This window comes from Hevea brasiliensis, chromosome 8 (genome assembly GCF_030052815.1).
Source record: "Hevea brasiliensis isolate MT/VB/25A 57/8 chromosome 8, ASM3005281v1, whole genome shotgun sequence".
NCBI lineage: Eukaryota > Viridiplantae > Streptophyta > Magnoliopsida > Malpighiales > Euphorbiaceae > Hevea > Hevea brasiliensis.
Window position 1 is genome coordinate 95,278,732 of NC_079500.1, and position 141,940 is coordinate 95,420,671.

The 141,940-nt window shown below is 31.2% G+C and overlaps 15 protein-coding genes, 1 long non-coding RNA gene, 3 other non-coding genes and 1 pseudogene across 35 annotated transcripts in view; 14 read left to right on the plus strand and 6 right to left on the minus strand.

The window, feature by feature from the left end:
• Nucleotides 1-14,124: 14,124 nt before the first annotated feature.
• LOC110663913 (probable RNA helicase SDE3) lies at nucleotides 14,125-18,638 on the plus strand. 2 transcript variants are annotated; one of them, XM_058151689.1, is made up of 4 exons: nucleotides 14,125-14,279; nucleotides 15,116-16,189; nucleotides 17,158-17,367; nucleotides 17,488-18,638. In XM_058151689.1, exons 2-4 carry the CDS (start codon nucleotides 15,125-15,127, stop codon nucleotides 18,475-18,477), a joined length of 2,265 nt encoding a protein of 754 aa, XP_058007672.1. In that variant the 5' UTR covers nucleotides 14,125-14,279; nucleotides 15,116-15,124; the 3' UTR covers nucleotides 18,478-18,638. The 2 variants fall into 2 exon arrangements, with proteins under 2 accessions (XP_058007672.1, XP_058007673.1); XM_058151690.1 differs by lacking the exon at nucleotides 17,158-17,367 and having other exon boundaries at nucleotides 14,126-14,279.
• Nucleotides 18,639-20,210: 1,572 nt separating this feature from the next.
• Nucleotides 20,211-24,563, plus strand: LOC110663909 (probable RNA helicase SDE3). Of its 5 annotated transcripts, none has more exons than XM_021823389.2 (6): nucleotides 20,211-20,333; nucleotides 20,846-20,921; nucleotides 21,196-21,230; nucleotides 21,344-22,052; nucleotides 23,082-23,291; nucleotides 23,412-24,563. In XM_021823389.2, the coding sequence occupies exons 3-6, from the start codon at nucleotides 21,205-21,207 to the stop codon at nucleotides 24,399-24,401; spliced, it is 1,935 nt and encodes a 644-aa protein (XP_021679081.2). In that variant the 5' UTR covers nucleotides 20,211-20,333; nucleotides 20,846-20,921; nucleotides 21,196-21,204; the 3' UTR covers nucleotides 24,402-24,563. The 5 variants fall into 5 exon arrangements, with proteins under 5 accessions (XP_021679081.2, XP_021679087.2, XP_021679083.2 ...); XM_021823391.2 differs by having other exon boundaries at nucleotides 20,240-20,333; nucleotides 21,199-21,230; XM_021823392.2 differs by having other exon boundaries at nucleotides 20,240-20,333; nucleotides 20,846-20,905.
• Nucleotides 24,564-25,071: 508 nt separating this feature from the next.
• On the minus strand, nucleotides 25,072-34,738 carry LOC110663911 (WAT1-related protein At1g25270). 5 transcript variants are annotated; one of them, XM_058151694.1, is made up of 8 exons: nucleotides 34,572-34,738; nucleotides 29,257-29,308; nucleotides 27,876-28,094; nucleotides 27,680-27,742; nucleotides 27,478-27,594; nucleotides 26,345-26,756; nucleotides 25,651-25,802; nucleotides 25,072-25,531 (listed from the first exon to the last, which is right to left on the minus strand). In XM_058151694.1, exons 3-8 carry the CDS (start codon nucleotides 28,088-28,090, stop codon nucleotides 25,312-25,314), a joined length of 1,179 nt encoding a protein of 392 aa, XP_058007677.1. In that variant the 5' UTR covers nucleotides 28,091-28,094; nucleotides 29,257-29,308; nucleotides 34,572-34,738; the 3' UTR covers nucleotides 25,072-25,311. The 5 variants fall into 5 exon arrangements, with proteins under 5 accessions (XP_058007677.1, XP_058007675.1, XP_058007676.1 ...); XM_058151692.1 differs by lacking the exon at nucleotides 29,257-29,308; XM_058151693.1 differs by lacking the exon at nucleotides 29,257-29,308 and having other exon boundaries at nucleotides 27,876-28,112.
• Nucleotides 34,739-40,908: 6,170 nt separating this feature from the next.
• On the plus strand, nucleotides 40,909-41,023 carry LOC131182566 (U5 spliceosomal RNA). Its single transcript, XR_009150830.1, has one exon. It is a non-coding gene; the product is annotated as a U5 spliceosomal RNA (small nuclear RNA).
• A 2,294-nt stretch (nucleotides 41,024-43,317) lies between these two features.
• Nucleotides 43,318-43,435, plus strand: LOC131182782 (U5 spliceosomal RNA). The gene has a single exon (XR_009151043.1). It is a non-coding gene; the product is annotated as a U5 spliceosomal RNA (small nuclear RNA).
• A 3,012-nt stretch (nucleotides 43,436-46,447) lies between these two features.
• Nucleotides 46,448-46,563, plus strand: LOC131182771 (U5 spliceosomal RNA). The gene has a single exon (XR_009151031.1). It is a non-coding gene; the product is annotated as a U5 spliceosomal RNA (small nuclear RNA).
• A 4,254-nt stretch (nucleotides 46,564-50,817) lies between these two features.
• On the plus strand, nucleotides 50,818-55,152 carry LOC110663890 (glutathione S-transferase DHAR2). Its single transcript, XM_021823366.2, has 6 exons — nucleotides 50,818-50,971; nucleotides 51,094-51,184; nucleotides 51,785-51,928; nucleotides 52,584-52,701; nucleotides 52,807-52,947; nucleotides 54,933-55,152. Exons 1-6 carry the CDS (start codon nucleotides 50,914-50,916, stop codon nucleotides 55,017-55,019), a joined length of 639 nt encoding a protein of 212 aa, XP_021679058.2. The 5' UTR covers nucleotides 50,818-50,913; the 3' UTR covers nucleotides 55,020-55,152.
• Nucleotides 55,153-57,649: 2,497 nt separating this feature from the next.
• LOC110663889 (uncharacterized) lies at nucleotides 57,650-60,198 on the minus strand. Of its 2 annotated transcripts, none has more exons than XM_021823365.2 (3): nucleotides 59,822-60,198; nucleotides 59,065-59,170; nucleotides 57,650-58,328 (listed from the first exon to the last, which is right to left on the minus strand). In XM_021823365.2, exons 1-3 carry the CDS (start codon nucleotides 59,822-59,824, stop codon nucleotides 58,183-58,185), a joined length of 255 nt encoding a protein of 84 aa, XP_021679057.1. In that variant the 5' UTR covers nucleotides 59,825-60,198; the 3' UTR covers nucleotides 57,650-58,182. The 2 variants fall into 2 exon arrangements, with proteins under 2 accessions (XP_021679057.1, XP_021679056.1); XM_021823364.2 differs by lacking the exon at nucleotides 59,822-60,198 and adding an exon at nucleotides 59,320-59,799 and having other exon boundaries at nucleotides 57,655-58,328.
• A 6,659-nt stretch (nucleotides 60,199-66,857) lies between these two features.
• Nucleotides 66,858-76,458, minus strand: LOC110663888 (sulfate transporter 4.1, chloroplastic). Of its 2 annotated transcripts, none has more exons than XM_021823363.2 (17): nucleotides 76,117-76,458; nucleotides 75,106-75,154; nucleotides 74,492-74,693; nucleotides 74,036-74,204; nucleotides 72,961-73,026; nucleotides 72,750-72,857; nucleotides 71,920-72,027; nucleotides 71,756-71,821; nucleotides 71,340-71,400; nucleotides 71,064-71,191; nucleotides 70,694-70,735; nucleotides 69,786-69,902; nucleotides 69,389-69,440; nucleotides 69,020-69,158; nucleotides 68,803-68,888; nucleotides 67,541-67,617; nucleotides 66,858-67,434 (listed from the first exon to the last, which is right to left on the minus strand). In XM_021823363.2, exons 1-17 carry the CDS (start codon nucleotides 76,456-76,458, stop codon nucleotides 67,111-67,113), a joined length of 2,136 nt encoding a protein of 711 aa, XP_021679055.2. In that variant the 3' UTR covers nucleotides 66,858-67,110. The 2 variants fall into 2 exon arrangements, with proteins under 2 accessions (XP_021679055.2, XP_021679054.2); XM_021823362.2 differs by having other exon boundaries at nucleotides 74,492-74,711; nucleotides 76,117-76,457.
• A 9,524-nt stretch (nucleotides 76,459-85,982) lies between these two features.
• LOC110662768 (ankyrin repeat-containing protein BDA1-like) lies at nucleotides 85,983-90,052 on the plus strand (annotated as a pseudogene).
• Nucleotides 90,053-91,698: 1,646 nt separating this feature from the next.
• On the plus strand, nucleotides 91,699-93,528 carry LOC131182355 (ankyrin repeat-containing protein BDA1-like). Of its 2 annotated transcripts, none has more exons than XM_058151696.1 (2): nucleotides 91,699-91,960; nucleotides 92,057-93,528. In XM_058151696.1, exon 2 carries the CDS (start codon nucleotides 92,252-92,254, stop codon nucleotides 93,035-93,037), a length of 786 nt encoding a protein of 261 aa, XP_058007679.1. In that variant the 5' UTR covers nucleotides 91,699-91,960; nucleotides 92,057-92,251; the 3' UTR covers nucleotides 93,038-93,528. The 2 variants fall into 2 exon arrangements, with proteins under 2 accessions (XP_058007679.1, XP_058007680.1); XM_058151697.1 differs by having other exon boundaries at nucleotides 92,163-93,528.
• On the plus strand, nucleotides 93,088-93,702 carry LOC131182356 (uncharacterized). Its single transcript, XM_058151698.1, has 2 exons — nucleotides 93,088-93,487; nucleotides 93,585-93,702. The coding sequence occupies exons 1-2, from the start codon at nucleotides 93,088-93,090 to the stop codon at nucleotides 93,650-93,652; spliced, it is 468 nt and encodes a 155-aa protein (XP_058007681.1). The 3' UTR covers nucleotides 93,653-93,702.
• Nucleotides 93,703-93,829: 127 nt separating this feature from the next.
• Nucleotides 93,830-98,042, minus strand: LOC110662732 (metal tolerance protein 11). 2 transcript variants are annotated; one of them, XM_021821820.2, is made up of 6 exons: nucleotides 97,619-98,042; nucleotides 96,490-96,599; nucleotides 96,150-96,395; nucleotides 95,302-95,382; nucleotides 94,894-95,127; nucleotides 93,830-94,438 (listed from the first exon to the last, which is right to left on the minus strand). In XM_021821820.2, exons 1-6 carry the CDS (start codon nucleotides 97,782-97,784, stop codon nucleotides 94,091-94,093), a joined length of 1,185 nt encoding a protein of 394 aa, XP_021677512.2. In that variant the 5' UTR covers nucleotides 97,785-98,042; the 3' UTR covers nucleotides 93,830-94,090. The 2 variants fall into 2 exon arrangements, with proteins under 2 accessions (XP_021677512.2, XP_021677514.2); XM_021821822.2 differs by lacking the exon at nucleotides 97,619-98,042 and adding an exon at nucleotides 97,141-97,298.
• A 12,754-nt stretch (nucleotides 98,043-110,796) lies between these two features.
• Nucleotides 110,797-115,352, plus strand: LOC110662734 (uncharacterized). The gene is made up of 3 exons (XR_009150696.1): nucleotides 110,797-111,524; nucleotides 113,732-113,994; nucleotides 114,123-115,352. It is a non-coding gene; the product is annotated as an uncharacterized LOC110662734 (long non-coding RNA).
• Nucleotides 115,353-115,606: 254 nt separating this feature from the next.
• On the minus strand, nucleotides 115,607-121,113 carry LOC131182162 (mitochondrial distribution and morphology protein 12-like). The gene is made up of 4 exons (XM_058150824.1): nucleotides 121,029-121,113; nucleotides 120,827-120,918; nucleotides 120,601-120,739; nucleotides 115,607-115,836 (listed from the first exon to the last, which is right to left on the minus strand). Exons 1-4 carry the CDS (start codon nucleotides 121,111-121,113, stop codon nucleotides 115,607-115,609), a joined length of 546 nt encoding a protein of 181 aa, XP_058006807.1.
• Nucleotides 121,114-121,122: 9 nt separating this feature from the next.
• Nucleotides 121,123-122,086, minus strand: LOC110648320 (uncharacterized). The gene is made up of 3 exons (XM_058150825.1): nucleotides 121,948-122,086; nucleotides 121,530-121,838; nucleotides 121,123-121,424 (listed from the first exon to the last, which is right to left on the minus strand). The coding sequence occupies exons 1-3, from the start codon at nucleotides 122,084-122,086 to the stop codon at nucleotides 121,123-121,125; spliced, it is 750 nt and encodes a 249-aa protein (XP_058006808.1).
• A 1,075-nt stretch (nucleotides 122,087-123,161) lies between these two features.
• On the plus strand, nucleotides 123,162-124,348 carry LOC131182163 (uncharacterized). Its single transcript, XM_058150827.1, has 2 exons — nucleotides 123,162-124,122; nucleotides 124,232-124,348. Exon 1 carries the CDS (start codon nucleotides 123,162-123,164, stop codon nucleotides 124,011-124,013), a length of 852 nt encoding a protein of 283 aa, XP_058006810.1. The 3' UTR covers nucleotides 124,014-124,122; nucleotides 124,232-124,348.
• On the plus strand, nucleotides 124,029-125,763 carry LOC131182164 (uncharacterized). Its single transcript, XM_058150828.1, has 5 exons — nucleotides 124,029-124,122; nucleotides 124,232-125,031; nucleotides 125,133-125,243; nucleotides 125,331-125,337; nucleotides 125,402-125,763. The coding sequence occupies exons 1-5, from the start codon at nucleotides 124,029-124,031 to the stop codon at nucleotides 125,761-125,763; spliced, it is 1,374 nt and encodes a 457-aa protein (XP_058006811.1).
• Nucleotides 125,764-127,793: 2,030 nt separating this feature from the next.
• LOC131168821 (beta-hexosaminidase 1-like) lies at nucleotides 127,794-130,588 on the plus strand. Of its 4 annotated transcripts, none has more exons than XR_009150697.1 (3): nucleotides 127,794-128,257; nucleotides 128,419-128,517; nucleotides 130,092-130,588. XR_009150697.1 is itself a non-coding variant. In XM_058151699.1 (3 exons), exons 1-3 carry the CDS (start codon nucleotides 128,215-128,217, stop codon nucleotides 130,265-130,267), a joined length of 288 nt encoding a protein of 95 aa, XP_058007682.1. In that variant the 5' UTR covers nucleotides 127,794-128,214; the 3' UTR covers nucleotides 130,268-130,588. The 4 variants fall into 4 exon arrangements, 1 of the variants encoding a protein (XP_058007682.1); XR_009150698.1 differs by having other exon boundaries at nucleotides 128,419-128,498; XR_009150699.1 differs by having other exon boundaries at nucleotides 127,794-128,246.
• Nucleotides 130,589-136,653: 6,065 nt separating this feature from the next.
• The window catches only part of LOC110662735 (protein-tyrosine-phosphatase MKP1), a 6,848-nt gene continuing 1,561 nt past the window's right edge, over nucleotides 136,654-141,940 (plus strand). The window contains exons 1-2 of the mRNA XM_021821826.2: nucleotides 136,654-136,834; nucleotides 137,120-139,804. Coding sequence (XP_021677518.2) covers nucleotides 137,309-139,804 — 2,496 coding nt within the window. The 5' untranslated portion in view covers nucleotides 136,654-136,834; nucleotides 137,120-137,308. The remainder of the gene's footprint in view (nucleotides 136,835-137,119; nucleotides 139,805-141,940) is intronic.

Here is a 141,940-nt window from a genome sequence, read left to right on the forward strand (position 1 = left end):
AAGTTCTGCCTTTTAAGAGATTAGAGATGTAAACAGGACACTAGAAATAATTTCTAGTGTTCTTAATTCAAGAGATTGATGGCTAATCTCTTTGAATTGATGAGAGATGAAGAAGAATAGAGGGAGGGCTGCAAAATGGCGTGACCAAGGAGTGTGGCTGCTGGTTATGTTTTATTTTCTCATAACAACACTTAAATAGCTAGGTTAACACATTAAACCCTTGCCACATGTCACCCTTTGATTAGCTCTAGGTTTAAGTGACCCAATCACATTGTGCCAAGTGTCAAACCTATATGTAATCTTGATTTTAATCATCTTACATGATTAAAAAACATTTGGCAAGCTTATGTGTTATGTCATGTGTCACCATCTCATGGTGCCACTTGTCACACTGCAAAATGACCAAAATGCCCCTGTGTCTTAATTTTGAGTTCTCAACCCAAAATAATTATTTTTCTTCTTCTAATTAATTTATATCAAATATAAATTAATTAATTAATCTCTATTAATTAATTTCTCATTAATTAAATTCATATTTAAACACTTTAAATATAAATTTAACTTATATTATACATCCAATAATCTAGATTTGGTTTCAAGTCATGCCAGGAACTTTGCAAACTAATTGCAAACCAAACCTATTTAATTAATCAATTAAACTCTTTAATTAATTAATTAAATCATATTTAATTAGGTGATAACTTGTGTATGTGTGTGACTTACTAAGCTTATCACTAATTGGCAATGAGACATGATATCAACTCTTAATATCATCAGAACTCTTTCTTACCATAAATGATTTCTCTAAATCATTTTATGAACCTCATAGACCATGGTTAACACCTAGCATAGCATGCCATGGCCACCCAATTAGTAATAAGGTTTACCTTAAATGAACCTATAATCATATGTTACCATGCACTAGAATCTCTCTGTTACAAAATCCCAACTCAAGCTGGAGTCATGGTTTATGTCAAACTCCATTTGCTATGAATATTATGTTCTCTTTTAATTCCAGTTCTTGATTAAAAGGATTTTCTCATCAGAAACTCTTTTCTGAATAAATCTATCTGTCCTGGCCAGGAACTTGAAACATCAAGAACAATTAAATGAACATAGGATTTTATCTCTATTTACTTAGAGGAACAGATTCCATCTTGATCAACACCTACCTCCATATATAACTAGTAGGAGCCAACACATGCCCATATACCCATACACAGTACAAGTATGAAAGCAGTATCAAACTCAAACTACCTATATACAAGATAATTATGCTATCTCAGGTCTAAAGATTATATGCACTGATATGATTTATGACAAAACATTAACAAGAGTAAACTCCATGTGCTTGTCATAAGTGTCACTGGTTCGGCCTACTTATCATTTATAAGTGCCTATCATGTTTGTTATGTGGCATGAGACTCACCATTCCATCTTATTTATATCTCATATAAATAACTTGGGAACAAACATGAATATAATCTTTCTGGATAAGTCGTGTCCTTATTATGAAGTATCCTCGATTGTGAACCTATTTATGATACTTCGTGCTAGAAATATTGTCACTCATATTCTTAACAACTTAAGAATAATATTTCTAACAAAATATCAATGGACCTTTTCTATTACACATAAATATATTATATAAACGGAAAAGTGGAAATGCCTTTTATTAATAAAAATATGTACAAGATACATACTAAATGATATGCTCTAGGGCATACTACTAACAATCTCCCACTAGCACTAGAGCCATTCATTACAATATCTTAGACCTATCTTCTCAAGATATCGGTCTAACTGAGTTTGTGACATAGGCTTAGTGAATGGATCAGCTGGATTTTCAGCTGATGCTATTTTCTGCATGGCTACATCGCCTCGCCCAACTATTTCTCTGATAATGTGGTAGCGCCTTTCTATGTGTTTGGATTTCTGGTGAGACCTTGGTTCCTTAGCTCAGTATGATCGCTCCATTATTGTCACGGTGTAGTGGAACCGCTGACTCAATGGAAGGAACTCTGTAAGTTACATCACGAACTTCTTTATCCAAACGACTTCCTTTGCAAGACATCGATGCGAGAATATACTCAGCCTCTGTAGTGAAATCTGCAGTCGTGCTCTGTTTGGAACTCTTCCAACTCACTGCACCTCCATTACAAATGAACACATATCCAGAGGTAGACTTTCTATCATCGATATCTGATTGGAAATCAGAATCAGTATAACCATCCAATTGTAAGTCTCCACCTCCATAAATCAAGAATAAATCCTTAGTTCTTCTCAAGTACTTAAGAATATTCTTGGACTATCGATGTTCCAAACTGGATTGGATTGATACCGCTAGTCAAACTAACGAGATATGCGATATCAGGCCTAGTACACAACATTGCATACATTAAACTTCCAATAGCCAAGCATATGGAATCTGGCCATCTGATCTCTTTCTTCAGGTGTCTTTGGAGACATCTCTTTAGAAAGATGGATACCATGTCTCACTGGTAACAATCCTCTCTTGGAATCAAGCATGTTAAACCTCTTTAACACCTTTTCCAAGTATAGACTTTGGGATAAACCAATTATTCTTTTCGCTCTATCTCTATAGATGTGAATTCCAAGAATATAGGTTGCCTCCCCTAAGTCTTTCATGGAGCATGTATTTGACAACCATACCTTTATAGTCGTCAACATACCTGTGTCATTACCCATCAACAGTATGTCATCCACATATAAGACAAGGAAAGTGATAGCACTGTCACTAACCTTCTTATATACACATGGCTCATCCTCACTTTTGATAAAACCAAAGGATTTAATGGCTTCATCAAAACGGATGTTCCAACTCCTCGAAGCTTGTTTCAACCCATAAATGGATCGCTTTAGCTTGCATACCTTGGAACCATCTTGGGATTCAAATCCCCTAGGTTGTTCCATGAAAATGTTTTCTTCAATGTATCCATTGAGAAAAGCTGTTTTGACATCCATCTGCCAAATCTCATAATCATAGTATGCAGCTATTGCTAATAAAATCCTAATTGATTTAAGCATGGCAACAGGCGAGAAAGTCTCCTCATAGTCGATTTCTTGCCTTCGGCGAAACCCTTTTGCTACTAGCCTTGCCTTATAGGTCTCTACCTTTCCATCAGAACCAATTTTCTTCTTGAAAACCCATTTGTTCCCTATAGGTATAATACCTTCAGGTGGGTCAACAAGATCCCAAACTTGATTCTTATACATGGAATCAATCTTGGATTTCATAGCATCAATCCATTTTGAAGAGTCTATATCTGATATAGCTTCTTCATAGGTAAGTAGATTATCTCCATGATCTACTTCTTCATGAGTAGACAACTCTTGTTCTTCTTCATGAAGAAAACCATATCTCACTGGTGGGTGAGATACCCTGGTTGTTCTACAAGGAACAGCTGTAGATGTTTCATCAACGGGTATTGGTTGACTAGATGGATCTATATCCATCTGATCTGTTGGTTGGTCAGAATTCTCCAATTCTAACTCTATTTGCCTTCCTTTGCCTCCTTCTTGAACAAACTGTTGTTCAAGAAATGTGGCATCTCTACTTATCACAACCTTTTGTGAAGTAGGCAAATAAAAATAATATCCAAAACTATCTTTTGGATATCCAAAACTATCTTTTGGATATCCAACAAATCGACCTTTTTCTGATCTGGTCTCCAATTTATCAGTGTTCAGCTTTTTGATATAAGCTGGACAACCCCAAATCTTAACATGCTTAAGACTTGGTTTTCTTCCATGCCATATCTCATAAGGTGTGGAAGAAACTGATTTTGATGGAATCCTATTCAGAATATACAAAGCTGATTCTAATGCTGTAACACCCTCCCGGTACCCATTCCGTACATTCTACTGTTCCGGTGACCGGTGTCGGTCCGGACAGTTAGAACGTCCGAAAAAATATTTAAACTTAAGTGAGGGACCATAATTAACACAAATATTAATAAGAAACACTTAGTAAAATTTTTAGAAATAAAATACAACCGAGTAAAACGAGCCGGTGCCCAAGCGGTGGGAAACCGGAGGGAAGTTGCGGTTTTCGCAACGAGGAGCCCTAGACCCGGGGAAAAAATTATAAAATAATTTTTGGGACTCCAGAGAAGGGTCATTGAGGTTCCCATGGCATTAGAATGCCAAGAAAATACCTAGAAAAATTTTTCAATCGGTACAGACAATTTTGACCCGTTAAGCCAAACGGAGGGCATTTTGGTCATTTCGCCTTCCGAGGTGATTTTTGGCCGACTTGTCCAGTTGAGTAAATAATTAATATGACATAAAATATAAAGAAATATTGCTAGAAATTAAATTGAAAATGAGTAGTGGAGGAAAGAAAAGAAAAATTCAACAAATGTCAATTTATGACATCAAAGTGATGTCATTCAAGGTTACCAACCAATCACCATTAAGCTCCCATTTGACCAAACTAATAAAAGACATAAAAGAAGACCAAATTAAGACATAAATTGCAGCAGCCATCCTCTCCCAAAAAGCCAGCCGAAACCTAGCCATGGCCACCTCCCATGGAAGCTTTTTCAAGCTTTAGATTTTCCTCACTTCCACCCTATTTCTCTAACCTCTCTTCATTAAAACCTTACCCCACATCTTAAACAAGCTCTTGGCAGCCAACAAGAGGAAGGAAATTGAAGTTTAGAGGCTTGGAAAAATCTGCCCAAACAAGGTTAGTGCACATGTATACTCAAATCACCTTTATTCCATGTTAAAGCCTTAAAGTGAGCAAGAATTGGTAACTTAAGTGAATGAAATTTATACTTATGCATGCCTTCAATTTCGGCAGCCCTAAGAAGAAACAATAAGGGAGTGTTTTGATGGTTTTAATGGACTTAGCATGAATTGGAAATTATGTTTAAGCTATATATCTATATAGATGTTGAATTAGTGTGTTAAATTGAGGTTTATGGGTAAATTGATTTGGACCTTAGGGTTTGGAAAGGTGAAAATGTGACTTGGCTTAGGAAATTGTTAGGGCACATTGTAATGGTCAATTAGTGACCATTTTAGATGTGTTGACCATAAATGGGACTGAAAAATACTATGGCAAGGTGAGGTTACAAAATGCCCTATGACAGCAGCATAGGGACTGAAAATTCAGTCCCTTTGCACTGCCATAACTTGGGCTGTGTTAGTCCAATTGATGTTTGGCCAATTGGACATGAAACTAGGCTTATAATGGCACATTTTTGCTGAAGAAACCATGACCAAAAGACCAAAGCAAGAGGACCAAAACTTGGCCCCAATCCGGAACCCTGAAACTGCCTCTGCAGAATTTGACCAAATGACTGTTCATTTGGCCATAACTCACTGTAGATTTGGTCAATTGGTCTGAAATTTTTACAGCAACAAGTTAAGACATAGATAAACAACTTTCATGAAGGAACCTACCCCAAATTATGGCCAGAACCCATCCAAACAAGTGGTTCCAGTCACTGTTCATGCACTGTAGATATGGTAATTTTCTGCAGAATGCAATCCGGAGAGCTTGGGTTTTTGGGCCATATCTGGAGCTACAAAACTCCAAATGGAGTGATTCAAACAAGGAAATTCAACTAGACAAAATAAGGAACAACTTTCATGTTTTACATTTCTTCAAATTCCAACAGTAACAGTGTCCAATGGAACAGTGAACTTGACTCACCAAAACTGAAAATTCTGCTGGTTTTGAGTTTCACTTTGGAATGGTATTAACACTTAATGCCAACAAGTTTTAAACACCAAATGTGGTATGTTGGGAGTGCCAAAGTCAATGTACACATTTTTATTCCAAAAGTCAACATTTTTGTTGACCAATGATGAATAGTGACACCAAAAAAGTTGAAATTCACAAATTGAAGAATTTAAAAGTTTCAAATGCCCTAGTATACCTAACAAGATTGGTTTGGATAGTTTGGCATGCCAATAGGGTTCCGTTAGCAGTACTGCACATGGCAAAAATGCCATTCTGTGATTTCATGGCTTTTAGCCATTCTGACTTTGCATTGAGACTTGGCCTTGTGCCTGACATTATTCTGACATTGTTAGGCTTACATTTGCCTGCCGGAGATGCATATGTGACCGATGGTGTGACGGCCCGAGGTACTAGGTACCCAGTGCCAGTTTACTCGTTATCCAGTCTAGTCGTCTAGTGTAGGTTACTTGGGCAACCAAATGAATGAAAGTGAACAAGTTACTGAATTAATGTATACATAACCATACTAAACAAATGAATCATACACATTCACTATATATTCGTTTTCTTGCTATTTTCTTTTATTATATTATTGCACCACTAAGCATTATTGCTTAGCGCGTTGCTTTTGCCACGCGTAGGTACTGGAGATCCCGATCGTGAGCCCAGTAGACCACGGTAGGTGAGTCCATCCGGCGATTCGCTCGATGTCCGTGTCACCTCACTACCTGCAGTGCATTGGTAGGGCACTAGGTGTCATTTTGTCATTTTGATATTTTGTAGCAGATTTTTCTTCATATGTAATTAAACTTGTGTAATATATAGTGATGTATATGTAAATTATGAAAATTGTATTTGTTAATGGAATAGTAAATGTTTACTTGTGATTTGTATGCGAACATCACATGTGAATGATGAATGAAAATAGAATTTGAAATGTTGAAATCTTGATATTGAGTTGGTGTTGATAATGGATGTTTGAGAAATAAAAAGATTATTGAGAATTTGCTATTGAGAAATATTGTTGAGATATTGGATATTGGAGTTTGAGATGATGGAATAAAAATATTGGGAGTGTTTTTAACAGGTTCCAAAGAACGGTTTCCTCCATTTTTAGCCGGTACTCCGCCGGATTTTCTTTAAAATTTTCGGAACCTTAAGTGAATAATACTTTTGATAAATGGCTTAAATAAATTGTATTTCATAAATTATATGCAAAAGCATGATATAAATAAATTGAGGAATATTAGAGTGTGTCGGTACACCGTGTGACATTACTTACTCGGGTATACTGTACACGGGTAAGGGGTGTCACAAATGCAAATCCCCAAAAGAAGATTGGCATATCAGTATAGCTCATCATACTACGTACCATATCCAATAGGGTACGATTTCTCCTTTCAGATACACCATTCAGCTGTGGCGTTCCTAGAGGAGTCAGCTAAGAAACAATGCAATGCTCTCTCAAGTATTCATCAAATTCAGTACTCAAGTATTCACCTCCACGATCTGATCGAAGAGCTTTAATATTCTTTCCTGTTTGATTTTCTACTTCAGATTTAAATTCTTTGAACTTTTCAAAAGATTCATGTTTGTATTTCATCAAATACAAATACCCAAACCTTGATTTATCATCAGTAAAGGTAATAAAATAATGAAAACCCCCTCTAGCCATTTCTTTAAATGGACCACATACATCACTATGTATTAGCTCCAAAATATTTTCAGCTCTTAGCCCTTGTCCAACAAAGGGTGATCTAGTCATTTTACCCTGAAGGCAAGATTCACAAGTTGGAGTAGGCTCAGAGCCCAATGAGGATAGAATCCCCATTTTCTCTAATTTTGCAATCCTATCTTCTGCAACATGACATAACCTTAAGTGTCAAATATATTTTGAACTTGAGTTGGTTTTCACCATGGCATTGCATTCTTTTAGATCACTTGCATTCAATTTGTGTTTGTCATTATTATCCAAATAATAAAGACCATCATTCATATAACCCGAACCAACATATTTATTTCCAAAATAAATATTGCAAACATCATCAGTGAACTGAAATTCATAGCCATTTCTAGTCAAACTAGATATCGAAATGATGTTCTTAAAAGCATCAGGTACATATAAAATATTATCCAAACACAAAACATGTCCAAACATGTAAAAAGATTTAAATCCTATGGCTAAAGCTTCAACAGTTGAGCCATTGCCAATCCGGACTCTAATATCTTGAGAACGCAAGCTGCTACTGTTTGCTAGTTCCTGCATATCATTAGAAATGTGAGAACTGGCACTAGTATCTAAACCCAAGCTGTAGATGAACTATGAGTATCATCAGAATCTAAATAACAAGATATGGACATATCTTAGAAGGTGTATCCTTCTTGTCCTTGAGAGAAGCAAGATACTCTGGCGGTTCCTTTTCCAAAGGTGCCCATCCTTTTGGCAATGGAAACACTTTTCTTTGCCTCCATCGACTTTAGTCTTCCTTTCTTTGTTTAGCTATTTTCTTGGAAGGACCAGAATCGAGGTTTCTTTTTCTTATTACCCTTCTTCTTGTTGGACTTTCCAGTAAGAAGATGCAACCAAAGCTACCTCTTTCCCTTTATTACAGCATATTCTTTTGGGCAATAACCAACATGTTGAGTAAACCAGCTAAGGTGCATTCTGTTTAGTCATATGGAAATTTGTCACAAAATTCCCAAAAGACTCGGGAAGGATGAAGGATCAAATCCGTCCGTAGTTGGAAATCCATGTTGAAGTCAAGATGTTCCAAGCTGCTCAATCACCAATCATCTTGTGGACATGATCCCCAACATTCATCCCTCGGACATCCTCATACTGAGAATAGCCGTCTAGATATCTCATACCTAGCATTCTCTTTGTGCTCACCATACAACTCTTGTAGGTGAAGGAGGATCTCACTGCACTCTGCATGTTCTCATGTTGCGTCTGTAACTCATTACTCATGGAAGCAAACATGTAACACTTAGCTCTCATATCATGCTCCTTCCACTTGTCCAAAGTATCATGTTCCTCTTGTGTGGCCTCTGGAGGTAAGGGACCAGGAACATTTGAATCTAGAACATATCCTATATGTTCAAGGTTGAGACAAGCTTCAAATTTCTTAGCCAATCGACAGATTTGGTCTGTCAACCTATTGTGATCAAGTATGCTTGCAAGGATATTGGATGGTGGTGGTTGTTTTGTGCTCATTTTTATCAGAAAATTAACTGCAGAAAATAACCAGATTAATTAGTAAATGTATCATGTAATTAACCAAAATGATTATGGTCTTTTAATCAAATTAGTCCTCCCACTAACTTAGCGAATCCTACACTTCCAAAGTAGGAAACGGAAATCCTAGTTGGATGGATTTCTAGTGGGTGATTGAATTCTTATAATTCTATTGATCATCCTCAGGTACATCCATTATTGGAATTACAATAAACTATAAGTGAGCAACTCCTTGCCCATCACATCTCATGTGAGGTTCAATCCTTTACCTAGCCCCTAATGCTCAAAATCTCAGGTACATCCATTATTGACTTATCTTGCATTAGTTAAGTTGATCCCATTGAGCAGTAATTATGTAAATAATTTTAATGTCCTCAGGTACATCCAATATTGGCCACCAAACCATTTACATATTTACAACATCTCATGCTTAACAATTATTCTTAAGAAAATCTCTTAAATTAATTGCATCTCATGCAACTATTTAAAATTTCTTAAAATAATTGCCCCAATGGAGGGCCTATGTTATAATTACTTTAATTATAGCATATCCAACTTAATCATTTGTTTGGAAGATTTTATGGTCATTCTAATTACTATTAAGGTCTCACTTTGCACATTATCCATTTAGCATGCATATATCATATAATTGCATACATTCCCATACATCTCATGCATTCATGGATAAGCAGTAAATATAGTATGATCATGGACTTTCTAAGGGATTCAATTCTGAGCCACCAAGAATTGAATCAGGGTATTCCTAGGTGCATTTCATTCATTCATTTTACAAGAGTTGCTGAAGGAGTACATAATCAACACTTGATCTTGAATTCCTCCCACTGGTCCCACCAATGCTCTTGACCTCCTTGAACTTCTTGCAATCCAATATTACATAGTAATCCTTGGCATACCAAGGCGAATTTACAAGAACTTAAATAAATGAAATTACAACCCAAAAATTATTACAAACTTAATAATACATGCCAAAAATAAATTAAAATAAATTAATTAATTTACAATCCCAAAGAAACATAAAAGAAATAAATCCAATCACATTGGTCTTTTATAGTCCATGATCATCCATCATGCATATCACTATTTAACAATTAAATAAAACATACATACTTAAATTAAATTGAATATCTCATATTCAACTTAAAAATCTAGATTTGAATATGATTCAAATAAATTTAAAAATTCAGATTTGAATCTCATTCAAACAAATTTAAAAATTCAGATTTGAATCACATTCAAACAACTTCAAAAATTCAGATTTGAATCACATTCAAACATTTTTTAAAAAATCAGATTTGAATCACATTCAAACATTTTTTAAAAAATCAGATCTGAATTTTATTCAATCAATTTTAAAAAATCAGATTTAAATATGATTCAAACAACTTTAAAAATCAGATTTGAATTACATTCAAACAACTTTTAAAATTCAGATTTGAATCACATTCAAACAATTTTTAAAATTTTTGATTTGAATCATAATTTAATTGTGTGATTAAAAATCCTAATTAAACATTTTAATCAGTCATATGATGAACCTTTCATCATGCAACAATTGCAGAATTTAATAACAACCATGCGCACCATGATCTTCCAAAGCCATGCGCACCATGTTGGAGTTCATCAAGCATGCCGCCACACCTCTTGATCCAACCAGCAATGGATCAATCATCTCATGATCAAATCACACAATTAAATCATATAATAAACAATCTAAATGGCAAATATAGTGGCTCTGATACCAATTGAAGGAACGGAAGCGTGAAAAACACAAGTTTATACCATTGAATTCAAAAATTTTCACCTAGAGTCACATGCATCATGCAAGATTTATTTTTATCTATTTGATTTCAATGATAAACAACATATTAAAACTCTTTTAATATATTTTTGGATATGTATTTGCTATTTAAGATTTTAAAATTAATCAGATTAATTTTAAAACCCTAGATTAAATCAAGAACGATTACACTAACCTCTTGATGCACTGCAGCGTGTCTGCGCCTTTGAGATTCGTCTTCAGGACACCAGATGTTGTCCCTCTAGCTTGTCCACACCAAGAACACCTATGGCAGCCCTTGAACAGCTTCTAAAGCCTTTTCTATTAATTAGAAATTCAAGTTCTGCCTTTTAAGAGATTAAAGATGTAAACAGAACACTAGAAACAATTTCTAGTGTTCTTAATTCAAGAGATTGATGGCTAATCTCTTTGAATTGATGAGAGATGAAGAAGAATAGAGGGAGGGCTGCAAAATGGCGTGACCAAGGAGTGTGGCTGCTGGTTATGTTTTATTTTCTCATAACAACACTTAAATAGCTAGGTTAACACATTAAACCCTTGCCACATGTCACCCTTTGATTAGCTCTAGGTTTAAGTGACCCAATCACATTGTGCCAAGTGTCAAACCTATATGTAATCTTGATTTTAATCATCTTACATGATTAAAAAACATTTGGCAAGCTTATGTGTTATGCCATGTGTCACCATCTCATGGTGCCACGTGTCACACTACAAAATGACCAAAATGCCCCTATGTCTTAATTTTGAGTTCTCAACCCAAAATAATTATTTTTCTTCTTCTAATTAATTTATATCAAATATAAATTAATTAATTAATCTCTATTAATTAATTTCTCATTAATTAAATTCATATTTAAACACTTTAAATATAAATTTAACTTATATTATACATCCAATAATCTAGATTTGGTTTCAAGTCATGCTAGGGACTTTGCAAACTATTTGCAAATCAAACCTATTTAATTAATCAATTAAACTCTTTAATTAATTAATTAATTAAATCATATTTAATTAGGTGATAACTTGTGTATGTGTGTGACTTACTAGGCTCATCACTAATTGGCAATGAGACATGATATCAACTCTTAATATCATCAGAACTCTTTCTTACCATAAATGATTTCTCTAAATCATTTTATGAACCTCATAGACCATGGTTAACACCTAGCATAGCATGCCATGGCCACCCAATTAGTAATAAGGTTTACCTTAAATGAACCTATAATCATATGTTACCATGCACTAGAATCTCTCTGTTACAAAATCCCAACTCAAGCTGGAGTCATGGTTTATGTCAAACTCCATTTGCTATGAATATTATGTTCTCTTTTAATTCCAGTTCTTGATTAAAAGGATTTTCTCATCAGAAACTCTTTTCTGAATAAATCTATTTGTCCTGGCCAGGAACTTGAAACATCAAAAACAATTAAATGAACATAGGATTTTATCTCTATTTACTTAGTGGAACAGATTCCATCTTGATCAACACCTACCTCCATATATAACTAGTAGGAGCCAACACATGCCCATATACCCATACACAGTACAAGTATGAAAGCAGTATCAAACTCAAACTACCTATATACAAGATAACTGTGCTATCTCAGGTCTAAAGATTATATGCACTTATATGATTTATGACAAAACATTGACAAGAGTAAACTCCATGTGCTTGTCATAAGTGTCACTGGTTCGGCCTACTTATCATTTATAAGTGCCTATCATGTTTGTTATATGGCATGAGACTCACCATTCCATCTTATTTATATCTCATATAAATAACTTGGGAACAAACATGAATACAATCTTTCTAGATAAGTCGTGTCCTTATTATGAAGTATCCTCGATTATGAACCTATTTATGATACTTCGTGCTAGAAATATTGTCACTCATATTCTTAACAACTTAAGAATAATATTTCTAACAAAATATCAATGGACTTTTTCTATTACACATAAATATATTATATAAACGGAAAAGTGGAAATGCCTTTTATTAATAAAAATATGTACAAGATACATACTAAATAATATGCTCTAGGGCATACTACTAACATCTCCCTCCTACAAATCTTGCACTAGTGAACAACCTGTTCTGTAGAGAATCGCCATAAGCCTCAGCCTTTCTCTGAAAGTGTCATCCCTCTCTTTTTCTCTCTGCATCTCTCACTTTTTTTTTTTTAATGGGTAATTAGCGTTGAAAGGCAAACTGTGCATGCAATATTATTCATTGCATGCACTATAGAAAGACGTACGGCATTTAGTATATTAGTATATATATATAACTTCATAAATTGGCCAAGTTCTTGCTTGAGCTTACAAAGTTGATTTTTTAAGATTAATCAACTCATATTCAAGGCACATGTTCACATATTACATATATTTATATCTGAGGGATTTTTTTTTCCTTTCTAATAAAATTATGAGAACAATTAAAACAAGTTGAAAATTGATTTCCAAATGAATTTTAGCTGCAAAATTAGAGTTTAAATCCTGAAGTTATTTTTATTGAAAGACTTTATTTAAATACTACTATCAGTTGAAGCTTGAGACATTATGTACTTAATTTTTTTTTAATATATCACTGTTATTTATACTCAACAATATAACTAATGTCAATGTATAAATTCTTTTATATGTTTAGTAGTATTTTATTCCCATTAATTTAATTTGTCAAGACTTGTTAATATGCTTGGTAGTGTTCTTCTTTGAAGTTTGAAGAGAATTAGCTTCAATCAAGAAATGAAAAAAATAAAAAAAAATACTACAAACATTTGGAATAGGCTTAGTAATATCATAATCTATATTTTATAAAATAAAAAAAAAAAAAGAAGAAGAAGAAAGAAAGAAAATCTTTTTCTAGAATCAATTGTCTCCTGTTGGGTTCTTTTTGCTGACATGGCAATATAGAGGTGGGTGTACATTGTATTAAAGAGGCTGTTGAGGTTACTTATTAGATGTATCAAGAGTATTAAAAGATAATATTTTTTCTCTCATAAAAAAATAAATTATTCTTATAATATAAAAAATAAATTTTACATAATTATAAAAATAATACATATACATTGAATATACCTAATAATTTTAAAGTTGAAGCTAATTCCCATAGTCTGAACGGTGGTAGTATTGAATTTGCAACAACGATGAAAAGTGACTAATAAATAAAAATCACAGTAAAAGCCTAAAGAGTATTTTAACAAAATAGTCTTTAATGTTTTATTTAATTAATAAAATAATTAATTAATTTAAATTTTATATTCATTCAAACTCAATTACATAAAATTAAGAAAAAATTTGTTATTGTGATTTAACATAAAACTTTGATTTTTTTTTCTAATAAAGTTGGTAAAAAGAAAAATAAAAAACTTGACGACTAAGAAATGCATAAGAAATTATTCAAAATTAATAACAAAACTTTTCAACGTTTTAACAGGTGAGCTGTTCTTTTCATTTCAGTGACTTCAGTCCTTGCTGCTCTCTTTCATTTCTCGCAGTTTGGGGAGTCTCAAGTAAGTCGATTCCTTTCTTACTTGATCTCATTTTGTATTATTTCTTTTTATCCATATAATTTTAATTTTTTCTGGTTGATCTGATTCATTTGCATGTAATTTTTCTCTTGGGAAGGAAAAATTAGGAAAGTAATTCAGAAGTCAATATAGATCATATATGGAGTATTTTTTTTAATATAACCCAGAAACAAAATCATTATAATCTGATGAGTTTCTTTTTGGGTAGTCATCAAATCATTTTAAAATAGAACTTTGTATATCAAGATTCAAGAATTTTTTTTTTCCCTTCATATTATCTTTTTGTTTTTCAAAAATTCTTGAAATCCAGCAACTGTACCCTGGGATAGGGCTTCCTCATCTTCACTAGAACTGGTGTAAATGCTTGTATGTGCTTCCGTCTAGACCTGATTAATGTATGCTGCAGCTGATAAAGTGAACTTACAAAACCAACTTACCAAGTTTTTATTTGTTCTGCTAAAAAATCGCAGGTTCCCAGTTTTTGATTTATTCCTAAGAAAAAAATCTTCTAGGAAGAAAGTCATAGAAAGTGATCCTTAATTTCAGTAAGAACGATTAATTGAATTCTGGTGATAACCACACTGAAGTTGCCTCTCCATGCCTGATAATCTTTCTATTATGTTTAGGAATTTTCGTACCAAATGGGATGGAACAATTTCCCCCATTTGCAGTTCGATTATAGGGAATTTGACTGAATTATTTTTCATGGTGGAGTTGAGCTGTATGATTCTATGCAAAAAATTGGGGCAAATCAATATTGTGGTTATATACTTTATATTTTCACAGGAATTATTGATCTGTGAATGTTTTGGTTGCAGAAGGCCTACATGTCTCTGTTTCTTGAAATCTTGCGGTGTGTTCTTTGTTGTGTTGAAGATCGTAGAGATGAAAATGATGATGAAACATATTGTGTAAACACTTCATGGGAACCAAGGGTGTCACGAAGTATTGTTCCTTTTAATTTCAGGGCAATATTTGGTTCAAGGTCAAGTAATTCAGCAAAAAATGGATCCACATATGTTAACTCAGTGGAAAGAATATATGATGTGTCTAGTAGTTCAAAGAGTTACCGAAATTATGTACCTATATCTTCCCATATTCCAGAAGCATCTTCCTCTTGGCTGCCACAATCTCCATCCAAAGAAGCTACATATTCTTCAAGTCCAACTCCAAGACCTAAACCCCCAGCATCTTCTTCTTACCAACCTCAATCACTAACAAGGGATATAACTTCTTCTAAACCATCTCTTCTCTCTCCTGCACCTTCAATTTCATCAAAATCATCCCCCCAGGCACCTAAACTCCCACTATCTTCGAACCAAGCCCAACCATTAATACCAGAAATACCTTCTTCTAAACCATCCCCAGTCTCTCTTACAGCTCCAACTTCTTCATTAAAACCATCCCCTCAAGCACCTTCAACTTCTTCTAAGCCATCTCCATTATTCTCTGTAACTACAGCATCTTCTTCCAAAACTAATCCTAAAGCACCTCCTTCTTCCTTGGGCCCTTCTGCATCATCATCCAAGCCACCTCCGACTATTAAGCCAACTCTAACTCCAGCTTCTGCATATGTCATCAAAAGCAGTCAAAAGCCACCTATTCCTGAATTCCAAAAATCCTATTCTGAACCATCTCCATCACCCTCTGAGCCCCTTCCATCTTTTAAGCCAACACTGGCTCCAGCTTCCTCAAGTGTCACTAGTCAACAGACAAAAGCCAACTATGTATGGGTTCAAAAGGGTACATCACCTATTTATATGATTCCCAAGGATATTAAAGATTTGATCAAGAACGACAGGGTGCCTGGAGTTCTGAAAAAGCCATTGTCTATGTCAACATATAAGGATTATTTTGCTGCTCTTCTTTATGCTGAAGACTTCTATATTGAGGTATTGACTACATCAATCAAATCTTAAGTGGTTTCATTTTCATTAATAATCTAGTTGAATAAGAAAACACATCAGTGTGCCTCAAAACATATCCCATTCTAAAAAGCTACCTATAAAATCTTGATTATTCTAAATTCTATATTTTTTTTATTAATATATGAAAAGATGATTATTCAGAATAATATATGGCTGAAATTGCATAGAAAATGGCAGCAGTTTTATTTAAAGATGGCTAAATAGATTCTAGCAATAAGATGATTCAAGCATAACTTGGAATTTTCATGATAATTTGATAATTTGTCATACTTTGTTTTATTGGGTGGATTTTTCTCTTCAAAATGCTAGTAAATTGGTTCCATATCCAAAAGGTGAAATAACTTGCCCGTCATGTATCTTGAAATGGAATTGCTATATTATGAATGGTTTGAAATAACTCAACTTGATTGCACTATCTACATAAGATTGAAAAATTATTTGATAAAGAGAAGAAAAAGGATAAATGAAAAAAGATAAGAAAGCATCTGGCAAAGACTAGGAATGACTCCTACCAACAATAGCTCCTGTAGCTCAATATCTTGTGCTGCTTCATTCTTGCTATTGAACTTATTAATCCATATGCTATTAATAACAGCATAGCCATTTAATTGTATTGTCCCTAACGTGTCAAAAATTAAATGTATTATTTTTACAATCAAATGTAACTAGGAGGCTTGATAGAAAAATATCTTTGACTTTGGGGATGAGAAAAGAAGCCATAACTTTACTTCTACGGTGATGAACAGAAAAACAATGGCTGTTGTATTTGATTCATGCTGCTGCCTCTGGTCTGCAATTTTTTGCAATTTACAATATTATTTTTGCTGTTTGATATGTGAAACGCACGTTCTTGGTTCTATAAATTTTTGCCTCAGTGTCTTGTAAATTCACCCTTTTTCATTGTGGTTGGTTAATGTTTTTGTATGAATCAGAAATGGTGTGAATTCAAATTGGAGAAAATCACATTAAAGTTGCAACAAGCATCAATCTTTAAACTGTCATACTTCACAGAGAATCATGAGAAGGATAATAAAACCTTTGTGACATTTGAGATTGACTCATGTCGTGAGAAGCGGCCATTTCTTTTATCAAGGGACTTTGTCTTTGCAAGACCTTCAGGAAATAAAACTGAGCCATTTCAGGTTAGCAGCCAGAACTTTTTATTTGGTGCATTCTGTGGACAAAAATATTTATTCAGCTTATGTATGTATCTCATATTTCCATTTTATCCACAATTTTTATTGTTTTCAAATGCAAACCAGGGTGTTATCTATCGAGTGGTGAGGAGCACAACTGTGCTAGTTGAATTCAGTGAAGATTTTTATGCTCAGCATCATTCGTCTCGCAGATATGATGTTAGCTTCTCATTTAACAGAGTTTGTTTAAAAAGGGCTCATCAAGCGGTTGAAGCCGCCTCAGATCCTTTATTTAAAAGTTACATTTTCCCTGATTGTGACCTCAGAAGGAGACACCCTGCATCATCAACTGCCTATTTTAATTATAAACTTGATGCAGATCAAACATCCGCGGTTCGTCAGATCCTAGCCTTTCAGGGGCCACCACCTTATCTCATTGAGGGCCCACTCTGTGTAACTAAAGCAAAAAGGAATGAATGTAGACAACTATCAAAAACTGGGTTGGTTATCCAAGAAGCAGTGCTTGAAATTTATAGAAGCTCTCAACAGCACCGAGTTCTTATATGTGCACCTATTAACAACACATGTGATTTGCTGACAAGTAGCTTGAAGAAGCACATTCCTGAATCGGAAATGTTTCGAGCTAATGCTGCATTTCGAGAGATAGATGGGGTGCCTACTGATATCCTTCCTTCATGTATTTATGCAGGTGAATGTTTTTCTTGTCCTCGTCTTCAGGAACTCCGGAAATATAGAGTAATATTGTCAACTTATGTGAGTAGCTTCCGGCTATGTAATGAAGGCATTGCTGCTGGACATTTTAGTCACATTTTCTTGGTGGATGCCTCATCAGCTACTGAGCCTGAGGCAATGGTGGCACTGGCTAATTTGGCTAATGAGAAAACTGCTGTAATAGTCACTGGTGCATCGGGAAACCATCCAGGTTGGGTCCGCTCTGATATTGCTAGGAAAAATGGACTGAAGGATTCATACTTTGAAAGACTTCGCGAGAGAAATCCATACAATAGACTTGATTCAATGTTTATCACAGAATTGGTCAGCGTCGAGCGCAAATCAGATGAAACAGATAGCTTTCAGTCAATCTCGTTTTATTAATTTGCTCTTTCATAAACAGGAGCAGTATCTCCCAACTCCAACTTTTCGCGTCTTTTAGTTCTTTTTGTGTTATGTGTTTCAATGCATACGTAAAATTCATGGAGTCTGCTGTAAGTTGCTTACCACTTGCTTGGGCATATAATGCTTATGTAGTTTTTGCATTTTGTGCATTTTAAGGTAGGATGGTAAGTAATAATGATAATTAAGAGAAAAATAAGAATAAATAAATAATAATTAGTATTTATAAAATAATATAAATAATTTTTAAATATTATATTTAATTATAAAAAATCTTAATTTTTAATAATTAAATTTTAAAGAAAATAATAATTTATATCATAAATGTTTAGAGTATTATAAATAATAATGATAATTAAAAAAATAAAAAAATAAAAAATAATCAATATAAAGAAAAATATTCAGGAAATGTGATATGTGGTTAAATTTTTAATAAAAATGTCATGTGTCATATTCTTGAGAGTATCTTCATACTTTATATATATATATATATATATATATATATATATATATATATATATATATATAATGAATTTGATATATGTATAATAATTTTATTGTAACTGTTGATCATAGTGATCAATGATTATATACAATGATTTCACCAAGAAAAATTCTATTAGGATTTTATATTTAAAAAAAAAATTATAGTTATTATAAAATATAATTTATATTTATTTTTAATCAAATTTTATATTAAAAAAATTTTTAGTATTTATATTTTATATTAAAGAAATATTTTTATTAATTGAAATTAATGCAATTATATTTTAATAAAACCAAATAAATTCATGTATTTAAAAATAAAATGTAAAAATAAATTCATAAAATATAGATTTAAAATAAATATATAATTGAAAAAATATGTTGCATATAAATTGTGATATCCATTAAATAAAACGCACATGTTAATTAAAGTAAATTATGCATGATTAAAAAATCTTTATTTATAATTAAAATTTCTTTTCTATTTAATTAGAGAACAAACTAATTGCAAAACTAAAACTTCAAGAAAACAATAATTATACTATTCAATAATAAACCATAAAATTATAAACATTCAAATATTTTGTGTCATAAGTTTTTATTTACATATATTTCACTTATGATCGTGCTAAAAATGTAGTTATAGTGTATTATTAAGTCATGTTCCACAATTTTTTATTAAAAAAACATGTTAAAAATAATAATTATAATTTAAAAAAAATACCCATAGGTAACTTATGATACATTCCAACATCTTTAAAAAAAAAAAAAACAAATATTATGTTGTAATTTCAAATTGGAATTATGTTAAATGTTATAAAAAAAAGTAATTAATTCCTGTTATATAACTAATATAATGCTTTGATATCAATATATATTTTAATCAATAAAAATTATTCTTTAAGTATAAAACTTCAATTAAAAATAAATATAAAATATAATTTATATTATATATAATAAAAAAATATTTAAATATAAAATTTAAATTAATGAATTTTGTAACTAAATAAAATTTTAAGAATTATATTATAATTTATAGTTTACTTTTTCAAATTTAATTTAGCAATTTTCGCTAGTTATAATACACAAAATTATAAAAAAAAAAATACTATTGTTTTGATTTAATGTAAAACTTTGATTCTTTTTTTTACTAATTGGCATTCTTCTCGAATAAAGCTGGTAAATAAATAAATCAATAAAACAAACTTAGCAACTAAGAAATGCATAAAGAATTATTCAAAATTAATAACAAAACTTTTCAACTTTGCTTTAACAGGTGAGCTGCTCTTTTCATTTCAGTGACTTCAGTCCTTGCTGCTCTCTTTCATTTCTCACAGTTTGGAGAGTCTCAAGTAAGGCGATTCCTTTCTTCTTTGACCTCATTGTGTCTAATTTCTTTTCTTTTCCTTTTGACCATATAATTGTAATCTTTTCAATCAAACTGCTGAAAGTTCAGTTGATCTGATTCATTTGCATGTAATTTTGTTCTTGGGAGGGAAAAATTAGGAAAGTAATTAACAAGTCAACATATATCATATATGGAGTATTTTTTTAATATAACCCAGAAACAAAATCATTATAATCTGATGTGTTTCTTTTTGGTTAGTCATAAAATCATTTTCAAATAATACTTTGTATATCAATATTCAAGAATTTTTTTTCCCTTCATATTATCTTTTAGTTTTTCAAAAATTCTTGAAATCCAGCAACTGTAACCTGCGAGGGCTTCCTCATCTTCACTAGAACTGGTGTAAATGCTTGTGTATGCTTCAATCTACACCTGATTAATGTATGCTGCAGCTGATAAAGTGAACTTACAAAACCAACTTACCAAGTTTTTTTTTGTTCTGCTCAAAAATTGCAGGTTCCCAGTTTTTGATTTAGTGCTAACAAAAAAAATCTTCAGGAAGAAAGTCATAGAAAGGTGATCCTTAATTTCGGTAAGAAGGATTAATTTAATTCTGGTGATAACCACACTTAAGTTGTCTCTGCATGCCTGATAATCTTTCTATTATGTTTAGGAATTTTTGTACCAAATGGGATGGAATAATTTCTCCCATTTGCAGTGAGATTATAGTGAATTTGTCTGAATTATTTGTCATGGTGGAGTCGAGTTGTATGGTTCTTTGCAACAAATTGGGTCAAATTAATATTGTGGTTATATACTTTATATTTTTCACATGATGTATTTATCTGTGAATGTTTTGGTTGCAGAAGGCCTACATGTCTCTGTTTCTTGAAATCTTGCGGTATGTTCTTTGTTGTGTTGAAGATCATAGATATGAAAATGATGATGAAACATTTTATGTAAACACTTCATGGGAACCAAGTGTGTTACGAAGTATGTTTCTGTTAATTTCAGGGCAATATTTGGTTCAGGGTCAAGAAATTCAGCAAACAGTGGATCCACAAACTTTAACTCAGTGGAAAGAATATATGATGTGTCTGGTAGTTCAAATAGAAATTCCAGTAGTCCAGAAACATCTTCCTGTTGGCTACCACAATCTTCATCCAAAGAAGCCACATCTTCTTCAAGTCCAACTCCATCAAGACCTAAACCCCCAGCATCTTCTTCTTACCAACGTCAATCACTAACATGGGATATAACTTCTTACAAACCATCTCTGCTCTCTCCTGCACCCCCAATTTCATCAAAATCATCCCCCCGGGCACCTAAACTCCCACTATCTTCGAACCAAGCTGAACCATTAATGCCAGAAATACCCTCTTCTAAACCATCGCCAGTTTCTCTTACAGCTCCAACTTCTTCGTTAAAACCATCCACTCAAGCACCTTTAACTTCTTTTAAACCATCTCCATCACCCTCTGAGCCCCTTCCATCTTTTAAGCCAACACTGGCTCCGGCTTCCTCAAATGTCACTAGTCAACAGACAAAAGCCAACTACGTATTAGTTCAAAAGGATGCATCACCTATTTATATGATTCCTATGGATATACAAGATTTGATCAAGAAAGACAAGGTGCCTGGAGTTCTTAAAAGGCCATTGTCTATGTCAACATATAAGGACTATTTTGCTGCTCTTCTTTATGCTGAAGACTTCTATGTTGAGGTATTGACTACATCAATCAAATCTTGAGTAGTTTCATTTTCATTAATAATCTAGTTAAATAAGAAAACACATCAGTGTGCCTCAAAACATATCCCATTCTAAAAATCTACCTATGAAATCTTGATTATTTTAAATTCTATTTTTTTATTAATACATGAAAAGATGATTATTCAGAATAATATATGGCTGAAATTGCATATAGAATGGCAGCAGGGATATTTAGAGATGGCGAGATAGATTCTAGGCAATAAGAATGATTCAAGCATAACTTGGAATTTCCATGATAATTTGATAATTTGTCGTACTTCGTTTTAGTGGGTGGATTTTTCTCTTCGAAATGCTAGTAAATTGGTTCAGTATCCAAAAGGGGAAATAACTTACCTGTCATGTCTAGATGTATCATGAAATGGAATTGCTATAATATGAATGGTTGATTGCATCTATCTACATAAGATTGAAAAATTATTTGCTAAAGAGAAAAAAAAAGGATAGATGAAAAAAGATAAGAAAGCATCTGGCAAAAACTAGGAATGACTCCTACCAATAATAGCTTCTGTAGCTCAAATATCTTGTGCTGCTTCATTCTTGCTTTTGAACTTATTAATCCATATGCTATTAATAACAGCATAGCCATTCAATTCCATAGTTCCTAACGTGTCAAAAATATAAATGTAATATTTTTACAATCAAATTTAACTAGGAGGCTTGATAGAAAAACATCTTTGGTTTTGGTGATGAGAAAAGAAGCCATAACTTTCCTTCTTCAGCGACGAACAGCAAAAACACATAGGAACACATAAACATAAAAAAAACTCACTAAACATAACCTTCTGTTTAGTAGATACGCTTATTTAGAAACATTTAATGCTGCTGTCTCTAGTCTGCAAATTTTGCAACTTACAATATTATTTTTGCTGTTTGATATGTGAAAGGCACGTTCTTAGTTCTATAAATTTTTGCTTCAGTGTTTTGATCTTGTAAATTCACCATTTTTCATTGGGATTGGTTAATGTTTTTATTATGAATTAGAAATGGAGTCAGTTCAAATTGGAGAATATCACGTTAAAGTTGCAACAAGCATCAATCTTTAAACTGTCATCCTTCTCAGAGAGTCATGAGAAGGATAATAAAACCTTGGTGACATTTGAGATTGACTCATGTCATGAGAGGCGGCCATTTCTCTTATCAAGGGACTTTGTATTTGCAAGACCTTCAGGAAATAAAACTGAGCCATTTCAGGTTAGCAGCCAGAACTTTTTATTTTGTGCATTCAGTGGACAAAAATATTTATTCAGCTAATGTATGTATCTCATATTTCCATTTTATCCACAATTTTTATTGTTTTCAAATGCAAACCAGGGTGTTATCTATCGAGTGGTGAGGAGCACAACTGTGCTAGTTGAATTCAGTGAAGATTTTTATGCTCAGCATCATTCGTCTCGCAGATATGATGTTAGCTTCTCATTTAACAGAGTTTGTTTAAAAAGGGCTCATCAAGCAGTTGAAGCCGCTTCAGATCCTTTATTTAAAAGTTACATTTTCCCTGATTGTGACCTCAGAAGGAGACACCCTGCATCATCAACTGCCTATTTTAATTATAAACTTGATGCAGATCAAACATCCGCGGTTCGTCAGATCCTAGCCTTTCAGGGGCCACCACCTTATCTCATTGAGGGCCCACTCTGTGTAACTAAAGCAAAAAGGAATGAATGTAGACAACTATCAAAAACTGGGTTGGTTATCCAAGAAGCAGTGCTTGAAATTTATAGAAGCTCTCAACAGCACCGAGTTCTTATATGTGCACCTATTAACAACACATGTGATTTGCTGACAAGTAGCTTGAAGAAGCACATTCCTGAATCGGAAATGTTTCGAGCTAATGCTGCATTTCGAGAGATAGATGGGGTGCCTACTGATATCCTTCCTTCATGTATTTATGCAGGTGAATGTTTTTCTTGTCCTCGTCTTCAGGAACTCCGGAAATATAGAGTAATATTGTCAACTTATGTGAGCAGCTTCCGGCTATGTAATGAAGGCATTGCTGCTGGACATTTTAGTCACATTTTCTTGGTGGATGCCTCATCAGCTACTGAGCCTGAGGCAATGGTGGCACTAGCTAATTTGGCTAATGAGAAAACTGCTGTAATAGTCACTGGTGCACCGGGAAACCATCCAGGTTGGGTCCGCTCTGATATTGCTAGGAAAAGTGGACTGATGGATTCATACTTTGAAAGACTTCGCAAGACAAATCCATACAATAGACTAGATTCAATGTTTATCACAAAGTTGGACAGCGTCGAGCGCAAATCAGATGATACAGATAGCTTTCAGTCATTCTCCTTCTATTAATTTGCTCTTTCATAAACGGCAGCAGTGTCTCCCAACTCTTAACTTTTTGGATCTTTTAGTTCTTTTTGTGTTGTGTCTTTCAATGTATGTGTAAAATCCATGAAGTCTGCTGTAAGTTGCTTATCACTTGCTTGTGGATATAATGCTTATATAGTTTTTGCATTTTGTGCATTTTTGCGAGTGAGTTGAAAGATATATGCACTTTTGTGATTATCTTGGTCACTTTTCAGAAGCATATCTGGGACCAGATATCTATAGTATGCCCAGAATTTTGTTTTCTAGACAAGTAGTCACCAGGCAAAATACAACATTGTGCATTGTACCGGCAAGACTCTGCTATTTAGCCAAGAGAATTGCTACTCTGTGCCTGCATCAATAGTTAATCCCAAGCCTAAACCAAAATCAAACTATACATTGAGCAGAAACAGAACACTGAACCCTGTAAATTTGCTCTAAAACTCAATATCCCTTGAAGATCTTGTTCGCTTGCTCATTCACTCCTATAACCAAGTAAGCAATACTCTTGATGATAGCGTCTAATGATTTTATTTGGATTAAAATAACCAGATGCCGATTGAAATTTTTGTATTATCCAAGTGAAATTATTTACTTATTTTGGATGGCTGTGATGAGAAACTTGTGTCGGTCTCCACGCATTTGCAAAGAAAAATGGAAATTATAATATCTCATTCTTTATTCTGATCTTTTTACTTCTATTAACAGACTGCTAGGATATGCCAACTACTTCCAACTAAACACAAAATCTTTTCTGGGTATTTTGATTTTCATATTTCTGCTAAACAAACAAATTGGAGAGTAAACTGCTACCATCTCTACCAAGTATGCAGGGCAATTGCCGATGGGAAGGCTTGCTAATTGTTACCTGCATTGTTTTGTTTAGGGCAGGAGACTATACCTTGTCTTGATCAGTTCCCTCTTCTGTTTCTTCTTTTCCCTGTATCTTTTCTGATGATAAATTCTTACCTTTATCATTCTTACTAGAGCCATTTGTGGTTTCATCTTCTACAGAGTTTTTCAATGGAAGGAGTTGGCAGATTTTCTTCATCTCTGCATCTTTACCCCACAACACTGCGTATAACCCGCACACAATGAAGGCTGATCCTATTATGCTGCAATTTTTCAAAGAAGGATTAAGCTATACGTGATTGTATTACAAAACTCTACTGATTATATAATTAAGTCGTGAGTTTCAGTCTCAGTCAGAGCCGATTAAAGAATTCATGCATACCTTCCAAGGTGTAATTCCTCATCAAGTAGCAGAGATCCCTCCAAGGCCGTAAACACAAGCATTAGAGGGTAAAAAATTGTTGCAAATAATGGACCCTTAATCCTCACGCACCATATCATCAAAGTTATCATCATCCCCTGCACTACTATTCCCTGCATTATAAAATCATCCAAAAGCATCACCAAATCAAGTCCCAATCAATCAAATTCCACAAAAAAATAAAAATAATCCCATAAGTCATATTCATATATGTGTAGACCCACATGTCAATTCAAACCAGGAATCAAATTGATATCAAATCAGATTGATAAACCATTTCGATTCATGAACCAACCCAAAACTGTTCTATGAGGAGATTGATTACAGATCAGGATAGGAATCGACCCAATTTATAAAATTAAAAAAAAAATCCTTTGAACCCGTTCAACATTTTTACATTAGAAACTAAATACGTCTAAATTTATTATATTTGATCAAATAATCAAGGGCTAAATCAAAACCAAACCGAAATCACATCAAAATGTTTCAAATCAAAATCTATTTTGAATTAAAACCTTTTCAAACCAAAACCGTTTAGAAACAAAACGGATCCAAACCGCAAGGTTGAGTTGATTCCCGAAACCGACCCTTGGCCTGCTCTATGTATGTGCATCAAAACAAGCATTAGTTGGATGTATTATAGGTGTAAACATACCGCATAGGCTGCAGTGCACAGCCTTATGTTCCAACCCAATTTCCATTGCTTCCAATCTTTCTCAACGCAGAGGGTATAAACAACCGATTGGATTGCTGCCATTATCGACATCAATGCTGTGCTTGAATATGGGCAGGGATATTTTGCACTCATTTTAGCTTGAATTATTAACCACAAAGAAAATGAGATGCAATTGCCCATGGCAAGTATGCACCCCAATACACGAGTGTTGTCTGATGCTGCCACGTGTCCTCCATGTGGTGTAACGAGCTTCAACAGGTTGACATGTGTCGACCAGATGTGAATTTCCGACCCTTTGTAAAATGTCAATAGCATTGCTCCGCCGATTCCCATTAATGTTCCCACCACTTTTGCCTTTCCTGCCAGAGTTGATATTCCCATCTTCTCCAACCTAACTTCCCCACCATACACAATATATCAACAGTTAAATCTATAATTTCCTTTTTAATATTGGGATCTTCAAATAAATAAATATATGAGAGGAAAATAATTTAATCAGATTTTTATTTGTTAGACTCAATTCACCATAGACGCAATGAGTCCCACATACATTTTTATATATTTTGAATTCATGATAAATTAAGTTTAAAAAATAACTTTTTTAATTTATATATATAGAAAATGAATGTGTCTAATTTCATCCAAAAAAAACAAGAGAATAATGAAGGAAATTTGCCCAAATCTTATATATAGCATAAATACCTCATCACTAATATAAGACAACACTCTTACACCCATGTCCATGGGTCTAGGATATAAAATTAGCAAACACATCTATTGATGACCTAACATTAAACCAACCTAATTTTATATATTTTTACAATAAGGATTTCATAGAGATTATGAATTTTATAAATAAAAAAAATTATTTATGAAATTGATTTGGGATTTGAATCAATTCCAAGTTAAGACAAGTGTTTGGATTCATACACTAATTTCACAAGTAGCTAGGCTGCAACAGAAATTATTTAAGATGTTTTAGAATATCTAGAACTATAATAAAAATAGCAAAAATCCCTTTTTAATTAAGCTAATTATGAAGTTAAATATTTAATCATCATTTAGCAATTCATCATCAATGAAAAAAAAATATGTAAATGATTAATTGATACCCAAAAGAAGCAGCTAAGATGAAAGTGACAGCTGGTATAAGATTAGCCATGGCAGTAGCAAATGTTGCAGATGTCAACACCAAACTCTCAAAGTATAGGTTTTGAGACAATGATCCTCTGCAATTATTAGACTAAATTATCAAAAATAAATTAATAATATATAAAAATTAGAAAATTAAACTAATTAAACTCTCCAACTTACCCAAAGAAGCCACAGAGAAATGCTTGAAACAGTATTGTCCATGTAAGCTTAGGCCTGCTCTTTCTGTGAAAATGAAATTGAGAATTAGTATCAAATTAAGATTAAGAAAAATTAAAGAAAGAATAATAATAATAATAATAATAATAATAATAATAATAATAATAATAATAATAATAATAATAATAATAATAATTACCTCTCAAAGATGAGAGCAAGAGGAATCAAGAACACAGTGGCAAAGATGAATCTGTAGGCAACAATGACCCTCAAGCTCATACCATCATAGGTAGCCAATTTGTAGAACACATTAACACCAGCAAAACAGAACTGAACCACCACCATTAATAACACTGGCTTCAGCTCATGCAACCACTTGAAAATTTTCATCACCATCTTACCAGCAGCAGCCATGCATCTATAACCAAGTTGATATCTATAGCGTGAAGAGAAATTTACAGGAACAAAGGAGGATGATGAAGAAAACTTTTTGCCTTTCTTCTTTGCTTGCTTGCTTTGCTTTCTTTTTGTTTTAAATGGACATATGACGAGCAAATTAAGCATGAGAGTTATTTATAAAGCTAGCCCTTGCAGTACCCAGATGAACAGTTATATGTACAGTCTATTTCTTTTTTTTTTTTATGCTTAATGGAATGGCAAATGGACTGTGCGTGAGTGACAGGTAGATCATAAGCATGATGAATAATAAGGGTTAGCTCTTCTTCTCATAATTCCTATCATAAAAATGAAAATTTTACCAGTGGATGAAGAGATAAATGAATCTATATAAATACAGAGCAGGAAGGTATGGTGCTTTGACGTGGCATTGTTCTCCACATAGTATTGTTTATAATATTATTACATAGTGTTTTCTTTTTTTTTTTTTTTAACTTTTCCTTTAATTATATAATAAAATTTTAATATTTAAAATAATAAAAAAATTATATAATTGAATCAACTTCAAATGATTATATATTTTTTAGTAATGCTGATATTATATTCTTATATTTTTTAAATTTTTATTATAAAATTTTCACTAAAAATTTTTAAAAGTAAAAAATTAATAAAAAAATATAAAATAATATTTAATTAATAAAAATAAAATATATAAAAAATAATTATATATTTACGCAATATTCTTATTATATTACTATATATTTATTATAAAATCTTCATTGAAAATTTTGATAGATGGAAAAATTAATAAAATATCTGAAATAATATCTAATTAATAAAAATAAAATATAAAATAATTAATAAAAAATTAAGATATTATTTAATTTTTATATATTAAAATTAAAACATATATATATATTAAAATTATTTATAAATTAAAATTATTAATAACCAATTACATTAGCACAGACAATTTCCTAACTAGTAATATGGTAGGGCTTAGGATTTTTTTTATTATTTATTAAATATCTTCTATTTTTATTTTTAGGATTTTTATTATTTTTATTTTTATTCATGAGAGTGGCAATACTTCAGTGCAACCCATCTCCAGTTGGAAAGTAGGTGTGTGTTTTTTAGGATCATGGTGATGAAAAACTAAATTGGAATATTAGTTACTTCTTCACCTTTAATTGCTTACACATGTTGACCTCATGCCTTCCACTACTTTCACATGTCCTGCATGCAAGACGCATGTGTCTCAACTCTTGTGACCTCTCCAACAATCCATTTCAAGAAAACCAAAATAAATAAAGGTAAATTAATTTTGTTTACTTCTTTTCCAAACATTATTATTATTATTATTATTATTATTATTATTATAAAGGAAATGTAGATGGAATTTTATCTATATATTAAAATGCATAGTATAAAATTGATTTTTAGATGAACTTTATAGTTAAATATTAATAGTAACATAAATGTAGAAAACTGCATATTTAAAATTAAAAAAAAAATTATAGCTCTCTTAAGCTCTCATTGATTAATGTCCTCGATTTAATCTAATCCTATAAGAAGTGATTTTTTACCTAATTCGAGGTAGCACTCAATAAAATAAATTATTGGATAATATGCCACTGCTGCCTCCCATTTAGGGGTGGCAATTCGGGTTGATGAGTCGTGTTCGTATCGTGTCAATATGCGACACGAATACGATCAAGGTCGACATGAACACAATACGATTAACAAATCGTGTCAAAAATTCAAACACGAACACGACTCTTCTATTATACAGATTACTCGACACGACACGACCCATTTAATACAGTTTGACATGACTTAACTCATTTAACACGGTTTTACACGACTTAACCTATTTAACACGCTATATAACTTAGTTCATGGGTCATAGTGGGTCAAATGGATTAGTAGCTCACCGATCAATAGGTGACATAAATATTAAATCGTATCATAAATATGTCAAGTCAGATTAGCAGGTTAACCCGTGACACGACGCGATTATAATCGTGTCATAAATTGGTCGACACGAATTCGACACGAATATGAATAAGCCTAACACAAATCCTATATTTTCATATCGTATTCGCAGGTCGTGTCTAAAATTGTCACCCTACTCTCATTACATTCTTAAAAAATAACTATATTTAATTATCATATTAACGCAGAGAGAATTAAACCGGAATAAAACAATATCACCTTGATAAATTAACTACTGAGCTACGAATATTCGTGTGTGAATTGAATGTTAATGTATATTTCAAGATTCTAATTTTATCCGTACAAGATACACATAATTATTACTTTACTTTTCTATAAAGAGAAAGTTGGGGGGAAAACAATTAAGCATCAACAACTTTTTTTTGAGTTTTTTTTTTCTTTAATTAAGTTGATCAAAGAATTTTAAACATGATACCATTATTTAAAATATATATATATATATATATATATATATATATATATATATATATATATATATATATATATATATATATATATATATTGCTTTTTGTAGTGGACGCAGGATATATTTGCACTAGCACCGATTCCACATTAGCATGAAGTCAACCAGAGGCATTGAGAAGAAAAAGAAGTAAGTCCATATTAGGTAATTTATAATCAATTATAAAAATGTAATACGTAACAATCCAAAAATTTAAAATAATAATAATAATAAATTAATTAATGAATTAAAGTTAATTTAGTAAATGAGAATAAAATAATTAAATTTTCCTAGACTATATTTTTTTTTTTTATCATTACTAGAATTTTTTTAAATTTTAACATAATAAAATAATTTTGGACCTGATTGTAAACCCCTAAAAAGTTAGGGGACTAATAGTGTAAAAAAAAAAAAATAGAAACCCAAAAAAACGCCCCACCCCCCCCCCCCCCCCCCCGCTCCCTTCTCTTTCTCCACGACTCTCCCTCCTCCCTCCCGTTTTTTCTTCTCGCCAGCAAGGGACCGCTGTCGGTGACCACCCTAGTTGCTTCAGCGTGACCGGGCGACCACCAGGGGACAGGAAATGGCGACGGAAGATGGCAGCGGCGTAGAGAATTGAAGAGAGAGAGAGAGCGACGGCGAGAACTTCCAAGGTCCATTTTCGGCCGTTTCCGGTGGCCTACCGGCATGAGATGGGTGGCGCTCGGCTCCTGGGACCCTGAGCTTCCCATCCCGACCGGCGAGTTTCAAAGAGAGAGAAAGAGGAGAGAGAAAGTGATGGCAGTTGCTTTCCGGCCACTTTTCTGGCGATCCGACCGTCGAATCAAAAATCCGAGGCCACCAATGGACTCAGAACGATGAGATCTTCGAGATAGGACTGGCCCCGCTCCGATCGGACACCGTTTGAAAAATGCGATAATCGGACGGTCCAGATTGCTTGGTGAGATTTTTAAACTTTTTCGATTTTCAAAATTTAAAAATAATTTTATAATAATTATTAACACAATTTGGATTTAATTTAGGTGTAATTGGATCGAGGATAGCTCACCGGCGCCGGGACCACATTTTCAGCCAAATTCGGCTGCCTGGCAGCCCATCTCAGAACGTGGTCGATATTATAGTCAATCCTAACATTTTCAGACGTTCTGAATGCGTTTCAGGTGTCAAAATTGGCAGAGGTAAACCCAAACTCCAAGTTGCTCATTTTCGGCTAATACCGATTTAGAATAAAATTCATAAAATATTTGTGGATGATTAGAAAATTATAATTTCTTTTGTAATAGCCTTATAATATTATTAAGAACCGCAGGAAAAAATTTTAGAATTTTTAGAGCTCGTTTGGGTAGTTTTTGAAAAAGAGCTAGTTATATGGACTAAATTGTAATTTTTTGAATTGTGGTTGTTGACTGTTTAGGTGGGCCCAGGAGGGGCCTTGTAATGTGATTGAGTTGTGATTGACAGATATAGAAGTGTATTTTGAAGCCTTTTTATAGGTTGGGTAGATCCTAGGTATAGGGAAAACTCTATCGGATTTTCGGCTTGAATTAGGCTGCCTGTTGCCTCTTTAGAGTTTTATTTTGACTTAGTACTAATAAATTTATAATTTAATTATTAGGTGATTGATGTCAGCTATTTTTCTGCATCCAGCAGCCACAATAGTTATCGGTGTACTGTGAGTAAACTATTAATTTTAATTATAATTTCGATATTATTATATGTTCAAGCATGTCCATGCATCACTTATAAATATGTATTTATATAGTTAAACACTAGGCACGTTTTTATGTTGCATTCATAATTGTGAAAGTGCCATGGATGTTGTTGTGGTAATTTGGAGCAGTGTGTGTGAGTTGGCGTGCGTGTGGTGTGGTGTTGGCTATGGACAGGACGGGTAGACACGGCTTGAGATCTTCGCTGGGACCCGGTCTTTCGGGGTAGACACGGCTTGAGTTCTTCGCTGGCACAGGTTGGATTAAGAGAGCTGTATAGGGGATCAGCTCCCATATATGTATTGTTTGACCTTATCGGATGTGTGAGTGCTCCAGATTACCTTTTTGCTGTTATGATGTGAAAATATTGCCGATATTGCATTTCACTCTACAGGGTGCATTAGCTTTAGATAACTATAGAGATTACGGTTAAAATTGGTATTTTACACTCTGAGTCAAACGCTCACTCCTGTTCACCTATTTTTCCAAGCTACAGGAGGAGTTCTTTTACAGAGCAACCTACTTGCTTCCTTGCAGGTTTAACATCAGTTATTTAATTGTTTTATTATTTTTTTAAATTTGAAATCTAGAACTCCGCATGTGTTAGTAATAGTGTGGACCTTGCTAGAAATCGTGTTAATTTAAATTTTTGAGATTAATAAATGAAGATTTATATGGTATTTAAACAATTTGTAAGTGATGGTAACAGGGTTGAGCAGGGCTCTCCTGACTTCAGTTTTTTATGGTTATCGGGTTGGGTTGCCCCGAATAAAAATATTTTAAATTATTTTATATGTATATTGGGCCTAAATTTTGGGACTTGATTATGGATTTGAGAACAGTAGGCTTACTGTGGACCTCGGGGGCTTTAGGCTGACCCAGGTCCTAGTACCGGTCCAGCCCATAGGTTGGGTCATGGCAATAAATAGGTACTATATTTATATTCCTAATCCTACCTATAATAAGAGTAAGAGTCACCAAAAACTAAAATTATAAGTAAGGTTTAGTTTAAGTATTGAAATTATCTTTAAAACTGTGATGTTTCAAGTTTTAATTTTAAAATTAATTATAAAATAAATTAGATTAAAAATTAAAAATTTATAATAATGTGATTACTGATTTACATATAAAAGTTATGTATTTTTTATAGGCTTATTAATTAAAAAAAGTCAAATCTCATCACATTTTGTAATTTTATAAAATCTTTTTAATCTTGATAAAATTGGCTAAAATTTCTAAAATTGTTAAAATTTTATTCACTTTTCTTAGATTGAATTTTGGACTTCACTTTTCAATTTGTTCACCGCTACCATTGAAAATCCAATATTATCACATTTGTCAAATCTTTCACAATTTCATTTTCATTTTGGTGGTAGTGAAGTAAGAGTACGTGATTAAAATCATCCAATTTGATTAAATAATTAAAACCCTATTTGACAATAATTTTTAAGGTAATATTTAGTATTTTGATCCTAATAAAAAATATTATATCTCTTATTTATATTGTTCAATAATATTATATTTATACTAACATTTAAAAATTAAGGAAGTGATTCATGAAAAATTATCCCTCATAACTTTTAGACGTTAATGGAGCATTTTGATTAAGTTTAATAATATTATATTACTATTTTTACATTTAATAACTAATTAAACAATTATTTTTACTGAACACTTTTATTTTAATAGTTGTATAAATAACTAATATCTAACAATTAATAGTTGATAAAATTGAAACAGTTGACAATTACTAAAACAGTTAATAACTATTAGAACAACTAATATTGTTAAACAGGGCCTAAGAATTTTAATGCACCATAGATATTAAAATGAACTGTAAAAATATGTCAAAAAAATGGATAAAATTTTATTAAAATTAAAAAAAAATTGAATAAAATTACTAAAAGATTTAATTTTTTTAATCAATAAGCTATTTTTATATATAGTAATTGAATGTAAAGATATTAACAACAAGATGGGATATATAATATATAAGAGAGTTTTGTTTTTATTTCTCTTCTAAAAATTTTCATATATATATATAATAAATTAAATAAAAAAGAATTCTAATAAATTAAAGTAGGCTTTGAATTCTGGTTAAGTGCTCTCCATGTTGTTTCCCACTAAATGAGGATCTTCTCTCATTAATTTTCTATCGTTCTATGGGCTTTGAACAGGAAGCATATTTGTGCGTAATCAAGCTTAGTTTTTTTATTGGAGAAATTAGTAAGAGTTTCTCGAATCTTATATAATAAAATACCTGTCTTTGAAGCTGTAAATTCTTGAATTTGAACTCCAATAAGAATTATTTAAAAAAAAAAATAAATCTTACACTAAAATAGATCATGTGGAGAAACAGTGACAGTGAGAAGTGGGTTTCCAGCTCAAACTCAAGAATCAATGTGCATCTTCAGAGTCATCTATCATTCTTCAACTCCTCTGCATTTTAGTGCTTAATCTTTGTCAAGTGTTCTCAACCACAAGTTCATTATATACAGGCATTTATAAAATGGGATGATGCTTGAGTAAGGGAATTTTATTGTTAGATTCAGGCATAAGTATTTGATAGTGAAATCCTTTTTAAAGCTATAAAAATTTAATTTAAGTTTTAATTAATGTTAATTAAAAAAATGCGTATATAAAGAGTTGTAAAAATCAGCTTAAATTGAAAAAAATCGTTTAAATTGATTTAATTCAGAAATTTGATTTAATTTTGATTTTAAAAAGTTTGGTCTATTCAGGTTTTCTTAGAAAAAAAAATTAATAAAATCAAATCAAATGGTTTATTTTTTTAGTTCATTATTAAGTATTAAATTAAAGTTAAAAATAAGAAATATAACTGAGATTGACTATGAAATAAATCCATAAAAAAGATGAAATTTAAATTGATAATTTGAACTGAATCAAATTTAATCGCTTCATTTGGCTTGTTGAAAATTTTGATTTTTTTATTTTGATTTGATTTTATTTTCTTGTTAATTCAGTTCGATTGAATTCAATTTATTAACACTTTTAATTTATTTGATTTTTTATTTTTAAAATTAAAAGAATATTTGGTTTGATTTATAAGTCTGTCAAACTTACTTATAAATAAAAAATTATCAGTAAATCAATTTTGATTTAGCTTGTGAGTTAAAAAATTTATTTAAAATAAGTCAAAAATCATAAGTAAAGATATATTACTTATGACTTATCTACTCATTTTAAAACTACTATTTAATCAAATAAAAAAAATCATATTATCCTAATAATTTTAACATTATCCATATTTTAATAATTACAACACTAAAGTACATATCATTTTTCGTAATTTTAATAATTTAAATTACTTTTAAGCACTTTTTAATTAAACTCTTAACTATTTAAAAATTACTTTTAAATAATTTTACTAAATAATTAATTACTTATTTATAATTTAATTCATACATTACAAAATATATTTTAAGTAAAAAATTAAAAATAAATAGCTAAATTATAATTTCTTAAGAGTTAGTAAAAAATGCAATAAGTCAGATAACTATATATAAGTCTTAATTATTTGATTTACATATTTAAGAAATTACTTTAAAAAAAAAAATTTAACTATTAAAAGATTTTCTTATTGTTTTGATACACTTTTTTAACAAATGCATTCAGTTACTCCAATAATTTAATAAAAATAAAATAAAATATAATATAATAATATTCTAATTACTCTAATTAAAAATTATTAAAATTAGATAATTTATTTTTATTTGAACCAACTCATCTTACGAAAAAAAATTAACGTTTTCATAATTGATACTACGAATAGAAAGTTCGATTTATTACTAAATTACTAGCTTAATTAATGGATTTCTTATAATTATATACTTAAATTTTTAGCTAATTAAATACAATTATTTTTATTTTTATTTTTTATCATAAAGTTATTAGAGATTTTGCATTATTAGAGATTTTGCTTTGTTATTTTAGCACTAGAATATTGATAAAAAGAACAGATTTTATCTTAATATCAAAATTTGACAGTTTTTAGATAGGTTTGTGAAAAAATCATGGAGTTGAACAGTGATAGATCACTATCGAGTGATCGACTCAAATGCTATGTCACGATCAAAACTTCAAATCAAAATAATTATTATTATATCTTATATAAGTGATTTATTTTAAATTTCCTTTTTTAAAATTGTAGTAATATGAAATTTTATATTTTAAATTTGTATTTTTGTGTCCATTTAATAAAAATTTTTTATCTTTTATTTAATAAAAATTAATTATTCTATTCATTTGTTATTATTATTATTTTTTTATTAACAAAATGGGACTAACATTGCTTAGTGGGAAACATTAAGTTGTGGAAGACAAATCATAGCATAAACGTGATGATACTTTAACATTGCACTTATTAAATAAAGATAACTTCATCAATTCAAATTCTTCTTACCATACCCTCTAAGAAAACTTAAAAAAAAAATATTAAATGAAATTGGGCAATAAACACTTTTTAATGTATAAAAGCTCAGTAATTAATTTTTTTTAATAAGTAAAATATTTTATTAATTAAAAAAATTAATTATTAATAATTAATCTCAAAAAACATAGCATGAGAAGATCTTCTGGAACTAAAAGTTTATAACAGTATTATCATAAATATTTAGCATAATATGAATGTTGTTAATTATTATTTCAATATTAAATTTTTAAAAAGAAAAATTTATTCAGTACAATGGTTTGTCTACACAATATATATATTTTGATTATTGATTATGATGGGATTCCCACGAGACTCAATAATCAATTATCTTAATAAAATTGTTGTATTATAATTAGTATATTTTAAAATTTTTCAAAAAAAAGAGTCCAACCTGATCAAAAAGAAAAAAAAAAACCATTTTATATACAATTTGCCATTCAAATTGAATTCAACTTCTGTATTTGTCAAAACAAACAATGATTTCAACTTCACCAATTCATATAATTAAAATAAAATAAAAAAAACTTTTAGTTGAAATCAACCAATTCCTCAAATATATTGAATAATAATATATATTATTATTTAAAATATTTTAAAAATTGCTTGATATATATATATATATATATATATATATATATAAGATTTTCATATGAGTTCTCATGTTATATTTATATTATTGGTGCTTTCACGTGACGCTTACTATATATAAATTGATTTTTTATAATTAATAATTATTATATTTAATTTTCTTTTGTACTTTTATTTTAAGTATTTTTATTATTTCATTATTATTTTAATTTTCATATTTTAAATGATTATTTTAACTTTTAAGTTTCCTTTTTAAATTTTCTTTTTATTTTTATTTTAAGTGTTTTTGTTATTTTCATTATTACTTTAATTTTTATAATTTAAATGATTATTTAAATTTAATTTTTTAAAAATTCCTTTTTAAACTTTTAAATATTTAATATTTATTCTATAATAAAAATTCATGCATAATATATATAAAATTATTTAAAAATTTAAAATTATATCATAAGAATTATAAATAAATTTTGCAGTATATAATGTAGGTGCATGTTTTTCCATAATCTTGTAATTTATTTAAAAATATATAATTTATTTGTGCCATAAAGAATTATAATATATTTATTTAATTCACTTTTTATTTTTATTTTAAGTATTTTTTATTATTTTCATTATTACTTTAATTTTCACAATTTAAATAATCATTTTAATTTTAATTTTTTTAAGTTTCCTTTTCAAATTTTTTAAATGTTTAACTTAGCTTTTAGCTTAAATACTATTAATACATATTAATATATATTCCATATACTTAAAATTTTGTATAGTACAGATTTTTTTTTCATTTTTTCTTTTTTTAATGTCATTGTATTTTTCATACTATTATCATATTTTTTAAAGAATATTAATAAAGATAATGTTTAAATATTTTTTTATATATTAAGAGCATATAAAAAATTTTTAATATTTTAAATGATAAAAATATCATATGATTTAACCAATCGCAAATTATTTTATATTTTTAATTTATATTTATTTATTATTATTTTTGAAAATATTATTAAATCTCCATTAAAATCCTTGTATTATAATGATTGTATTTTAAAATTTCTCACGAAAGAGAGTCAAACCTAATCGAAAAGGAAAAAGAAAACCATTTTATGTACAATTTGCCATTCAAAGTGAATTCATCTTCTATATTTGTCAAAACAAACAATTATTTCAACTTCATCTATTCCTATAATTAAAATTAAAAAAAAAAACTTTTAAATGACATCAACCAATTATTGCTGAAATATATCGAATAATAATCAATTATATATATAAAAAAATTATTGTCTAAACTCAATCTATTATAAACTCAAAATATAAATATGTAAAATCTGTGCGCTTAATAGATGAATATTCCAATTATATCTTATACCTTATGTAATGAGTTCATAAAAATCCTGCATATATAATCCCTTAACAAAAAAAAAAGGCTGTACTTAGTAATGCCAACACTTTGATTAATACAAAGGCATGCGATTGACTAATGATGAATTGAAGTAGCTTTTTAAAGAAAAGACAAATGAAAACAGAAGGCAGATGAACCATGGTTTATTATCTTCCCATTTGAAGTGGAGCAATCACTGTCTGCAAATTTCAACCGTAAACAAACATAAAAGGCGACCAGAAATTGCCACTCTGCTTTGTCTGCAGATGGGTTTGAGATGAGATTTCCAACACCATCTTGTAAAGAAATAGGCATGCATGCATCCATTGGTTTAATCTGGTTAATATCAACTTAAGTGCTTCTTTTTGTTGCCGACAACACAAGCTCCTTTCTTTTAAGGAATTTGACAATATTACGAATTTGATCAAAGAAATATATTTAATTCACCCATAATACATTTTTAAGCACAATATAGTATGTTCATTTTATGCAAGTATATATATGTTCACTACTGCCATGGCCAGTTTATTGATTTTTGTTAACTTGTTTCATTAAATTTTAATTTTACTTTAATTTTTATGAATGGGAAATCAGTGTTTCTTTGATTTTATTGAATGTTCATAGTAAATAGACAGAACCGATTTAGTTCAAAACTTCGATTTGATTTTATTTTATTGATGAATCGGTTCATTTTTTAATTTTTAGAAATTTTTTCTATTCAGTTCGGTTTAATTTTTTAGGAAAATTGATAAAATCAAATCAAATTGAATAGTTTATTTTTTTGATTAATTATTTTTAAGTCTCAAATTAATAGAAAGATATATATATATAGTGATCATAATATCAAATTATTTTATATGTATTTTTATTATATGGCTATATTTTTTTATTACTTTTATTAATAATATTTTTTTTTGTTTTTATAATATTATGAAATCTTTAATAAAAAGATGTGAGTTAAAATGTTTTGTTTATATAAAACATAATAAAAATAAAACACAAAATAATTAATAACAAATTCAAATACTATTTTATTTTCATATATTAACATTAAAATAATAAATACATAAATTAAAATTTTGACATATTAAAATTATTAATAATCGCATGAAAAACTATGGGCAATTCCCTAGTTTAAACATAAAAATTAACTCCTTAATAGAAAAGTATAACAACTAAATCATTGAAGTTTCAAACCAAAAAAAATAATTCATTAATTCTCGTGGATGGAGAAGATATCCATTGAAAGTGTTTTACCCTTTAATAGGCCGAGCCGATGCGAATAGAATTAGCCATAATTTATTAGACTGAGGCTACCTGAGGAATATCCAAATACTTGTGAAATATAAAAAACAAAAAATTACAAAGAATAAATCATAATTTATGCTTTAAGTTTCATTACCTATCCTAATAGTTTTGTTTATTTTCTATTGGAATATTAAAATATAAATTAACCCAAATATTTGGCTTCTAAACAGCTACCATAAATAAATAAATAAATATATATATATATATATATATATATATATATATATATATATATATATATATATATTTTAAATTATATGGAGTTAGGCTAAAAACACATTAATTAAAATATATAAGCCTAAGAACTGTGTCATTCCATTGATCCATGGAATCAATGGACCTTCCTTAGCAACCTGTGTTTCTACTCTTGTCTAAATTCCACTAGGCCTATTCATTTGGGCCGAGATATATTTTGCCTGGGCAAACTCTAATCTTTTGATTTTTGTGCATCATCTCTCTTCATATTCGATTCAACAACTTCACTCGTAGCCTCTATTTCCTTGCCACCATTGCTAAAATGCAAAAACTCTAATGCTGCCTTGACAAATATTCTCCCAAGGGTGGGTCTAATCTATAATGGGTGCTTGCAATTCCAGCTACTGAACACAGAAATTCAACAAATCGGCTTTAGAAATGTTGGGAAGTAAGTGAAAGTGTGAAACGTTTTGCTTAGAGCTAGCTTTTGGAAGCCAACTTCTCAACAAACAATGATTCAGATCATATAGTGAAAATCCAAGAAAATGTCTGAAGCTCATCCTTATTTAATGGGTCTGTTAAGAGGAAAATTTAGAGGGAGAAGCCAAGTGTTAAGCTGGGAATGGAAGTGCAAAATGTGAGTCAAGAGAGTAAGTGCAGTTTGGTTTTGAAGTCCCACATCGAATAGTAACGAAGTCAAAGATCAGCGAGGGCCATATAAAATAGCAAGCAAAATCGCTCTGCAAATTACGCGGCCGCGCGATGAGCGCAGAGCGAACTATTCTTTCGCCTTTTACTAAAGAATACCGTGTGCTCGTCGCAATTAGCGGCATACGCCAGTTTTTGGAGGGCTTACTTCACTTAGAAGTGGGCCCACACCAATGCCAATCTAAAATTTTTAAATTTATGAAATATAATATTATTGAAACATGTATTTTTAATTAAATTAATAATTAAAATAATGAAAAATTATATTTAAAAATAATGAAAAATTTATAATTTAGTCATAGTGATATATTTTAATTATTAAATTGTGTTTTATAATATATTTTAATTTATATAATTTAAATATATAAAATAATTTAATTTTTATGTTAGTTGAAAAAAATAATTCATTCAAATATTGAAATATAATATAATGTAAAATTTAAAGATTAAATTATAAATTTTTATAAAATAAAATTATAAATTCAATATGTACAAATCAGATAGACAAAAATCCAATAAAATATTGGATCTTAATGGTTTATTTAATTTATCTTACTCTATATGTTAAATTAAATAATAAGAATAATCCATACTTCATTCAAGGATTTTTTTTTTTAATTACTATTATTATATAGAAAGGATAACTTCATTCAACTAAAAGGAAGCAAAAACATCAGCATTAACAGCTGCAAGAACAGATGAAAAAACAGCAAGGAGAAGATGAATTCAAAGAATTTTAAGGGTTTACCAAAATTTAGTTTTCCCATTTCGCCCTTGAAATAGAAGGAACATGCAAAGAAATCAGAGAGAAAAAAGAAAAAATCAGTGAGGATAACAAAGAAATTATTTTATTTCAAGTACTTTAATATGTAAATATAATGAGAGATCTTTGGACTTACAAATACACATAATAAAAGAAGAAGGTGACTGTTATGGCTTGGTCTAATGGCATAATGGCTTGATGTATTTTCATCCCACTTTGGAAAAAGAAAAATGCACGAGATCTCCATCAATTTCATGCCTTTTCCCTACATTGTAGGAAGGAATTTATGGTGGTGGTGGTGGCGGCGGCGGCGGCTGACGCTGGCACTGGCAGCCACACATAGCCTCCTTTAAAAATTGACAATGAGACGAGGCCAAAATATTCCATGGACCATTATCTTACACTACTCTCTTTTCTGCAAGCCTCTTTCACACATGCCTATGATTAAATTAGCACATGGATCAAATATAATGTTTTTCTGTTTTATATTTTTCCAATAATTATGAAAGAATTTCTTTTTTCACATTAAAAACTTAAAAGCAATATATATATATATATATATATATATATATATATATATAAAGCTTAGTTTTGAAAGCAATTCTAATACCATAAAATCAAAGTTCATTGGTTAAATTATCTTATATATTAGTAATGAAACATACCGGTTAATTGCTATTAAATGTAAAATTAGAGTTAAAAATATAAAATATAATCGAAATAAAATTTGAAATAATTCAGAATAAGTTTAAAAAAAGTGAAGATGAAGTCTAATTCAATAAATCAAGTAGAACCAAATGATTCGATTCGAATTTTTCCTTAATTTGATTTGTTCAATTCAATTTGCTAAAAGTTTTTAAATCAAATCGAATTGAATCAATCACAATCGCAGTTACTTTTATTAAAAATAGAAGACAGGATAGAGAAAAAGGTGAATAAAGATAGAAATAAAAAGAGAGACGGATAAATTTCATAAACTTGGGTTAATTATAGGATAAAAATGTTTTTTTAAGTGTCTAATAATTAATTGAAACATAAATATTAATTAGTTAATTAATGGAAATAAATTATAAAAACTAAATCATTGAATTTTCAAATCACAAAAATTTCTATTAGATTATTATAAATATAAATTAATCGAAATATTTAGCTTCTAAGCAACTACAATATATATATATATATATATATATATATATATATATATATATTCTTAATTACATGGACTTAGGCTTAAAAAACCCGTTAAAATAAATAAGCGTATGATATATGCCATTTCAAATCACAAAAATTTCTATTAGATTATTATAAATATAAATTAATCGAAATATTTAGCTTCTAAGCAACTACAATATATATATATATATATATATATATTCTTAATTACATGGACTTAGGCTTAAAAAACCCGTTAAAATAAATAAGCGTATGATATATGCCATTGCATTGAGATCCATGGAATCAATGGACCTGCTGCCTTAGCAACCCATGTTTCTACTCAGGTTTGAATTCCACTAGGCCTATTTATTTGGGCCGAGGGAGAAGCCTAATGTAAAGCTGGGAGCAAAAGTGCAAAACATAAGTGAAAGAGACTGAGTGCACTTTGGCTTCAGACCCCACATCGAACAGGAATAGGAGAGAGGGATCAGCGAGAGCCTAATAAATGACAAGCTAAATGATCTGACAATTCACGCAGCCGCGCGGTGAGCACAGAGCGAACTATTCTTTCGCCTTTTACTAAAGAATACCGTGTGCTCGCCGCTAAGAGCGGCATACGCCAATTTTTGGAGGGTCCACTTTCTCTTGATGGTGGGCCCACACAAATGTTAGTTTAAATTGGGTAATATTGTGAATATTATTTTTATTTATTAACAATTTTGGTGATTAATTAGCATTTGAAAGTTATGTACTATTATCATTTTTGTTTTAGATATTTTAGTTAATTTTTTGGGAAATAATAATTATTGGTTTACGCTTATAAATAATATTTGTTTAAAGTAATGCTTATAAATAAGTTAAATTAATAATATAAATATCGAATATGAAATAATATATAATGTATTAATAATAATAACTATAAAAAAAACCTAATTAACTAATAAAAATAAAATAAATTATAATTTAATCTCTAAAATTTGATAAAATTTATAATTTAGCTTTTATATTTTTAAAATTAAATAATTTAATGCTTAAAATTTGATAAAATCTATAACTTAATCCTTACCGTTATAATTTCAGTTAAGTTATTATTGATTTTAACAAAAATAATAAAAATACTTTTAACTTTATTTTTAATTTAAAAATAATTTAATCACTAAAATTTTATTTTATTAGCAATCTAGTCATTGAAATTTTGTTAAACCTATAAATTAGTTTTCCTAATTTTAAAATAATAATGATATAAATAAAAGTTTACAAAATTGCAAAGGCTTATTTATACACTGTTATAATATTTAAGGATTAATTTATAAAATATATAGATAATTTTGTAATAAATCAAAATTTTTAATGACTTTAAAGTAATTAATTTATATTTTAATAATTTAAATTTAAATTATTTTATTTAATCCAACTCACATTTTAAAATACAGGAATTAAATTATTACTGAAATAAAATATAAAAAACTAAATTGTTTTTAAATTAAAAATAGAGATAAGAACATTTTAATTATTTTTGCTAAAATTATTGATTCCTTAATAGAATTTTAATGGTAAGAACTAAGTTATAAATTTTATCAAAGTTCATATACTAAATTACTTGTTTTCCCTGTTTCATCCCTGAAATAAAAGGAACATGCAAAAAATCAGAGAGTAAAATGGTCATAATATTATCTAAAGTATTTTCAAAATATTAATTATTTTTTTAGAATAACTTTCAAAATATTAATTTGCAATGCAAAAGAAAGGGTAAAAATGGTATACTTTAAATATTTTTTTACTATGAGTTGAATAATAATTAATTAGTTATAAAATAAAAATAGATTTTTTCTATTATTATAAAACTGATTAATCTCATAACAAGAAAATAAAGAGATTTCTATATTTAACTTGACTTAATTTAGTGGTTACAAGTATATTATTCACCTGACATAATTATGTTAATCTCCACTCTTTCAATTTCTTAACTCAAAAATAATAAAAATAATTAAATTTTTTATATGAAATTAAATTATTAATGGAACCGGAGTATGATTTTTTTTTTTTCCATTCGGTTAGGTGGGGATATTAGGAAATCGGGAATAACCTAGCTCTACTAGATCAAGTGTTATATCTTTATTTACCAGATCAATTCAAATTAGACAAGAACAGGATAATTAAGTTTCTGTTTAATATTGTTATTACAATTGCTGTTTAGAATTTTTTTAAATATATTAATAAAAACATTACTTTGAATTAATATTAATATATTTTAATTTTTAATAATAACTCAAAATATTTTTTTTAAAATTATATTTTTATTATGATCATGATATTAAACGGAACTCTAATGTGTAAAAAATCTTTTTATTTTAGCTAAAATGATACCAGTCAATAACGGTAATGAGTCTATTTTAGGGTTCTAAACTTGATGCAACTCAATTGAAATGAGTTTAGATAGTATATAATTGAATTTAAATAAGTTCAAATTTGAGAAATAATATTTGTGTTAAGTTTGGGTTTCATATGGTGTAGATTTTTATTATCTGAACTTATTTATATAAATAATTAATTAAATATAAAATTTATATTTTTGTAATAATATTTATAAATTTTATATGTATTATATTTTAAATAGAATCAGTTTAAGTATTTTGTAAAATTATTAAAATTTTAAAATATAATTATTAATAAAAATATATTTTATGCTGATTATGAACTAAAATGTATAAATTTAAATGGATTTGGATATTATTCAATTAATAATAATCGGGTTTAGAATGAGTTTGAATAATTTAAAATAAAATATTTGGGATGGATACAAATATTAAAAATAATAATTAAATTTAATTTTCGATAAAATAATTTTTGTGAATATCTTATCCATTGTAATCTCTAATATAAGCTAAGAGCATGCCAAAAAAAATCGAAGCAAGTAAAGAGTTAATTCGTTATATAAAACATATATAATAAATAAAAAATTAAGAGTAGATCTATAAATGATATATATTATTAGAATACCGAATTATTATATATATATATATGTAATAATTCGGTATTCTAATAATATATATCATCTATAGATCTACTCTTATTATATATATATAGTCTTAATCTAAAATTTATAGTATATAAATAGCGATATTTTATAGCCTTCAATAATTTATAAAAGATATTTTACTTTTTATATAATATATATTCTTAAAAAATTAAAAAATTTCAAAAATAATTTAAAATGCAAAATACAAAAACTCTAATGCTGGCTACACAAATATTCTCATAAAGATGGGTCTAGTCTCTGATGGGTGCTTGCAATTTCAGCTATTCACCACAGAAATTATGTAAATCAGTCTTACAAATGTTGGGAAGCAAGTGAAAGTGTGAAACATTTTGCTTAGAGCTTTTGGAAGCCAATTTTTCACAGATAATGATTCAGATGATATAGTGCAAAATGCAAATCCAAGAAAAGTTCAGAATTGAATCTCATCCTTATTTAATGGGTTTGTTAAGGGGAAAATTTTGAGGGAGAAGCACAGTGCAAATCTTGGAGCAGAATTGCAAAATATGTTAAAAGAGAGCGAGTGTAAGTGCAGTTTGGTTTCAAAATCCCACATTGAATAAAAAAGGGAATGAGGGATCAGTGAGAGCCTTATAAAACAACAAGGTAAATAGCTTTATGAACCAAGCAGCCGCGCGGTGAGCACAAAGCGAACTATTCTTTCGCCTTTTACTAAAGAATACCGTGTGCTCGTCGCAATCAGCGGCATACTCTAATTTTTGGAGGGCTCACTTCTTTTGGTGGTGGGCCCGCACCAATGTTAGTCTAAAAGTTCTTCACTCTGGCGTTATATTTGAAATAATTTCTTTTATGCACATTTTGGTTGAGTAATTATATTTTTGAATGAAAAAATGAGGATGGTTATAGTCTGTTTAGATTGATTGTTGAGACAATGTTTAGTCATTGGATGAGTAATTAATGGGATAAATATCGAATATGAAATAATGTATAATGTATTAACAATAACAAATCAGATAAAAAAAAAATAGAAAAGCTAATTAAGTAATAATAAATAATCATTTGAAATTACATTTGACCCAGCACACTTAATTCAAAAGTTCCTTTTTTTTATAATTTTTTTTTTCAAAAAGATTATTCAAAAGATTTTTAAGGGTCCAATAAAATTTTATTTTCTCTATTTCATCCTTGAAATAAAATGAACATACAGAAAAAATCACTGAGTAAAAAAGAAATAAGATTATCTAAAGTACTTTCAAAATATTAATTTGCAATGCAAAAGAAAGGATAAAAATGGTATACTGCTCAAATCATTTTTTGTTTTTTAAGTTTTAAATAATAATTAATAAATTATATAGTAAAAATAAAATTTTTTTTATTAATAAAATTAAGTGATCGAATATGATATTTATTTTAAGTTTTTGTTTAATATTCTTGTTAATAATTTTTTAAAATATATTAATAAAAATATTACTTAAAATTATATTTAATATATTTTAATTTTTGAAATTTAAAATAATTAAATATTTTTTTAAATAATATCTAAAAATATGTTTTTAATATAATATTTTTATTCTAATCATAATGTTAAAAGGAACTTATGTGTAAAAAATCTTTTGCTTTGGCTAAAGAGATACAAGTTAAGAATGACAATGGGTATGATATTTTAGGATATCCAATCTAATCAAACTTTATTAAATAAGTTTAAGCAGTGTATAATTGAATTTGTAATAAGTTTGGATTTAAGAAATAATGTGTATATTAGATTTAGGTTTTATTAGATTTGAATTCTCATTGCCTTAACTCATTTATGTAAATAATAAATTAAATATAAAATTTATATTTTTACAATAACATATATAAATTTTTATATATTATATTTTAAATAAATACAATTTAAGTAGTTTATAAACTTATTGGGATTTTAAAATGTAAATTATTAATAAAAATATATTTTATGCTGATTATTAACTAAAACGTATAAAATTAAATGTATTTAAATATTAATTAATTAATAATAATTAGAATTAAAACAAATTAAGATAATTTAAGATAAATAATTTAAAATGAATATAAATATTGAGAGTAATAATTAAATTTAATTTTAAATAAAATAATTCTCACGAATATTTTACTTATTACTATTTCAATATAACTTAAGAGCATGCCAAAAAAAATCGAAGTAAAGAGTTGACTCGGCAAAAACTAAATGATCCAGATGATTTTCTATTAGTTTGCATGATTCAGTAGATTGACTCGATCATTAGGAGGATTCCCCTTTTTTAAGGGAATTCAAATTCAAAAATTTATAGGAGGTTTTTCAAGTCACATTGAATTGAGATTATATATTAGGGGCGGATCAACCCAAATAAAAGATTAGTTAACTATAAAATTACGTTTACATATTTATATTTATATTATTTAAATTCACTCTTCATAAATTTAAATATTATTTTTTTAATAAAAGATCTATTTTAATTAATAGGTAGTCAACTGAATTATATATATATATATATATATATATATATATATATATATATATATATATATATATATATATATAGTTAATTTTGATTGAGGTTGAGAGTGTATTTGGTTTGGCTTATAAAAATTTAATATATTTATAAGTAAAAAATTATAAGTAAATTAATATTTGGTTTGATTTATAAGTTAAAAAAATATTTAAAATAAATAAAAAATCATAAGTAAAGACTTATCTACTTATTTTAAAATTATTTTTTAATCAAATAAGATACTACATTATTCTAGTAATTTTTAAAAATATCAAAACTATCCTATTTTAACAACTACAATATTAAATGATATATGCTTTTTAGTCATTTTGACAATTTAATTTTCTTTTAAATACTTTTTAATTGAACACTTAAATTATTTAAAAATTAATTTTAAATAATTTTATTAAATAATTAATTTTTTATTTTTAAATTAACATATAAATTAAAAATACATTTTAAGTAAAAAATTAAAAATAATTAGTTAAGCTAAATAATCTCTAAATTTATAACCCTTTAGTTTTATTGATTCATAGGCCGAGTTAGTTTGAAAACCTTAATTAAAAAGGTTATTACTCATTTATGGAAATTTTTAATGTATTACTTATAAATATTAAAAATAAAAATTATTAGTAATTGTTGAAACTTTTATTTCATATAAAATTTAAAAATACTATTATGCTTCCTAGAAATTGATAAAATATGTGACTTATTGGCTTAAGTTGGTGATACGCAAAGTAAAGCAAAAGGTTAACCAAAATGACTTTAGATGCGCATTCGAATAAGTAAAATTGCTTTGAAGACAAGGGAAAAGATAATGACTTTAGATGCGCATTCGAATAAGTAAACTTGCTTTGAAGACAAGGGAAAAGTAGGGGAGAGCAGTTTTCGGTTTAAACCGAAAAATCAAATCGAATTGATTAATTCGGTTCAATCGGTTTAATTTTAAAATTTAATCGGTTCGATTCGATTTATAATTTTGATAATTTTGGTTAATCGGTTCGATTCGGTTATTTTCATAAAAAATAAAAAAAACCGAACCGAACCGAAATTATTAATATGTATATAGGAAATAAAAAAAAATCGAATCAAATTGAATCGAACTGAACCGAAATCAAAGAAAATCGAACCGAACCTTAAGATTTTTGAGTTTTGATTTCTAATTTTTTTTTGTTTTTATGTTTTTATTATTTATATTTAATGTTAAAAATATGAAATTTTATAAATTTCAGTTTGATCGATTTAAAACCGAACCAAACCGATATTTATGGATTCGATTCTGTTTGATTTTCTCTTATCAATCAGTTCGATTCGGTTTTTAAAATTTTCAATTTTTGATTTTATCAGTTCGGTTCGGTTCGAAACCGAACCAACGGTTTGCACACCCCTAGGGAAAAGATAATTGACAATGCCAAGAAAATTGTTGCAAGTGAGAATCACGATTATAATTAAAAAGTATTTTTAATTGTATATATAATGCTACATGATCAGTAATATTTAATAGAAAAATCCTCATTTTATTGACGGTATTAAATCACTGATATTTATTTATCATTTAAAATTTATTTATTTTATGAAAAAAATATTTTTTTCTCTTTTTAAGTGTTTGGAGCATTTAGAAAGATTGATTATGGAAAAATATTTTCTTGATTAAAAAAAAATTAAGTTATTTTTAAGAAAAATGATTTTCTCTTTTTAGTAGTGAGAGTTATTTTTTATTTTTTAGACTTTGATAATTTTATTAAGATTTTATTTTTTTTCGTGAAAAATAATTGTATATTCTGAAAATTCGAACTCGATTAATATTCTCAAAATCCAAACCTGTCTCGAATTTGATTAAAAGTTATTCCAACCACCTAAATCCGTATCAAACTCGATTATTATTATAAAAAAAAGTTTAAACTTGTTTAATTTTATATTATTTAATTAACAATTCACATAAAAAATTATTTTTATTAATAATTTATATTTTAAAAATTTAATAATTTTATAAAATATTTAAATTTTATTTTATTTGAAATAAAATATATAAAAATTATAAATATTATTATAAAAAATATATATTTTATATTTAATTAAATATTTATATAAACGAGTTCGAGATAACAGATATACAATATATAAAATCTGAACTCAACTCGAATATACTCGAACTCATTCTAAACTCGATTATATACTATTTAAACTCATCCCGTTAAAATTTAATCGAATCTAATACCCATAAAAATTGATCTATTATTATCTTTAATTGCATTATACACTTACTTCAACACTTATAAAATAAAATTAAGTCTGAATTATAATTTTAAAGATCTTAAAAATGTCTTAATTCAATTTAGTTGTGTTATAAAATAGTTTAAAAGTTTAAAAAAATTTAGATGTGAAGTAGAGTATTAAAAAAAACAAAAAAAGTAAAAATGATTTTGCAAATAAGCGGCAAGAACTTTCTGGATGTCATCAACAATTCGAGAATGAACGATATGCCAAAATCTAACTGGTCCGGTTCGGTTCAATAACCACCCATGAAAAATAAATACAGGCTCATACTTATCCATCAGCATTTCTGCTTTCTTCATTTCTTCCACTAACCAAGATCACAAGGTTCCCTGCAATTCTTAATAAAAATGGCTTTAGAGATCTGTGTCAAGGCTGCTGTTGGCGCTCCTCATGTTATCGGAGACTGTATGCTCTCTTTCTTTCTCTGTCTCTCGCTATATATGTATACTTTATTTGTGTGGGTGATTATTTGTATGGATTTTGATCAAAATTAGCTTTATGTCATCTTTTGGTTTTGTATATTTCAGGCCCATTCTCCCAAAGAGTTCTCTTGACTTTGGAAGAGAAGAAACTTTCCTATAAGTTGCACCTGATTAATGTCAGTGACAAGCCTCAATGGTATCATAATCAACTAATTTTTTGAGCTGTATATGTTAATAATATATTATTATCCTTTTTCCAAGATTTTTGGGTTTTAATAGTTTATTTGAAGTGCTTGTGCAAATGGGTTTTTGTTGTATCTGCGTGTGCATTGTCTAGTTGTGCAATTTTATGACTTTTGTGCCCCTTTTCCATATATTCAAATGGGTTATGTTTTTGTGCATGTGCCTTTTAGCCCATATGTGCAGCTGTTCTGTTCATATGCTTTAAAATTTTCTAAATTGAAGTATTAATGGTTCGCTTTTGGGGGAAACTAAGAAATTGCCGCATATGGCGGTTCACTTTGAGGAAAGCGACACTCAGTTCTCCACTTCAGGCAAAAACAAGTGTCTGAAATTTTTTTTTTTTTTATGATCACTGTTTAATTACAGAAAATGGATTGGAAATAAATAGTAGTAATAATCTTTTAGTAACTTCTTAATCTATTTTACCAAAAGCAATGATGATTCAAGGCTAGATTACAAAGGTCAAAAGTAGTTGTGACCTTTGTAATATAGGTACCTTTTGAGGTTTTTGTATGTTGTGATTCGTTAGCTGATGATGCTTTTGTTTTTATAGGTTTTTGAAAATAAGCCCAGAAGGGAAGGTGCCAGTGGTGAAATTTGATGACAAATGGGTGCCAGACTCTGATGTGATTGTTGGGATTCTAGAGGAGAAATACCCTGAGCCATCTCTTGTCACCCCTCCTGAATTTGCTTCTGTGTAAGCATCATCTGTCCATCTTTATAGATTTCTCTTTGTTAGTTTGATATTGGTAATCTGCTGAGTGGTTGGATTTTGCTTCTGTTTTTTCCATTGTAAAATGTGGAGGGTTTTCCTGGATGAAATGATGAGATAGATATTATGATTGTATTATTCTTAAATTTTCTTTTACTGATTTTAATATGTAGTTATGATTCTTATTTTCTGCTTATTTATACGGTGCTTTCTCATTTCAGTTTATTTCCATTAGAAATTGTTCTCTAGAGAAGTTCATTGGTAGAGTAAATGTTTCTGTCTTGTTCCTTCTATATTGATTATCTTTTTATCATCAAGCTTGGAGAAACTATCTTTCTATCTTTTGTCTTCCAGGTTTACGAGTTTTCTGTTTTTCTATCTTTTATATGAAAAAATTTCCTAGGATATGTTCTATGTGAAACAAATAAATGTTTGCCTTTGCTCATGCTCATTTTTGCACTTGCGTGTATTTGTGCATGTAATATGTTAATTATTTAATCTCTTTCTCTACTTTTTTAATCAGTCATCTGTTAAAAAAGCAGATAAATATCTGAAATATATGTAAAATTTCAAAAATACTTTGAATTTAAAGTTTTTCTGCATCCTTAACTTTGCATCCATATGTTGTGTGAGAGTGCAGAGGTTCAAAGATATTCCCATCTTTTGTCAAATTCTTGAAGAGCAAAGATTCCAACGATGGATCTGAGCAGGCATTGCTTGAGGAATTGAAGGCATTGGAAGAGCACCTTAAGGCACATGTATATATACAATTGAAACACAAACATAAATTAATAAAGGAGTTTGATTCCTTTTTATTTTTTTAGTATAGAAATACAAATTGATGTGTTGGAGCATTAAATCAGGGTCCATTTATTGCTGGAGAAAAGATCATTGCTGTGGAACTGAGCTTGGCACCAAAGCTGTACCATCTTGAGGTTGCTCTTGGCCATTTTAAAAAGTGGACTGTCCCTGAAAACTTGCCTTATGTCCACAATTACATGGAGGTATGTGGTTGTTATTACATACATGATAATTTTTTTTTGTTTATCTGATTTCCACTAAAACAAATTGTATGGTTCCACAAATGCGATATAATTCAGTTTTGGCAAGTTACTCCTTCTTGTTAAAATATTGGAGTTTGGAAGCCCCCATTCACGTAAAGTATATGATATCTTGTTGTTTGTTGCTGCTTTTTTCCAATCCCTGCTTATGATTGTGGAACAAGAAATAATTGGGATATTAATGACATGTAAGGCATTTAATAATAATAAAAATTTATAATAATGGTTATAATTTAATTAATACTATAAAAACTAAGAGTTATAGTTATACAACTCAACTCAACTAAGCCTTTATCCAAAAAATTTGGAGTCGTATATGGATTCGTTTTTTCAACTCTGAACGATTTTGGGTTAAATCCTCAGAAGTGTGTAATGCTTCTAAGTCATGGTGTACTACTCTCCTCCAAGTCAATTTAGGTCTACCCCTTTTTTTCTTTCTATCCTCTAACCTAATGTGCTCTACTTGTCTAACTGGAGCCTCCGTATGTCTACGCTTCACATGACCAAACCACCTCAATCTCCCTTCTCTCAACTTATCTTCAATTGGCACCACTCCTACCTTTTCTCTAATACTCTCATTACGGACTTTATCTAGTCTAGTATGGTCACTCATCCACCTTAACATTCTCATCTCTGCAACTCTTATCTTAGATGCATGCGACTCTTTCAGTGCCCAACACTCACTACCATATAACATAGCCGGTCGTATGGCTGTACAGTAAAATTTTCCTTTCAATTTATTGGGAATCTTACGATCACATAAAACTCCCGTGGCACGTCTCCACTTCAACCATCCGGCTTTAATCCTATGACTAACATCCTCCTCACATCCCCCATCTACTTGAAGGACTGAGCCTAGATATTTAAAGTGATTACTTTGTAACAGTACCACTCTATTCAAACTAACTCCCTCCCTATCACCAGTTTGGCCTTCACTGAACTTGCAATGCATGTATTCTGTCTTTGTCCTACTTAACTTAAAACCCTTTGACTCTAGAGTACTTCTTCAAAGTTCTAGCTTTCTACTTAACTTAAAACCATTCTCTTATTGTTCACAATAATTATAAAATCATGTACTTAATTACTTGTAATTAAAAAAATTATGACAATAGTTACAATTTAATTAATATTAAGAAACTAAAAGTCATAGTTATAAACTATATAAATTAATATTAAACATAAAAAATTAAATTAGTTACCTCCTAATGCGATAAAAGGTACAATGTCCAATCAAAATTTTGTCTCAAACTTGTCAAATGATATTTTAGTGACCAATAAATTAAGAGAAGATGATGAACAATTTGTGCAAATATCACTGAGGTAATTTTCATCTTATAACAATTTATTTATATATATTTTATTGATATTTTATTATTTATTTTTCATATTTGTTTTTTATATATATCTTCACATTTTTTTTATGAACTATTCTTAAAACTTTTTAAATAAATTAAGTATAAATATATTGGAAAAGTTATGTAGCCATATTTTTATTCAATTAAATAATATACCAATAATAAATGGGGATAAAATCTCATGATGTTATCTCTTAAGTCTTAATATCCAATTAATTGAAATATGGCTGGAAGTAGGTTTCATCATTTAGCCTTTGGATTACCATTTCTCAACTCTGTAGTTGACTGATGCATATATAATGAGAAAAGGGTCTTTGTTGTGTTGAAGTAGTGTTAAATTATTATGATATTGATGATTTTGAGCTTCGCCTTGGAACCAAATCTCTCTCTCCCTCCGACTGATTGTGTGTGCGCGTTAGGGTAGACTCGGCCAAGGGCAAGTTTGGCCAGGTCTATGTTGGGGCGGACATTGTGTGGCATAAGTACTCCCTTCTTCATATATGTTAGTGCAGCCATGAATTATAAGTTGTTGGAGACTGCAAATTGATATAAATTTGACATCTTGTTTTGCAGTTGCTCTTCTCCCGGGAATCTTTCCAGAAGACCAAGGCTACAACGGAACATGTGATCGCAGGGTGGGAGCCTAAGGTCAATGCATGAAGTAGTTCTGAGTATTCTATGAAATATGGTTGAAACTTGAGAATTGTGTATCAAACTTGTAAAAACCCAGATGTATGCCAGTGGTTGTGTCACCTTCTATGATTTAATAATGGTATTTGCTATTAATTAGTAATGGCTGACTTTTTTTTTACGATCGAGATTTCACAGTGCTGAAAATGACTTCAATGTCATTGAGTTGAAATTCATTGATTCATTGGCGACTTTTATTTTATTTTAGTTGTATAATTTAATAAAATATTTAAAAATGTATTTCTTTTTTCTAATTATTAAGATATAAATAAGTTATATTAAATCAAGGTAAATTAGAATTATTTTTTCATGCATATAATTAAAAATGATTTTAGCAAAATATTTTAGTGTACTATAATCCCATTTAAGGTATTAACTAAGTTTATCTCACCATACTCGTCCACGTGCCATAGCAAACCACAAATTAGTTGCACCTTGCAGGACCTAACGATGAGAGTTGTGGATGCTATTTGAGGCTTGGTTTATATTTGGGGGAAAAAAAAACTTTTAGACTTTATGTGAGATTTAATAAGTTTAAAATTAAATTTTAAACTTAAATAAAAATTGAATTTTTTAATTAAAATTCAATAATTTTTTTTAAAAAATTTTTATTTTTAATTTTAAGATATTAAAAATTATTTATAATTTTTAATTAAAATAAAATTTAAGGAAGGAGAAATTAGAGAATATAATGAATAAAAATTTATTATTTTTAATATTTATTATTAAAAAAAAAAGAAAATAATATTTTTATTTTTTTTAAAAAAAAGCCTATTTAGCTTTGATTAAAAAAATTTCATCCTTGTTTATTCTAAAATTAATTTTGAGCTTATTTAGCGCATAATATTTCTTTTATACTGTTTGAGTTCTCCATCCTTCAAAAGCCATAAGAGAATGAGAATGTCTGCTTTCTTCCATAGCTCCGGGCTTTTCAAGTTGACTGTTTGTGGATTCTAATTCCTAACTCTGTCTCTCTTAAATATGGGGAAGGTTTTTGTTTTGGGGTCTCATGGTACGGCTATCTGCCTGGCTTGACACTTCTATCCTATTCTTAGTGAATTAAAGCTTTCCCGGCGTCGGTCATTCTATCTTCGACGGCGGCGCTCAACATTCTTGCAGCCGAAGGTCTTTGTGTTTCAAATTTCAATAGTCTCTTGCCCCTTGCTAGGGTTTGTGTTGTATGGGCTTGGACTTATTGTGGGCTTGAAGATTGGGCTTTCGTTTGTGGTCTTTTCTGTTTTGTATATATCATGTTTTAATTTCTAAATTTTAAAAAATTAATGATTTAATTTTTAAATTTTACACTATATTATATTTAAATTTTAAAATTTAAAAAATTAATTTTTTAATTTTAATATATATAATAATTTAATTTTTATAATTTTAATATTTATAAAAAAATTAACTTATTTTATATATTAAAATTATACAGATTAAATAAAATTTATAACTAAATTATAAATTTTAAAAAAAAATTGAAAAGAAAAGAAACGTAGCAATTGCCTTCTTTTCTACGCCAATGTCATACTCTGACGTAAATAAACAAATATTTCATTATCTCATATCACGATTTGATGTGAGAACTTGTAAAATTGATTTCAGACCACTGGTTCTTGGAGAAGCCGCCGACAACATCCCCTTCATAATAAAAATAAAAGTTCCTGATGATGACCGCGGCCGGTTATAGCAGCAGTCCCCACCTTATTCTTAATTTTCTTTTTTATTATATTAAATGTAAATAATTACTTTTTAATTATTATTATTAACATTTTTATTTTTCTATTTTAAAAAAAATATTAAAAAAAAAATTCTTTACATTTGATTTCATCCAGTCACTTTTTAATTATATTCCAGCATATTCATTAAGTCAAATAAATCAAATAAGAGTTAGAATTTTAGATAAATTATTATTTCATTCTCGAATTTTATTATTAACAATATCTTTATTTTTTTATTTTAAAAATTAATTAATTAAAACACCTTTAAAATATTAATTTCAAAAAGATGTTTTAATTTTTTTATTGAAGTATTATAATTAAATATATAGATTCATTTTATCATAAATCTAACACAAAAATATATGATATTCATATATTTAATAAGTAAATCCTATCATATATCTTATATTTGCTTAAATTTTGAATATATCTTAATGGATTCAAATTATAATCAATCAGAAAGTTTCACACTGTGACCATTTAGATAAAAAATGAGATATGTGGTCTAACCTTTATTAGAATTAGAGTTTAAAAATTTTGAGCGATTATATCTTACTTTTTCATTATAATAAAAAATTCTCTTTTTTTTTTTGTTGATGTATACCTTACAGTCAAACCAAATAAATTCTGTGTTATTTTTATTCTCTTTTTTTATATTATGTGATTATGCAATTGCGTATGTACCTTAAATTTACATGCCTGTTATAACAATCCTGAATACATAATACATCTAAGTAAGAAAAATTCTTAAATGAAAAAGAAATAATCGAAATAACTAAAACATTTAATGAAACTAAAAAAATTTCTTATAATGAATAAAAAGTAATATACCCTTAAACTAAGGGCAAAGACTAGACCTAAATAAACATCACGTGCTATTTCATTCCAAGTGAGACAAAGCCAAAAACTTCACAAGACAACTATATTTGATGCAGCCTCCCGATTCCAGGTGTCTCTATCTTAAACCTCAAGAACCCTCATACAACTATTCAATTATTATGTAGAGTGTAATTTTCAAATCCAATCAAAATCCACCATTTCACATTGATGAATCATGGTTTCATTACACGAAAGTTTACACGAAATGCAAGAAATTTTAACAATACAATGACGTGTCATGAAGTGATTGGTTACATGGGATTTTCATTCCATGGGGGACCATGAAGATGAATATATTACAGGTTTTACCAGCTATTTTCAGGGATGAAATCCATATATTCATAAATAATTTACCCTTCAGCAGTATAGCTTAACAAATGCATCTAATAGGACCACAAGCACAAATGAGACATCAAATCTAATTTCTCTTGTGTTTTTGGCAGGATTAGATTTGGAAGGGAAAGCCAAAACTACCGACCAGAACACAAGAGAGAGAGAGAGAGAGAGATCATTTCACATAGTATCATTGTAATGTTTTAGTTATCGGAATCTTTAGAGGATTCAGAGATCATCTTCTGGATCATTTGACTAGTTTCCTCCTCGGACATTCTATCATCTTTGCTTTTGGATTGAGCATATGCGTCGAAGAATTCCTTGTTCTCTTTCTCCAATTCGTTCCACACTGCACATATACACATATAATCAATTCGCAATAATGTTATGTGATCACTTATGTGTAATCACTCTGTGTACTTCTGTAAGAGAGAACAGAAGCACTCCGTATCAAAGCTGCTCAAAGTCGCCTTTCAGACTGTTTTATAATCCACTAATTTCATTAGAGCTTGTAGGTGGAAATATAACAAGTTTTGATCTTAGTTTTGGAGTTGGATATTGGATTTAAAAGGTTAAAACCAAGCTACTGAAGTTAGCTAGCTTAGAGAACAGCTTATAATTATGTAGACCTTTTTGAAGATTTTGAGGCAAAACAGGTTCAGCTCAATCTTGTCTCTAATTTAAATAAAGGATTTCATTTAACTGAAGAGTAGCCATGATTGACTAGAAAACAGAGTGAATCTTATATTCATCCAAAAGAAGAAGTTGAAACCAGTTACGCACGACCATGTAGGGTTTACCCATAATTTTTAAAAGATCATGCATGAAATAGCTAAAACTAGTTCAAACCCATACAAGAACCTGTTGATTTTTCAACTCAAAACTTCTTTTAGAATCCGACTATTCATGTTACACGTGAATCTCAATAGGGTGGTGACTGTATACAGATAAGAAATGGAATATGTGAAGCCTAGTTATTCATATTTCACCCCTGATAGAGTATAAGCATCAACCTTTTTGTTGCCTCAACAATTAAGATCTTGCAAAGTCAAGGATTTGATAATTGGTGTAAAAGCGAAACAAACCAGTAGATGTGATGATAGGCTCAATGTTTGCATGTTTAGAGAGGGCTTCCATGCACTCCTCTTTTGTCATGTGAAAGATCAAACACTTCTCTATGAGATGCTGCACCTAAACAAGTCATAATCATAGCCATCAACAACCAAAAATAGAAAAAATAAACCCAGTAGGATTATGACTGGTAAATCAATACAAAGTGATGGAGGGGATCAAAGTGTAATGATCAATCAAGAAAAAAGTTAAATTCTTCAGAGACTAACCATGTGTATGTATGAAGCAGAAGAGTCCCCCATGATCAAAATAAAAAACACAATTATATTATCACTTTTATGCAACTTGAATAAGGAGAATGAAATCTCTCTTTAGAGAATAGAGTTGGTGCAATATTGTGATCTGATGAAGCACATAAAGAGTGATGTGAAAATGGAAAAATATAGCACCTAAAAGGGCTAGGGGCTGCTGGGGAGATGGGTCCAGGAGTCCCACGTGGGAATCTGTTGATAATTGGTTGGGAAAGGATTAGAGGAGATTTGTAAATGACTATTCGTTTGTCTTGTAGGATTACCATTAGGCATACCCCCTCCACGTGATTAGTGGGTCCCTGTATCTAGAAATTCTTTGAAGAAGACAAACCCACTACTCCCAGATGGCATCCTCCAACAGTAGAAAATGATCCCCCTCCTCCTACAACCTCTTGCCGCTCCTTCCTCACAAAATAACATAACAAGTATCAACAGCATATTTAATGTTTTATAAGCTCACCATATGAACACGTCAGAGGAACCTTGGTAATTCAATCGCCATGCCTTAAAACTCTTTCCCAGCATACAGAACTGGACCCAATCCTCTGCAGTTCCACTGACCGACTTCTGTAAAGTTCTTCTAATCATATATATTCAAAGATTAACAATTAAAACAAAGTCATATTGTCTTACTGAGTATTAAATAAGTGATCAATTGTTTTTATACCTTTATTTTTTGTGTACTAGAAATTTTTACCACCTAACCCAATTCACTTGTTGCTTTATTATGATGTTTTCAGCACAAGGTAATTGTCATGTTGACATGACAATATATTTTATCTTTTATTTCTGATTTTAATAGATGGAATTGAGAATGTGTTTAGAATTATAGAGGAAGCAAATCCAACAAAGATAGCCCATACCATTGATCATGACATTCAGCAACTAGTGGCACAGCCAAGCTAACCCGCCGCCCGTCACCAATTTCTTCTCTTAGTAAGAAAGAGACTTCTATGGGGATATTTCCCCATTTGCGATCTTCATTATCTAGCTTCTAATGGCTGTATCCTTCTTTACATTTCAATCATGTCTGCTAGCAGTATATATTCATTCTCTGGCCTACTACATATGCATAGAATCACTTGGCTTTGCAACTCCACCTCTTCTGCAGGTAACACAGACAAATGTTGAATAAGAATCATAGTCATGGTAGAAAATGCATTTGAAACCAAGGAAAAAATATATTTTCTTCTAAAACAATATGAAAATCACATGATCATTGACCTATGATCACTGGAAAAAGTTTTAAAAATATAGTTTCTTGATTAAATGCATGAACATTTTGTCCTCTTGCTAGTGGTTCTTGACAGGTTTGTCTTTTCTCTCTTCCAGTTCATCATCCAGTGCCATCAACATATTCCCACTGGAAATAGCATACAAATCAATTGGACTCTGTGGAACAATAAACCAATCAAGAATAGACCAAGCATCCAAAGAAAAGGCAAATTGTTTGCATCTCCAAGATATTTTTCTTCAAATAATTAAGCAGTCGTTCAATTGAGATTTTGACTCCCCTTAGGTCTTCCCTACCTGTGAAAAGCCATATAGAATATTCAAGACTGAGGGAAAACTGATATTTTTATATATTTAATAACTGCTCATAAATCCAAGAAGAAAGGGATTTTTTTTTTTAATGTTCATTGATCTTCTAAACAACAAGCTCTAGATGTAGTTATCCTTCACCAAGTTAACTGTGTGCCTTCCAAATTTTTCTTAGCATTCTTTTTTCACCAACATCTAAGTACTAGGAAACAATATTGCAGAGCAAAACCAGTACATCATTCATCTGTGGTTCACCTAGGAGGGTCACCAACAATCACAGAATGTGAATTGACAGCATGAGAACATGTGTACACGTCTCAAGAAAGATGCTGCAATTTGAGCCTATTTTCCAAGTCAGCTGACACCAATAGCCATAATTTGATATCATTGTAGATGGCGCTTGATGATGTGTCATATGCTGATTGGTTTATGACGGCAAGTAAGAGTAAAATTTTCATCCCTATAGAATTTTCAAGTTTTTAAGCTTGGTACTTTTGTCTTGTTCTTAGCCCCTCATGATTTCTAAATTGTTTTCAGCATCAGACAGACCACTACAAGACAGAGAAGATGGAAATTAAACAGGAATGTACCACAGATAGATCTATTATTGGTATTGCTCTCAAAAGCACAAGAAAACAGTTAATGTACAGTCACCAGTCATGCACCCAGTTGGCTGGCAAAAACCATGTCTCCATCAACCATAGTCAGCTCAATCAACATCATAGATGCAATACTCTTGCAAAAATAAAAATCAAATGGAACAGAAATCATTAATTTTTAGCAATTATTATGATTTAGTGTAATGGTTATGACCTGAAGGTCATGAGTTGAAGCCAGGGAAACAACCTATCTGCAAAGCAAGAGTAAGGCTGCGTAAATCAATCTTCCCAGAGTCCAAAAGTGTGGGACGCTTTGTACACTTAGGCATGATTATAGGATCATATAGTACAAGAAACTCATGTTGGTTCCTTTACTTGGAGGTAATTCTGGATGGGTTCATTATAAAGAGAATCCAATATTAAATTCCTGCTTCAGGATTATTGTTCTAGGAGGTACAAGAAGACGGAGGAGAAAGTAACAGCAAATAAACACAATGTTCAGATTTGATTAACCTCATAAATAATTCATTTGTTACCTGCAATGACAATCATCTCTTAGTGATCATTTTGTTTCTGCAACTTGGATGAAAGTTTCACCATGCACAGCACTTGCCAACTTTGCCTTTTGGGTGGTGTGAAACTGAATGAATCCATAGAGTGAAACTATGAAATTTTAAAATACATGATTTTCAACGCCACACAAGCAATTTTCAATTTCATAAAATATAGATGCTAAGCGAAAGTCTGCATCAAAATTTCATGATGGGCGTTCTCTGAGCCATTGGATGGAAAAAGTTTCCATATATCCAACCACAATTAAAACATGCAAATTGCACGCAAATTATCTCACAATGTCTACCAATCATCAAAATAGAAGTTCAGGAAATCACCGTCCATCACAGCTTGACTAATGTATCAAGATGATTTTAAATGATATCATTATAGATTGAGCATGATGATGTGTCAAGTGCTGATTGTCTCACAATAGAAACTAGTATATTATTCTCCTATCTTGGACCCACTAGTCCTTACTGCTTTAATATCTAATATGCAAATGATAGAGAAAGATCATGTCATACGAGAAAGATAAGATTCAACTTGAGCAGAAATATTTGTAAATTACTAATAACAGACCTATAATTAAGTAGCAATTCTCGCCCATAACAATCTTGGCAGTATATTAGATTTTAATAAGCAGAAAAGCTCAAAAGACTTCTGTTTTAGGCATTGTAATGAGGAAGGCTTTCTCATACCTCCCTCACCTGTTCCAGTTCTAATTCCTTGAAATCCTTGGAAAAATAGCAACAAGGTCAGGAAAGACACAAGATCCACATTTAGTGGATGAGAGTATCCTTACTCCTTATCCAAAACCAGTAGCAGAATTATTAAGTTCACACAAAAGGCCAATGATTCTTTATCTAACGCTATCACCTCATTGCTTTCAACAGATGTGATTAAGGTTGTGGTTCATGTTCAAAGAGAAGTATATAGCTTAGAGCTCCACATAAAAGGGGATTTCATGCCTAGAGTGGCCAGGACCATTGCAATTGTGAAGATTGATTTTGTGATTTCAGGTTTCCCCTGCACCTTGATACAAAGAAAAATCCTAAATTGTCTAGGCGGTTGTATTTCTTCCTTTATATTAAAAAATCAAATACGGTTTAATGCACATGAATTCATTACCAAACCATATAAAACTTTTGTTTCATTTTTGTTTCTCTGCAACCTCTTATATGTATGTGTTGTATGAGTTATTTCCAATAGATTCATCAAGAAAATGCATATTGTTTGCATAACTGATAGAATATGAAAAAAAATATATAAATTAGGAATACTGGAAAATAGGACTGTGCACGATTCTTGGGGGAACCGAACCGAACAACAATACCGAACCGATAAGAACTGTACCGAACAGAATTTATTTTGATACTTTAGTTCGATTTTGGTTCTTTATTAAGAACTGAACCAAAACCGTACTGAAACCAAACCAAAACCGTACCGAATTGTAACCGAACCGAGAATCGAATTTATACATATGTTTTTTTAGATGTATTATATACTTTTAATATAATTATATATATTTATATATGTATATAATTATGAACTAAATACAACTTAATATTATATTTATTTTTCTATATTAATATATATATATATTAATTCTTAATTATATTTGCATCTTATAGTTAAATATTATATGATTAATAAATAGTTAAAATGTGTATTATATTATATAATATATTTAATCCTAAGTTATATATGCACTTTATAATTAAAGATGATATAATTTAGGAATAATTAAAAAATATATTATATGATATATTATGTATTAATAACTCAATTCAAAACTTAAATGCTAATTCAAGCATGACTTTTTAAGGAAATAATTAAATAAAATTACTTTAAGAATCGAGAACCGAACTGGAATCGTACCGAACTGAATCGAAACCGAAAAACTGATAACTGTACTGAACTGAAACCGAAACAATGAAGAACCGAACCAGAGCCGTACTAAAATTTTGAAATTCCGATTCGATTCCGGTTCCTAGGCAAATCCCGAATTGAACTGGAATCGAACACCTCTACTGGAAAACATTTCAAAGTCAAAGCAAAGATAGATAGATAGCAGGACCACTTTCACAAAGGGAATTCAAGATAACTTGTTTGAACAAAAGATATAAAATTATACACAGTTCCATGGCCACTATTATTTGATAGTAGCCTTGCCTCATCAACTCTAGGAAAAGGCATAACATATATTTTCCGGCCCTTCCTCTTTTCCATTAAAGTTATAACCATTTAACTCTCAGCAGCATGCTATTAACAATGTATAAACTACCAGTCTCTGCGTACAAGAATTATTAAGATATGATCCGAGTATGTTTCAATCCTCTTACATTGCCTTGAGTCCCACTATTTTGTGAGAAGATTGAAGCAAGGTGCTGTCTCACGCAGTGATTTTTCCTTTCATAAACGTCTATCAATCTATGTTTGTTTTCTGCTAAGAAAGAAATCTATCAAATGTTTTTTATGGCTTTCAAAATTTCTCATACTCAAAATTATTTATTCACAAAGAGAGAGAAAACTATGCCATGCAATCTTAATCATCCATGCTTTTTGCATTTGCTACCCCATATTTGCGGTTCCACATGTGTGATGCATATATAACATAACCAATATTGCATGCAGAGTCATATCAATTGCAATTCTGAAACTCCATTTATACAGCAGAAAATAATGTTTGTGAAAAATATTTTTTTGAAAAAATTAAGAAATTTAATTATTTTCTGCTAGTTGATTACAAAAGTAGAATTAATTGCAAAATATACTGAAAAATATTAATTTTTCTTTTCTAATAAGACCATAAAGACCATTTTTTTTAATATATAGTTACATTACACACACACCCGCACCAAAAAAAGATATTTTGTGGTGCTCCTCTCATCATATAACATTACTTCAATACCATAATTGGCACTGTTTCAGCAATGCTATATGCTACAAAGATGAGTTGCCACAAAATCCAACACAGCAGACAAATTCCATGAGTTAAAGATTCCCTTAGATTTGCTTTGTACTAGCACTTCAATTGTACATTTTTAATTCATTTATCTTTCATATTTGCGTAATTGTTTGTTTACATAGTTTGATTCTTGATTGAACTTCATATCTTATGATAGGGTCCCATCCAAGATCTTAACAAATACCACACGTCTTCATAGGAAAAATAAGAAAATCGTACAATATGAAAGATACCTGTTGGACTTTAGCTGATTCAACACATGCTTTTTTTGGTCCCCTCTGCCGAAAAAAAAAAGCAATCAATGAATAGAAATTAGTATGATGATGGACTCTGATTGTTCCAATGGGAACTCAGGTCGGCTAAGAATTAATCTTAATCAACCTCCATGGCTCCATCTGCTGCTTGATAAAATGCCCAAATGTGTAATTATCAAATCAAGTCCACTTTAAGAAAGTCCATCTAACATTCTTAAGAAGGTTATCTCAGGTCAACTTAAATCTTGTTACTTAAATCGCCTCCTCTTCTGCTAGATAAAATGCCGGCGTTAACCGGTATAATTTTGTTTGAGGGGGCTGGGTCCAAAGGAAGGCTCGCGCGAGAGAGTTCTGCAAGGTAGCGCAAATTCCCCCACACGGCACCGCGGGAGGCTCTAACTGCTCGCTTCGTTTTTCTTACTCATTAGTTTAAGACAATTTTCCGGTACTACGGAAATGTGTAGCGCCTCCCTTGAACAGATTTTCGTCAAAATTTCGATGTGGGACAAAACAAAGTCCAAAATTCCTAAGGCTAGGCCTGGGCATGGGACGATCGGTTTCAGTCTGATTTGGGTCAGAATTATCAGTTTAATTGGCTTTACGGTTTGAATTGATTTTAATTCAAAATGGTTCTGGTTTGAAATGGTTTTGATTTGTAAAAAGTTCCAATTTGGAAAGATTTTGGTTCGATCTAACCGATTTTAATTCAAAATGGTTCTGGTTTGAAATGGTTTTGATTTGTAAAAAGTTCCAATTTGGAAAGATTTTGGTTCGATCTATAGTATTATCAAATTATAATAAATTTTTAGACATCATTTATTTAGTTTTTAATGTAATATAATTAAATAGACTAAAAAACAAACCCAAAGTAAAATTCTTATAAAAATAAATAAATTTTTTGAATCAGGCCTATTTTGAGCCAATAGTTTAAAACTGATGATTTCAAATTGATTCCAGTTGAAGTTCAAGGAAGGGAAGACCATTAACTAACCCTCCTGTACCTTCGCTTCAAGCTAGTTCATAAATCGGGATCATTGACCCAAGTCAATTTTAAATTTACTCAAATCAATTTTGATCTGATTCACTATTTGAACCAGCTCATGGCTGAGCCTACCTGAGGCTGCCAACTAAACAAGTCTCATAGGCATCCGATAAAGTTTGCTCTTAGAATATCATGATGGAATTTACTACCTATATGGCCATAATACCATATCGTAGTCCAAATTAGACAGTATATTATATATTTATCACAAAAGAACTAGTTTATGCAAGAGAGAGTTTACTCACGTAAACAAAATAATATAAAACATTATGTAAATAAATTAACTAAATTAGAAAGTTGGCCCACTAACTGCAAATTCGACAAAATTTTAGATTTTTCGTATCATTAACAGAAATTACTCTGCACACAATAAATTCTTATCACATCTTGTACGATAGCATCTGAACTGGGTAAGGACAAAGTTGACAAAAATGGTGGGAGAAAGGCAAGAGACATGCAGAACCCACATTCATCTATTAGCTCTGTTAAAGATGAAATGAACAGAAGAAGCAAGGCAACAAAGTAGAAAGTAAGGCAATGAGAAATAACTATTTCCATTGCAGAAAGCAAACTTTATAGCATAGATTACTACACTGCATTCTACAACAATCAAACCTTACTAGCTTGAAAAATCAAACTGATAGTTGATACATTTATAATCATATGCTACAACAATGGATCATACTTACATCTAACAATCAAACCTTTCCAGCTAGAAGAATCAAATGCCATATATATACGTATTGCATTGATAAAAATGGGCATATTATATTTGCTGTTATAATAAAGTCAATTTGATGACTTCCGAGACAACAATGGCTCCAATTGAGAGTCGGTATTCTTTGAAATTAACAGTCTCTTATCACCTGACTCCAACTCCGCAGCTGATAAATCATCCTCTCTTTGTTCTAATAACCTTTGGAAGAAACTTAGTTTATCGTCAAGTAATGGATCTGGCTGCTTCAGTGCTTGCTTTATGCTCTGAACTTGTTGAAGGCAAACTTGAACAGCATCATGCATTCTCACAAAGTACCATTCCTTGCCAATAAGCTCTACAACCCCAGCTTTTGATAAGGTCAGCAAAACATCTCGGTTGGGATTGGAAATAGCAATCTGCAAAAGATCCCAGTGACATGCAAGAAGATTGTACTTACATGTCTCCATACAAAGAAAACGGCTCATGGTTAAAATGTGACTTTAACCAGAATGAAAAATAAACCTGGATATCCCGTGATTTATACTCCTGATGCAAGTCTTTCAAAGCTTGAACAGCACTGGAGTCTATATATGTAACAGCTGCAGAATGAAGAACATTAGAGATTTTAAGTGTCCAGTTCATCATCATATCACATTCAAGAGCAATTTTGGTGAATTTAATGAAAATTTTGATTTGTCAAATTATGGCATTCTTGATAAATCTTTTGAGCAAAAAATCAATAAAGTCAAATACTACAAGAAATTTCATAAAAATATCATAATCAGTAACTAAAAAGTATGTGACTAGACATAAGCAAGAAATCACTGTGCACAAGAACATTCTGAGATGATGAATGGTATAGTACCATTCATATCAAACAATTGCAAGAGTGCATTACTATAATTTTTTTAGAATTAACTGAAATGATGAATCAAAACAGTCTGAGAAAGCACTAAGCAAAAGTAACATTCTGAGATGACAGGTGTGGCGCCATTCATATGAAACCAATGCAGGAGTGCATTGGTACAAATCATCTAGAGCATAACTGAAAGTTGAATCAAATGCATTCCTTGTGAATTCAAACAGCTTCTGCAATGCCATAATGTAGCTAAATATTTTATTACACTAGTGAAACACGGGCATAAGACACTACCCAAAAGGGATACATCCCAAAAAAAAGAAATTTAAAGGTTTAGCACATGCCCAACATAAATCTAAACTATATAATCAAGTTATTAATAGATTTTTTCAACTTCTATCTATTTCTAGAGCAAGGTCCTTCTGACACTGACTCTGACTACTCCAGAGAAATTTCCAAGGATTTTGTTAATTAATAAAGCCTGAGACAGACTTCAACTATGAAGAGGCATATGAAACCACAAATGGATGAGATGAAGCCTTCTGAGTTGAAACGGCTAGAAGAAATTACAGAGAAGATTAACAATGGGGCACCTATTTTCTCCTCTGCCAATTAAATATCATTTACACTATAAAAGAACAAAGATGGCGGAGCTGCTGAAGGAATCACCCACACAATTACACTCCAAAATAGTACTCAACTGTAGTGTCATGATATTTATCCAATTTTTGACATTGATATTTGTTCCAAAATTGAAACTGAGATGAAAAGCCACAAGAAACATTTTATGGCCAAGATCACCCAAAACTTTTGGTATGCAGAATATAATTATTGATTTTTTCCTTGCTGTTTAAAGGCTAAATGGAAATGCATGACACAGACTTTTCCCTGAGCTAGCAATCAAAATAGGATAAATGAGACTTACGTGACATCTCCAAAATCACAAAATAAATTCTTTCAACTTCTGGTCCACGTGTAGATTTGTCAACATTGAGTTCATATTCCCTAAGTCTGAAAAAGGAAACCTTGATGAATTAAATTCAAACAACTAAACTGAATAATACGAAGGAAGATTCAAAGACGTCTGATGGTAAAATGTGTTTCCCTGGATAGAATTAATTTAGGGAAGCATGTGCTTTCACCTGTCTTTTATGTAACTTATATTGGCAAAATAGATGGGCGCATCAATGCGAACCATCACAATTCTGTTGTAAGTATATGCTTCCGGATACTGCTGGATGTTTCTGTAAACAGTGGTACCAGGAAGACGGCCCAATACAGCTGCACCATACAAAGTAATAGAAAAGAAAATAGTCAACCCTAACACTTAATTAATAAAGATAAGGAAGAAGATAACCGCCATCAGTGCTATCAAGAACATGAAAACTATGACAGATAATAACAGCATTTACAGAAAATAAAAGGAATAGAAACCTTCCAGGATACAGAAAATGATAATTATGCCTATAACTAACACACATAAACACCACGATACAACATATCCCACTTACCAATGTGTGGATTTGCAGATTCATGGATAACAAAAGCAATTGATGCACCAACCTACAGTCCAAATCAACATACAGTTAAAATGACAGTTTCATACAGGCTTCCAAGGACATTAATGCGTCCAACACAGTTGACTAAAGTCTTATCAAGCTTTGTCTTAAAGTTAAGGATGTCTATGCCACACTCAGAGTTTAATCTAAAATGGCATTGATGTGAAATTTTAGGCCTCAAAAAAGAGTTAAAAGATTCAGAATCCTAGAAAATACATAATTATTAACAGCTGATAGGCATTTTGAATCATGAGTTCAAGTGTTCCCAAAAAAAAAGGCACAAAACACTAAATTTATTGCAAATGCACCTCCCTGAATCCCATTATATATGATTTCTTTACATACTTACCCCAACAAGGACACCAATCTCAATGCCTAGGAACAATGTTGTAGCACTAGTAATGGTCCAAAGAAGAAAATCTTTCTTATCTACACGCCATAAGAAGATAGCCTCATCATAATCTACCTGAAATGACAAAATCCAGCAAAGAGAGAACAAATATAAATTTGAAATTTGGAATCAACACTTTCACTTTTTGGATTGGCACAAAACAAACGCAAGCACCAACTAGCAAAATACAAACTGAAGAGATTTCTTTCCATCCATCATAGACTTGTTTAAAAATCAAATTTGTTCACCATAATGATGTTATAAAAAAATTAAACCAATGTTCTAAATCATAATTTGATCCAACAACAATCTTTTGACACTTCATAAAATTTCCTTGAATGCAATGTACTACAGTAAGTTGCTTTGAACAAGTAGAAGTGCCGAGTTCAGAGAGGTGCAGAACCAAAAACTTCTTAAAATAGGAAATTCTGTTATAAGCTCTCACCATGACTCTTTTGGAAAAGCATCATAACTTCTGAAAATAATGGCCAGGAAGAAAGTACTAATTCAAACCGAAATAACAGTACCCAAATTTTAAATCTCACATTTATACAAAATCTAACTTAATTTACACAATAAAGGAGCGAAACTCTACATCATTAATTAATAGACTCCAGCAGGAAGGTAGATACATGGATAATCATGGTGAAGAATCAATTGAGAAGCTCACAGTCATAGTTATAAATATTAGCAAGGCTATAAAAGTCAAATTGGAGAGAAATGCTAATTTTTAATCTCAGTAGTATATAAACAAGCAAACAAATATATCTCTTCTACCTTAACCAAATGGCATGGCAAACTTGGAAAGCATAAGATAAATGTAATCCACTGCAAAAGTCCTTATATCCTGCTTTTAGTATACTCACCAGGCCCATCACAGCAGAGATTACTATTGCAGCCAGAGAACACTGTAAAGAAGGAAAACCGAAAAAACAAAAAAACAAAAAAACATTGCAAGATAAGGATTTATATTGTGTGAGAGAGAGTTATGCTCATCAACCGTTGGAATGATAGGGTTAAAAGGTTGGGGAAATCAGAAAATCAAATAGTAACTGCAGTTAAAATTTTCAAATTTCTCCATCTTCCTAAGACATTAATTCCTCGATATCTTGAAGAACATTATGTTTTGAACAGTAATTAATTTTGGACTGTGAGCACTATAAAAGACACCAAATATCACTATTTTTTAAGCATTTCCAACTGAAAAAAAAAAAAAAAAGAACTATGAAAACAAACCTGGGGAATGTATTCAAATAATGGAGTCAAGAATAGAAGAGCACAGCCAATGATGATGCCAGTAATAATTCCAGATAAGCCAGTTTTTGCCCCACTTTCATTATTTACAGCTGACCTAGAAAAGGAACCTGCATGAAAAGTTTGGAAAATAATCCTTCATTTAATTGTGTGTCATTGCAATAAAAAATCCAATAATATAAAAAATTTGAAGAACAAAGTGGATTTTTGTCATGCTAACATCCAATATTTAATTTTACATTGCACTGAAAATCTCACCTGTTGCAGGGTATGCAGAAAAGAATGAGCCCAAGATATTTGCTAAACCAAGACCAAACAACTGTTCAAGAATACCAAAAAGTCAGAATTTGTTTTGCACACCTCTATGAGAATATCCAAAGAAGGCATACGGAATGGTATACTCCAGATGGTGTACATATATTTCTATGAATTTTGCTTCAGTCCAGATTAAAATTGTTGTGCCTTCCATCCATACACACTGACTACTTTCTTATGAAGCACATTTTGCACCTTATTTCACATTAGTCACTCTTATTGATTGTGTAAAAAAAATACTTGACAGTACAATTATAAGTTGGTAGTAGGCAAGATTATCTTATTTGAACATTGATACTAGAGTCGGCTAACAGACTACAGATACCATTTGGCAGTGATAGCTTCCATTACAAACATACCTCCTGACTTGAATCCAGCTCATACCCATTCTTCGCTGCTAAAGCTTTTGCAATCCCCACAGATTCCTACAGTTCAAAGTTTAATATGATCTGAATGAGAAGCATAACTCAAAATTCATGAGGCAAAGCATAAATATAGATCGACCCTCATTAATTTTTCTTACCAATATGGCTACACCAGTAATAAGCATTGCTGTTGGGATTAAGGATTTTGCATACCCAAATTCTTTAGGAATGGAGAAGCTTGGGAGACCTTGGGGTATCTTTCCCACCTAAAACAACACCAAAATTCTCATTTGGCTCCAGCTATGATTTACTTAATTTGTAATTGAAAATTACACAGATAAACAAATGAACAGTAATGCAGGGAGTTGAAAGAAACATTTGGCAATAACAGGTTTCCTTCTGCTAATTAGATTCTACAAACTGTCGAAATTCCAAAATGCTGGGAAGGCTAGCATCATAAACCAACACCAATTATTGCAGAATGGAGCAAAGAAACAAAAATTTAGAAATTAGATACAGAAATAGCAAGAGTTACACCTTTGTGATAGAGACTAATGAGTTTATCTCACTTAGCTAGGCTGTGAAGAAGCATGCAACAGAAGTAAAATTCAAGAAGAATTCACTGACCAAGGAAGCAAACAGTTGATTAATCAATTTGGGAAACAGAAAGTGGACTTCTACCAAATATAGGCAAAATTAACAGTTGGATGATTAGTTTAGTTGATTTGCCCAGTATTTGCAAATGACAAGTTTAATGAGAGCAAATGATGATTCCGATTTTTAGGCACATGATTGCCATATTTAGAAAGACAGACAAGTTATACATTGCTTCTACTGCTATGCTGCCATATTCTGATTGAATGAACATTTGAAAGTTTTAATAGAGAATGTAGACTTTCCTTTTTCATAAAATTGACAAAGAATTTCATGGAATGAAATCTCAAGTAAGAAAGAAATAGCTTATGATTAGCAATTGCATCATCCTTACCAAAGAAATAGAAGATGGGTGAAATATTTTCACCAAAGTTGTACCCAAAATGACCGCAGTGAGGGGTCCTGCTGCTTGAATGAATCTGAATTGCTTTCTTGATTTTCCCTTTACATGGAAAATCAAAATCTTAAGCACAGATCTAGACAAATACACATTTTAAAACTAAAAAGAGAGGGCAAATAAAGAAGAAGAAGAACTGATTTCATACTAAATGCTTCATGAACAGAAGTACAGCAAGAATGCTAGATCCCATCACAAAAGGAGGCCACGAGAACTACAAAAGGAAAATACCACCTGTGGTTAAAAAAGGGATTAATGAGTGATGGCACCAAACCTGAAACATTAAAAAGGAAAACAAGTAATGATCACATGTAATTCACAAATAACAAGAAATTAGGACGGCATAAATGAAAAATGAATTTTGAGTCTGTACTCTGTAAACTTATATATACAGTAATTAATTGAACATATAAAGTTGTTGATATCAACTGCCATGCTATTGTGTGAGGTGGCATCAAAGATAAGGCAGTTGCCACAAAACCAAGCTCAAGATCAAAGCATATAAATTACCAGCATGACTACATTCAAAACTTACTACCATCCACATTAAAAGATGTAATCAGAAGGCCACAATCTTTTGTTTTTTTTCCTTCTGCTTTCCCACTTCTTTTATGATTTTCAGTACTGCTGCTTATGCTTTCCTCTTATAACCAATTGTTATAACTTTTGAGTGACTAACAAGGATTTAAGGAATTGTAATTTAATGGAAGTTCTTGTTTTAACACGGACAAGTTCTTCACAAACCCAAATATATGCAAGGATTCTATTATTTTAACAAGCAACAATTAATAATGAAAAATGTTTCTCTCCACCACCTGTTTGTTTAAGTACTTTTTCTCAAATGAAGAATGGACTATTGGACCTGTTCAAGACTTCAAGTTTATTAGACTGCTTTAATCTTTCAACAGAAATAATGAAAGTGTCAACTTATTTACCTAGCTGTTCTACACAAAATCATGGAGCACATGTAAGAAGTGAGAATTCTAAAAATTTCAACATGATGAAACCAACAAGAGACCAAGAAGCTAATGAACAAGATTACACTCAACAGAACCAGAAAAAGTAATCGACCAACCATTTCATAGCAAACCTACCTAAAAAAAGGACTCCTGTTAGGAACAGTGTAAGAGAATAATTTGAATATAAATCAATGAGAAAATGCAGCCATAAAAAATTCTAAATATATTCACTCTGCAGAGTATCTACCATTTGAACAATCATACCTTATCCATTCCAGATATTATGCTCTTTATTAATGGCACAATCTTGCTGCTCCGTACAACTTCATATCCCAAGAAGTACTTTGCTTGAGATAATGCAATCACAATGGCTGATGCAGTTGTGAAGCCAGAAATCACAGAGTGGCTGATGAAACGTATAAGCCATCCCAGCCTGCAAATGAAAGGTACATGTGTATTGGTCTCCTTTTTCTGAGTTTATGCGTCAATCAAATTAAAGAATGACTTCACAGTGCAGGAACGCACATAAGAAAACAAACTCTAGCAATTTCAGTTTGATGAGGCATCTAAACCCAACAACAGAAAAATTGAAAGTTTCAAATTTTAAGCCCAGAGGATGTCCAAAAAGAACATATGCATGGACATGCTGACATAAAAGAAATCATAATGCAGAACACATTTTGCGACTGTTAGTTTGATGATAAAGTTGAGAAGCAGTACCTCAAAAGCCCCATGATGCATTCCAGAATTCCAACCATAAGTGCCAATAGTATTGCAAGTTCTGTGTATAACTCATCAGATGAATCAACAATTCCACTTAAAACATTAGAGACTAGGAGAGAAACCAATGCCACAGGACCAGTTGCCAGTTGCCGAGATGACCCAAATATGGCATACACAAAAACTGGCACAAAACCACAGTCTGCCTTGCCAAATAAATCTAGAGTTAAATCACAATGTGATGGTGAGGTGAAAACTGGAAAACAAATGCCTCAAGGTAACTCTATAAGAAAAGATAATGCAATAGTGATATTCGAGCAAAATGCAATGATAACATTGTCATTAAATATACTTCAGTGGGATGCTAATGGTACCTCCAAAAATGAAGAATGGTCAAAGATGGGTGTATGGTCAGTATTTACAATAAAAGATTTCAATTCTTGATGTTTATCATATTCTTTATTTTAAAATTCTACAATGTAATCTCCATTTACTCGTACTATTAAAAAGATATTTTGAAATTTGCCTGCATATATTATTTGAAAAAGTCATGCCAAAATTTTCAAGGGTAATCTACAAAATTTACATTTGGAACAAATTTATGATAAACTTACATAATCCGTAAATTGGTTGAAGCCCAGCCAACTTAGCATAAGACATTGCCTGTTCAAATACCACAACCGTAACAAACAATCAACCTATCTACACTTTCCTAGAAAAAAATAATAATAAATCAACAAATTTACACTTCTATAGCCAAAAAATACCATTAAATAATTGATTAATAATAACAGTAACGAGAATAACAAGATGATATTAGCCAGTTCAGGAAATTCCAACACTATTCCAATATCAAAGGCCTTGTTCGCTTGCACAGAATTTGAAATTAGACTGGCCAACGTCCCATTTCCAAGCAACCAAACACGACCCACCTTAAAAATCAGGTCTCTAATATCTGATGGCGTAAACTTTTGCTAACCATAACCAATAAGAGCCGAAAAGTCACAGTGAAACAGCACTAATTGAATTTTGAAAACAAAATTATCCAAATCACCAATAGTTAAAAGCTTGCGATTCGATATCTGATGAGAATTGAAAAAAGAAACATATCTAATCAATTGCAGTTGAGTGCTTGATGCAACCATGACAAATTAAACAGACATGAAAAACATGCGACGATAAGGTGCAATCCACACTGTAGAACCGCGTTTGATACCCAAGAAACTGTAAGAAAATTTTGAGAGAGAGAGAGAGAGAGAGAAGATACACAATTTTTTAAGTTATTTGAGAACTTGGAAAATCAAAGTCAGGAGCATTACTTCGATCAACTTTACTTTCTCAGGAAGCAAGCAGAAAATAGAGCGCCGTGCAGATAAGACCAAAAGGAAAATTGAAGTCACAGCATTTTTAAGCTACATGTATGTGCTCCAGTTCACTCATTCATCTTTGAAGAACCGAAGTAACTGATAAAACTTTAAAAAAAATTTCTTTTCTTTTCATTCATTTTCCTTGGAGCCAAACATTAAAAAAAAAAAAAAATTATTTTCTTTTCATTCACTTTCCTTGGAGCCAAACAAACAGAAGTTCAAAAAAGTAGTTAAACAAAAACAGAGATTTAGAATCACCTGTGGCACGAGCATAATACCGATGGTGATGCCGGCCATAAGATCGACCTGAAAATACTCGCGCCATTCATAAGTCCTAATCCAACGGCAACAAGGCAAGAAAGTTTCGATCCATTGAGCTAAAGACATACGTTTCATTTTAGTAACCCAGCGAGAGAAGAGAGCAGAAGCAAGAGAAGAGGAGGAGGAGGAGGAGGAGGAGGACGTCGCGTTAGGGTGTAGCAGAGGGATAATCTTAATGGGTCGGCCTCCGGATGTAGGCATTGAGAATCCGGATGTGGAAGAAGAGATGGAGGTGACGTCCTGAGAGCTGGGGGAGGCGTAGGTTATCTCCATGCGCATCCAGCGCGCATCGGAGGAAAATATAGACGTGAGTAGAGGGGTCCCACCCAAACTCCCAATATTTGTGAGAGAGAGAGAGAGAGAGAGAGAGAGTAAAACAATATTTTATTAAATAATAATTACAATTTTTTGATCTATTGGTTTTTTATTTTGAGGGATAATTTAGATTTCGTTCAAAATTATAATTATAAAGTAAAATAATATTTTTTTATAAATAATAGTTTTAAAAAAATATTATTTTAATTATTATTTAAAAAATATAAAAAAAATTTGATTACGTATTTCGATATGTTAACAATATCTAATTAATGAATGATCGATATTAATATTTAGTTAGCTTATAAATATTATTTTATAAATTAAAATAAATTTATAAATATTTAAAATTTTAAATATTTACATACTCTAATTGATAAATAGCTAATTAAAAAAATCAATTTACCTTAAAAAAATAATTAGAATTAGAAATAATAACAAGTAATATATTCACAAAAATTATTATACTTAAATTTAAATTTAATTAATATTTTCAAAATATAAATTTATTCTAAATATAATTAAAATTTATTTTTTAACTATTTAAATTTATACCAAATTCAATTATCATCACTAAAAAAATCAAATCGCTTAATTTTATAAATTTTAATTAATAATTTAAAAAAATTATTTTAATTAATAATTTATATTTTAAAAATTTAATAATTTAATAAAATATTTAAATTTTATTATATAAAAAATATATATTTAATATTTAATTAAATATTTATATAAATAAATTTAAGTAATAAATATTTAATATGTAAAACTCAAATTCTCTATTAATATTATTTCTCTTACTTGAACTCATTTGAATCTAATTATATTCTATTTCAATTTATTTTATTATAATTCAATCAAATCAAATATTTTCTCAAAATTATTTTAGTCCAAGGTTCACTCTTTAATATCGATTTTAAGCTTAAGAGGATTGGTTTATTTTCAAAACGAACCGTGGCCATTATTATTGGCTACAGTCAAAAGTGGCATCGGATCATTGATGGCTGCTGGGGCACTTTGGAATTTACTTGGCAATTACCACATAAAGAAAAGTTTGGAATTTAGGCTAGAAAATGATGGAAGATACGTTGAAATGCACATGGACGCCATTTTGGTGAATTCAAGCGATCTCACCTAAAGAATGTATTCGATTCGTACTTGGAATTAATTTTGGTGGCTAAGGAATCAATGGTGCATTAATCTTACATGTAGATTTCATGATAGCGGCAACGGTAATGCATAGAGTATCCGTAAAAATCACATTATTTAGATTTAAATTTAAATAATACTATTAAAATTTGAATTATTTTTAAATTTAATTAAAATTTATTCTTAATTATTCGAATTCAATTTCAAATCTAATTTTTATTATAAAAAAAATCAAACTCATTTAATTTATATATTTTAATTAATATTTTATATAAAAAATTATTTTGATTAATAATTTATATTTTAAAATTTTAATAATTTTATAAAATATTTAAATTTCATTTTATATAAAATAAAATATATAAAAATTTATAAATATTATCATAAAAAAATATAATTTATATTTAATTAAATATTTATATAAATTGATTCGGGTAACAAATACTCAATATGTAAAATCTGAATCCGACCCAAACCCGTCACTAGTATTATTTTTCAAACATGAACCCGTCCCAAGCCCGATTATATAATATATAAACCCGTCCTATTAAGGTTCGGTCAGATCGAATACCCATAAAAACTCGACCTGTTGCCGTCCCTAGTTACCAGCCACTATTTATAAAAAAATCAAAGTTATTATATAAAATAATAAATAATATATACAATGTCACGCTGTAAATTATTATAAATATAATATTAAAAATTTAAATTATAAGATTTATACATATAAATAAATATTTATTGATAATTTTTATTAGCATAATGTTGACATTTTGTTAAAGTTTAGATTTATTATGATAGTTGAATTTATCTTTAATAAAATAAAAATATTAATTATTTAATTGATAATACAATAATTAAATATATGTATTAATGTATATCTCAATGGCTAAAAAAAAGAAAGGTATATTTCAATTTGAGTAAAAATTATATTTAAATTTTATTTTTCTTCCTTTTATATTTCAATTTGAGTAAAAATTATATTTAAAATTTATTTTTCTTCCTTTCTTATAAAAAGTAAGCATATGGATAAAAATATTGAGGATTAAGAGATAAACTTTATGTAATTTAATTATAAATTAGTGATTTTTATTTTAGTAATGAGAAAATATATAAATTATTATAATGGAATATTCTTTCGAATATCCATTTCTAATGAAGCCAAGGGACATGTGAGTGGAGGCAGCAATCAAAACATAAAAAATTAATATTTTATATAATTAATATTAAATTTATTTTATATAATTAATAAATTAATTTTACTATACTAATTTAAAAATAATTTTAGAGTAAAAGATTATCATATATATATATATATAAATTATATTATTGAATTTCAGGGATTCAGTCGATCTGGTCATGAGTCACACAGGTGAAACGAATTTCAATAATTAATTTCAATTTTCTATTTTTTTTTTTATTAAATTGATCGAATTGGTCCGATTTTGAAGACAATGGTCATAATTAACTTTCAAACAAAAATTATTATTATGCTGTCATTTGATTTGAGAACGAAGAAAAAGTGTGTGAGCGTGACATGGCACTAGCGAATGCAATGAATCGGGTATCAAAATTTAAATTTAATTAATATTATTAAAATATTAATTTATCTTAAATTTTATTAAAAAATTTTTTAACTATTAAAAATTATTTTAATTAATAATTTATATTTTAAAATTTTAATAATTTTATAAAATATATAAATTTTATTTTATATAAATTAAAATATATAAAAATTTATAAATATTATTATAAAAAATAAATATTTAATATTTAATTAAATATTTAAATAAATAAATTTAAATAATAAATATTCAATATATAAAATCTAAATCTAATTCAAATTCATCATAAATATTATTTTTTAAATTTAAATTTATTTTAAACCTAATTGCAAAATATCTAAATTAATCACAAGAGAGTATGATCGAATTTAGTACCATAAAAATTCAGTCTATTCACATCATTATATTACACAGCCCCCACTATATTGACCAACCATTCATTGGTGGGACAGGAATAGTGTTGTAGTCAAAATTTCATGAATAAAATATTTAATTTAATTTAATTTTTGTATTTATTTAAAAATTTTAATTTATTTTATTTTTAAATTTTTAGTTTAATATAAAAATTTTAATTGAAAATCAATTTAATCTAAAATTTTAATTTAAATTCAATTTAATCTAAATTTTTTTAAAAAAGTAACTATTTTTGGGAAACCATAGATCATGGTCTTCATTTTACAGTTATTATTTTTAAGTGGGATTTTTTCTCACAACTATTATTTATATTGTTAAGCATTATTAAATCCATAAACAGTTTTTAATTTTTGAAAAAAATAAAAAATAAAAAATGTTACAGAGCAAATGATGCATACATCTTGCATAGTCATTTAGGTCTAATTTTATAACCCTTTTTATTTGATTATTAGTCATTTTTAGCTAATTTCATTAGTTAATTAGTTAGTTTTTCTTAATTGTCAATTTTGCACTAATTTGTAATTTTTACTATGTTTTGTAGGAAAAATGGTGTTTTTGAAGGACTGAAGAGAATTTTGCCATTGAGGAGTGTCTTCTACAGCAAAAAGATGTCAAAAACAAGTTTTCAAGCTGAAATATGCATTGACCAAACTGTGCATAACTTGCCGCATAAGCTATGCAGATCTGCATAAGGAGGAAGATCACTGTTCCAGAACCAGCCGAAATGTGCATAAGGAGACTGCATAGCTTATGCACATTCTCGCCTCCCTTATGCACCTTCACGGGATTGTGCATAACCTATGCACCAAGTCATGCAGCTTCGCATAAGTGACCCAGAACGGTAATCGCATAAGGATCGCATAACTTATGCGATCCACTTATCTGATCCATGAAGAGTTCATTAATGAGCTGGCAGGAGATTCCCTCAAATAATTCCTCCTAGAACATACCATTTTAGGGCTCCATGTCAGAAAAATGCTATAAATAGTCTCATTTTCCCATTTTAAAGGGGGACAAGGAGCAAAGAAGAAAAGGAGAGGGGGCTGAGCAGAATTTGAAGAGCCATCTTCACCTTCCACACCATTTTCAACTAAGATTTGCAGATTTCTTTCTTTCTTTACACTTTCCTACATTTCTAGTGTTTAATTCCTTACTTCTTAGCTTAGATTAAAGCTTTATTTCCATTTAAACTCATCATATCTTGTAAGCATTATGGATAGTGAGTAGTTTACTTTTGATTCTGGAGTAAGGGTTGTAATATTTGAGATATTTTGTGGATTTTGATTGGGTAATCCATATTTTGTGGTCTTAATGAGTTTTATTCATTTCTTGTATGCTTAATGACATGCTTAGTGTAGGATCCCATTAAGTGATGTTCTTAATCCATGGTTGAAGCACCGAAAGGAGAAGGCCTTGTGATAGATAATCAAGAAATTGGACTTAATTAACTTAGACCTAGAAATAGGCTAAGGATTAAGAGGATTCACAGATTAATTAAAGAACTTAATGGGTCTTAATTAATTCTAAGTCCACGAAAGTAGGATTAGATTGATTAAGGCACTCTTTGTCTCACTCGAAAGGGAATTCAAAGGATTTAAGAATTAATCTCCTTAAAACCATTTAGTTTCACAAGATTGGATAACCAATTTAAAATCCCAAAATAGCTCGAATATGAAATCCCGAACTCCGGAATCGCCTTTTTACCATTGTTAATTTCTAATCGAATTTAATCATTTGCCATTTTAAATATTGCCATATTTGAACTTGATTATTTCAATTTGATGCAATTTTAGTTTAGTTAATACATTGTTGAATAGAATATTAAATTTGCACATTTAGATTTCGTACTCCATTACCCATTAATTCATTATTTTAATTTCATGAATGCTTCAATTTAGTCAACTTTTATATCGAAAATTCAATTATTAACACAACTCCTCGTGGGATCGATATTTTTCTATACTACTTGTACGACCCGTGCACTTGCGGTTGGGACGCATCAGCAAATCTTAAATTTTTTTTTCATTTCTTGATTTAAGCTAAAAAATAAAAAAAAATTTAATTTTATTAATTTTAGATAAAATTGAAATTAAATTGAAATTTTTAGATTAAAATAAACAAAAAATTGAAAATGAATGAGCTTTTAATTCAAATTTTATATGTTAATATTAATAATACTTTATATTTAAGAAATTTATCAAAATTTATTTATTTATTCAAAAATCATAAAATGAGAAGCAATAGAATTGAAAAATTTTATTGCATGGTACAATAAAATTAAATAAATAATTAAATTAATTTAAAAATAAGTACATAATTAAATTAATTTAATTGCTATATTAGTCTGATTTGAAAATATAAATAGTAGCATATCAAGTTTTTGCGAATATCCAATCTAATTGAACTCTAATAGTATTGATTTTGATAGTATATAATCAATTTTGAAACGGATATAAATTTGAAATTTAATATTTATAACAGGTTTAAATTTTATATATTGAATATTTATTATCTGAGCTTATTTATATAAACATTTAATTAAAAATAAAAATATATTTTTTTATAATAATATTTATAAATTTTATATATTTTATTTTATATAAAATAAAATTAGAATATTTATGAAATTATTTAATTTTTAAAACATAAATTATTAATAAAGATATTTTTTATATAAAATTTTAATTAAAATAGATAAAATTAAATAATTTTAATATTTTTAATAATAATAATAAAATTTAAATAATTAAAAATAAAATTTAATTAAATTTAAGAAGGATATTAATTTTAAAAATATTACTATTTGTACCTGAAAACAGTGGTCATAATTAACGTTCAAACAAAAATAATTGTTACGTTGTCATTAGTTTGATTTGAGAAAGAAAAAAAAAAAAAAAAAAAAAAAGGTGTGCGAGTGTGATATGACGCAGCCCGCAGACCCGCCATATTTTAGTGCTGCAATTCATTGGTGAGAATGGCGTTTGCTTGTAATCACATTTTAATGTTATTAATAACAATACTTTATATTTATAAAATTTATTAATTAAAAAATCATAAGCAATATAATTGAAAATTTCTATTGTATGGTATAAAAAAAAAATTCATAATTATCAAATTCATTCTCATGTAAAATTAAACGTACATTAAAGGCAGTATTGATAATTACTTCTTATAAGAATATATGTGTGTGATATAGCCTTTTTTTTAATCTTTATTTTTTTAATTTTATATAAATAATTATCCAAAATTTTTATTGCATCTTTTAGGAATTTTAAAATTCTTAAGTTTTACAAATTTAGATATTATAAAACCCTGTTGATCATATTATACACCTCTAAAATAATCATTTTTTTTAATTAATTTTTTCATCATATTAGAAAATGATAAGTTAATTTTATAAAAAATAATTTAATATGCAAATAATTATTCAATAAAAAATTATTTATAAAATCTTAAAATTTAATTTTAAAAATATTTCTTATATTGAAAATCTAAGAATTTTAATAATCATACTTAATATATATACATGTTAATTCATTTAAAAATAATAAAAAAAACAAAATTTTAATCAATTTATTTATTTATTGATACTTGAAATAAAATTATAATTAATTAAAATTTTATAATATGATTATGAAAATATAATATATAAAATATAAAAATTACATATTAAATTATGCAATTATTTGTGCGTATGGGTAAAATCACTAGTTAATTATTATAAAAAGAAAAATATTACATACATCCCATAGAATTGCTGGACATATGTCAATTTAAAAAAAAAATTGCAACAGTATTAAATAATAATGAAATAATTATCTAAATTAAAGAATGATAAGTGAAATTTATCTCAATATTAATACAGAAAACTCTTCCAATTTCTTATTCCTTTCAAAATGGCACTGTGGTTTCCAGTAATTATATCCCTTTCCGCCATTGCTTGACCGTGCGTTTCACATTCTCTGGACGGCAGAATGGAAACAATTGGTGCTACTATTTACATGCTTTAACTTTTGATAATTAAGATTAAAGATAGATGCTTTACCTTTTTCAATGGAAGCCTTTACCTCTTATAGTTATTAACTATTTTAGTAGCTATCAATTATTTTATTAACGATTAGCTATTAATGATTAATTATTTATAAAATGAATTAAAATAAAAGTATTTGATAAAAATAACAGTTGAATTAGCTATTAAATATAGAAATAATTGTATCATTTTGTTAACTCAAAATGATCTCTCATCCTCTAAAATAGGAATGATAACTTTTTATAAATCACTCCTTTAACCTTTTAATCTTTAAACATTATTATGTAGAGTTTTTGTTGAGGTCAATATATATATATATATATATATATAAAGTGGTATTCCAAAGGAGATGACACTTGGCACTTTTCTTGAAAAGCTTACCACGTGTCACATTCTATAAATGCCCTCATTTATACTAATTATTATTTATTTTTTTATTTCTCTTTTAATTATTATTATTATTTATAATTATCACAACTCAACCTATGGGCCAAACCTGCACTAGGACCTGAGCCAGCCTAAAGCCCTCGAGGCCCATAGTAAGCGTAACTATTCCTTAACCCAATAGTAAGGCCCATATTAAGCCCAATTTCAAAAAAATAACCGGACAGAGTTCAACCATAATATGGACCATACAACGGGGAGTTTTTGACTCTCTCGACCTGTAAGCACAATATATAATAATTTGGGGAGCTCAGCTCACCCTCCAAATACTCATAATATCATAAAATCAAATGGGAGCTTAGCTCCCTCATCTAACCCAATCATACATGCATCTAATAATTTTACAGATCCAACACGACATTATATTACAGACCCAATTCAAATAAAATACTTATAACACATGCGAAATTCTAAAAGTTAATAAAATTATACAAAACATCATAGACATTAATAGATGACCTACGAGGGAGAGAGGCAAGTTAGGACTCAATGAGAAATCTCATGTATCCTGGAAAAATAAGTGGAACAGGAGTGAGCGTTTGACTCAAAGAGTAAAATATCGATTTTAATTACAATTTCTATAGCTATTTAAAGCTAGTGCATCATAAATAGTGGAATACAACACCATCATAATTTTTATAAAATCACATTATAGCAGCACAAAAGTAATTTGGAGCACTCACACACCCATACAATATACAAACAGTACACATATGGGAGCTGATCCCGTATACAACTTTCTTAATCCAACCTCTGGCAGTGAGTACATCTCAAGCTAGACTTTCGTTTAATAGACTAAATGCGGGCCAGCGAGATCATCTCGAGCCATGCCTATCTTGACTTATCCATAAAAGGATTAGGTTCCAACGAGTCAAGCTCCAGCCACGTCTACTCGTCTTGTCCATATCCAATACCACACGCCACAAGCACGCCAACACATGCACACTACTCCAAATTACCATAAAACAACATCCATAGCATTTTATCAAATAAAGATGCAATATAAAACGTGTCTAGTATTTAACTATATAAATATATATTTATAAGTGATGCATGTGCATGCCTGAACATATAATAATATTGAAATTATAATTAAAATCAATATTTTACTCACAGACATGAATCTAGGTCACTGTGGCAGCTGGGCGAAGGAGGAAGGCTGTCCCAGCTCACCTGACAATTTCATTATAATTATTTAATATAATTGACTCAATACATGCTTAAAAAGAATCAAAGACACCTTAAGTCGTACAGAAAATCCAGCAGAGTCTTCTCTATACCTAGGACCTACCCAACCTGCAAAAATGGTTCAAATACACTTCTATATCCACAATTCACACAACCACAACTCAATCACATCACATGGCTGCTCTTAGGCCCATCCAAACAGTCAACCACCATAATTTGAAAAATTACCATTTAGTACCTACAACTAACCCTTTTGCAAAAACTATCCAAATGAGCTCTAAAAATTCTAAAATTTTACCCTGCGATTTTTAGCAATATTATTAAGCCAATGCAAAAAGAATTATAATTTTTTAACCTACCACGAATATTTTATAAATTTTTAATCAAAATCAGGCCTAAATAATTAAGAAAAATGAGGGTTTGGGTTTATCTATAACAATTCCGACCCTTGGGACGCGTCCAGGATGTCTGAAAACAGTGGGGTAGCCTATAATCTTGACCTGATTCTGAAACTTTCCCGGTAGCCTGCCTGCCCGGCCCGAAATTGTAGACTCGAGCAACTGTCAAATTTCCGTGAAATGAGTATACCAACACGAAGCTCACAACATGGAGGTTAGTACCTAATTTTTACGGAATTTATTAAGCTTATTTAATGCCCAAAAAATATTGCGAAGTTCTGTGGGACCCACCGAAAAACGATGTCAAAAAAATTTGAAATGGGTATTCTCGCGAAGCTTTTGTCGAGGGGAGCACTCTGGTACTCTCGGATTTTTTGTGGGGTTCACGGTATGTGAGAAATATAGCTCAAAAATCAAAATGGGCTAAAACTTTTCGGACAAAAATTAGACAAACTGCTTGATGAATTTTTGTGTTCTTTGTATCTATGGAAATCTCTTGAGGTGTAGATAGGTTTTGGGACAAAACTTAGTCCAATCAGTGGCCAGATCGGCCGGAATCAGCCTGAGAAGCTAAAGTGGCTCGCGCGCGTAGGAGGAAGTTTGGGGCCACTTCTCGGCTAGTTGGTGCGTCGGTCGGCGGTGGGGAGGCGTTCTGGAGGTGCGCTGGCGACTGGAGAAGGCTGAGGTGGTGGCTGGCCAGCGAAGGGAGGAAGGAGGAGAGAGAAAATGGAGGGGGAAGAGGGAACGTCGGGGCAAGGGAGAAAGGACAAGAAAAGGAAGAGGGCCGGTTCAATTTGACCGATCAGACACGATCCGATTCGATTCGGCAAGTTCGATTTAGGATACCCAAAATTAAATTTTTACTTTGCTCTGGGATTAAAAACGAGGTTCAAAAATTTCAAAAAAATTCCATAAAAGTCAGAAAAATTTGTGGAGTCTAAATACATTTTTAGTTTTACCACGTGATCTTTAAATTAATTTTTAAAAATTAACAAAATTTATTGATTTTGAAAAATCAAACCCGATTTCTAAAATTTGAAAAATTCAAATAATTTCTCAAAATTTTAATAAAATAAAATACTAATATTTATCCATAAAATAATAAATTTTAAAATTATGGGTGTTGCAATAATAATACTTTAACATTTATTATTTAAATTATTATTTTTTTTAAATTTAATTTTTAAAAATTAAGATAGTTTGTAATTAAATGCAATATTTAAAAATTATTTATATTATTTTTTTTATAAATTTATTTATGTAAAAATATTATTTGCAATATGTTCCCCCATAATAATAATAATAATAATAATAATAATAATAATAATAATAATAATAATAATAATAATAAAGACATTGATGGCAATTAGTATAAAGAAAATTAATCATTAATTTGTGATCTCATAATCAACTATCAAATAATTTAATCAATCTTAAATTATTTTAAATATTTATTAAATAATTTTATTATATTTTTATATTTTTTATTATGAAATCTTTATTAAAAAGTTTAAGAGATAAAAAGTGTAATTTACATAAAAGTTATAAAAATAAAATATAGAGATTTGACTTATTTCTAATTAAAATGTATTATTTTTTATGTTAATTATTTAATATTATTTTTATTTTATTTTATAAAAATTAATTAATGCTTATTATTATTATCATCATGTCAACATATGGCCATTTAATTGAAATAACTAAGTTGATAAAAAAAAAAGTTTTTCTGTTATAAAAATTAAATTTAAATACTTTTGTTGCTATTATTAATTTAATAATATTTAATTATAAATTAATTTTTTATTTAAATAATTTTTATTTATTTGTCTATATATAGTATATCATATGAAACATTTGATACGCATTAAGTACTCTTCTTCTGCCAAGTATTTTCATTTCACTTAAATGCTTTAAAATCTTTTTTTTTTATTTGTATTATTTTTTATTATTTCTTTCAAAATTATTAATTGTCATTCTCAAAATTTATTTATTTAAATGTATTTAATTATTAATTTTTTTATAAATTTCTTATTTAATATTTCTTATATTTTTGAATATTTTATTTCATTATAATTATGCATCGAATGTAATTATAATTAACATTTTGATTATCTATATTTTATTATTATTAATTTTTAATAAAATTATTTTTAAATTTTAATTAAATATCTGAGATAAGAGTTTCGGATATGAGAATGTTAAGGTAGATGAGTGACCATACTAAACTAGATAAAGTCCGTAACAAGAGTATTAGAGAAAAGGTAGGAGTGGTACCAATTGATGATAAATTGAGAGAAAGGAGATTGAGGTGGTTTGGTCATGTGAAACGTAGACATACAGAGACTCGAGTTAGACAAGTAGAGCATATTAGGTTAGATGATAGAAAAAAAAGAAAGGGTAGACTTAAACTTACTTGGAGGAGGGTAATACAACATGACTTAGAAGTATTAACCAAAAATCATTTAGAGTGGAGAAGGAGAATCCATATAACTGACTCCAAATTTTTGAGAAAAAGCTTAGTTGAGTTGAGTTAAGTTGAGTTGACTATAAAAGTAGAATTTCAAAAATAAATTATAAATATGATTGTATAAAAAATTTAGCTACAAATAAATATGATTAAAAAAATTAAAATTACAATATTAAAATTATAGAATTTATCTTTTGAAAAATAATATATATTTTTAATATTTATTATATTAATAAAAAATAATAATATTTTAAAATTTTAATATTTATGAAATGTACTTATTTTACATTATAAATTTATGTAAGTTGATAACATTTTTATCAAAAAATTATTTTATAAAAAATATAGCAAATTAATAAAAAAAAATTTACACTTAGATATAGTATTTTTTTAAAAAATAATATAATAAAATATTATTTTTTAACTAATAATAATTTTATATATTTTCATTATTATTAAAATTAAATAATTCAATTTATTATTAGTAATTTAATATTTTTTATTATATTAATAATAAAAAATATCCTACTTTTATATTTTTAAAATAATATTATTTTTTTATTAATCTAATATATTTTCTGTAATTTATAAAAAATAAATATTAATTTATAAAATTTAAATTATTTTTTGAATAAAGTATTTTTGTTACATTTTAAATAAAATAATTATGAAAATTACTATTAATATATGTATAAAAAGAATTAAATATGTATTTCATTAATTTTATTATAAATTAATTAAAAATTTATTATTATAATAGGTAAAAATTTATTCAAATTTTTTAAGGAGGCTGTTCAGGCTGGAGACGTCGACGCCTTGTATTGCCTGATCCGGGAGGATGCGTATATCTTGGAAAGCATCAACAACGTACCATTTGTTGATACTCCATCACATATAGCTGCATCAGCAGGACATGTTGATTTTGCAAAGGGGATAGTGAACTTGAAGGCATCGCTTACCGGGAAGCTAAACCAAGATGGATTTAGCCCCATGCACCTCGCCCTGCTAAACAACCAAGAACAGATGGCGCTCTGGCTCCTGGATGTTGATAAAGATCTTGTCCATGTCAAAGGAAGGGGAGGTATGACACCTTTGCGCTACGCTGCTTAAAGAGGAAAGTTGTTTGTTTTAGCAGAATTTTTTGAGATTTGCCCTGGATCCATCCAAGATGTCACCAATCAAGGAGACACTGTTTTCATTGCTGTAAAGGGTAACCAAATTGAAGCTTTTCGCCTCCTGCTTAAATGGCTTGAAAAGTCCTTGTTCAAGGACGTTGATTTCTGGGAAATGGAGATTGTCAACTGGAAGAACAAGCTAGGCAACAGTGTGTTGCACATAGCTGCCGTACAAAATCCAAGGCTGGTGCATATGCTTTCTGGCTTCTGCTTTCACCAAATCAAAAAATTTATTTTCTTTCTTTTGGGTTTGCATTAATTCTTTGAGATCAATTCATTAGGCAATAAATCAGCTGATGAAGACTCACATTTGCCCGAACATTAAGAATTCAGATGGGTTAACAGTGATGGACATTCTAGGTAACCAAACGCTACTCAGCGACAGAGACAAGATGAAAATCCAACACCTTTCTCGCTGGAAACTTCATCTTCCTACTGCCCGAAAGAACTTAGGGTCCCCAATATCGTGTCGTGAACTATTTGGAATACAATTTTCTCGCGTCACAAAGATTTCCAGCGAAAAGCGCAATGCGTTACTGGTGGTCGATCCTCTGATAGCTATAGTAACCTACCAGGCAGCTGGTGGTTTATGGAAAGGAACAGCTGATATTAATTCACCCATTAGAACCAATGTTCACATCGACAACGCTAGTGAAGCAAATCCATCATCACGCTATGTGGGGACGGCAATTATGAGCACCGCTACATTTCGGTGTTCTGGACTATAAATACATGTGTAGTGGTGCTGAAAATTTTCCGGATGATGATCGTCGGAGTCCCATTGCCGGTGGTTTTGCTGTTGTCTTGCTACTCATATGCAATGTCTCTCATTTCACCAAGCAAGCCTTTATCTTAACTCAAATTTGGTTTAGCTTCGCTTAGTTACAGTAGCATTCATTGTCAAATTTGCAAGCAACATTAGAAATCGCTGTGCAGACAAGGATCCCATAGTCTAATTACGAAACAAATAGACTCCATCTAAGCCCAAACTAGGACAGACACAGCAACAAGAACAGAAACCCTATAAACTGTAACAGTAAGAATAACCCAAAATCAAAGACTTGCAAGAGCAATAAGCAACAGAGCATCGCTAACTAGACTACCCCTCGTCAATTGCTGGAGATGACTTGAAGAGCCAAGCAAAATGAAAAAACAGAGGACCTCCCAACTTTTGTCACAAAAAATGCCTTAAAAACCAAAAGAAGTATGAGAAAACATCTTCACCTCTGTCATCTTCCATAGCATTATAAAAACAAATGATCGTTTTATCCCCAGGCCAAGGGAACACAATAAATCTCAGAGCATCACAAATCCAGTCTAGTAAGGAGGTGGCATAGCTTATTGGTGGCCCATTTGCACCTTACGGGCTAACTTCGAACCCGACGAAATACCATCCTCTCCAAGTAGTGTTTCCTCTTGCTGTTTGAACTTGGAGAAAGCGTTGATGCTTGAGCTTCAGAGACTTACAACATAGAACCAAGCATAATAAGAAACATAGATGAGCAGCTCAAATAAAACCCTAAAAACATTATTCACCCAGCTACAAAATACAATCCAAAATTAACTATTTACAACTCAACACTGGAAAAAGGAGGGAATCCATATTGGGTTAGGGGAAGGGAAGCCCTCCCTAGCCCGAAGGGGTAAGGGAAGACCGACTGGCAGTGATGAGGGCTGAACCCTAGGCGACTAAACGGGAACCCAAGCAAGAAAAGCTTCAAGTAGGACGGCAATAGTTACGGTGTCCACCAAAGCCACTCTCGTTTCGATTCGATTAATATTTTTAAAATTTAAATTCATCATAAATTTAATTAAAATTTATCATGATTATTTAAATTTATTTTTTATTTAAATTTATAAATTTAATTAATAATTCATATAAAATTTTTTTATTAATAATTTATATTTTAAAAATTTAATAATTTCATAAAATATTTAAATTTAATTTTATATAAAATAAAATATATAAAAATTTATTAATATTATTATAAATATATATATTTTATATTTAATTAAATATTTATATAAAAAAATTTAAAAAATAAATAATTATTTAACGTATAAAATTAAAATTCATCCCAAAATTATCATGATATTATTTTTAAATCAAAACTAAAATAATTATTATTTAAATTTATTTTATTGGAATTCAATAAGATAAGATGCTGTAAAAACTCAACCCGTATTCTTTCCTACCCTCAAAAGAAAAAAGAAAAAAAGAAAAAAAAAAAAAAGCAGCCATGCACAGTAGCACGGTTTCTTTGGGTCATCTGAATTTTAAGTTGCTTCCCAGTTTTGAAAAGTTGAAATATCGCTACCATCTTTGAAATTTGTTGGAGTCATTTTCAAAATTCTATCAAATCAATTAATATATATATATATATATAAACCAAATCCGTTCAATGAAGATGAGCTATGTTGATTTTGAGTTAATGAGTCTTAACAACATAAGGAATGAAGCCAAAGGATTAGCCATTTAGCCTCATATGTTGATTGTTGAGTTGATCCGCCATCTCTCCAACATAATAGATTTCCTATTGCTTTGGCCTACCTCTTCTAATGGTTGAAGGTGCACACATTCAGGTTCATTCGGGCAAAATATCGAATAGCTTGGAGACAACCCGACGGCGTCACTGGTATTAATGTTGACTACTCCCAGTTTCTTGTACCGTAAAAGTTCTAAAATTTGTCCATTACCTGTTAAATTAAATTATCATATGTTTGTCTTCCAGGAACATATTAGCCACATGTGAAGTGAATGACTACTTCAAATCAAATCTATTTTGATCCGACGATGATTTAAACTGTATTTCACCAATTTTATGGAGGAAATTGCAGGAAATTTGCTTAAGAATATCATCTAGATGATCCATGGAGACAACTGCAGAAAATTCTAGAAAACAGAAGGCTGCGAAAGAGAGTTGGTGATGAATGCTCAACACATGGGTCAGAGGTTGAAGGAGGCTGCTCAGACAGGAGATATCGACGTGTTGTATGGTCTAACCCGGGAGGACGCATTCGTCTTGGAACGCGTAAATGAGGTACCTTTCGTTGATTCTCCATTACATATAGCTGCATCAGCAGGGCACATTGAATTTGCGATGGAGATGGTGAACATGAAGGCATCGTTTGCTAGGAAGCTAAACCCAGATGACTTTAGCCCCATGCATCTGGCTTTGCAACATGACAAAACCCAGATGGTGCTCTGGCTCCTATATGTGGATGAAGGTCTTGTCCGAGTCAAAGGAAGAGGAGGTATGACACCTTTGCATTATGCAACAGAACAAGGGAAGACACCAATTTTGGAAGAATTCTTTGAAGCTTGCCCTGAATCCATTAAAGATGTGACTTTTCAAGGCGACACTGCGTTGCACACTGCAGTAAAGAACCATCAGGTAGAAGCTTTTCAGTTGCTAATGGGATGGCTTCAAAGGTCTGTCTTTGTAGATGCTGCGTTTTGGGAAAGAGAACTCCTGAATTGGAAGAACAAGGAAGGGAACACTGTATTACACATTGCTGCTTCAAGCAATCAAAGACAGATAGTAAAGCATCTGATTGAGGCATTTGTTTATACCAACATAAAGAATTCGAATGGTTTGACGGCTATAGATATCCTACAAGGCCAAGCACAATTCAGCAACAAAGAGTTAAATAAATGCAGCGCCTTCCCCCTTGCGGATTCCTCACAGGTACCGGCCGAGCTGGGAACTTGAAGAGAAAGATCTTCTGTTATGCATGGACAATACGCTCAGCTCGTTTGCAAATGAATACACCCACTGAAAGACGCAATGCACTACTCGTAGTTGACGCTCTAATAGCAACAATCACGTATCAGGCAGCATTGAGTCCACCTGGTGGTGTTTGGACTGCAGACGTCAATTCCCATCTCCCAAATTTTCTTCGTGCTGATATCTCTGCTACTAACACCACTCTCAGGGATACAAATCCATTGCGCTATGTGGGTTCGAGTGTTATGGGCACGCATAGCTTTTCGCTATTCTGGTTTGCAAACACTGCTGTGTTTCTGGTAACAATCATACGAATGAGAGCTGGGGTGTCAAGGGACCATTTGTGGATGTTATTTCCACGATCGCTGTTGCTTCCACGATTTGAATTGTGGTTGTTTGCTTGCTACTCGTTTTCAATGTCAATCATATCACGAAGTAAAGCTTAGTCCTAGTTTAATCTGGTTTTGTTTTTCTTAGTTGCATTGGCATATTTTTTATTTCTTCTGCTGTGGTTCTTTTTCGGTGCTCGCAGAGCTATGGGCCTTAACAGCGGATGGAGGGGATTTCGCCGAAATATACACGAGAGAAGAATGGCGGTAATAGATGTATCACACTCCAAAACTCTGTAAAAACAATTCTTGATTACCGTCTGTCATCTTTTCATTTCTTCGATTTTCCTCTTCTTCAAGGATGTGTTTGGTATGGAGAGTTGAAAAATTATTGGAGTAATACTTCAGGAAATAATAATTAAGAGTAAAGAATTGAGGTTAAGAGTCATGGAGCAAAAATTAAAGTGTATTTGATCATTGATTCTCAAATCTAGTGCAAGTCTTAATCTGTGGACAATATTTTCTCCAGACCATCTTCCCTAGTCTGAACATCCACGAATTCTCAATTGAAAACCAGTGCATTAGTGGAATTTACAGTCAACAATCATTTGCACAAAGGCCTAAGCTTCATGGACTTAAAACACATTGTAGACCTTGTTTGGAGAAAACCAAAACAACAGAATAAAAAAGGGATCAATGTTCGTTGTTACTATGGATGTGACGGTGCATGCTCAGGCTTGTGTGTGTACTCATAATCAAGATGAACAAAGGCACGCTCAATCTCTGGCAGCAACTCAAGCTTCTCCTGTAGGGATTCCCCAATGTCATGAGCCTCTTCCAAGGGCATGTTTGCAGGCAGCACAATGTCAACCTCAACAAAGTAGTGAGATCCAAAGGTGTAAGCCCGGACTGTATCAATATGTCTAACAGCCTTGTGATGGTTCCAACAAAGGTACGTGAGTTTCTTCAGATAATCCGGAGTAGCTGATTTTCCAACAAGGGAATTCACATTCTCCAACACTGTCATTGACCATGTGCGAATGGTGTACAAGGCCAGCTGCAGCAATATCAAAACTCATTGTTGTATGTATGCACAAATATTTTTAGTTAAAACAGAATCTCTTATGATGTTAGTTTGATTCATCAAAACAGGCCTTTGTCAATTTGAAGAATCAAGTCAGTACTCTACACAGATATATATCTTATAGGGGTCAGCTTAACATCATGAACAAGAAATCATAATCAATTTATTGCCCCTTATTCTTATAGAAGTCTTAACATGTCAGAGTCCAATAACCAATATATAGGTAAAACAAAGTAGCAAGCCAAATTTACAAAAAGAATACACAGTTTGCAGTGAAACAACTGCAGCTGCTTATGTTAATAAATAAGTAGTAGAGAACTATGTTAATTACTAAAGAAAACCGTATAATTCCCTGCTTTTCATATACGGTAATGGAGAAAATGATAACATGAAGGAGAGAGAGGAGGAGGGAGGTGGGTTGTACTCACAATTATGGCCCCAAAAGGGTCCATCCAATCTTCCATGTAATTAGCAAGAAGTGCGGCAATAAGGCCGATGATATTTGTAACAACATCAAAAAAATGATCCTGGGCATAAGCTTTAATGATCTCATTAGTAAAAGAGCGGCAATAAACCATCAGCAAAAGCTTTACCAAAGTCACTGAAAGCATAATACCCACAACCCAATGTTCTTGCTCTTTGGTCAAATCAAATTCATTCTCCTGGTAAAAGAGCAATAGAAGAAATGAGAGGATGGATACCTTTCAAATACATTCAGGAGTTTCTTTTTTTTTTTTTTCATATTTTCTTTCCTTTCTTACTAATAAGTAAGCGTGACATTCCTTAATAGAAATGGCACTCTTAACAGAATATGAATTTGATTAGTGTCCACTTACATCAGAAAACAATGTGCGTACTGACTCCAAGATTATCTGTAGTCCCAGAGTTGCCATGACAGAGGCAAAAACAAGAATTCCCTGTGCATGAGTCACTGTCACAGGTTATGGATTTGAAAATTGCTAGACATTTCAATAATTTAAAATTCTCTGAAGCATCAAATATGCATATTCGTGCAATTTCAACAGACAATTTCCATTATTCATGGATTTATATTAATGCATGGATAAACATTAATTCAAAATTTGGTGGAGAACTAAATTTACAAGTCTTTAACATGTTCAATGCAAATATGCAATATCATGAGATCTAGCAATACTGAAATGAAATCAGAATACAAGTTCCAACTTCTTATAACAGCAACATTAAACTTAAAAACAGAAAAGAATTAAGGGAAAAAATAGCAACACAGAGAACAACGGAAAAAAGAATTCAGCATCACTTTGGAACAAGTGTTCATCTGAGAATCTTGTGTTTTTTGCCTGCAAAACATATGTTTCATTGTTTTCTTTCGGAATTACCATATTGTTTTATAGGAGCATTCTCAAGTGAAGTGAGCAATTCGCATTTTCTTTGCTCTTTCACAGTTATTAACCCATCCTTTAATGAATACTTCATATTTTTTGTGTTGTTATTTTTTGCTTGTTGAGTACTGCTAGAATCTAATGGTACACTAATATCAAAATTTGACAGTTTATGACTCATGTTAGTTTCTGATAATTTGATATACTCCATCACAATTGTATGCTCTTAAATACTGAGCTCTACAAATTGTTTCCTGATGTACAAGAAAAATATGCCAAACAAATAAAATGACCAACAAATGTGCACTAGTTGGAGGACTGACCAATGGTTGCATGCGCTTCTTTCCAATAGGGTACTGATATGGGTTTGGTGTTTGCATAGTGAATGCAGTAAACCACAAGATGAAGCCAGATAGAAGATCAAGCAGAGAGTCCAATGTGGAAGCAATAATGGCTAATGAACCACTTCTGATGGATGCATAAACCTTAGCAGAAAACAGAACCATATTGGCAAAATTTGATATTCTGATAGCAAAGGTCTCACTTCTAGCCAAATTATCCTGCTCTTCCTGCACCCATAAACAGCAGCAGTTTTAATTAAAAGAATTAGAGCATGCATCAATTGTGTTTCAGATAAAACAAAGGGAAAAAGGGAAAACAGACCTTTGACATTCCAGGAATAAAGCCACGCTCTGCTAAGGCATCCATTTCATTAAAGTCCTCAAGCATTTCCACCTGCTGCTGATAGTAATCAGCAACATCATCTTCTGGACCTGAGGCCATTAAACGACACAAATTCGATGTGACTCACACTGCAATTGAATTTTTAATTGCAAGCATACCATCATCCATATAATAATCACGAAGCTATGATGCATTTCATAGACCCATGGATGTCATATATACATAGAAAAGTCAGTGTTAACTGCACATAACTAATAAAACTAAATCATAAAGTGACGCTTCCTCCATAGCTCTTCCTAATCCCAGAGTCTACTACATGATACTGTCAAAAGTAACCAGCATCTATCAACAACTTAACATTCCACAAATGCAGATATGTAAAAATAAACTCTAGTAAAAACGATTCCTTTTTCTTCATCAATTCATTCTACCATATCTAAGCAATGATCGACCCAGTGGGCATGAGATCACTCCGGGGCTTCCAGAGGAGAAGTAAACGTACAAGCTTAGACTTTTAGCAAGACTAGGAAAAACCCAGTCAGTAAATAACACACGGCTCATATCTCCTTTAATCTACAGAAAAAAAAAATGGAAACAAGTTTGCCATGATCCCCCAACAAAACCTCTTACCTGAAGCCATCCGATTCCTGTCAATCATACGCCTACTCAACCAAATAAAAAAGAGGGGAAGGGGTAAACTGTAAAGAACTAGCCTCTCACAATAAGATTTCACTTGTTTATGGCCAAACTACCTCATATATGGACAAAGCAACTAAAACCCATCATCATCATGACCTCCTATGATCCAAATAAAGACTCAGACAAATAAATGATAAAAACATCAAAACAATAAATAATCAAACGAATAATAAATGAATACCCAAACAAGCAAAAAAAAAAAAATTATGGCAGACAAAGCTAAAAAAGAATATTTCCATTCAGAACCAAAATCAACCAAAAAAGAAAAAATCAGATACCAAACAAAGAGCATCAAGTTTATATATATATACAAAGAGCATCAAGTTTATATATATATATATATATATATATATATATATCTGTTTTGTGGTAAGAAATTATTCAAAGAAGGGAAAGTTGGTGAAATTACCTAAAACACCAAGGCAATCATGGCGGCCATGAGGCGGCTTTTTCTCTTTGTGCTCCGCAGATAGGTGATATCCATCGAAGTTTAACCGCCATGACTGATCACCATTGCTGTTGAGGGGCAACAGTGAAAGCTCCTCCTCGTGCTGGTGGTTTACCGGTTCCACCATTCTCAGGTCACTCACTGGCCGCCACCAGATTCAAGAAGCTCTCAAGTGCAAGTGTTTTTAATAATATAACGTGTTCCTGGTGCAAACAGGGAGAATGGAAATTTAACGTCAAGAAAAGGGTATTTTGGGGGTAGAAATATGGAGCGCAAATGCTCTGGTTGGCGCTTGGCGTTTGGAGGCCATTTCTGGAACCAGGGAAGGAAAAGTGGGAAATCCATCCATACACGCATTAAAGATTTTATTTGTGGTAAATTAGTTCTTAGACGTTGGATTCTCAATTTTTATAACTCAACACTTTAATCTCAATGTTTTGGTTCCGTCAATTAAGAGGTCTTTCCATTTTATACATTCAAAAAAGACAGCCAATGGACCCTAACACTGTTTGGATTGAAGAAAAACAAAAGGGAAAAAGAAAATTTGAGGGGATTTATTTATTTATTTTTTTTTGCATTTGGATTGGCAGAGAATATGGAGAAAAGGAAAATTTTAAAAGAAAATCATATTTTTTCCGTTTATTTATACTTTCTTTAAAAGCAAAATATGTAAAATTATAAATTTATCCCTTATATTTTATAAATTTTGTCTTAATTTAGAAGTAAAATTATATTCTAATATATTTTTTTTAAATTTCTCATTATTGATATCTTTTTTATTTTTCTCTATTTTTTTTTTAAAGACAAACACAACATAAAATGACCTTATTGTCCTTGATTAAATTAATGGCATTTTAACTCAAGGTAAATCCCCAATGATTCAACGTGCCCCTCTCTGTAACTCTCAACGACTCCTTCAATCTCACTGAACCCAATGCAGAGAACACCATAGACACACCTAGCCTAAACAATAGCTACTAAAGAACGCCTTTGATTCTCTTGAACTTTAGCTAACCACTTCCTTCGATCCAAAAACGTGATGTATTGCATCCATGAGTTGCAAAATTGACCTTTGTCAGCCCGTTGTTGATGAACAGTGACTATTCCTGATTGACAGTTGAGGATTTCGAGTCAAACGCGATGTATTGCATCCATAAGGTAACGAAGTATATGAAGAAAATGAAAGAGGATGAAAAAGGACCAGTATATTTATTGCCATTCGAGGCTTGGCAATTTATTATCAATATTGGTATTTAAATATATTTGAAAATTGAGTGTTTCGAGTATTAGTGTTTTTATGGTGCTTGCAAATGTAAAAATGTATGATGGAATTTGAAAATTGGGTGATTTGGATCGTGTTGTTCGGACTGAGGCATTGTTGATGGAAGATAAATAAGAATTTCTCATGAAGAGAAAATTCCTAAGAAATTGAGATCTTTGGATCTCGAAAGTCTTTACCAATCCGAGAATTCAAAAAAAGGTTTGAACTAAGAACTTGAAGAGAAATTGATATTGTTGTGGGTTTCCAAGGTCACTCGAAATTCAAAGATTAAGTGAGCGTTGGTAGGTGGTTAACAATTACTTTAGCCTCAAGTCATAATCAAATTATGAACTGAATATTCAATATAATCGAAGAAGTGTTTTCTATTGCATACATGTTTGAGAAGCCTTACCTTATTTATATAATGATTGGGATGGTAACTATATGAAATCTCAGATAGATCTTCACCAATTTCCTATTTAAGTTATAGCGGTATACATCATAAAATTATGCTAGGAATTAGGCGTGATCAGTGGTGTAATCTTTGTTTGGTCTGAACTCAATGAGGGTATCGATTTTTCTAATCTGTCCGATCTCACAAAATAGGTCGAAATGCTTTTAAAGATCACCTCCGAGCTCGGATCCTTTAAGTGTTTGGATATAAACTTGGATGCGTGAACTCTATCTAGATCGGCTTTATTGTAACATCCCTCACCTATCTACAGTGTAGTCGGGCAAGGTGCGCTACATTCTATACCAGAGCACCCTATCTTGTCTTGTTGTGTACGATATTAATTTAACGTCCATTTAATTATATTATCTTACGTGTAGAAATTTTTTTTTTATCCCATTTCATTTTTATGGAGACCCAGACAGAGTCTCCTCTGTTTTATTAGTGCATGACGGGTTTCCTTATTTACCTGTTAAAAATAATTTCATATCATTTTCATATTTTCATACATCATCTCGTTGCTCATTTCAAAATTTTCAAGCATTTTATTATATCATAGCTCATATAATTTTGAAGAAAATAAATTTGATTTCATTCATACAAACTTCATACATTCATATAAAATTTGTATATAATAATTTACAATTTATTTACATTCACAAAATTATGTACATAGTTTACTTACATACAATAATCAAAATGCAAAATTTAACTATACATGAGCCCTACCAAAATAACAGTTTGCTGTAACAACCACTCTGTAGCAGATCTGATCAGACTCCTATCTCTACTACTATTGATGCTGCTGCTGCTGCTGTGCTCCTGTACCTATGCGATGGAAAAACCAACTCTCTAAGCATAACGATTAGTGGTGCATAAAATAAAGGAAAATAACTAAACAATTTAAAATAATTATTCTAAGTATAATTTCATAAATTTCTAAATCATTTACATGTTTTATGAAATTTTGGAAGCGAGTAAGTTATTAAGATCTTCTTTATTCATTTATATCATTTTAAATCTTATTGCTCAGATCTGTGCCAAAGTAACTTATAACAAACTATAAAGACTGGATACACGGGAGTATACTAGTTAAACATCTATATTTCTAACATGTATATGTCTATCATGTTAGGCACAAAGCCAGCAGGCAGGCATAAAGCTAGTAATAAAATCAGGCACAATGGCCAATGGGCAGGTATAAAACCAGTAGAACAACCATCTTAGATATATATTGTCCATCAATGATTATTCATATGGGCAGTAATGCTATCTGTAGTCCCTAATTGGTATACCAATCGATCCATACTATATAAGTAAGTCTAGGTACACTTTGGGCAAATTAATATTATTAAGTATTTATTAACATTTTCATGTTACTTATGATGGAAAAGACAAGTCTCCCATGCAGATTCATGTCACTTTTATGTTTAACACTTCATTTTAATCAACTTTATATCATATGACAAGTCATTTTATGAATCTTTCTTAAGGTCTAAATTTGATGTCTTAACTTTACCTAACAAATTAGTCAAGATGTAGCCACTGTTTGGCCATACATTCTTCATGGGAATTGTTCCTCTATATGTTATCTTTGTTTTCCTTTTTGAATCATGTCATTTAGGGTTTTAGAACTCAAGTTATGATCAAATAACCAAAACTGGTTCATTAACTCACTCAAGTTTCAGAACCAGGCAGATTCTAGAGTCAATAATTTCCTAATTATTTGGACATGTTACAGCCACTTTTAGGCCTAATACTCTTCATGGAAGTTGTTACCCTATGTCTTAGAATCACTCAAATTTTTGAATTACAATTTTTCAAGTTTTGTAGAATTAGTTATAACCAATTAATTGGCCTGGACTCAGATATCCTGTGCCAACAGGATTCCAGTTCAGGTCAGTGGCTTTGACTCCAACTTTAGGGTTCTTACACTCAAATTTTGAGAAAAATTTCTAAATCAAAGTTGAAGCAGTATCTCTTAGGTTTCCAAAATAGTTTGGCTCATCTCATTTGGGATTTCCCAGTGGGAAATATGGTATAAAAACTATAATGGGGTCAAGTGGTGGTTTAGTCAAATTCCAGGTTTTGATGTGCTGACTTGTTCTAGCAATTTGGCTTAGTTCCCTTGGGTTCTAGGTTCTGGTCAAAACATCAATATTATAGATCTATGTCTTATAAAGATTTCAGCATTAGTTTCCATTGCATTTTCAATTTTGTAGACCAAGTTACTGTATTTTTGCCAAAACTGATTGGATAGGTTCAAGTCCAGAATTTCTGGACAATTTGGTTCTAGACTATTTTGTTGACCCAATTTGGGCTAGTAATTTGGTTTGGTTAGAGAAATTTTTGAGCTCTGTGTTCTCATGAAAGTTGTAGTCTTATGTCTAAACTTTCCAATGGTATAAAATTCAGGTCATTTGGACTTGTCTATAGGGAGTTATTGCCAAATGAACAGGTACTTTGGTCATTTTTCTAGGTTTAGGGTATGGTCAGCCAGATTGAAATAGTAATTTGGTCAAGTTTTGGATAGAATTTAGGCATGGTCTCTTCATGAAAAATGAGGCATTTTGACCCTAGTTTCATCTCCAATTGGCCTCATACCAATTGGAGCAACACAATTCAAGTTATGGTTGTCTAAGCATGCTAGACTCTTTAGTCCAAAAATCCTGCATGAAAACACACTCCCAATTTTCACTTTCCACCAAACTCTCAAACTTCAATTGTATTCATGGCACTTCAAATAGTCAACAAACAGCCTCAATAACATCAATTTCAAGCCATACACAAAGTTTCCAAAGTCAGGTTAAAAACCCTAACTTCCATACTCAATTTACATGCAATATATACCAAACTCATATCCAATCAATTTGTATATCACATATGCTCATAAATAATTCTAATAGACAATTAATTCAATCTAAAATCAACAAATCCTAACTTTTAATGGCTGTCGAAAATTAGGGTTACCCTTTTTTTTCATGATTTTCTTTTAATTTTATAAAATTTCAACTCATTTTTAACTAGAATTCAAAGTTTAATGAAGGAGGGAAGCATAATAGTGCACTAACCTTTAATAGTCACTTCTTAGACTTGTGAAAACCTTAGAATTTCCTCACTTCTTGGCAGCCAAACTCTTTATCTTAGTGTAAGGATAAATTTTAGTGAAGGGTGTTTAGGGTTTTATGAGGAGAAAGCTTAGAGAATTCAAGCTTTAGCAAACAAAAATGGTGGAAGGCTTCTTGGAGCAAGGTTCGGCCATGAAGAGTGAGGAAGAAGAAGATGGGTCTTTTTAATTCATTTTGATGCCTATTGTTTGTCTTCTTTATCCCTTAGTATGTGTTTGTTAATTTCCCATTGGTTATGCTTTTTAATGGTCATTGTGACATCATGCTTACCTCAAAATTTTTATTTCCTTTTCTTTTCTTTTCTTTTCCCATTTCCATTCCATAATTCATGATTTTAATTTAGTTTATATGTTTTAAACTCTCTCATTTTAATTGACATTTAGGTCAAAATTTAACTCTGGGATTGAAATGACTAAAATGCCCTTTATTATACTCATTGGGTTATTTTTTGTCTGTACCAATAAATAAATTCTCCTAAATTTTCTTTGACATTTCTAATGTCATTTATGCCTCAGTAGACTTTTAATTAAGTCTCAAAATTATCTTCTAGGGTTCCTCGCAGATCTGGGGTCGACAACTATCTTCACAATCGCTTCCCAATACGGTCACCCATCGCCGTGACCCCGGCTCATTTAACTGAATTGTACTTTGCTTCTTTTACTTTTCTTTAATTTTACTTAGTCTGTATTCAATCAATTTATGTTTTCTCACTCTTAGTCTTTATTAAGTCAATTTATGTTTCCTCACTCTAGTTTGAGTGTAGTTCCAGACATCCTGGCTGTCTGAACAGATGTTAGTCATTGAAACAGTAGAATGTATGAACTACCTAAAGTGAGGGCGTTACATTTATGGTCTTTTATATCATTAGTCCCCCCACCAAATCCGAATCTTTAGGTTTAGAGGAGTAATGACTTTTCGAAACTCGATGAGCATTGATGGCATCCCTCTCAAAAGTTGCAAGAGATAAATGGTCATTTTTGGCATTCGAGGATAAAATTTTGGCAGTGTTTTGAATTTCCATCATTTAATGCTCCCACTTATATATATGTGTGTCTTCTATGTAAGGTTTATTTTATCCACTTTCTCTAAATTCTCTCAATTTCCTCCAGTCGATGACTTTGCAATCCCAGTTGAGACTTCGGTGAAGTTTCTTCTCCTAGTGAAAGGTAGTGTTCTTATTTCTAGTATTCTTTTTTTCTCTACTGCCCTTCTTTTCTTCATTTAAGAATGAGTGATACCGATAGCCAAAGAATGGTGATTACTCTATTTGTCCAATTTTCATGGAGTTCCAATGAAGAGGTGGGAACTAGTGGGAGGGTAGATGTAGTGCAATCTATGCCTCACCCATTTGATTCTACCAGTCCTAGCAAAAAGAAAACCCAAAAGCCAAGAAAAGACTCACCTCCAGTAGATGAGGTTCCCTCGATTTTGTTATCATCCGATCTTCTCCAAGTAAGTGAAGAGTTCAATCTCTTAAGCAATCTGTTTGAGTTGATCAAGTGCCATGGGGACTTTTGTGCCTATCATTACTTCAATGAAAGAGATCAGATAGTAGTTTATGAAGAGCAGTTGAAGGCTGAAGCACGATTTCCCTTAGAGTAATTTTATAAAGATGTGCTGAACTATCATTGCATCTGTGTGGCTCAACTTCATCCGAACTCTTAGTGGACTTTAGTGGCTTTCTGAGGTTTATGCCGAGCTAAAAATTTGATCCCTATGGCAAAAATATTTGTTATTTTACAACACCTTGGGAGGCAAAAAAAATAAGGAGTACTGGTTTTTTCAGGCGAAGCCAAACCGTGGGCTCTTTACTAAACTCCTATCCTTTCTAAAACATTGGAAAGACAAATTCATTATTCTTCAAAGCAAAAATCTACATGGTTTTGAGGGCATTTCGAGGAGTTGGAACTATCTGGCCAAGAAATCATGAGAGAGATCATCTTAAATCGAGACGAGGTAGGGGTTGTGTCCAAGAGTTGAACATGACATAAACCGTCCAAGAGCTATAATTCTCCCATTCAATCTTTGAATTTCTTTGATGGTTTTTGGTGGTTTCATCTCTATAATGGCTTTGATTTTTTCAGGGTTAGTTTCTATTCCTTCCTCTAAGATTAAAAATCCCAAAAACTTTTCTGCTTTGACTCCGAATATACACCTTTTTGGGTTCAGTTTTATTCTAACTTTATCGAATATGTTGAATGCCTCTGCGATGCTTTTTGGGTGATATTTCAAATTTTTGCTTTTTATGATCATGTTGTCAACGTATACTTTACTATCTTGCCGATTAACTTTTCGAACATTTTGCTCACCAATCTTTGATAAGTTGCACTTGCATTCTTTAAACTAAAAGGCATTACCTTATAACAAAGACTCTCTTATTTGTGATGAATACTGCCTTTCCTCATCTTCTAGGTCCATCTTTATTTGGTGGTATCCAGATATAGCATCTACTAGGGAGCATACTGAATGTCCTGTTGTAAAATCGACTAGCTTGTCAATTGTTAATGGAGGATAATGGTCTCTTGGGCATGCTTTATTAAGGTTGGTGATATCGACGTCATCCTCCATTTACTGTTTGACTTTTTGACTAGGACCACTTTCGCTAGCCATGTTAGGTATTTAACCTCCCTTATAAGACCTACCTTTAATAATTTTTGGACTTCTTCTGTAATAATTTGTTATCTATCTGTCACAATTTTTTTTTCTTTTGTTGTACTAGCTTGATGTTTGGATTAATGTTGAGACAGTAAACCATGAGTGTGGAGTTTACTTCTAGCACTTCCTCCAAACTCCATGCAAAGGTGGATGATCTCTCAGTTAGTGTTCTGATGAGCTCTTCCCTATTCGAACCCTGCAGTGCAGTGCCAATCCTGATTTTCTTTCCTATGTAGAGTTTGACCTCTTCGATTTGATCTGTTCGTTCTAGAGAGGTGCTGCTTTTTGGCTTTTCTAGGAGATTGATCAGCTATGTGACCTTGCCTACTGCTTTTGTTACAGAATTCTCGAGCTAATTTTTAGCTCCCTTTTACAATAACTATTCCACTTGGAGCTGGAAGTTTCAAATATAAATAATCCATGTTAATCAAAATGTTATCACCATTTAAAATTGGTCATCCCAAGATTGCATTGTAGGAAAATGGGATATTCACTACTATAAATTCTGCATATATGGATCGCTTGTGGGCTTCGTCATCCAAAATTACTATTAGGTTCGTGGTTGCAGCTACTGGCATGTTCTTGTCTCCTAGCCCAACCAAAAGGAACATTACTATGGTGAGATATTCTCTTTTTAACACTAGCTTTTTGTAAACTTCTAGTGTAATAGGTTGATTGAACTATCTGTATCGATGAGAACTCTTTGCATCATGTACCTGTTCAATAAAATATTAATTACTAGATGGTCAAAATGATACCTTTTAATATTTTCATAGTCTTTTGGTCCGAATGTGATCGAATCTTTGGAGAAGGACTATGTATCAATGGAGAATACATTCTCAGAGCTTACTGCTCTAGCTATCTTTATGATTTTTCGGTCCTCTTGCTATAACATTAATGACTCAAATGGGCTCTTCTTTATTGTGTTTTTCTTGACTCCTATCTTTTAATTTATCCTGCCTCTCTTCCGTTTTAGCAAATCTTCTGAGGTTTCCTTACCGAATAAGCCTTTCGATTTCGTCTTTTAACTGTCAACATTCATTTGTGGTATGTTCATGATCATCGTGAAAACGATAGTTTTTCTTTCTATCTCTTTAGTTTGTAGTTTTTGGCTTCATTTTTTATGACCATTTGACTTATTGGCCATTTTTCTATATCCACATCAATACCTAGGCTCTGGATTCTATTAGCGAAGTGTAAAAGCCGTACCAATCTCATCAAAAGGTTACTAGGTGTGAGTATTCGATTTGAACCGAACCAAACCGAATCAAATTATGAAAACAGAATTATATATTTTAGAAATCGAACCGAACCAAAATAGATGAAAAATTGAATCGAATCAAACTGCTCTATTTTGATTTAGTTCAGTTCAAACCGATCGGTTTTAATTTTTGATTTTTTTAAATTTAGACTTGATTTTTAAGTTATTGATCTGATTTTAAACTTGGTTTGAACCTAATAACCATTTAATCAATGAAATTAAACAATTTATATATATATATATATATATATATATATATATATAATTACATATAATTCGTAAATTCCCTACAAAAATAAATCAATTCAAAAATCAATAAAACTATCCGGTTCGGTTCGGTTTCACAAATTTTTTTCTCTTCAAAACTGAACTGAATCGAAATAACCAAAATTTTATAATTGAACCGAATCGAATCAAATTATCTTAAAAATCAAACCGAATTACTGAATTAAGACAATTTGGTTCGGTTTATTCGGTTTGAACTGAATAATGCTCACCCTAGAGATTACCAAGTCTAGTCCATCGGTTCACCGGTCACTATGTCTTTTTTCGTACCTCCTTTCTGAACTCTAACTTGCATGCCTTTCCTCTTTAAAGGTTGTTCTTTCGTTATCTAATCTGATGTACTTTCTTGCTCTTTCCATTAGTTGTTCATAATATACTTTTGGGTTCTTTATTAAGAAATCCACAAATCTGTTATTTCTAGACCCCTTTTTTATTGCTTTGCAAGCTATTTTGTGGTTGAGGTTTTCTATCTGCATAGCCTCTACATTGAATCTGGACAAGTACTTGCTGAGATGCAGCTTATCGAATCTTTCTCAAATCAAATAACAATTTCCTAGGTGAGATGCAACTTGGAAACTTTTGTTTAAATGAGCTTGCTAGTTGCTCAAAGTTTTCTATAGAGCCATCTAGTAGCTTTTGGTACCACTTTCTGGGCAAGTCCTATTAGCGTCTTTGGAAAAATGCTATATAAAATAAAATTGTTAATATTTTGTAAAAGCATTATTGTGCAGAAGTTTGCCAAATGACTTATGGGATCAGAAGTCTCGTCGTATTTTTCTAGGGCTTGTAATTTGAATTTTTGTGAAAAAACTTCTGACAATATTTCATCACTCAAAGGTAAGCCATCTCCCATTTCATAATTATCGTCATGAGATCTCTTTTGAAACTTTTTGATTGCCCGTGTGATTTTTTGGTCAACAACACTTTGTTGAGAGTCTAATTCTTCATTAGCTGAATATTTTCTCTGTCTTGCCTTTGCTATTTCCAGATTTTGCTTCTTTGACTAACTCTTCGGATGGTATTGTAGTTATGGAAGGTGGAGCTGGTGGTATGACCACTAGTGTATCTAGAGTGCAGCCCTTAATGTTTGCTCGTACTCTCTTTTTAATGATTCTAGCATGGCTTCCATTTCCTTGATTTTTTTGATCATTGACTCAAGATCAATAAGGCCCACTGGCTGTGTTCCATGGGTTGGTGTATTCGATTGTGGATATATCGCCATTGGCAGAGTACCCATGTCACATAAAATCTCTAAAAGTGTTTTTCCAAAATTTAAACCTGCATCAGCCATTATAGCGTTATGAATGAGAAACAAAAATTTCCAGAAAAAAACACGAACAAAGTTTTGATAAGAAATGTAAAGGAAAAAATAGTTGGTAGCTTTTTTTCCATAGACGGCACCAACTGATGTTGTCGTGAGTTTCCTGGATGTTGGGTCTGACTGAATCAAGGGTCACCTAAAAGTCAAAGCTTAAGTGAGAGCTAGTGGGTGGCTAACAACCACTCCGACGCTCAAGTCAGCAATCAAATTATGAACTAAATATTCAATGTAATCAAAGTAAATGTTTTCTATTGCATGTCTGTTTCTAAAGCTTTACCTTGTTTATATAGTAATTGGGATGGTACCTATATGAAATCTCAGCTAGATCTTCGCCAATTCTCCATTTAAGTTATAACGATATACATCTTAAAATTATACTTGGAATTAGACGTGATCAGTGGCGTGATCTTTGTTTGGTCCGAACTCAATAAGGGTGTCGATCTCTCAAAATAGGTTGGAATGCTTTTAGAGATCGCCTCCGAGCTCAGATCCTTTAGGTGTTTGGATCTAAGCTCAAATGGGTGAACTCTATCCAGATCGACTTTATGGTTTTTTATATCAGAAATGGTGCTTTAGATGTTAGTGCTGTTGAGAAGAAAGTTGAAAGAAAGAATAGCAGAAAAGCAAGGAATGCGATCATTGCTTGATGTAAGTTTTGGGAGGCAAATGCATGCCTAGTTGATTTAGATTAGTGGGTTTTGGTATGTCATTAATGGTAAGATAGAGCCCCTAATGAGATTAGTTTGTGTGTATAAAATGAAGGGAAAGAGATGAGGTGAGAAAATGGAGAAAGGAAGGAAGACTTTGAGGAGAAGGAAAATTAGAGAGAAGAAAGGATAGTTGATAAAGGTATTTTAGGAATTTAAAACATTTATTTCTCTTTTTATCAAGTTTAAAAAGGAGATAAGAATTGCAACAGATAAGGTACCCAAGAAAATCAATTAGTCAAATTTGAACTTCATTAATATTCTCAAAATTCAAATATGTCTCGAATTCAATTAAAATTTATTCTCAATTATCCAAATCAGTTACAAACCCAATTATTATTATTCAAAAAAATTCTTATATAATTTTATATATTTTAATTAATAATATACATAAAAATTATTTTCAATTAATAATTTATATTTAAAAAATTAATAACTCCATAAAATATTTAAATTTTATTTTATTTAAAATAAAATGTATAAAATTTGTAAATAAAATTATAAAAATATAAATTTTATATTTAATTAAATATTTATATAAATAGATTTGAATAATAGATATTCAACATTTAAAATCCGAACTCGATCCTAATCCGTTATAAATATTATTTTTCAAACTCAAATTCACCTGATTATACAGTACTCAAATTTTGATAAGATCATGTACTCGTAAAAATATGATTTATTATATCCCTAAACGAGGGACATTAAATTGGACGAATTCAAAATACAGTATTTTAAAAATTGAGAAATTTATTAATTTTAATAGAATTTAAGAATTAAAGGGTAATTTATCCTTTTATTTATTTTAAAAAAGGGAAAATACAAAGAAATTGTTTTCCACGTGATAGTAGACGATTGATCAAGTGATCAGTGCATGGTTTTCCGCTAAAGGAGTAGGGAATTTGAGTGGGGTTTACATGTATGGTAACTTTAATTCATTAAAAAATAAATTATTATTTATTTCTAAATTATACCAAAATTAAAATTTTAACTTTTAGACTTGTAAAAATAAATTATTTAGTTATTTATATTCGTTTTGAATTGTGTTCAATCCTATAATTTAAAGGACTATTTAGTGTTGCTATTAAAATTACTGTCAAAAAAATTATTTTTTTAAATATATTAGTAAGAAAATATTAAAAATAATTTAAAATTAATTTTAATAAATTTTAATTATAAAAATATTAAAATAATAAATTTATTTTTTTAAAATTATTTTTTTAATGACATTTAAAATAAGATTTTTATTCAGAGTTTTAATCTTTCAAATGGAATGCTAATCAGTATTAAGTGCCTTTGGTGACAAGCAATTCAATATCTTCTTTAATTAGCTAGAGAGAGAAAAAAACTCTTCTCTTTTCCTTTTCGTTCATGTGACCAGGTGTACTTTTGTACTGGTGTCCTAATTGTCCTTTAACCTAAAATGGCTCTCCATTCCTCTACTGGGACGTTGGTTCCCCCTTCTCACCTTCAGATCAAATTTGTAAATAGATTTTAGTTAGGTTGTCCTTTGTGCAGGTTGGAGCTTATTTACCAGGGACATACATGGATCTGTTGGGGTCTTCTTCTCCTTTAGTCTTGCTGTTGGGGTTGGGTACCTTTAGGACATTTCGGCACCCTCTAGAGGCTTTTCAATCTCACATTGGCTTGGCGACTGTAATCACCTGAATTTTTTTTTAAAAAACATAAATTTATAAATTTTGGTATTATCATATTTTAAAGGGTTTAATTAAATATGGCTTTATTATATTAATTTTTAGTTAAAATTACTATTTCAATCTAAAGTTTTATTAGGTATTTATATTTTGATTTAGCTATTAATTTAAATAATAAATAATTATTTTTATTTTTCTACTATTTAAGATTTGTTAGGTGAGATATTTAGTTATAATATTAATTAAGTATTAGTATTATTAATGTTTAAAGTGTTTATTTAATTTACATAATATCATTATTATTATGATTATTTGACAAGTAAATTAATATGATTAAACATATTACAAGTTTGATTTTAAACAATAAATTTTAAATGCAATAGTATTATATTAATTATATTATTTTATTTTATATTAATAGTTATAAAAAAAAAAGAGAATTGAAAATTCGAATACCCAACGCCTGTAACGGTCGTTTTGCTCCCGTGAAACCCCACCCTCCCCTTTCTTCTTCATCTTCGGTGGTCAAGCAACGCCAGCAAGATCCTCCGGTCACTTTAGCACGTCCGGCGTTCCTCTGAACGATTGCCAGAAGCTTTAATAGCAGCGGAGAATAAGGAGAGAGAGGAGAATCGCACGAGTAGACCACAACTTCTTGACACTATTTCCGGCGTTATGTGGTAGCCAAATCCAACGATACTTGTTTCAATCGACTCCTTATGATCCCAACTTTCTTATGCAAGTGACGAAATTCAATTTCATGGCTGGAGGAGAAAGACAGAAAAGCGAGGAGTTTCGGACTTTTGAAGCTTCCAAGGCCGATTTCGGGTAGTTGGTGATTGAAATAGACAATCGGGCCAGTTAATCTTCATCGTCTCGATGCAAGCTTTGATTTGGCACTAATCACACTTCGATCAGAGATTGGATAGAGAAGATGGTCAATGGAAGGCCTAAACTAAATCAATCGATATTAGACGATATAAGTGGAGTTTTGATGAATCGTCTCTAGACTTGTAATTAGTGCTCATCGACATTCGAGACTAAGTTTTCAATCAGATTCGAACACCTGACGAACCGTCCAAGAAGATGATTGTTCTCAACATTTTTAGAAGCTGGTTCCAAGTGCCAGAATCAACGTCGGTGAGTCCAAACTCTAACTCATTGCTTTTATTTATTATTAAAGTTAATTAATTACTAAATAAAATATTCATAACTTGGTGAGATAAAATAAAATAGATTTAATTAATAAAAAGACATCATAAAGGACATTTAGGAATACATTTTTTTTTATAAATTTTAAAGCATTGGAAAAAGACTTTTGGATTTTAAAGAAATTTAAGGACCTTTGCTGAAGTTGGATAATTGGATATAGAATTAGGATTCTTATAAGCCTTTGATAGGCATTGTGACATTATTATGGGCCTGAGGTGTTACATTTCGTTGACTCTCGCATAAAGATTAAAAGATATATGTTGGATTCAAAGAGTCAGTATACGGAATCAGCTTCCAATATGTATCCAGTGTATTCTCATTGATGCTTCCCTTCTCCTGTTACAGACAGTTTTTCTCGGATGATGATGCAATGCCACTCCTTCGTGTTTCAGGGGTTCCAAAGTAGGGGTGAGCACCGGTTTAAACTGAAAAATCGAACTGAATTGAATTAATTCGATTTAATCGATTTAATTTTAAAATTTAATCAGTTTGGTTTAGTTTTATATTATAAAAATTTCAATTATTTTGGTTTAGTTTGATTTTGAAGAGAAAAAAATTGATGAAAACGAACTGAACAGAGTAATAATTTTATATATTCAAATCGAACTAAATCGAATCGAATCGATTTTTGAATTGATTTATTTTTATGGGGAATATATATATATATATATATATATATATATATATATATAAATTGTTTAATTTCATTAATTAATAGTTATTGGGTTCAAATCAAAATCAAAATTAGATCAAATAACTTAAAAATCAAGTCTAAATTAAAAATTAATAAAAAATAAAATCGATCGATTTGAACCGAATCGAATCGAAATAGAGCGATTCGGTTCAATTTTATTTTTTATTCATTTTAATTTAGTTTAATTTTTAAAATATATAATTCAATTCGATTCAGTTCGATTCGATTTGAATCGAATACTCACCCCTACGTACTAAGCATTGCAACCATCTCAGCTAGGGTTTCTTATGTTGGGCTTTGAGCTTTTTTTGGGCCGGGGTTGGTTCTATAATGAGCCTCAATTAGGGTGTTTTGCTTTCTATGCATAGGGTTTGTGTTTAATGAGATTGAACGTGATATTCGGCGAAAAAAAAAAATAATAATAATAATAACAATACAAGTGACTCGCACCTGAGCTGAATTATGGATAAAATTTTGATTGGGCAAATTATGTTTGACGTAAAAGAAAAAGATAATTGATAAGAGACCAAGACGAAATGTTCAATCATTCAGATCAGTCACTTTAGTGCAAAATTAAATATTGGCACAAAACGCATCATTTAACGGTGGATACCATAACATCCACAAGGACTGTAGATGAGTATTGGCCAAACTAAATCAACAAAATCAGTTTTAATAGTATTTAAATTAAAATTAATAAATTAAATTATAAAATTATATATGTTTAATTTTCGTATTAAATGAGTTGGTTTAATTTTCACAATTTTTACTTTTTTAATATTTTTAAAATTTTATAATTTAACTCATATTGAATACTTTACATTTGCATTATCATACACTAATTAAAAATAAATTTTAATTCAAAGTATATTATTGGTAAAAATAAATAATAATAAAATAAAATAAAATAAAATAAAATTATTTACATATTTATATATATTCATGCGGTTTAGATTAAAATTTTACTAAATTATCCCTTAATAAAAAAAATAATATTTAAATATATAAAAATTTTAATTTTTTTATTAAAAAAATTATTTAATTTAACTTTATATTTATTAGGGAGATTTAATTGAATTATTTTTAATTTTTTATTTAATTTAGTTTAACATTTCAATTTAAAGTTAATTTATTTCCTAAATTAAAATTTATTAGTTAAATTTTTTATTTTTTAATTTAAATAAAAAATTAAAAAATTTAATTTCTTAATTTTAAAAATAAATTTCTTAACTAAAAATAAAAAATTCAATTTTTTTATTTTCTTAGTTTTAAGTTAATTTCAAAAATTAAAAATAGCTAAATTTGACTTCAAACAAGGACACCTGTTGCATCTACCCAACTGGAGAAACAGAATCACTTTTATATTCACCCATTACTCAGTACTCGCACCATCTCTTATTTTCCTCCACAATTTCTCTCAATCTTAACAGTCCTGTGGCAGGATTTCGCCTTTTAACTCGATGACACGCTCACTTACGTCTGGCCGCTGCCATCGGAGTTCACCTCTGGCGATCGCACCCTATCCATTGACCCTGCACTCTCTCTTGGAGGCAAGTCCACTATCACTAAGGACGCGTTTGAGAGATACAAGAGGATTATCTTCAAGCATCGCCAGAGTTTTTCTATTTTTCAGATGTTAGGTATAAAGGATCGGCTTATGACATCAGTAAATTGAAAATTGTGGTTCACTTTGGTAGTGAGGAGGTCAGTGATTTGAGTTTCTTTTATTTTATTTTATTTTATTTTTCTTCACTTTGAATTGGGATTTTGGTTTATCTTTTTGTACTGTGAATTTTGACCCTTTTGGTGTTTGTTGATTTGGATATTTTCAGCTTCAGCTTGGGGTGGATGGGAGTACTTTATTTGTAGATAAAAATAATGGGCAATCAATTATTGCAGAGGCGACCATTGAGATAAAAGGTTTTGGACTTTGAGTTTTATGGGGTTGTTTTGTTTCCATGATTAGATGGCGCATCCAGATATTGATTTATTGTTGATTTGGTTATTTGATGCATGCTACATTTGGTTTGCTAAATAGCACCATTTCCGGTTCTTCATTTTCTGAAAGGATGCACCATTTGATTTCACTTAATTATTTCTTTAATACAATGATGTAGGCTTGTTATGGTTACTTATGTTGGAGATATTATCCCTCACCTACACTGAGCAGTTCCATAACATGGTATTAGATCCTCCAATGCTTAATGTCCCCCTATTATTAGTTAAATTTCAACGCATGCTAAGGTCGGCCTATGCTTGTCCGTGCTCCAAGGGCGTTTTAGAGATAATAGAACTTATTCTTGAATCCTCACCTATAAAATTGAGCTTTTAGGTTGAGAGGTTCAATGACAAGCAAAAAGAAAATCTTGTTAATGATCATAATCTAACATGACATTATGTTGGATACCTTTTGATGTTTAGTGATAGAAGTTAGTTCAATCCTTGACAGATTACTGGAACTCTACTTCACATGTGAATCAATGGTACATACCTGAACTGATCGCTTGTTACATGATGACTAAATCCATGGAAACTGTTGTTCAGATAAGCACGTGAGACTTGTCTATCTTATGCCCAGTTTGAAGGAAATTGCAGAAAATGGATCTATAAATTCACCTTATCTTTTTTTGTTACATTTAACACTTGTCATGAAGAAATTATTATGATTCTGAACATGTATTATTTCATCTAACCTTAAAAATGGAATAGGGCCTTTTCTTTCATTTTTTATGAGATTCCTTTCTTATGCGGTACACAAATAACAATCAGCAGTAAAGAATGCCTAATATACTCCGGTCTTGGATCTTTTATAGTCATTAATAACTCTAGTGTTAAATTTTCTTTTATCTTTGATGAGATCTATTTTTTTTTTCAAACTAAGCAACAATGAGCTGTAGAGAATGCATTACTACCTGGGCTCTGGAAAGTTGGTTTGGATGGTATATGCATCCTGTCTCACATGCTTTCTTGGCATGCATGTTCTAAACTTTTGGATTTCATCTTTCCTAGAACTATAGTTATCAAAGGCTTAAGGCGCACCAAGGTGCCAAGGTTTCTTGGAGCCTAGGTGCAAGGCGCAGGCACACGCCTGAGAGAGCCAAGGGGCAAAAATAAAAAAAAAACATTAAAATTAAAAAAAAATTATAATTATGCTATCACACCTCAAGTAACATAAAACTACATAATAATAACTAACAAATATGCAAGTAATAATAAGTTTATAATCGAAAAGAGGTAAAAATAAACTACTAAAAGTTAAAAACACTAATAAACTACTAAAAGCTAAAGTTTAATAAACTAGTAAACTACTAAATGTTCAATCCACATCAATAGAAATATCAAATTCCTCTTCATCTTCTTCATCATCTTCATTATCCTCCTCATACTCATCTTCCAAATCAACATCTTCATCATCATCTTCTTCCTCGTCTTCAAGAAGTGAAGAAGTACGAGTGGATGATGCTTTTCTTTTTTGCTGTGATGTAGATGCAACATTTTTCCCTTTGCTTAATCTAGTGTTGTAGGCATCCTCTTCAGCTCCAGTAGCTTCAGCAATCACATTTTATGTCAAATCATCATCTTCAAAAGCAAGTTCATCTCTATCCATCTTTTCCTTCATTTGACCCATCAACCATTCTGTTATGGAAAGTCAATCATTATATTATTTCTCTATATATTCTGTATTCTGTATTCCTATTTAGGATTTATTATTTAGGATTTCTTCCTAATTAGTAGAACACAATTATAGGAATCAATTGTATATATATACCCATGTACAGATTAATTGATATTAAGGAGAATCATCTCTTTCTACATGGTATCAAAGCAGGTCATCTATCTAGGGTGACTATTTGTTCTCACCACCCAGCTCAGGAGAGACCTTAGCCGCCGACCGGCCGTTTCCACTCCGATCAACATCGCCAGCGTTTCGGTTAGTTTTCTCTGTCTCAACAAATGGCAGACAATAAGAATGTTATTTCTGATGTGATTCCGGTGATGACTAAGATCACGGAACACAAACTTAATGGTTCGAATTACCTGGAGTGGAGTAAGACTGTTAGGGTCTATTTGTATAGCATTGATAAGGATGATCACCTTACTAAAGATCCACCTACGGATGATACACGACAAACTTGGCTAAGGGAGGATGCTCGGTTGTTTTTGCAGCTTCGGAACTCGATTCACAGTGAGGTAATTAGTTTAATTAATCACTGTGAATTTGTTAAGGAATTGATAGATTACTTAGATTTTTTGTATTCTGGTAAAAGGAATATCTCCCGTATTTATGATGTTTGTAAGGCATTCTACCGTGCTGAGAAAGAGGATAAGTCTCTCACGGCTTATTTTATGGATTTTAAACGGGTAGATGAGGAACTTAATGTATTGTTGCCTTTTAATCCTGATGTGAAAGTTCAGCCCAACGGGAGCAACTAGCTGTTATGAGTTTTCTTGCAGGCCTTCCTTCAGAGTATGAGACTACTAAATCTCAGATTCTCTCCAGTTCTGAGATTTCCTCTTTGCATGAAACGTTTACACGGGTCATTCGTACAGAGAGTACCCAATCTTTACAGCCTGCCAGTAGTGCTCTTATTAGCCGTAATCCAAATGGACAACAAGGTAATAGAAGAGGAAGTAGAGGAGGAATTACAGGCAACAGAAGTAATCAGCGTAATGAAGAGGCTAGTTCTAATCAGGACTTAAGATGAGTCATTTGTTATTATTGCCATGAGCCTGGCCATACAAAATATAATTGTCCGCAACTTCAAAGGAAAAATCAGCGATCACAGATGGCAAATATGGCAGCAGAGGATTCTACAATATCTTCCTCTGAGAAAACTATTTTGGTATTTGCAGAGGATTTTGCATAGTTTTCCCAGTATCAGGCATCTCTAAAGCCTACCAGTTCCCCTGTCACTGCAATCGCTGAGTCAGATAAATCCACTACATGTCTTATGTCTTCCTCATTCAAATGGGTTATTGATTCTGGTGCGACAGATCACATGACAGGTAATTCTAGTCTTCTATCTGCTTTTCAGTCTAATCTCAATTCCTCTACTGTTACTTTAGCTGATGGTTTTACTTCTTGTGTCATGGGTTGTGGAACTGCGAACCCGACTTCGTCAATTTCTTTGTCATCTGTTTTGTGTCTACCAAAATTCTCTTTTAATCTACTTTCTGTTAGTAAACTTACTCGTACCTTAAATTGTTCTGTTTTCTTTTTTCCTGACCAGTGTTTGTTTCAGGATCTTACGACGAAGCAGATTATTGGTAGAGGACGTGAGTCAGGTGGTCTCTACATTCTGGAAAATCATGTACCGCGGTCGCTTATTTGCTCCAGTACCTTAACACCTCTTGAAGCTCATTGTAGATTGGGTCATCCTTCTTTGTCTACCATGAAGAAGCTATGTCCTCAGTTTCAGTCTTTATCAGTACTAGAATGTGAGTCGTGTCAGTTTGCAAAACATCATCGTTTGCCTTCTGTGTCTAGAGTCAATAAACGAGTTTCATCTCCTTTTGAGTTAGTTCATTCTGATGTTTGGGGTCCTTGTTCTGTTACTTCTAAAATTGAATTTCGTTATTTTGTTACTTTTGTTGATGATTACTCTCGTGTTACTTGGTTATATTTAATGAAGAATCGTTCTGAGTTGTTTTCTATCTTTTGTGTCTTTTGTAATGAAATCAAAACTCAATTTAATATTTCTGAGCGCATATTAAGAAGTGACAATGCCAAAGAATACTTTTCAACACAATTTCAGTCTTATATGACACAAAATGACATTCTTCATCAGTCTTCCTGTGTGGATATCCCATCCCAAAATGGCGTGGCCGAAAGAAAAAATCGGCATCTTCTTGAGGTAACTCGTGCTCTTCTTTTTCAGATGAAAGTTCCTAAACACTTTTGGGCGGATGCAGTTTCTATGGCATGTTTTTTGATCAATCGTATGCCGTCTTCTGTCATTAATGGGGATATTCCTTATACTGCTTTGTTTCCTACAAAATCTTTGTTCCCTGTTGAATCCCGTATTTTTGGTTGTACCTGCTTTGTGTGTGATGTTCATCCACATATTACTAAATTAGATCCAAAGTCTCTCAAATGTGTCTTCCTTGGGTACTCTCGGCTGCAAAAAGGGTATCGTTGTTTCTGTCCTACTCTTAATCGTTATCTTGTTTCTGCAGATGTCACATTTTTTGAGTCCACTCCATTTTTTCCTCAATCATCTGTGTATGAGAGTCAGGGGGAGGAGGATGATCTCTTAATATATACTGACAAACCAATGTCTAGTCCTCTCCCACAGCTTGTTCCTTCTGTCTCTAGACCTAATCGACCTCCCACTGTTCATGTTTATTCCAGGAGATTGGAGATTCCTGACTCAGATTCTCCACCAGCTACTTCGTTGGGAGATCCTGTACCTCATACTGATCATGATTCTGATCTAGACTTACTCATTGCTTTTCGTAAAGGTAAATGTTCATGTACTTACCCTATCTCTTCTTTTATTTCTTATAATTAATTGTCTTCTTGTTCTCGGTGTTTTGTTACTTCTTTAGACTCTGTTCCTATCCCTAATACTGTTGGTGAGGCACTGTTTCATCCTGGCTGGTGTGATGCCATGAAAGAGGAAATGGAGGCTTTAGATGCCAATGGTACATGGGAACTGTTGCCTTTGCCCACTGGTAAGAAAACTATTGGTTGCAAATGGGTATTTACAGTAAAGGTAAATCCTGATGGTTCTGTGGCTAGGTTAAAAGCACGCCTTGAAGCAAAAGGATATGCTCAGACATATGGGGTTGATTACTCTGATACTTTTTCTCTTGTAGCTAAACTTACTTCTATTCGCTTGTTTATCTCTTTAGCAGCTACATATAATTGGCCCCTGCATCAATTGGATATCAATAATGCTTTCCTTCATGGTGATCTTCAGGAGGAGGTGTATATGGAGTAACCACCTGGGTTTGTTGCTCAGGGGGAGTTGGGTAAAGTTTGTAGGCTTCGGAAGTCTCTTTATGGCTTGAAACAAAGTCCTAGGGCATGGTTTGGGAGATTCAGTGAAGCAGTACAGGAATTTGATATGCAAAAGAGTAAGTGTGATCACTCAGTATTTTATAGGCAATCTGAGGCTGGTCTAATCCTTCTGGTAGTTTATGTGGATGACATTGTCATCACTGGGAGTGACTCTGCAGGTATTTCATCTCTTAAAACCTTCCTCCAAACCCAGTTTCAGACCAAAGACTTGGGATTGTTAAAGTATTTCTTGGGTATCGAAGTTATGAGAAGTAAGAAGGGTATTTTCTTGTCTCAAAGAAAATATGTCCTCGATCTATTGACAGAGACAGGAAAATTAGGTGCTAAGCCTTGTAGTGCACCAATGACTCCTACTTTACAACTGTTAGCAGGGGATAGTGAGTTGTTTGAAGATCCAGAGAGATACAGGAGATTGGTAGGAAAATTGAACTACCTTACAGTCACTCGTCCTGACATTGCTTATGCCGTTAGTATGATAAGTCAGTTTATGTTTTCCCCAACTGTTGCTCATTGGGAAGCCTTGGAACAAATCTTGTGTTATCTGAAGGGCGCTCCAGGAAGAGGTTTGCTATATGGTAATCATGAGCATTTGAATATTGAATGTTTTTCAGATGTGGACTGAGCTGGATCTAAGGTTGACAGGAGGTCAATTACTGGATATTGCGTTTTTGTTGGAGGAAATTTGGTGTCTTGGAGAAGCAAGAAGCAGAGTGTAGTTTCTCGATCTAGTGCTGAATCCGAATACAGAGCCATGGCACAATCAATGTGTGAGGTAATGTGGATACTTTAATTACTAGATGAGAGAGGTTTTAAGACCTCTCTGCCTGCGAATTTGCGGTGTGATAATCAAGCTGTTCTCCATATTGCTTCTAATCCGGTGTTTCATGAGTGGACCAAACATATTGAGATTGATTGTCACTTTATTCGTGAAAAGATTCAACAACAGATCATCTCAACAGGACACATCAAAACTGGAGAGCAGTTAGGAGATATTGTCACGAAAGCTCTGAATGGAGTTAGGATTGACTACATTTGTAACAAGTTGGGCATGATTAACATCTATGCTCCAACTTGAGGGGGAGTGTTATGGAAAGTCAATTACTATATTATTTCTCTGTATATTCTGTATTCTGTATATTCTGTATTCTGTATCCCTATTTAGGATTTATTATTTAGGATTTCTTCCTAATTAGTAGAACACAATTATAGGAATCAATTGTATATATATACCCATGTACAGATTAATTGATATTAAGGAGAATCATCTCTTTCTACACATTCATTACTATTATCAATGTCTTTCAATGAGATGGGGTTAATGTGGTGACGTGCATCATATCTATGCTTTAATGATCGATTGTATTTGACAAACACCAAATCATTCAAGAAATTTTGAGTTAGTCTATTTCTTTTTTTACTGTGAATCTGCAAAATATAACAATTTTAATAAGTATGATTTTTGAAAGAACAAATTAAAGGTATAATTCTAAAGTGAGATGTTTTGTCACTTACATGCTCAAAGATACTCCAATTACGCTCACAACCAGATGCACTACAAGTGAGGCTAAGTACTTTGACAGTAAAATTTCCCAAATTTGGAGTTGCTGCTCCATAAGTTAGCCACCATGTAGTTAATGAAAAAATAATGCATATTAATTATTATTCAAAAAGATTGCAATATGAGATTACATGCTTATGGATAAAATTATATTACCTGGAGATACTTTCTTTCGATTCCTAATTGCCATATCCATCCCAAAGATGCCTTCAGCATTTTGATAAAAAGGTAATTGTGCCATTATTTTGTTTTACTCTTCTTTGCTTGGAATCAACCTTGCTACAACTTGGTATAAACCGGTAACAACCTCAACATCTTCATTAATTTTCTCATTTGAATAAAAAAATTCAAGATTCAAATAATATCCAGCTGTATGCAAAGGTCGATGGAGTTGGCTTTCCCATCGTTTATCAATAATCTCAAAAATTGCCTTGTATTTTTCTTCATTTTCATCAAATGACTTGGCAATTGCTTCTTTAGCCCTATCAATCGCCTCATAAATATATCCCATTGCAAGCATTTTCTCACCATCAACTAATCTAAGCACACGAACTAATGGACCAAATATCTTTAAGATATAAACAATTTTAGTCTAAAAAGTAAGCATCATGACAATACTTTATGCTTTATTACCAGACAGTTCTTTTGCTCACTTACTTTTGGTCCATTCCTCTGAGGTAAACATCTTTCTCAAATTCGCCTTGTGCTTATGTATACGTTGAAGGGTGAGAAAAACAGTTGCAAATCTTGTGACAGCTGGCCTAATTAGCTCTCTTTCACCAGTAAAGCGCTGCACCATGTTCACCACATCCGGACGAATGTAAATATATCCATTCAATGTCACTGTCCTTTTAATTGTGTTATGAATGTTGGGAATTTTTTCAATATCTTCTAGCATCAAATCTATGCAATGAGCATCATAAGGAGTCCAATACAAATGAGGGCGCTTTGTTTTTAACAATTTCCCTAAAAACAAAACAAATATGGTAGCAAGTAGCATAAATATTAGATACATTATTTACTTAAAATGAAATTAAACTATCTACTAATAGTAAGAATAAAAACTCTTAATTACCTGCAAGCACACAATTGCTAGCATTATCTGTCACAACTTGAACAACATTAGCCTCTCCAACACGCTCTACAAATCTATTAAGCAGCTCATACATCTTATCACTAGTTTTTGAGTACTCTGAAGCATCAACAGATTCCATGAAAACAGTTCCCTTTGGAGAATTCACCAAGAAATTAATCAAAGTCCTTTGTTTCTTATCAATCCAACCACTGTTATCTCAGGCGCAAGGCGCAGCCCCAGGGGCCTCGGGACAGCCAAGGCGCACCACATCACCGAGGCGCGCCCCAATGAGGCAAGGCGCTGGATATAAAGCTAGGCTGCTAGGGTTTTTTTTTTAAGCTTGTCCAGCAGCCAGCAGCCAGCAAAAAGGAAGAAGAAGAAGAAGAAGAAGAAGAGTGAAGGGAGAGATAAAACAAACCTGGTATGTATTTTTTTTTTATTTTCTTATTTCTCTTCTTCTTCTTCCTCTTCTCCTCTGCACTCTTCCCCTGTGCTGCATTTTTTTCTTTTTGTTTCAGTGTTTCCTTATTATTATTTTTTTTTTGCTGTCAATGCAATGCTCTCTCTCTCTCTCTCTCTCTCTCTCTCTCTCTCTCTCCTGCAGTGTTTCTGCACTGCACTTTCTTTTTTTGCTTTTTTTTTGGCTGCCATGCTCTCTCTCTCTCTCTTTCTTGCACTGTTCCTGCACTGTTTTTACACTACACTTTCTTCTTCTGCATCTTTTTTTTTTTTTGCTGCCAATGTCATGCTCTCTCTGTTCTGGTTTTTGCACTGTTACAGCAGCTGCAATTTTTCATTTTCTTCTTTTCATGCTCTCTCCTTAGTCCTTACCCTGCAATGTTTTTCTTTTCTGTTTCTTTTTAGTATAAATTTGTGATTTTGACATATTGTTTATTGTGAATGTGTGAAAATATGTTGAGACTTGACCACTTGAGATGCTATTATGCTAATATGCTAATTCAATTACTCTTATTAGCTTTTAGTTTTATTATTGGATTAAAAATATTTTATTACTTTTTCTTATTGCTAATTGTTATTAGGTCTTCTTAGAAATTATTAGAAATATAGTAATTGAATTTGTGTTATCATAAATTATTAATTTCTATTATTATAATTGGATTATGGTACTATAAATTGGTATGTATATTATTGTTGGCTTGTTGTTACTTGTTAAATTATTAATTTTCTTATCTTTTTATTTTATTTTTGCAAAGATGGAATCGGAAGCATCTACCGCTGCTAAAATTGACAACAGCAACAAAGATCCCGCATGGAAATATGTCCACTTGGTGAATCTAAGCAATAGAAATGATGTTGCTTGTAACTTTTGTAGCAAAGTTACAAAAGGAGGGATATTTCGAGCTAAACAGCATTTAGTTGGAGGATTTCGAAATGCTACAATGTGTAAGAAGTGTCCAACACATGTGCGTGAAGAGCTGCAAGAGTATATGCAGCAAAAGGCTTCAGCAAAGACCTTAGATAAATTGCCCGATTATGAGGATGTTGAAATTCTTGGAGATGACGAAGATGAAGATGAAGATGAAGATGATGTTGGGACAATTCTTAGAGGCTCAAAAGGAAATAGTAAGGTTCAAAAGAAGGCAAGGACAAAGGGTCCAATAGATTTATATTTTGCCAAAAGTGCTGCAAAGGCGGTGCAATATAGAAAAAATTCAAAGCTGAAGCAAACCACTATTAACGAGGCATGTAAAAAGGAATTGCGAAAAAAAGCATGTAAGGATATAGCTCGATGGATGTATGATGCGGCAATTCCTTTTAATGCTGTCAATTATCCAAGTTTTCAAGTTATGTTGGAGTCTATTGGACAATTTGGGATTGGTATGAAAGCACCTAGTTTTCATGAGGTGCGGGTTCCCTTATTGAATGAAGAAGTTGCTGAGGTGAAGAATTCATTAAAGTCCTATGAAGAAGAATGGGCAAAGTATGGTTGTTCTATAATGGCAGATGGTTGGACTGATAAGAAACAAATGACTTTGATTAATTTCTTGGTGAATTCTCCAAAGGGAACTGTTTTCATGGAATCTGTTGATGCTTCAGAGTACTAAAAAACTAGTGATAAGATGTATGACCTGCTTAATAGATTTGTAGAGCGTGTTAGAGAGGCTAATGTGGTTCAAGTTGTGACAGATAATGCTAGCAATTGTGTGCTTGCAGGTAATTAAGAGTTTTTACTCTTACTATTATTAGATAGTTTAATTTAATTGTAAGTAAATAATATATTTAATATTTATGCTACTTACTACCATATTTGTTTTGTTTTTAGGGAAGTTGTTAGAAACAAAGTGCCCTCATTTGTATTGGACTCCTTGTGCTGCTCATTGCCTAGATTTGATGCTAGAAGATATTGGAAAAATTCTCAAAATTCATAACACAATTAAAAGGGCAGTGACATTGAATGGATATATTTACATTCGTTCGAGTGTGGTGAACATGTTGCAGCATTTTACTGGTGAAAGAGAGCTAATTAGGCCAGCTGTCATAAGATTTGCAACTGCTTTTCTCACCCTTCAACGTATACATAAGCACAAGGCGAATTTGAGAAAGATGTTTACCTTAGAGGAATGGACCAAAAGTAAGTGGGCAAAAAAACTGTCTGGTAAAAAAGTATACAGTATTGTCATGATGCCTACTTTTTGGGCTAATATTGTTTATATCTTAAAGATATTTGGTCCATTAGTTCGTGTGCTTAGATTAGTTGATGGTGAGAAAATGCCTGCAATGGGATATATATATGAGGCGATGAATAGGGCTAAAGAAGCAATTGCAAAGTCATTTGATGAAAATGAAGAAAAATACAGGACAATTTTTGAGATTATTGATAAACGATGGGAAAGCCAACTCCATCGACCTTTGCACGCGGTTGGATATTATTTGAATCCTGAATTTTTTTATTCAAATGAGAAAATTAATGAAGATGTTGATGTTGTTACCGGTTTATACCAAGTTGTAGCAAGGTTGATTCCAAGCAAAGAAGAGCAAGACAAAATAATGGCACAATTGCCTTTTTATCAAAATGCGGAAGGTATCTCTGGGATGGATATGGCAATTAGGAATCGAAAGAAGGTATCTCCAAGTAATATAATTTTATCCATAAGCATGTAATCTCATATTGCAATATTTTTGAATAATAATTAATATGCATCATTTTTTCATTAGCTACATAGTGGCTAACTTATGGAGCAACAACTCCAAATTTGAGAAATTTTGCTGTTAAAGTGCTTAGCCTCACTTGTAGTGCATCTGGTTGTGAGCGTAATTGGAGCATTTTTGAGCATGTAAGTGACAAAACATCTCCCTTTAGAATTATACCTTTAATTTGTTCTTTCAAAAATTATACTTATTAAAATTGTTATATTTTGCAGATTCACAGTAAAAAAAGAAATAGACTAGCTCAAAATCGCTTGAATGATTTGGTGTTTGTCAAGTACAATAGGTCCCCCCATCTCATTGAAAGACATTGATGATAGTAATGAATGGTTGATGGGTCAAATGGAGAAAGAGATAGATAGAGATGAACTTATTTTTGAAGATGATGATTTGACATGGAATGTGGTTGCTGCAGCTACTGGAGCTGAAGAGAATGCCTACAACACTAGATTAAGCAAAGGGAAAAATGTTGCATCTACATCACAGCAAAAAAGAAAAGCATCATCCACTCGTACTTCTTCACTTCTTGAAGACGAGGAAGAAAATGATGATGATGAAGATGTTGATTTGGAAGATGAGTATGAGGAGGATAATGAAGATGATGAAGAAGATGATGAGGATTTTGATATTTCTGTTGATGTGGATTGAACATTTAGTAGTTTACTAGTTTATTAAACTTTAATTTTTAATAGTTTATTTTTATCTCTTTTGGATTATAAACTAATTATTACTTGCATATTTGTTAGTTATTATTATATAGTTTTATGTTACTTGAGGTGTGATAGCATAATTATAATTTTTTTTTTATTTTTAATATATATTTTTTATTTTTGCGCCTTGCGCCAAGGCTCCAAGACGCCTTGCGCCTTAGTACGCCTTAGTGCGCCTTGAGCCTTTGATAACTATATTCATCTGCCATTATAGAGCAACCATACTTTGCCCATTCTTCTTCATAGGACTTTAATGAATTCTTCACCTTAGCAACTTCTCCATTCAATAAGGGAACCCGCACCTCATGAAAACTAGGTGCTTTCATACAAATCCCAAATTGTTCAATAGACTCCACCATAACTTGAAAACTTAGATAATTGACGGCATTAAAAGGAATTTCCGCATCATACATCCATCGAGCTATATCCTTACATGCTTTTTTTCGCAATGCTTTTTTTCGCAATTCCTTTTTACATGCCTCATTAATAGTGGTTTACTTCAGCTTTGAATTTTTTCTATCTTGCACTGCCTTTGTAGCACTTTTGGCAAAATATAAATCTATTGGACCTTTGTCCTTGTACTACTTCCTTTTGAGCCTCCAACAATTATCCCAACATCATTTTCATCTTCATCATCTCCAAGAGTTTCAACATTCTCATAATTAGGCAGTTTATCTAAGTTCTTTGCTAAAGCCTTTTGCTGCATATACTCTTGTAGCTCTTCACGCATATGTGTTGGACAATTCTTACACATTTTAGCATTTCGAAATCCTCCAACTAAATGCTGCTTAGCTCAGAATATCCCTTCTTTTATAACTTTGCTGCAAAAGTTACAAACAACATAATTTTTATTGTTTGGATTCACCAAATGGACATATTTCCATACGGGATCTTTGTTGCAATTGTCAGTTTTATTAGCAGCAGTAGATGCTTCCGATTCCATCTTTGCAAAAATAAAATAAAATGATAAGAAAATTAATAATTTAACAAGTAACAAGAAGCCAACAATAATATACATGCCAATTTATAATACCATAATTTAATTATAATAGTAGAAATTAATAATTTATGATAACACAAAGTCAATTATAATATTTCTAATAATCTATAATAAGACCTAATAGCAATTAGCAATAAGAAAATAAAGTAATAAAACATTTTTAATCTAATAATAAAACTAAAAGCTAATAAGAGTCATTCAATTAGCATAATAGCATCTCAAGTAGTCAAGTCTCAAATTATTTTCACATATTCACAATAAACAATATGTCAAAATCTCAAATTTATACTAAAAAGGAAAGAAAAAGAAAAACATTGCAGGGTAAGGAGAGACATGGCAAAGAAAAGGAAAAAATGGAAAATTGCAGCTGCTGGAACAGTGCAGAAACAGAGAGAGCATGGCATTGGTAGCCCAAAAAAAAAAAAGATGCAGAAGAAGAAAGTGCAGTGCAGAAACAGTGCAGGAGAGAGAGAGAGAGAGAGAGAGAGAGAGAGCGCATGGCAGCCCCAAAAAAAAAAAGATGCAGAAGAAGAAAGTGTAGTGCAGAAATAGTGCAGGAAAGAGAGAGAGAGAGAGAGAGAGAGAGAGAGAGAGAGCATGGCAGCCCCTCCCAAAAAAAAAAGTAGCAGAAAAAGAAAGCGCAGCACAGGAAAGGGAGAGAGAGAGAGCATGGCATTGGCAGCAAAAGAAAAAAGAAACAAGAAGAAAAAAATGCAGCACAGGGGAAGCGAGTAGAGGAGAGAGAGAGAGAGAGAGAGAGAGAGGAGGAGGAGAAGAAGAAGAAAACAATAAGAAAACAGTAAAATTAAAATGTACATACCAGATTTGTTTGATCTCTCTCTTCCTTCTTCTTCTTCTTCTTCTCTTCTTTTTTTCCTTTTTGTTGGCTGCTGGTATGGAGAAGCTTTAAAAAAAAGCCCTAACTTATATATCTAGCGCCTTGACTCATTTAGGCGTGCCTCGGTGCGCCTTGGTGCGCCTCTGTGAGGTGGTGTGCCTTGCTTGTCCCGGGGCACCTTGCGCCTAGGGCGCACCTGAGGCACGCCTTTGATAACAGTGCCTAGAACAGAATTGGGTCTGGACGGTTGATCTGGATGTGCCATGTCTGACATGCTTTCATGACATGAGTGCTTCTACAGTTTTCATTTTTCAATTTCATCTATCTGAGAGTGAGAACAGTTGAGTTTGTGTATTTTGATTCTTATCCATATATTGCAGAAACTGGAGAGTAGCGGGATTTAGTGTTTAACACTTGTATATATGGATGATGAAAATGATGAAGAAAGTGGCCTGTTTTACTCTCTAACTTGATGCTCCAAATTTGCTTGTGCGTAAATATGTTTGCTGTTGCTGCCTATGGATGAGGGTTGATTGTTTCGATAAACTTAGATGATGGATGATGGATTGCACATTGAAATCAAGTAAGGGCCAGGTACTGAGCAAAGTTAACTGTAGTTACTTTTCATATATGCATCTAATGGTTGACGTGTGCTTCTTCTCTGATTGAATGTTTCTTTTTCTAAATTTTTAAGTGCAGAGATTATAATGTTATTGATTTTAATGTTTACTATACATCCACTGATCTAATTGTAGGCTTCAGGATTGCGACTTGACTACCAAGGATGCATATAAATATTTTGTACACAGAGCTCAAGAAATAAAAATTTCAAAAGGTTGGACCCGTGTCAACTGGTATGTTTTCATCAGCAAACTTGTTAGCATTTCAAAAAGTTGGTTTTCCTTCTGGACTTTCCTGTCTAAAAATCCTATTGAAATTTAAGTATGCAATACTGAATTGCTTATATATGAATCAATCAAATAATTTTTCAATCATTTCATCAATTGTACTTTTGTTGATCAATGAAACATGCTTGTTAAACCTGCACCTGCCTAGCCAGTTGGATTTTCTAGACCATGAATGAGAAAGTCCAAGGGCCAGTTTTTGCTATCTACAAACTCTCTTTTAATTCAACCCAGCTGGCCAGCGCCACCTGTTTCAATTGGCTGAACAACCCATGATCTAGTTGGCCAGTCATGGTTGGTTCCATGTGTGGATTGCTCCAATCAATTTAGCTCTGAAAAATACATGTTTGTATTTGTTTGAGACAAGAACCTAACCCTTTACATTCTACCTACCACATAAGCTATGAACTGATACGAACTTAGAAGAACCACATCCCAAAAGCTAATTATTGAGGTTGGAGAGCCCAGGTTCATATATACCCTATATTGAAATCTCATATTTTCAATGTGAGACACTAGTTTTCTTGCAATGGGATCGTAACATTCCACCACGCTCCGCAGCCCTAGCACCCACGTAGGCTGGTTTTGGGCTAACTTAATCTAGCCCCGAGTGAACACTGCTATTCCGACGTCATCACCTGCGCCACACGATTGTAATCTGGAGTCGTAGTGGACGGCTCTTATACCATTGGTATGAACTTAGGAGAACTACACCCCAAAAGCTATCTATTGAGGTTGGAGAGCCCAAGCTCATATATAACCCACATTGAAATCCCATACTTTCAATGTAAGACACAAGTTTTCTTGCAATGGGATCGTAATATTCCACCATGCACTGTAGCCCCAGCACCTACGCAGACTGGCTTTGCCCTAGTTTAATCTAGCCCTAGGTGAGCATTGCTATTCCGGCATCACCATCTGTGCCGCACGATTGCAACTGGGAGTCATAGTGGACGGCTATGATACCAATTTGTTATATTCCCGCGTCAAGGATCTCATCACAGGCCTATGAATAGGATAATCTTGTTATTGTTTCTTCCCCTTCTTGAATTTGCTGGAAATTTTTCTGCAAAAGAATAATTTTATTAGGACATAAGAGAGAAATATGTGCAAGAGAATAGGACATTCTCTTAAAAATAAACTAAAAACCAAGTAAAGTGTAAAAAAAAAGTTCTTAAAATAAACTCTCTGATCAATTGGATATCAATTAAAGAAATTCACTTGAAAAATCTGAAAGTAAAACACCTTGAAACTGTCACCATGTAACTCATCTGAAATAAACATGTACTTAAAAAGTTCCAACTCTAGATTGCATTGCTGCCAGTTCAAATTTCCTCTCTGAGAGTAGTGCTTAATTAATAGCCATCCGAGTATTCATTTGCAGTTGTGTGCATATTATTATTTTCATTTATCAATGATGAATAGTTGTATTTTGAATTTCAAATTACATTAAGAGATCAAATGTTTTGGTTATTCTTCTTGGCTCTTAACCTTGATATTGCTTTGCACTGTGTTCTATGCAGAGCGCTCATGGAGTAGGAGAGAGGCCATATCTTCCAGAAATATTACCTTAACAGCTTTACCTATCTTGCAGTACTTCAGGTGCCTACTGAATAGGCGTGGAGTTGAAGCTGCTCCTGTCGCAAATTTTTATGCCCGACAATCTCCGATAGGTCTCGGGTTATGCTATGAGCAATAATTCCTCGTGTCATATTCATGCATCTGAAGCTGACTCTTTGTATTTTGTATGTAATAAATGCAAGCACTCCAAAAAAACTTCATACTTTTCAGGTTTCAATTGTTCTTTTACTAGAAAATTGATTGATATTAATTTGGTGTCATATATCAATGGTAGAGTATTTGGGGTTGCAAGAATAAAGTTACTCAATTTGCAACCTGGAGGTCACGGATTCGAGTCATGAAAATAGCCTCCTTGCAAAATAGAGGTAAGGCTTTGTACATCAAGCCTTCTTAGAGCCCACTATTGTGTGATATTTCATGCATTGGATCTCCCTTTTTATTTTCTGTTCGCCAATTTGATGATATTCTTGTTGTGCTTTTCTGTTTATGAATGCTGACTGTACTGCTTTACCTCACAAATTCTTGAGCAATTCTATCTGAAATCTGTATCAATCCAAATGTCCTTAGAAACTCCATCATGCTCTCCTCCCTCAATGTTTATGGATTTTCCTGCAATGTTGCCATGAATTTATCCCTTTGGCAACTTCCAAACTTGTGTCATAAATGATCCCATCGTACTCCTCATGGGAGGACAAGTAGGGAACTGGTAAATTTTCAGTTTGATGTACTTTTTTTCTCGTGCCAATAACTACATACGCATCATTACAAATTGATCCTTATGTTTTAGATTGTTAAAAATGTTCGCCCTGAACTTTATGAACTGTTACAAATTGTTCTCTTTTTGAACTTTTTAGCCCCACATGGTAACTTATAATTAATGTTCTCTCTGCATTTTCTTCTCTCAAATTCTCATTTAATCTGCAAGAAACCTTTAAAGGGTTTGAAGAAAGCTGTTTCAATTTAAAAAAAAAAAGTCATTTTTTAGAAACAAGAAGAAATTAAATATGGCATTTAAAAAGATTTGAGGCTTTTATCTAAATCTTCTCTCTAATCATATAAATTATGTGTTGAATTGTAGGGAAAATTGCTATTTATTCCTCACATTTTAATAGAACTAACTATTTAATCTTTTAAGCTTGAAAAATATTTTATTTAGTTCTATTTTTTAGTTTGTAAATTATTTAGTCTTTGCTGTTATTTTACAATAACTTTTATATTAATCAAATTAATAAAAAGAGAAGAATTATATTATTCAAATTTCAGAGTCTAAATGATTGATTGATTTCAAATTATAAGAATTAAATAGTTGTATATTCAAATTATAGGAATTGAATAGCTGAGTTAGGGGAAAATTTGTTTTAAAATAACAGTAGAGAATAGACAATTCACAAATTAAAAAATAATGAGATTAAATAATGTATTTTTTAACATAAGAGTTATTAAATAATTAATTTCGTTAAAATATAAAAATTAAATAATAATTTTTTTTCTAAAATTTATTATGCGAATGCTTATAGATGCCCTAAATCAAATTTTGTATTGAGAGAAATTTAAATAAGAAAATTTAGTCATCATGAATATTGAAATATAAATTTAAGGCTATAGTGAGGCTTTAAAGGATGAGGTTCAAATTGTAACGAATCCAACAAGCAAAGTAATAGGTGTTGTTTTCCCTATTAACAGAGTTGTTAGAAACCAGGAATTTCAGCAATCTAGAATCTACATGTAAAAGTCTTCAAATTGTCAAAAGTACTTAAGGAAACTTGGAAAACCAATCCATACGGTGATAACATATGCTGAAGTGGTCAATTGGATTCTGAGATTACTTGTCAAATAATCTATGAAAAAATGGCAATGACTCCATAAAAAATGATGCCTAAATTGACTAAATTCTATTATTCAATCTGTTGCCAATTTCTTGGCTTGAAATTCCACATATGGACATTGACTTTTTGTTTACAAAATTTTCTGATCAAAAGCTCAAAGACCCTTGGTTCTCCAAACTCTCAAGTAATGCCAAGCTTTTGGGTTTGTGCTTGATTTGGAAATCAAGTCCAACTGTGGACTTGCTTGAGGACAAGTGATGTAACTAAGGACATGTTTGCTTGAGAGGTTTGGGCTTCCAATCACTGAATTTCTGGTGTTTTAGACTCCCAACCATTGATATGATATAGGGTATTGAGTAAGTTTATGGTTGGAGCAACCCTTAAAATTAAATGGTCAAGATTAAATGTCAGTACTTAAAATTATAATTAAAATATCAAAAATTGATAATTACAATATTGAATGTGTCAAAGTTTCACATTAAAAAGACAAAGGAAATTAAAAAGATATATAAAAGTGGAAGATCGAATTATTAATCAATCAATTCTAACCTTTTAGCAATGGTTGATATAAACTTAAGTATGCTCATCTCGCATTTCATGGACTCTTTAACTCGGTAGCAAATGATTTGCCACCGAGTGTCAAGTCTCACACTAAAAGGATATATAAAAATGAAAGACTAGTTAACTGATTGGTTAGTTTTAACCTTTTATCAATGATTGGTTTAAGCCAATTATACACATTTCACATTTCATGAACTCTTGCCTACAGTTCATTCATTCACCTCCTACATTGAATTTTAGGGAGAATGTTTGAATTTCTTATCAAAATCCAAACACTTCCTAAGCTAAGTAATAAATAAGAAGTCTCACTATTGTCTAAAAACTGATCTACAAGTCTCTGCCTTTCATCTTTATCCATGTGCACTGTTATATCACTTGCTGGAAAGGGTAATGAATAGGACTTTCATGGTTGCTTTGCATGATCTTGTAGCAAAAGAATGATGTTGGGTCCTACCATGATGATTTCAGGAGAAACCTCATGAGTGGAAGTATTCATTTGATATGTGGGTGACACATGAAGTGTCTATTTTTCACACATTATGAAAGTGTTTTTCACCCAAAAGTGGAAATTTTTTATCAAGAGTTGGGTAAGATGATCTCATTTGCCAATTTTTTCCTATTCAAAACCTATGTGATTGATTTTATTTGTGTTTCTCTTCTCAATTTCCCACCTACCCTTTCTCATTATTTCATTGGTCTTTGGTGTGTTAGGTCATATTCTACTAAACTTGTATTTGATACCAAGGCATCAATACTTTTGACTAATTTTACCTCTTCAAGGTCATTTCTATAGAAATGTCCATTAATTTGGATAAGATGCTTAATGCCCCATAAATCATGGAAAATTGTTGAATTAAAGCCTCAATTTTATGCCTAGATATTTCTTTTGAACAAGTTTAACTCTTCAATGCAATTTCCATAGAAATGCAAGAAAAAAATATGTACACTAACTTTGTGCATATTTGCAACACACTAACTTGGTGCACATTCGACAACTAAGTGATTGATTTAGGAGATAAAGTAGATTCATTCAATTTGAGAGATCTCAAGTTTTAATCTCGCCACTAACCTCCTGATGCAGTGGCATATTTATATCTAATTAATTTAATCCATAAAAATATCTTAAGTTTGGTATTAGTGCAATGAGGGTGCTTTCAGATGTGAGAATATGAACGCAGAAGTATGAAAGGCTTAATGTTTCTTGTTATAGTGAAAGACAATCCTCTTCATTTAATAACACTTATTATAAATATAATAAATCTTAAGGTTAACTAAAAAAATTGAATTTGAGTCTTTTTCACTTTTTTATTTTTAATATATTTAAAAGTAAAAAAAAAAAAATTCTGAATATCTCTTATTGATATCTATATTTAATTTGTTGGTATAAAGTAAATATTATAGATGAAATATATGAACATTGTGGTTGTTTAGGTCACAAGCACAATGGGTGCTCCTTAGTGAGAAGTTGGGGTCACAAGACAAGACATTCATAATAATGGGTAGGATAACTACATTGCCTAAATGACTTTTCTAAAGATGATATTAAAAAAAAAAAAAAGCATGAAAATTTTATTGTATAAAACAAAAATTTCTTAATTATTAATAATCTTGTCATTGGTTGGCAAACTTCATAACCATTTCCTTAGTGACAAAATGTCCTTTTTCTTTCCATGCATTGTTAGCATTGTTACTTCACATTCATATGTCAACTTTTTTTTTTTCCCAAGCACTTCCTCTTTCGCCTTCACCATTACACAACTTATTATCATCTTGCCAATAAAAATTAATTCAGTTGATAAAATTTAATCAACGTTCTTACTAAGTTGAGAATTCGAGTCTTATTAATTATTTCTTTTAGTGGGCGATCTATAATGAAATTGGTAATATACTATAATTTTGATTGAGGGTAGAGATGACAACGGGTTAAATTTTTATGGGTATCCGATCTAACCGAACCCTAATAGGACGGATTTTAGTAGTATATAATCGAGTTTATGACGAGTTTAAATGTTGAGAATATTAATAAGTTCAAGTTCGAGAGAAAATTATAAAATCAATAAATTTTAACTTTAAAATATTAAATTTTAAATTTGGATCTCAATTAAAAATAAATAAATAAAAAGTATTCACAGTTCTAACTTTGTAAGACTAATGGCAGCTTCACATTTCACAATTATGCTTAAAGATTAACTTTTATTATATAAAATTGTCATCATTCAAATTTGCTGAATTTAAAACTTCATAAGAATTCGTTGAAAAAAATATAATGGATTGCATCTAATTTGAAACTAAAATTCAATTATATCAAGTTTTTCCTTTCACTTTTTTTTTAAATAAATAACAATTATTATTATAAATTAATCTTTTAATTTAATGATAAAATAAAACTATTGAAGTGATACATAAATTTAATTGATATTCAAATTTGATATCTTCTAATTTAAAAAATAATTTTAAAAGGTATTTATTTTAATTTATAAATTAGTCAAATTAATTTATAAGATCTAAAAAAATAGGTTGATTTGTTTGTTTATAATAACTTTTGAAATTATAAGTTAAGTTTATAAGCTAAAAATAATAATAATAAATTAGGGAATCCAACTTTTTATTTTAGTGCTTATAAGCTCCGTGCTTATAAATTAGTTTAACCAAATATTTTATTATAATATCTTCATTTAATTTTTAAAATTTTATATTTTTTTGTCATTTTGAAAATAAATATAGTTATAAACTATTTTTTACCAAATACATCAACTGTTTATCAATCATTTATAAGCACTTCAATCAAACACGAAATTACTTAAAATTTTAAATGTTCATAAGTTCAAAATAGCTTATAAGCACTATAAATTAAATTTTATAAATTAAGTAAAACATATTTTTTATAAATAAAAGAGAAAACAGTTAAATTGAATTCTTATAAAATTTAAATTTTCAAGTAGGAAAAAAAATCAATTAAAATTTTTCTATTTATTACAAAATAAAAATCTCTTGAGATTAGCTATATATGTATGATTCCAAAATTTGACTTTTATTTTCCACAAAATATTTGAAATAATGCTTCATTGCATTATAGGTAGTATTTGGTATCAATGAATTTCATAAAATTTTATGAAATTTATTTATAAATTTAAAATATTAGTACTTGGTTTAAATGAAAATTTATTTAAAATTCTTAATAATCAATTTCATAGAATTTATTATAACTAAATTAAATTTTATCAAAATTGATATAATTTATAAATAAATTTTAAACTTAAAATCATATATATTTTAAGTGACAAAATTATCTTCTTATTATATATCATTTTATTTATTTTAAATACAAAATTCATTTCATTTGAAACAAATTTCATATTTAATATCAAATATGCCAAATAAAGAAATTCATTTTAAATGAATTATATCATGAAATTTATTTATAAATGAAATGAATTTTAACATATAATTGAACCAAACATATCAAAATCTCAAATAAAAGTTTAAAATTCTAATTATTCTTAAATAATAATAATAATAATAATAATAATAATAATAAATACATTACATTCCTATGTATGAAAGTAGGTAAGATGAGTCAAAGGCAGAAATAGTAAAATTGAAATAGAATGAAGACCACATTTTGGCTTTTTAAGGTAGGCAAGTAAAGGGTGATTGAAAATTTTTCTTAGTTCAATACACAATCTAAGTCTCCTTGGAAACCTAATTATGATTTTTAATGATATTACCATAAACAATTCTAGGAAAATCTATGCAAAAGAGTTTGATTTCTAACCATGCTTACTTGGCTTTTGGATTTTATCATAAATAATGGAAATTTCTGTGAGGTCATTAAATTCTTTTTTTTTTTTTTTTCTTTTTCTTCTTATTGAGAGACATAAGTAGGAAAAGAAGTAAGGGGCAAGCAAGCAAATTAAAGCAAATTGAAAGAGTAAAAAATGAAAAACTTGCATATATATATATATATATATATATATATATATATATATATATAAGGATAAAATCATAATAAATATAAAAAATTAATGGTTATTAAATTAAATACCAATATTAAAATTTAATATTTAATTAAAAGATGTTTAAAGTTTTAGTATAAATATTGAACTTATGAGGATGAAGCTTATATTAGCGCACCAATAAACAAAAGCAAGTCGCAACTGAAAAAGACTGCTACTGCCCCTACCCTTTGCCTCTCGCTCTCTCGCTCTGTCTCTCTCTGCCCTGTTAACTCTTCATCAGCTCTCATAGCAGCGGCTCCTTCTTCCTCTCTTCCTGGATTTGCCTTCATATCTTACTCTGTAAGTATCAAATCTAATCTCTTTCTTACTCTTCAATTTTTGTATCACAGGAGAAAAAGAACGAAATAAAATGATTAAAAAAAACCCTAGGATGTGATTTTTTGCACTTTCCTTAATTGTTACTTTGAAATTTTAACTGGTTTTCTTTAATGGGATCGTCAATTTCTGGTTTCAGGCGTCAATCATTAATTTAGTGTTGATTTGGTTCTGTTATGTAGTTTTGTTTTTTGATTCAATTAGTTTTGCCGCTGAGATGCTTGATTTTCTGCTACTTTTTGCTTGCAGTGACGCTCTGTTGGGTAAAACTGCTTGATCTGCTATGAACCTTCGTTTCTCGTTTTCTAGTTAAACTGTTCGCGGTCACTCTCCAATCCAATTACACAAATTTGGAAAAAGGGACGTTAAGGAAGGTTTAACGATTTTTGGGTTTGGCTCAAATCTTACCTTTTTTAAACTGTTTGAAGTGGAGAGGGAATGGTGGGTAAAGAGGATGGGAATCCTCTGGCTCCGCGCCAGCTTCCCTCCGCTGCTGGGTCCCGCAAAATGTTTTGGCGCTCCGCATCCTGGTCCTCGTCTAGGACTGCCCTTCAAAACCCTGAAGCCGAAGAGAAAGACTGCGTTATAGATCCAAATGGTAATGATATTGGTAATAGTAATAATGTGCAAAACCGTAGGTACCCTGTTCCCTTAACCCCACGGTCCCAACAAAAACGGTCGTGCTTACCACCTTTGCAGCCATTGTCAATTGCTCGTAGAAGTTTAGAGGAGTGGCCAAAAGCGGGTTCTGATGATTTAGGAGAGTGGCCTCAGCCGACCACCCCAAGTGGTAACAAGAGTGGGGAGAGATTGAAACTTGATTTATCCTCAATCCAAAGAAACCCAGATAGGAATGCTGGGTTAGTGAAGAGAGATAGGATTGCTTTCTTTGATAAAGAGTGCTCAAAGGTAGCAGAGCATGTGTATCTTGGTGGGGATGCAGTGGCTAAGGATAGGGAGATTTTGAAACAAAATGGAATTACTCATGTGCTGAATTGTGTCGGTTTTGTTTGTCCAGAGTATTTCAAGGCTGACTTAGTGTATAGGACGTTATGGTTGCAGGATAGTCCTTCAGAGGATATCACAAGTATTCTGTATGACGTTTTTGATTATTTTGAAGATGTAAGGGAACAGGGTGGAAGGGTTTTTGTGCATTGTTGCCAAGGGGTTTCTCGGTCCACTTCATTGGTAATTGCATATCTCATGTGGAGAGAGGGTCAGAGTTTTGATGATGCCTTTCAATATGTCAAGGAAGCGAGAGGCATTGCTGACCCGAATATGGGTTTTGCTTGCCAGTTATTACAGTGCCAAAAAAGGGTTCATGCATTCCCTCTTAGTCCTAGTTCATTGTTGAGGATGTATAGAATTGCCCCACACTCACCATATGATCCCTTGCATCTTGTCCCAAGAATGTTGAATGATCCATCACCGTTTGCTCTGGATTCTAGAGGTGCCTTTATTGTTCATATTCCTTCCGCAATATATATCTGGATTGGTAAAAATTGTGAGGCCATTATGGAAAGGGATGCTAGAGGGGCTGTATGCCAGATTGTTCGGTATGAGAGAGCTCAAGGGCCACATATAGTGGTTAAAGAAGGGGAGGAACCAGGATATTTTTGGGATGCTTTTTCAAACTATTTGCCTCTGATGGATAAATCTAGTAATGGAGTGGATACTGGGAAATCAACAATTGAGATTTGCCCTGGTGAGAGAAAAGTGGATGCATATAATGTTGATTTTGAGATTTTCCAAAAAGCAATTAAGGGAGGTTTTGTGCCTCCATTTGCATCGTCAGAGAATGAACATGAAACCCACCTTCCTGCCAGAGAAAGCAGTTGGAGTGTGCTAAGGCGAAAGTTTGCCCCTGTTGATATGAAGGAGTTTGTCTCAGCACCAAAGATATTCCTCTCCAGGGTCTATTCAGATTCTATGATGATCGTGCACTCCTCATCACCATCTTCATCATCTTCGTCCTCATCTTCATCATCTTCTCCTCCTTATCTCTCTCCAGATTCCATGTCTTCTGATTCTAGTACCAGCTCAAAGTACTTCTCAGAATCCTCTCTAGATTCTCCTTCAGGAGCTTCGTGTTCTGTTCTTGTATCTTCAACATTGTCTAACTTCTCTAACTTGTCTCTTTTCTCATCCAAGGCTTCTTGTCATTCACCATCTAACACTCCTGGACTTCATGCTCTCAATAGCATGTCAAATCAATGTTCTCAAGTAACTTCCTCACCATCTAAAAAATCTTCACTCTCACTTGCAGAACGTAGAGGTGGCTTGTCTAAATCTTTGAAGCTGCCAGTGATGACTGATAATACGAGGATGACTAACACACCACCAAGTTCACTTGCATCCCAGGAAGATGGTGCTAGGATAAACATGAATACTTTTTCTTGGTGTAATTCAAATGGTACAGAAATTGTTTTAGAGTCTGAGAATCATGCTAAAGAAGACCAAGATTCAATGAAAAAATGCAAGTTGAATATATCTCGAGATAAAGTAGTTAGTGCTAACTCTTATGACAGAGAAGCTGCCTTTGTAAATAATTGTGATGGACCTGGTAGAAATTGTCCTTTGGGAGACAGCTTGGGGTCTTCCACCTCAAATGGGAAAGAGGAAAATGATTCATCTTATTGTAACCTAATGCAACCATTGGTATTCCACTGGCCCAGTTTGGAAAAAGTTGCAACTTTTGGTACCAGTGACTTGGATTCTAAAGCTGCTTTTGCAATTTTAGCACCAACTACAGGTTTAGGCAGAGATGGGAGTAGGATTCTATATCTTTGGATAGGAAGGTCGTTTACTTTTGATGAGAGCCTGATTCAGATAGATTGCAGCAAAGGATTGATGGTTGGAAAATATATTGACTGGAATCAAGTTGGTTGCTATGTTCTCACTCGAATGGATCTTCCAAAAGATATCCTTGTTAAGGTATGTGCTTGCTTTTTAACACTTGTTCTTTCTTATATTCTATTTGGATGACTTTTGTTATTTTCTTTGATGTGTGCACTTTATCAATCAGATCTAGAGTCTAGACATGTCTCCTTTTGTGATTGTGTTGTACCTTTACTATAGAATAGTGAATTTCTATTCACCAATTCTATTACTTGTTATTTTCATTATCTTTCATTAATATAATGATTTTTATTTCAGTCATCCAAACATTGAAGTTGGCAATTAATGTATGTATGGAAGTAGAAAATTCGTGTTAGGTTGCGATAAAGTTGTTTAATTCTTTGCCTAAGGGAAATGATATGTGAATTCTTGTTGTTCTTGCAATGGTTATAGATGTTTTAACTGAATCTTATTCTGTAACTGATTTATAAGGAAACCTTATATGAACTGTGTTAAACAATATATAATGCTTGCAATTAAATGGGACTGTTATGTTGATTAGATTATTATTTTGAAATTTATCTTTAACAAGGGCAAGATCTTGTGATGGATGGTTAATTTGCACGGGCGGATGTGTGGTTATTGTCTTGTTTGCATGAGTTGTATCAGCTATAACAACAGGAGTTTAGTTGGTTCCAAATTCCATCCTCTATTGTACAATCTATAACAACAGGATGGTTCTGTTATTTGCTTTGATCAGAGAGAGGGAGAGAGAGCATTATTCAGATACAATACAAGCTATTAAAGCTGTTCAATTCTAACCAATGATTTGGCAACCTGCAAGATATCTTAGTGTAAGGGTACATACTCTTATCCTGTGTAATCATCTTTCTATAGGGGACATTATCATAGAGTTATGAGGCCCATAAGTAAATGCACAAGGATTTGGATGTCACTAGGGTGAATTATTTATAAGTTTTGTTTATAATATCTTTTAGCAGTGACAAGAAAGGCGCTTCAATGGCTTTCCTTAAGTTTGTCAGTTAGCTTCTAGTAGAATTTAGAACAGTTCATTTATTTTAGTCTCCTGTAAAATGCTTGATTTCTTTATGTGAAAAAATCCACAGAATGCCTGGTTTCTCTTTGTGAAAACTTTACGCGGCCGGCATTGCAGAGCATACAAGAAAATAGTCAATGTAATTGATATTGGGAAGGATGCTGGTCTCTGATGCACAATCCTTTTGTGCTGCTGAGTTTAAAATGTTTTAACCCCATCATGCAGTCAAGGAAATCAAACTTGTATTATTATGATATATTTTTTTCATTGTAAAATTAGGAATTTTAGGTTTCTATTAACTGGGAAGTTCATATTATTTAGGATTTTATTATTTTTTAGGAAGTAGTGTTTTATTTTTTCAGGAAGTTAAGTTGGTTTTGGATTGCAAATCCTAGTATTAGTAGGATTACAAATACTACTATAAATACCTATGTCTTCTACATATTTTTTAGAGAGCTTATTATTATTGATATTAATAACTAATAGAATTTGAGAATTTTTCCCCCTTTGATTGTTCTTTGTGGTTCTGCATCACCCCATCTTAATTGTGGACATGTTTTATAGTGTGGAAAACAACCATGTGGAGTTTCTGATATATAGTGTATTTAGTAAGGTATCTAGGACTCCCCAAGCACCTGAAACACTTCCAGGGATAGAAAATAGTTTATGTAATTTAGGTGGAAAGTTTGTTTTCCTTGGCTAAATCCTGCTACGTGAATGTCATGAAATAAAATATAAACATTGTGGCAAAGAAAAATTCAATATTGAGTCCTTGACCTAAGTTTTCTGAATAAGGTCCAAAGGAATCAAAAACATGCTCAAGTAATGCATGAATAATGCTAGGGATTGCATGAGTGCAGTGAACAAGAAATTATATGCATGTGTATTTTGTTGGAGGTTTGGAGCTATCTCATTGTCTTTAATTCTATTGCTGTTCATTGAAAAAGAATAAATGCCAATGTTTGAGGAGAATTAATCTTATATAGCATAGAGAGTGGAAGATTGTGTTGATCCATCAGTGAACAATTCTTATGTTTACAGGAAGTGTAAATGGATGTGTGGGGAATGCTTTGAAACTGAGTATGGAAAAAAAAATGCTGAAAGAAATTTGGTTATCTTGCTGAATTTTGAATTTTTATTTTTGGTTCTGTTGCAGTTTCTTGTATTTTTTTTTT

Excerpts from the sequence above, each read along its gene's own strand:
- LOC110663913 (XM_058151689.1), top strand. The coding sequence starts at position 15,125 with ATGTCTCTGTTTCTTGAAATCTTGCGGTGTGTTCTTTGTTGTGTTGAA. Across the intron at positions 16,190-17,157 it reads CTGAAGACTTCTATATTGAG|AAATGGTGTGAATTCAAATT; the intron begins GTATTGACTACA and ends TGTATGAATCAG. Across the intron at positions 17,368-17,487 it reads ATAAAACTGAGCCATTTCAG|GGTGTTATCTATCGAGTGGT; the intron begins GTTAGCAGCCAG and ends AATGCAAACCAG.
- LOC110663909 (XM_021823389.2), top strand. The coding sequence starts at position 21,205 with ATGTCTCTGTTTCTTGAAATCTTGCG. Across the intron at positions 21,231-21,343 it reads CTGTTTCTTGAAATCTTGCG|GGCAATATTTGGTTCAGGGT; the intron begins GTATGTTCTTTG and ends TGTTAATTTCAG. Across the intron at positions 23,292-23,411 it reads ATAAAACTGAGCCATTTCAG|GGTGTTATCTATCGAGTGGT; the intron begins GTTAGCAGCCAG and ends AATGCAAACCAG.
- LOC110663911 (XM_058151692.1), bottom strand. The coding sequence starts at position 28,090 with ATGGCTGCTGCTGGTAAGATGGTGATGAAAATTTTCAAGTGGTTGCAT. Across the intron at positions 25,803-26,344 it reads TGTGCACTGCAGCCTATGCG|GGAATAGTAGTGCAGGGGAT; the intron begins GTATGTTTACAC and ends TTTATAATGCAG. Across the intron at positions 25,532-25,650 it reads GAGGAATTACACCTTGGAAG|CATAATAGGATCAGCCTTCA; the intron begins GTATGCATGAAT and ends GAAAAATTGCAG.
- LOC110663890 (XM_021823366.2), top strand. The coding sequence starts at position 50,914 with ATGGCTTTAGAGATCTGTGTCAAGGCTGCTGTTGGCGCTCCTCATGTT. Across the intron at positions 51,185-51,784 it reads GTCAGTGACAAGCCTCAATG|GTTTTTGAAAATAAGCCCAG; the intron begins GTATCATAATCA and ends TTGTTTTTATAG. Across the intron at positions 52,948-54,932 it reads ATGTCCACAATTACATGGAG|TTGCTCTTCTCCCGGGAATC; the intron begins GTATGTGGTTGT and ends CTTGTTTTGCAG.
- LOC110663889 (XM_021823364.2), bottom strand. The coding sequence starts at position 59,352 with ATGGGGGACTCTTCTGCTTCATACATACACATG. Across the intron at positions 59,171-59,319 it reads CTGCTTCATACATACACATG|GTGCAGCATCTCATAGAGAA; the intron begins GTTAGTCTCTGA and ends TGACTTGTTTAG. Across the intron at positions 58,329-59,064 it reads GCCTATCATCACATCTACTG|TGTGGAACGAATTGGAGAAA; the intron begins GTTTGTTTCGCT and ends GTATATGTGCAG.
- LOC110663888 (XM_021823362.2), bottom strand. The coding sequence starts at position 76,452 with ATGGAGATAACCTACGCCTCCCCCAGCTCTCAGGACGTCACCTCCATC. Across the intron at positions 75,155-76,116 it reads GTATTATGCTCGTGCCACAG|GCAATGTCTTATGCTAAGTT; the intron begins GTGATTCTAAAT and ends GTATTTGAACAG. Across the intron at positions 74,712-75,105 it reads TCAACCAATTTACGGATTAT|ATTTATTTGGCAAGGCAGAC; the intron begins GTAAGTTTATCA and ends ATTTAACTCTAG.
- LOC131182355 (XM_058151696.1), top strand. The coding sequence starts at position 92,252 with ATGAATGCTCAACACATGGGTCAGAGGTTGAAGGAGGCTGCTCAGACA.
- LOC131182356 (XM_058151698.1), top strand. The coding sequence starts at position 93,088 with ATGAATACACCCACTGAAAGACGCAATGCACTACTCGTAGTTGACGCT. Across the intron at positions 93,488-93,584 it reads AATGTCAATCATATCACGAA|AGCTATGGGCCTTAACAGCG; the intron begins GTAAAGCTTAGT and ends CGGTGCTCGCAG.
- LOC110662732 (XM_021821820.2), bottom strand. The coding sequence starts at position 97,784 with ATGGTGGAACCGGTAAACCACCAGCACGAGGAGGAGCTTTCACTGTTG. Across the intron at positions 96,396-96,489 it reads TTATTCCTGGAATGTCAAAG|GAAGAGCAGGATAATTTGGC; the intron begins GTCTGTTTTCCC and ends TTATGGGTGCAG. Across the intron at positions 95,383-96,149 it reads AGAAGCGCATGCAACCATTG|GGAATTCTTGTTTTTGCCTC; the intron begins GTCAGTCCTCCA and ends ACTCATGCACAG.
- LOC131182162 (XM_058150824.1), bottom strand. The coding sequence starts at position 121,113 with ATGGCACAATTACCTTTTTATCAAAATGCTGAAGGCATCTTTGGGATG. Across the intron at positions 120,919-121,028 it reads TCGAAAGAAAGTATCTCCAG|CAACTCCAAATTTGGGAAAT; the intron begins GTAATATAATTT and ends CTTATGGAGCAG. Across the intron at positions 115,837-120,600 it reads ATTGAAAGACATTGATAATA|CTACTGGAGCTGAAGAGGAT; the intron begins GTAATGAATGTG and ends TGATTGCTGAAG.
- LOC110648320 (XM_058150825.1), bottom strand. The coding sequence starts at position 122,086 with ATGGAATCTGTTGATGCTTCAGAGTACTCAAAAACTAGTGATAAGATG. Across the intron at positions 121,839-121,947 it reads TAGCAATTGTGTGCTTGCAG|GGAAATTGTTAAAAACAAAG; the intron begins GTAATTAAGAGT and ends TTTTGTTTTTAG. Across the intron at positions 121,425-121,529 it reads CTCAGAGGAATGGACCAAAA|TTCGTGTGCTTAGATTAGTT; the intron begins GTAAGTGAGCAA and ends TTGGTCCATTAG.
- LOC131182163 (XM_058150827.1), top strand. The coding sequence starts at position 123,162 with ATGGAATCGGAAGCATCTACCGCTGCTAAAATTGACAACAGCAACAAA.
- LOC131182164 (XM_058150828.1), top strand. The coding sequence starts at position 124,029 with ATGTATGACCTGCTTAATAGATTTGTAGAGCGTGTTAGAGAGGCTAAT. Across the intron at positions 124,123-124,231 it reads TAGCAATTGTGTGCTTGCAG|GGAAGTTGTTAGAAACAAAG; the intron begins GTAATTAAGAGT and ends TTTTGTTTTTAG. Across the intron at positions 125,032-125,132 it reads CAATTAGGAATCGAAAGAAG|TGGCTAACTTATGGAGCAAC; the intron begins GTATCTCCAAGT and ends TTAGCTACATAG.
- LOC131168821 (XM_058151699.1), top strand. The coding sequence starts at position 128,215 with ATGATGGATGATGGATTGCACATTGAAATCAA. Across the intron at positions 128,247-128,418 it reads GGATTGCACATTGAAATCAA|GCTTCAGGATTGCGACTTGA; the intron begins GTAAGGGCCAGG and ends ATCTAATTGTAG. Across the intron at positions 128,499-130,091 it reads AGAAATAAAAATTTCAAAAG|AGCGCTCATGGAGTAGGAGA; the intron begins GTTGGACCCGTG and ends TGTTCTATGCAG.